Here is a 144179-nt window from a genome sequence, read left to right as displayed (position 1 = left end):
GAACGAAAGGAAAAATAGAAAATGTAAGAGAAAGGGAGAGAAAGTAAAAGGAATAAGAGGGAGATGATGCGAAAATTAACTTAACACACAAATTAAACCTTCTTGTTGTCAAATTGTAGTATAAATTCAAGTAAGGATCATTCTAAATCGGGGATTAGGAGGGCTTGCTAAAACCTCTAAACTGACTTAAAAACATATAAACAAAGTTAAAAATACTAAACTAGACTCAAAGAACTTAAAACAAACTCAAAGGACTCAAAACAAGCTAAAAATGCTCAAATCTGCCTAAAAACACAAACTGGGCAGATTTGGACTCTAACACACTTTTGGGACACCTAAAAACATAAATCAAAACAGATTTTGACTAATAAAACACTTTAAAGTAAAGGGGGTTTTGGTTTTGACGAATTTGAAAACAAAACAAGTAAATTAAAGAACTAATGAAATATGCACGAATTTGAGTAAATTGAATGGATGGAATGCTAGCTAGGAGGTTCTTCTCCACACATGACATACTTGCACATAAACCAATTTTCAGTTGTTCTTTCGATCAATCATGAAACTCAACACCCCAGGTTAATTAAGTCCGCTTAAATTAACCTTCAAGTTCTCCTTAAGTTATTGAATTGGATGGGAAAACGCATACAACAATTCAAGCATTCTTCAAAAGTTCTTTTATGTGAACAGCACAATAAAGATACAATCAAAGATCATTAAGCATTATGAAAACTATAAGTATTGACGAGGCATTCGTTACTCTGATGAGCATGAAACTCCTGCCAAGAATTTATTTAACGCGATCGTTTATAAGCGACCTCCACTACTTGTGAATATAAGTTTGTAACTATTAGGTGAAACTCCCTTATACTCTAGCATCATATTCATGCATGCAAACTAAGTGTGCACTCTTAATAAACATACACAAATAAGTTATCAATCAAGCAGTTAAACAAATTGAATTCACAACTTATGAAATCACAATTGAAGTAATCAAATCATATTGCAAGCGTGAACATGGTTTCTAATTCCCCCCAGCTAAGGGGGGGTTTAGTTCCTCATACTCACAAAGCAAAGATAAACAAATTTAGACATTGAAAACAAAAGAATGAAAACACCTAAAAACGCTCCAACAATCCAACTTGAATGGCAAGCACGTCCAAAGGTCCTCCTTCTTCTCTTTGTTGCGGCACAAGGTGTGGTTTGATGGATGAGTGGTAAATTATGGTGGTGGATGGATATAGGTGAGTTATGGTGAAGGGTGGATTGTGTTCTCCCGGCCAAGGAATGAAAGTGTAAGTGTATGGAGTTGTGAGATGTGAATGTAGTGTCTTTTGATGGATCTTTTCTCATCTCCCTTGTTATGGTGAAGTTTTGATGTATTTATAGGCTAGGGAGAGGACCACCATCTAATTAAGGTGGTAGTGGTGTATGTTGTGGTAATGAGTGGATGTAATGAGTGTAGTGGATGGATGTTTGGTAATGAGTGGATGTAATGGGTGTAGTGGATGGATGTTTGGTAATGAGTGGATGTAATGGGTGTAGTGGGTGGATGTTTGGTAATGAGTGGATGTAATGGGTTTAGTGGATGAATGTTTGGTAATGAGTGGATGTAATGGGTGTAGTGGATGGATATTTGGAGTTGTAGGTCAACACACTTGCACACATACATGCTGATTTCTAGCCTTCAAATCTTCAAAAACGTCCATCCTCATGTCTCCATGCTTGCACTATCCAATCTTGGCCCAAAAATGCTCCAAAATGCTCCAAATAGCACTTTGTTGCTAACTTTGTTATTTGAACCTACAAACACACGAAAATAGCTTAAAATACATAATTGACTAAGAAATAACAACATAAATGCACAAGAACAAGCTAACTAAGTCGTATAAATATGCTCCTATCAGGAGAGAATCCTACGCCTATTTCAACCAATTTCTGGGGCTTGTCTGCCCCATTTGGGAAGATGGAAAGATATTATGCGTCCAAATGTCCAAGCGACCTTCTAAATGGAATCGGTAAGGCCCAACAAAATTATATCAAGTTAGTTTGTTACATTTGTAGGACAAGCCTACTAATGGCCTCTCATAAATGAACTAAACGGGTCGGGCCCATGAGCACACGTTAGTTAAAGATGAGGTCCAAGCTTTGCTCCTTGCTGAGTTTAGGCTGCAACTTTGCAATTTTAAAAGATTTGGTTGTAAAAGGTGTTGGTGACTTTAGGTCAAGGTAGATTTGGGTTTTGAGAACATCATCTTGTCTCTCTTGGTTCGGTTTTGTACCAGGTCTCGGAATATCTCGAAAGAATTAGCACGTTTTTGAAAATATTATGGTTGGATCAATGATTCGAAAATAGCATGATTAAGCAAATAATGGCTTGCTTAAGTGAGTCATGGTGTGGAAGCTAGAAATTCATTAGTCTAGCATGTTGAGAGAGAGTTTGGGTGATTGTATGGTGCTTTCTGTTGGATAATATGGGTTTCTTAAGGTGGTAGCAAGGCTTACAATGACTGGAATACTCAGAGGGAGGTCATGGAAAATACTAAGGTTGTAGAATGATGCTTTCTAGGTTTCTTTGGCTCTTTGTGTTATGCTGGATAGCTGGGGATCTTATCTTTAAGGTTCTTGACCTATATTATAGTTGAATGATTTATCCCAAGGATCTAGTTAGGGTTTACTTCTCCCTCCCATTTTTCCCTTGTTTTCCTAATACCCTCTACTTTGGTGTAAGGAGGCTAGGCTCTAAACCTGCATCGTGTTTTCTTCCCGAGGCGTCGGTTTTTCGGGTCAGCTTTCCATATGTTCCATAGTCTCTAGTTTTGGTAGCATGCCTCATGGCTTTCATATGTTGGAATTCTGCGTGAGTTAGGAAGGGAAAGTTTGCTTATTTCTTTATTAAATGCATGATGGCTGGGCTTTCATATGACTCTAACGTTTAGGGCTTGGTTCCTCCCTAACTAAGTTGGTTAGGTTACTAGGGGAAACCAGGCTGATTCTCTCTTAAACTTACGCATATGGAATATAAAGGTTATGGGCTTGGACTTTTGGGCTCCCAAGCAACTTAAAATCTTCCACAATTTTGACTCTACGTTGGCCCAATGAACTTTCGTAACCATCCACACCGCAATTCACTTGACAAGCCCCAGACATATGACTTGGGCTTATCTTAGCATGAATAGTTATTAGCGTGATAAAACTTGGCTTGATCAAGCAAAGGTTCTCACAAGTATGGCGTGATTTATACAAATGTGTGGCTTGATTGACGCAGCATGGCATGATTACGAACATACCTCATTCTCAATTCTGCATATTTGCATGTATTTGGGCTTGATGATAGGATTTTTACTACTCATGTGAACGGGCTTAAATCTCCTATTTTACTTGCAAGCATCACAAGGTTATTGTAGTATAAACGGATCTCGCAAGGTCGTCTCCACATGGATTATTAAATAATTCGAAACTAATCAGATTCCATTTAATTATTGTAAAGTAGAAGTTTAGGTGATTGATTTTATAACCTAATTAAAATAAAAACGAAATTAATGAATTAAAATAAACAATCTGCAATATTAGAACTGGGGAAAAAGAAAACAGTTTTGGGAGAATCAAATTAAGAAAGCACTAGGATTCCACCATCACCTAGCAATCCTATGAACTTTTACCAATTACTTATGATCTACACACACCACTTTGAAGGTTAGATTTTCGTAATTCATATTCTACTTGGAACCTGCAACATAGAACGTATATCTAACATGCAACCCGTCCGGACGTGATATTCATTATGCTTTATGAAAATCCTTTGAAAAACCATGCAATCCTTAAGACGTGATATTCATCCTAAGTAAAATTACAATTATTAATCACAAGAAGCCATCGTCAATTTCAGGGAACCTTCCGACCAAAATTGCATCAAATTACTTTTCTAAAGATCCTAATGGTGATCAGGCATTAAGACAATTAGATAGTTTTTATCCCGGTGATTAACAATTCAAAGTATACATGCAATCAATCATAAGCGATTAAATAAAAATCACATATTCATGCTAAGGCTCAAGGCTTCGCCCTAGCAAAAGGAATTAGTTCCGCATATTCATAATTGAAATCATAGAAAATATATTCAAGAAAAGGATTGAAAGCACATTCAAGTAAAAAGTCTCCAAAACCCTAACAATTCTCTCTGTCTCCGAAATAGCATAAAAGAAAGCGTACCCCAAAAACTGTAGACGGCCAAACAATATATCTGCTAAGCCCCCACACAAACCCTCGGAAACTAAAATTAATAAAAAAACCAATAAAATAGGAAACATCACCCTAAATTAAATGGTAAAATTCGCCTAAAATCTGAACAGCCACGTTTTGGACCCATAAGCTGCTCCAAAACTAGCCCAATATAGCTGGATTTGATGTTTGAAATATTCTGAACACTTCTCCAGAAGGCCATGAACCCATTTGAGGTCATCTTGGGCTCCAAAAACGTCATTTTCCAACATTGCGTACTGCTTCTTTATTTTATCGTCAGAAAATAACCACTTGGTGGAAAAATCCCAAAATTTTTATACGATCAAGCTAAGTGACTCACGAACGTCCTCCAACTAGAATTACTCCAAAATTCGTTCATTTGGTCCTGTTTTTCTCCAGATGAAGTCAAAAGTCCTATATTGAAAATACAATTCAAAGTATCAAAATTCTTCCAATATATTAACCAAAATATACTAAGATTAGGGTAAAATATATAATATAAAATCTACTCATCACTTGACTCAAGGCTTATATGACAATTGGGTTTTGAGACTTGGCTGGGTTTGCACGTGACATTTTTAGATCTCAACAATAGGGAAGTGAAATTTGCACACGTTTAAGATCTAGTTTGGTAATTTTTTTTCATCAAAAGCTGCCTCACTTTAAAGGTAAGCAACAAAGAAGTGTTTGGTAAAAAAACTATTCTGTTTATTTAAAACTAATGACCACCAGACAATATGTTACACCCACCTCCGTTTTATAATAAAAAAATGGTTTTTTTTTTGTATTAATTGGTGAGCCCAATAGGCCCACCGCTTTATTTGTGTCCCCAATTCCCTTTCCTTCTCCTTTCTTTCTTCTCTTTTCCTTTGGACCCGTGAATCCTCTTTCTCTCTTTCTCTGCAACTCTCTCATTCCTTCCCAAGAATCAACACACACACACACACATCAGCACCCTCATCTCCTTCATCATCAACACCACAACAACAAAACATCATCACCATCACCATCACCATCACCATCACCATCACCTTTGTGTTCTAAAAAACGAGGAAAGAACACTCCAAACCCCTCTCTTCCATTCGGCCGGTACTGTTCATTTTCTTCCCCGATGAGTTTCATGATTTTCCAACATTGGTAAGCTTCTAAAAACCCTTGGGATGTGTTTTAGGGTTAGATCGAAGCTTGTTTTAAGTTATGTATACGATTGAATCGCAGAAAATAGCTCGGAGTAGCTTTTCCAAATTTTCCAGCGAGCACCGTCACTTTCGAGGCTTTTTCCGGCCAAACCACGGTGAGTTGGCCAACATGCAAGGTATCAATCTCTTTGTATTGCTGAGTACTACAACTTTCCTTTTTGTTTCACCCAATTTCGTTGAGTATTGAAGAAGTTATATCCATTTGAATCTTACCCAGTTTCCGGCGACCTCAGTGGTTTTCGAGGCATTTTCCGGCCAAAACACGGCGTGTTAGATATCGTACGAGGTACCATTCTCTTCATCTCATCGAGAACTATGATTTTCATTTTTGAATCACTCAATTTCGTTAAGTATTGACAAAGTTATGAGCGTTTAAAGTTTGTATAACTTTCCGGCCGAAATTCGGCTTTCCCTCCCGTTTAGCTCCGGCGAGCAGCAACCACCAGCCCCTTTGGGCCGTGCCAAACCCAGGGCTTTAGGCCCGTTGTTTTAAGCCCAAGCCCCTTTTTATTTTTCTGTTTTATTTATTTTGATTTTAAAGGCATTTGGGCCTTATATGTTTAAAGCCCTAAACCATGTTAGTTTAAAAACCTAAATCCAACCCATCTAAAAGTCTAAGCCTAAACCCTTTGACCTTTCAAACCCTAAACCCTAACCGGCCCAAACTCTTTATGGGGGAATATTCCATTAGAGAATATTCAGTAAGGGAATATTCTAGAAATATTCTATTGACTTTTATGAAATTTATCCGGGATCCTTCTTAAGGTAATTCGACGTCCTGAATCCGTTCCGGACGTTCATTTTCCCAAATTCAATTGTTATAATAGAATTTTATTAATTGGACCCTTTATGTGCTTAGGGGCAATTAATTATGGCATTTCCGTCTTTGCTATTGCGTGGCTTTTCGGCGGCGAAGTACTGTGAGTGGACCCCTTCTAAAATGCATATTTTGATAGTAGAAATGCATACATGAAAAGCATGATTTAACTATTATGTTTTATGAGACGCTTTGAGATAACATGCTTATTGAGGCTAGTTTGAATTATTACTATTTTTCTATAACCCGTGCTCTTATAGAATATCTGATGGATGACGATATGATATTTAGAACATGTTTAGAACACCTCTTTATAGTATAGATGATGGATGCCTTTATACTATGAAGTTGCTTTTCAATATATATATATATATATATATGTTCAGTGGTTTTGTACTTACCTAGTGGTCCTTTCCACTACAGGACGTAGGGATAGATTCCGGTCCGTCCCGAGCGACGGTTTGGTGTTGGCATATGCCTCGGAGTGTGTTTGCTCTGGCTATTAGCACATGGACAAGGAGCCGGCATGGGGCGTGAAGTGTATTTTCCTCTGATTGTATGCTCAGAGACGGGGAGCCGGCATGGGGTATGTTTAAGCCCTAAACCCTTTTAGTTTAAAAACCTAAACCCAACCCATCTAAAAGTCTAAGCCTAAACCCTTTGAACTTTCAAACCCTAACTGGCCTAAACCCTTTATGGGGAATATTCCATAAGGGAATATTCTAGAAATATTCTATTGACTTTTACGAAATTTATCCGGGACCCTTATTAGGGTAATTCGACGTCCTAAATCCGTTTTCGACGTCGGTTTTCTCAAATTCAATTGTTATAATAGAGTTGTATTAATTGGACCCTTTATGTGCTTAGGGGCAATTAATTATGGCGTTTCCGTCTTCGCTATTGAGTGGCTCTTTGGCGGCGAAGTACTATGAGTAGACCCCTTCTAAAATGTATGTTTTGATAGTAGAAATGCATACATGAAAAGCATGATTTACAATTGTATTTTATGAGATGCTTTGAGATAACATGCTTATTGAGGCTAGTTTGAATTATTACTATTTTTCCTATAACCCGTATTCTTATAGAATATTTTATGGATGACGATATGATATTTAGAATATGTTTAGAACACCTCTTTATAGTATAGATGATGGATGACTTTATACTATGAAGTTGCTTTTCAATATATATTCAGTGGTTTTGTACTTACCTATTAGTCCTTTCCGCTACGGGATGTAGGGATAGATTCCGGTCTATCCTGGGCGACTGTTTGGTGTTGGTATTTGGCTTGGAGTGTGTTTCCTTTGGCTATTAGCATAGGGACGGGGAGCCGACATGGGGCCTGAGTGTATTTTTCTCTGACTATCTACTCATAGACGGGGAGCCGGCATGGGGTATGTTTAAGCCCTAAACCCTTTTAGTTTAAAAACATAAACCCAACCCATCTAAAAGTCTAAGCTTAAACCCTTTGACCTTTCAAACCTTAAACCCTAACCGGCTCAAACCCTTTATGGGGAATATTCCATTAGGGAATATTCTAGAAATATTCTATTGACTTTTACGAAATTTATCCGGGACCATTATTAGGATAATTCGACGTCCTGGATCCGTTTCCGACGTCCGTTTTCCCAAATTCAATTGTTATAATAGAGTTTTATTAATTGGACCCTTTATGTGCTTAACGGCAATTAATTATGGCGTTTCCATCTTCGCTATTGCGTGGCTCTTTAGCGGCGAAGTACTGTGAGTGAACCCCTTCTAAAATGCATGTTTTGATAGTAGAAATGCATACATGAAAAGCATGATTTAACAATTATGTTTTATGAGACGATTTGAGATAACATGCTTATTGGGGCTAGTTTGAATTATTGCTATTTTTCCTATAACCCGTATTCTTATAGAATATCTGATGGATGACGATATGATATTTAGAACATGTTTAGAACACCTCTTTATAGTATAGATGATGGATGACTTTATATTATGAAGTTGCTTTTCAATATATATATATATATATATGTTCAGTGGTATTGTACTTACCTAGTGGTCCTTTCCGCTACGGGACGTAGGGATAGATTATGGTCCATTCCGGGCGACGGTTTGGTGTTGGTATATGGCCTGGAGTGTGTTTCCTCTGGCTATTAGCATAGGGACGGGGAGCCGGCATGTGGCCTGAAGTGTATTTTCCTCTGACTGTTTGCTCAGAAACGAGGAGTCGGCATGGGGCCTGGGGGTTATTGGACAATTCACCAGTGATTATTATATATACAAGTTATGATTTGAGACATTGCACGACATGGTAGGTTTCAGAAAATCTATGTTTATCATTATATATGTGTTTTCATAAAACCTGGGGGTTAGTATGTTGATAACTATTTTATTATATATATAGCAACTTGGTCCACTCATGTTTGTTTTGCGTCCCCTTCATGACTTAGAATTGAGGCATACAATCCCAGCGTCTAGGCACTTCCGCATCGGCATCTTCGAGTCTTCTCGGTGTAGGATCCATCATTTGTTTCATTAAATTTTATATTATCTCTTTTAGTGTTCTAGTTAGTTGTATGCTCTGAACACGTTCCTTAAATGCATATTCTTTATTCTCTTATATTTATAAGTCTTATTTATTCCTTATTCTCAGCATTTGCACTCAATAAATGGCTTTCGTCACCCTCAGGTGTCGGCCAGCACGTGTCTATCTTGATATTCGGGGAATATCGGGATCGGGGCATGTCACAACAGTTTTTAAAAGCAGCATGTAATTTGTTTTTAAAAGCTGTTTTAATAAAAAATAGTGTTGAGCCTTTAATGAATAATTTTAATTCTTGTAATACACTCATCAATTTTTCTTTAAAAATGATATTCTTTATCTTTTTAGACACATTTTATCCTTGGAGAACCAAGTGATCACCAACATCCTTAGATAACCAAGTGATCACCAACAGCTACCACTACAAACATTAACCTTTTATACCACCATTGCCATTACCAACATCACACTACAATCGTGCCACCAACACCACCACTACAACCACCACCACCACCACCGCACATGCTACCACTACCACCACAACCACAATTACCACTACCATCGTTGCCACAACCACCACTACCATAAACATAACCACCACCACAACTACGTACAACCACCATCATCGCCACCCTTACCACCATTGTAACCTTTGCAGCCCAACCACCACACTTCTTAATTGGCACCAGCATCATCATAACCATTGCCCTTGTTGTCATCATCACCCACACTATCATGTTCATTTTTGTCATTATATACAATTGTATCACTTTTGCATTAAAATTACCAAACGCTTTTACACTATTTTTCATACTCACAACACTTTTAAAAATACAGTTTATCAAACTCTCAACTGCTTTATTTTGCAACTGATTATTCTTAAAACACAGCATAAGTATTTTCCTTTATAAAAAAAAAACTACAGCAATCCTAAAATGACCCTAAATCCTAAACTCGAAGACATCCATTTTATTCCACATTCCACGAAGGTTATTGAAGCATTACATGTGTGTTTGTCTATACATCTGTCGAGTTGGATAATGCACTTATGAAAAGATTATTGCTTTTTTAGAACACTTCCATCGTGGGCATTAGCCCTTTAGACAGGCTATTCCAGCGACCTAATTGTCTGCCAAAGTGATTCTAGCCCATTCGGGCTATTGGGCTGATGGGGAGCCCGATGGATAGCTCAAGCACAAACCCAAGGCCCGAGCACCTGAGGGGAAAGTGATGCAAGGCTAACATCAGCCACATTATAAAAAAATAGGTAAATTACATAAAACTACCTCAACTATTGTGTCAGTCACAGTTTTATACCTCATCTTTAAAAAATGTCAATATTATATCTCATCTTACGAATTTGTGACAATTTCATACCTTCCGTCAATTTGTCTGTCAATTCTTCCGTTAAATAGTGACGTAGCTTAAAAAAATATTAAAAAAGTAATTAAATATTAAAAACTAAAAAAATAAAATCATTTATTTAATTTTTTTTTGCATGGGGACCCACCCCTTCTTCCCCTTCCCGTCTTCCCCAACCTAAAACTAGAACAACCCCAAACCCAGATCCCACCCGCCCCAACATCTCCTTCCCCCCCACCACCTGCTGCAGCACCCAAACCCACTACCCTAACCTGTCACCACCAACATCGCCATAAGTTTAGTCTTTGTTTCTCCCAAGAACCTCTCATATTCTCCTCGAATTTTCATCCCTGTCAGTGAAAACGATTCAGGTCGGACGACCCGTGTCTGAGCAATCGGCTAAGTTGTAGAGAAAGAGAGGATGATGGCCTCTGGAGCGTGGGTATCTGAGAATTTGAGGAAAAATGCACAAAATTGTGAGCTTTATTTCGGAGCTTCGAAAACCTGATTAGGTGAAGACTCAACTAACGACCGGGTCATCGAGAATCGATAGAATTAGGTGCTGGAGCTCCACTTTAATGGCAGAGATTGAGGACTGATGCGTTGGCTTGTGACCGTTTGATGGCGACCATGAACGAGTTCGAAACGGGTGGGTCGCGACAAGTTGGATTGAGGAGACCCGATCGAGCGAGGCGCTGAGGCAGAGCTCTATAACGAGAGCTTGGAGAAGTGGGTTTATGGCTGGTGGTGGTGGCGAGTAGGGGTGGTGAGTTTGGGTGCAGCAGCAGGTGTTGTAGGAGCTGGTGCAGCAAATGACGGTGGTGGGGGGAAGGAGATGTTGGGGCGGGTGGGATCTGGGTTTAGGTGGTTTTGGTTTTGGGTTGGGGGAAGACGGGAGGAGGAGGAAAGGGTGAGGGGATAAGGGATGGGTCCCCATGCAAAAAAAAAAGATTTTATTTTTTTAGTTTTTAATATTTAATTAATTTTTTTAAACCACATCACTATTTAATGGAAGAATTGATAGACAAACTGACAGAATGTATTAAATTGTCACAAATTCGTAAGATGAGGTATGACATTGACCTTTTTTAAAGATGGAGTATGAAATTGTGACTGATTCAATAGTTGAGGCAGTTTTATGTAATTTATCCTAAAAAAATTTACATCAGGCGCGTGGCTAACAAGTGTGCGTGGGGGCGCATCACTGACAGAATTTGTAGGCGATAAGGCCTGCGCTCGACAGGCTGTCTGTAGCCGTTGTTGGGTGCAACGTGGCACCTTCTCGCTTGTTGGATTTCAACGACTCTTTTTTCTGGACCGTGCAATTTCCAACGGTAAAAAAAAAATTCAAAACTCTCCTGATGGCTAGATGATGTGGTACAATCTGAGCAATTCGATTCCAATTCAACGATCCACGTTTTTCAGCTTTAAAAATTATAAAAAAAAAAATGATATGTTACCGTTATGCCACTTGTCACAATCTGAATGGTTGAATTTCAAATTTTCTGTAATCCAACGGTATAAATTAATTAAGTTAATAAAAATTTGAAAAAAATGTTACAAATTAATAAAAATCCAAATGTTTTAAAAAAAAATTAATTTTTTATTTTTATTTTTCTAGCTTACACCACACTTTCATATTTTCTCAAATACCTTCATCCACATCCCAATCTTTCTCTCAAAGTTTTTATATACTTTATTTAAACTAAGAGTATCTTTATTTAATTTGGTACTTTATTTAAACTAAGGGAATCTTTATTCAAAGAACATAAACACACCAAATAAAAAAACACATTAAATGAACTTAAAAAACACACCAAACAAACTAAGAGCATTCTTCTTCCACCACAAGCTTGGTTTTAATTTTCTTGAGCTTGTTTCAATCCCCACAGGTGCTCTATCAAGTCACTTTGCCGGGCTTTATGATAGTATAAGGATTAGACTGAAGTATATCATTGAATGAGCTTTTCATTGTAAATTCCATCCCTTTCTAATGGCTCATGTTGCACGAGTTATTCGGTGGTATCATGAGCACAATATATTTGTGTTTTAGAATTGTTCATCGTGTCTGGCTCAAATTCATCAATGGCATCATAATCATACTTATCTTCCATAATCATGTTGTGAAGAATGATACACGTCATCATGATGGATCGAAGCGACTTTAAATCAAACAATTTGGCAACACCCCTGACAATCGTCCAACAAGCTTGGAGGATACCGAAACAACGCTCCATATCCTTCATACACCCCTCTTCACATCTTGCGAAGTGTTTTTCCTTTTCACTTCACGGACATGGTATTGTTTTGACAAACGATGTCCACCTTGAGTAAATGTCGTCTGCTAGGTAGTATGTTCTGTCGTACTTATGTCCATTGACCAAATAAATGACTTTCGATGTTTTTCCTTGTAGCACCTCGTTGAAAACTGAAGATTGGGCAAAGACATTAAGGTCATTTTGAGCTCTTGGAAAACCCAAAAAAGCATGTTAAATCCATATATCAAATGATGACATCACTTCCAAAATGATACTTATTGCTCATTTTCTGTCCCGATAAGCTCCTTGCCATGCACTTGGACAGTTTTTCCAGGTCTAGAGCATACAGTCGACGCTTCCAATCATGCCAGGAAAACCTTGCATCTCACCCTTATTCATAAGCCTTTTCAAGTCCATTGTCGTAGGTATCTGGAGGTACTTTTTGGTGTAGACAGATTCAATTGCGGAGCAAAACCTCATCAAGGACTCAATAATGGTTGATTTCCCCATCTTCGTTATCTCATCCACTTCGTCCGCAGATGCTCTATATGCATGCATCTGCAAGGCGGCATTAATTTTTTGCTCAGGAATGAGACCCATGACACAAAAAACATCATTCTTTTGCACAAAGTAAGAATCATGGTTGCAAACAACAATCATGATTTTATTGATCAAATGTTGTTGTATTCTAAAACGACGTCTAAATTACGCATTAGGGAATGCACTGTTATGGTCAAAATAATCGTCCAAGAGAGATCCTTACCTCGTTGTTGCCTGTTTCTATCAATGTTTACAGAACGCGTATGACTGGAGATCTCAGCCACATCTTGGATGACTCGACGGGAATGTGAGGCTCTTTGGCTGCTTGCTTCGTTATCTATCCTTCTACGCTCCTCATCCTCATCCTCATCCTCTTCCATCTCATTTTCTCCTTCCTGGATATTGAACATTTTTCCCCTTACTTAAACAATTCTTTCTCTTACTTATCAATTTCCCACAACATCCTTGAAGAAGACATAGTAAGAAGGAAGAAGAAACTATGAATAAGGATAGAGATTTTGTGAGATTTTGTGAGATTGTGATTTTGGTGTGTGATTTCTTAGGATGGATGGTGGGTTATATGGAGAAAAAAAAAGGATTAGGTTATAGATAATGCCACATGGCATGCCGTGATTCGTAAAAAATCTTATCGAAATCTGTCATCAAAGATTCTAAATAGATTGTGACAAGTGGCGCGACGAGATTAGTTAAAAATCTTATCAGAAATCTATCCTTAATGATTCTAAAAAGGTAACGATACGTGGTGCGACGAAAGTGGATAAAAATCTTATCAAAATTTACCACCAAAAATTGTACTTTCGGATAATGACATGTAACGTAACGAGACCGGTTAAAAATCCTATCCAAAATTAAATAAAATTATTTTTATTATTTTATAAAATAAAAAATATAATATTTTATTGCCTATTGCCATGACTATTCAATTTGGTGTGGAGATGCAAAATGCAATTACTGTTCATTAAAGGCAATTATTATTCAGTAGAGGGATTCAATTGCCAATTGTCATAGGTAGCCCTTATGCACTGGAATTACTCTTAATCACTGGATTACCGCCCCCTTTGCAATATGTATAAATCTATCATGATCACATTTTGTGTATGGATATATATATATATAGATGGATGGATATGAAAAGAGAGACGATCCACCCACAAGTATATGGTGCATGAATCCAATTGAGATCGCACATAAGGATGGTGAAAACAAACAAACAAACAAGGAAGTGGTTCAACAGAAGGTTTTGTAATTGAGACGGTTAAACATCTTAACCGAAATTAAATAAAATTATTTTTTTATTATTTTATAAAATAAAAAAATATTAATATTGATTGCTTATTACCATGACTATTTATTTAAGGGTAGAGATGTAAAATGTAATTACTGTTCATTAAAGACAGTTATCATTCAATGAAGGGGATTCAATTGCCAATTGATGGGAACCTTTACGCACTGAAATTGCTCTTAACTACTGGATTGCCGCCCCCTTTGCAATATGTATAAATCTATCATGATCACATTTTATTATTCTGAATTTTAATAGGTTAATCATTTGGGGGCAATTATTATAATATATATGTGTTTTGTAGTATATCTATGTATGCATATTATTCTGAATTTTTAATCGGATAATGATTGGGGGTAAAGAGCTGTGGGACTGATATTCTCCTTGAGGAATAAGATGAGAAAGAATGGACAGGCAAAAGGAGGTAAAGCTCTATTTGTGTGTGTGTGTATATATATAGATATATGGATGGATATGAAAAGAGAGACGATCCACCCACAATGGTGCATGAGTCCAATTGAGATCGCACATAAGGATGGTGAAAACAAACAAACAAAGAAGTGGTTCAACAGAAGGTTTTGTCACAAACTGGCCTAATTAGCCTTTACTACTTTCAACATGCGTACCAAATTTGGCTTTTGATTTGCCAAACGAGTTTATATATTACTTATACATCGTTACAGTTACGATATATTATATAATGTTATGTAAAGAAATCTTATGTATACAATCATATTCTCAAAATCGGATGTCATAATATCGGCGTGCTCATATCATAAAAAACCTCCCATATCACTCTTCGCGACAAAATTAACTTAAATTGAATGAGTTTACAGCTAATATAGTACAATATTATGTGAAAAGAAAATTTATATCTATCTATTTTCATCAATCAGAAACTTTCTCTCACAATAACTTAATGAGAATTTTGCACGATAATTATGTGACCCCATAACTCCGCCTTTGATGCTTTCGTTTTGTTGTTTGGAACAATAATAAGTAGTTTTGCGAAACCTCCTATCCGGACCTTACCATTCGCCTTCCTATTAGAACACCATGAATCACGATGAACATTTTTCATTTAGGTAATTCACTTTTGACGTAGGAGGTGACGAACAAGTCTTCTGAGATAAGATTGGCAACTGCCGTTCTTGAAAAGTACCGAGAGCAACCACATACCGGTTGACCGGTGGATGAAATATATTCTAATTGACTAACAAATATAGTAGGTCATGGGAAAGTGCCGTTGAAAAAAGTTTATTTGTCGATGAAGAAACTGGCAGATAGTGCTTTACAAGTTAAATCACTTTTCGAAAGCAGCCAAATTAATTAAACCAAAGGAATAGAAAGCTGTTGAATTATCTCCTTGTTGTCTTACTCACTTAATTCTAAATTAGTTTGTTGGGACAAAAACAAAAAGACCAACTGCAGGCACATTCATATTTTAACCAGTCAAAAATACATTACCTAACGGTCTTTGAGAGCTGAAATTTCGAAATGGGGGAGTGATTTTTTAATTTTCAGCATACTCTTCCTCAACTTTGATTCTTGATTATTTTAATCTAATTATTAAATAAATAAAAAGTATGTAAAGTTAGAAAAGAGTTTGAAGATCAACTCTCATAAAAATTATTTGTTTTGGTGCACTAACAAATTGAAATCGTTAGTTGCTAAGTTTTTTTTTTTTTTTTAATATAATGCTAATATATTTACACTCATAGGCAGGAGGTTTTGACAAAACCGTACATATACTACAACGAGTCATTCATAATATTTAGTATCAGCTGTGTCATTTCGACTGATAATTTTGTTCTTTTGGATACTAATTGAATGAATGTTGGTTAATTTGAAGGAAAATGTTAAGCACCATATAATTCAGGTGGATATTATCAATCTCATACTTCTGATTGGCTGCAGGAAAATCGAGGAAGTTGGGAAATTTTTGGTGGTCATACAAACAAATGGATTGTTTGTTTGAAAAAACACATGGCATTGATACATTTTCAGTAGAGCATCTGACCTTCTGCACTAAGTGCTCCACAAATGCATATAGAATGGTTGATAAATTGATGATACAATCTTGGAGTCATTTGAAGATGGTCCCGTACGTGTGTGTGTGTGTATATATATAAGGAGAACAACTAATTATTTAATTGAATATATAATCAGTTTATTTTCAATGCACATAGAACTGACACAGGATGTGATTCTCCAGCAGCATACAGCATGCATGTCTGTCACATTGGCCGATCTAGCTATAACTTCTTGTTCCAAATCCTACTTCCTGTTTTGTTAAAAAAAAAAAAAAAAAAAAAAAAATCCTACTTCCTGTTGTTCCAAATCCTGTTGTTCTAATGAATGATGCCGTTGGTTTCAAAAATTAAAAATTAAAATTTGTACATGACTTGACTAGAATCTGAAGAAGTTGAGATTCCACCATAAAACCAATTGGCAATATGAGAAATAGTCCAACTACTTATAAGCATATGCAAAGTCTCTTCTATTATCAATGTAAAATTTACTCTTAACCGAATCTAGTTGATTGTGGTTGTTGATTTTATCTTACTGTGACCATCGGGACTATATTTAAGCGAGAGTTTTCAAGTTCAAGGAAGGAGAGGAGCCGGGAATTTATGTGTGGGAGGACCCACAAAAACAATAACCTAACAAAAGTTTAATGTAAACAATTAAAAGATTGAAAACAATTGTGTATTTAATCATGTGCCAAAATGAGGATTGCATCTGAAACCTAACAAAAGTTTTATTGTAAACATCTTTTCACAAACTCATATCCTATGCAAAAGAAAAAAAAAACTTCATATTGTATATGGATAAAAAACAAGAAAGAAAATATATATTTATATAAACAGTGAATTTCAGTTCTTTCGTACAGGCAAATAACTGAAGAAGAAATATATTAGAAAATAAATTAGATATACATTATATAATCACACACAAAAACATGTACGTATAAGAGATTTGTTAAAGATTTATTCCAATTACGGTCTATGACTCTCTCTTGCATGTCTTTTTAATACTCATATATAGTGAAATTCTATCTGTATTTTGCAATTCAATTCTTATTACTAACTTGACTTCATATTTAAGATTTTAAAGTCCCTCGTCCAAATATTGTCTTAAAAGATATAACAGTTAAATGGAAAGGCAGAGCATCTAAAAATACACACGGTGTGGGACTGCATACAAAACGTGGAGAAGACAACATGCACCACCTCCCAAGAAAACAGCGATCTTCATGCATATATTGATACATGTGGAGCAAAAAATAACCATAAGGCAATATGTGGATTTTTGGTAAAAAAGACAAAATTACCCTCGAGGCACACCGGATTTCCTACACCCGAGCAGTAGACAATCATTCTTCAATCAAGCCAAAAGTGCCCAAAATAGGTAACAAATTCAAAATTATTTCATTCATCCTCATCATATATTCTCCGTAAGGTATTTATTCCATAACCTTTAAAACATTCCATATAAATTGAGTTAATTGGCTAATTAATGGATTTATTACCTAATTAATCCATTAATTGCCAATTAAATCACCCATCTCACACAAAAATACCCCAAAGGGCCGGCCACCTTTTCTCCAAAGCGGACCGGCCATGCTCTATATATTGAACCCCATTTTCTCTAAAAACCTAGTTTCAACACTCTTGCAAAACTCTTAAAAACTCTCTAAACACTTTTCTCTCTAAATTCATCGTGGGCGCGTGAGGCTTTTGGCCTTAACCAAAGTTGTTAATTGTTTTGTAGGTGCAATTTTGTCCAATATCAAGGAGGAAGAAATTTGCATTCACAAATTGGTGCTTTCATTGAGAGTTGAGTCCTACACTCGTAGAAGACTCTCGCATCCAAGGTTTTCTATTTTCTTATCCATTTGTAGATTTTTCGTACGTTCTTATTTTTAGACTTTTTTTATTTCCAAAAATTATTTGATAAAACGTAAAAGAGAAGTACAATGGCTAGAAATTTAGAAAATTCAACAAGTGAAAATTCCAATATTGAAGAGATGGGACCGTGGCGATCCACAAGGCTAAATGTGACAATAAGTGGAGTGGCACCACCACCACAAAGCTCCACCATGGCAACCACCGCGATGGCCACCACGGTAGCCATCCGCAGTGAGGTCCATGGTGTCACCACCACGGCCCGAGCCGTGCTATTCAAGGCTATGGCCCAAGTCATGTCACTCCAATACCAACACGAACTCAACGCGTTGCCAAGCCGAGCCCAAGCCGAGTACCTTTGTGCATCACACTTTGAGCAGTCCACTCTTGTGGCCCAGCTTGCTCTTATGGCCTTCCAAGCATCCCAAATCGATCCAAGATTAGTTCAATCGTCCCGGCTTCAAATTTTCGGACCGCCGATCGAACCGAGAGCATTTTCACCATATTTTTCTGCAGATTTGACATTTTTCAACTCAAATCTCACACCCGGAGTCTGCCACACTTCCACTGCTCAAGGAGATGCATTCCTTCCAAGCTATTCCAACCCAAATGGAGAACAACACTTGTCTCGACAAGTCATAGAGTTGACAAGTACCCTCGCACAACAGACGACCTTAGTGAACTAGCTCTTGCAGTGCACCAAGATGCAACATACCCAAGACGAGGTGTCCCGAAGTAGGACAAGGGCAGACAAAGAACCTCTCCAGCAGTGTCCCGACAAACAGCCATTCGATCAACCATTTGGGCAATGTACACTCCCGATTGGGCCCCCGAGATAGCGTATACTACCATCTTAGCGTGCAGAGGAGCGTGCACTATCGACTAGGCCCATGGACGAGCATACATTCACGGTTGGGGTCATACTCTGATAGTCAACATGAGTAACCTTCCAGATGAAGTGTTCATTCGCGGCTAAGCCCGCAAAGAGCATCATCCACCTTACATCGGAGTAGGCAACACGACAGATGGAGAGAATTAGTCACTCAATCCGGCCCAAGTTCAACAGGCAGCCTGCGAAGAATTCGCTCGACTGCTAGGAACACACCACACGCACCACATCCGCGCATAGACGAGCCAAACATATGGAAGAGCAGCCTAGACCAGCAAGTCACAGCTAGGGGCAGCCGAGAGCTCTGCTACCCAACAAAGGTAAATTAAGGAAGAAGTAGAAAGACTCTTGACCAAGCGATTGCGTAATTTCCAACGTAATGAGGTCACCGACGAGGCACTATGACGGAACATGACCAACATAAGCATATCACCCTTCACGGACTAGATCGAGCATGCAGAGTCTCCACGGGAGTTCAGCATGCCATATTTCACATCTTTCAAAAGGGATGAAGACCCGATGAGACACTTAAAGCACTACCGAAGCACAATGATCCTCTATCGAAACAACGATGATCTCATGTGCAAGATATTCGCCACTACTCTACAAGGCGAGACGCAAGATTGGTTATACACCCTGTCGCCACAATCCATCCGGAGTTTCGACGAACTTTCTTTGGTTTTCATCAAAGAATATTCATCCTATCGCTCAATCAAAAAGAAGTCCGACCATTTGTTCAACGTCAAGAAGAACCCAAAGGAGTCGTTTTGCGACTATGTGAGGAGGTTCAAAGCAGAGAAGGCAAAGATAGTCGGATGCAACGACTCGATAGCTAGAGCAGCATTATAAAAAGAACTTTAAGCAAACCACCTGTTATTCGGAAAATTGATCATGAAAGAAGATCTAACTTTGGCAGACTCTTTCGCTTTGGCAAAGAAGCATGCACTTTGGGACGAGGCTCGCCAATGCACATTCAAGAACTTGAAGAAGTACTCGACATCACATTCTTACTATCCAAACTGGAAGCAGCGGATGACTTATTCGCATGTTTGACGGTATCTAAAGCATCAATAAGCTCTACCATCATGCGAAAAGAGTTGGGGGCCCGACTACCTGTATTCTACAGTTCAAAAGCTTTCCTCGATGCTATTAAAAATTAAAAAGCTAACTTTGGCGATAATTGTTATAACCCGGAAGCTCAAGTTTTGCCTTCAAACGTATGTAGTCATCCTCATGACGCACTATTCAGCCCAATCCAGACACGCGATGATAAAGGCGTAAGACCCTGACGAATGCAACAACTCGGCCCAAAAGACACGCCAAGGGCAGACAAACATTGGAAGGACACACTCGAAAGTAAGTTTTATCTTTGTGCCCCAAAAGATTCTACATAGAGCAACATGTATCGGCAGTTCAGCACCACTTCCTGCAACGTGTCACATGATCCCAGCCGACCCTTGCTTCATAATTCAACTCTAGAGTGGTTTAATACCAGCAGTGGAGCATCTTCTGCTACGTGTAACATGGCCCCAGCTCCATGGCTCTCTACCATGCATTCATGACGCAACAGAGTGGCCTAACGACTCCCCTGAGGTAGCCGAGCGCGCCCTAGCCACGCATGCTCCACCCGATGAAGACTTCTGGCATTTGCATGTCCACAGTGCATCCAACTATAAAGGTTCAAGAGTAGACGTAATCCTTGTCATCCAGATGGTTCGATGCCTAGGTTTCAAAGTATCCAACAACGAATCAAAATACGAGACCTTACTAGCAAGCTTTCGAATGGCAAAAGACGTGGCAGTGAAAAAGCTCGCAATTCATTCTGATTCACAGCTAATCACTAGCCAAATTGCTTGAGGCGTTTCAGACTTACACATTCACTCAAGTTCCACAAGCAGACAACGCTCGCGTGGATGCACCAGCCGGCCTAGGCTCCACCCTTGACCATCAGCTCAAACGCTCTATTCCGATAGAGTATCTATACGAGCTAAGCATAGGGGTGAAGCTAGCAGCCAATGTGTCACAGGTTAGTACAACTCTAAACTGACAAGATTCCATCGTAGACTACCTGGTCAATGACACATTCCCCACGAAAAGATTGGAGTCTAGGAAGCTCCAAATCAAGGCAACACGCTACTACCTGTGGAACGGCATTCTCATCTGAAAATCCTACACTTGACCACATCTCCGCTACCCAGTGCCTCCCGATGACTTAAAAGTTCTAAGCTCAATCCACGAATGCGTTTATGGAAATCACTCCGGAAGTTGATCTTTAGCACAGAAGGCTTTTAATGCAGGCTACTATTGATTGACCTATCATGTACCAAGACGCTAAGAAGTTAGTATAAAAGTACGACTGTTGCCAACGCTACAAGCCGATACCAGCACTGTCTGCCAGCGAGTTACATCCGCAGATGAGTCCTTAGCCGTTCATGCAATGGGCAATCAACCTGGTAGAACCTATGTCGCATACTACTAGGGGTAGATGCATGATGATCGTGGCAATCGACTACTTCACCAATTGGGTAGAAGAAGAACCCAAGACGACCATGACTCAGACGGACATAGAGCACTTCATATGGAGGAACATCATTTGCTAATTTGGCATCCCTCAGTCCATCGTCATCGACAAAATATCCTCAAGGCAATGGTGGGCCAAGATGTGGCGAAGTTTTTCCAAAAGTATGACATCAAGCAGCACATGTCTATGCCAAGATATCATCAAGGTAGTGGCAGGTCGAAGCATCCAACAAGATGATCCTTAATTGCCTCAAGAAATCCCTCACCAACAAGAAGGGAAAATGGCTAGACGAACTCCCCAGATCTCTATGGGCATATCGCACCATTAAAAGACGAGCAACCGGTGATACTCATTTCTCTTTGGCATTTGGCTCAAGCAATTATTCATCCCAATGTCATCAAGCCTAGTATCACCGCTCTACTACTAAGCATTGAGCAGAACACTAAGGAGATGGCCACAAGCTTAGATCTGGTAGATGATAAGCGCGAGCAGACTATCACCTGCATCGTAGCCTACCTGCAACAACTCATTTCCAACTATAAAAAAAAGGCTAAGATCCGGCAGTTCCAACCCGAAGATCTAGTTTTAAGAAAAACATTCATCATTACCTGCAAAGAAGGCTTTAAAAAGATGGATCTCATATGTGAAGATCTGTACAAGATTAGCAGAGTAGGCTGCAAGAGTAATTACACCATCGCCACCATGAAACGATAAAAAGATCGAAAAGCAGTGAAGCGCCTACAATCTGAGGAGGTACCATGTATGACCTTCCACTACATCAAAGCCCGAAAACTCAAGTAGCTCGACGGGCACCACCTCACAAGCCAAGGACTATCCAGTTGTTATGCAGTTCATACCTTACAGCGAAATTCTCATTCGTTTCACTCGTTTTTCAATGAGGAATTTAAAAGTAATCACAACTTGGCTCGGCTGCATGTTTACAACAACTGATCACTTCTGCACTTCAAAAGAATATTGTGCCCTTCTTAGGGACTCATCGCAGGAATTGCGTATCCCGAAGGACCAACCATGCTCTCTAGTGCGAGAGGGTAAACTAATTGCTCTCCAGTGCGAGAGAGTAAACTAATTACTCTCTAGTGCGAGAGGGTAAACCAATTCTCCGACACCCACATAGGTCAGCTCTCCAAGACGGGAGGATAAACTCTACAATTCGAATATTCAGACGTGGATGAGCCTGGCTGCTCTAGTATAACTATATGCACTATAGCTTGCACCGAGATTCCTAGAAGTAGCCATAATGGTCTTTTTCAAGGCTTAGCTAATTGAAGGGTTTTGGGTCTCTTAGCCTAATTCGCGGGGAACCGGGCCCTAGAGACGGAGAGGGCACATTACGCAATATGCTCTACGTACGGCTGTCCTGGAACCCTAAAGCTGCTATCAAGTGCACTAAGGTAGCCTACGATTTCCGGAAAACTACCTACGACTTGCCCTTTGAGCAGTAAAACCACGCTAGACTTATACAACCGCACATTCTTGTGAAAGGTTAAACAAGCTAGCGTGCATATACGAAGCTTTATCCACTGCCGACATGCTACATAGTCGATAAGCTTCACTTCTGCCAAGCGCAGAACAACCTACACCAAGTCCTAAAATGTTGTGATACTTGCTACACAACCTACGGAATTGGAGAAAGCCAAGGTTAACTGCCTAATGGTTACACGGACTTGTCTACTTTTGTAAGTAAATGCATCCGGCTGCCAACCCTATGGCTAACAACTTTGCAAAGTTCTACACCAACACCTACGACTGCATAGGCTACGCAGGCCTGTCTACTTATAGAAAAGTAGCACGTCTGCCACTGGTATATAAAGTCTAAAGGTTAGGGCATAAACAAAAGAAATGAAGATGAATAAAAGCGAATGAAGCATGCTTATAAACAACTAGCAAAGGCTGAAAGAGTTCAAGCAAAACAAGAGCTATAAGGAAAAACAAAGAAAATTCTAAAGGCTACATAGAAGACTACATTTCAGCAGCTTGAACATCCTACGACTACTCGGTCGCCATACCTTCAGCAACCACGACGCTCTTAGCAGTGGCATCATCCAGCGTTTCACACCTGGCTGCCCCAGCCTAGGCACCAACATTTCCAACTACTTAACCAATAGAAGCCTCAAAAGTAAAAGCAAGCAAGTCTTTCGGAGAAATAGAGAAGGTCTCGAAACCTCGAGCGCATCTTTCTCATCTTTCAGTTGCTCATCCTCCTCGAGCAGACCAACACGGACGCATTGCAACTCATTCACTTCCTTCTTCAGACTTTCGTTGATCTTCAGTACACCTTAAAGTTCCAACACTTTGGCTTCAAGCCTATCAACGATTTTCTTGAAGTGGATCACTTGATTATAAGAAGCAATCAACTCTTCATCCTTTGCATAAACAGTGAAACGAAGCTCAGAAACTACAAACTCAAGATCTTGAATCTGAGGTATGTAACATCCAATCTCCTTCTCTACACTTTCATACTTAACTTGGATCGCGTCAAGCTTAGTCTTCAAGTCAACAATATCTTAGCGAGCGGTCTCAAGCTGCAGAGAAGTGGGGGCAGAAATATTAGACCCCTTTAAAACAACGAGCTCAGAATCCAACCTCTTGATCTCTTCGGTCTAGGAATAGCTTCAGCTGCCATAGTCTTTGCCACCTCCTTGGCAACCTTGCTATATCTGCATTAAAGCAAACAACGCAGTCGTTTTATATTGGGTCGTATGCTTCGCAGAAGAACTTAGGCAAACAAACCTTTCTAAATGCCATCAACAAACTTGGCGCAAGCATCCATGTCTTTAAGCAGAGCCTTCCCAGAAGCAGGCTTAATGGATTTCTCACAGCTGCCTACGCGAGTAGTCTCCTCATTCCCAGCAGGCGAATCAGTCTCAGCAGCAGAGAGAGTGGGCCTTAGCACCACGTTAGTAGCAGAGTCCACCTTATCGCTCTTCATAATAACAAACCTTTCCGAAGAAGAACCAGACTTTGCTTCAAACGGACGTCTTAGCACAGACTTCGGCACTGGGGGCATGACAAGACCTCTACACTGAGCAATACTATCAACAATCGTACATGCCATTCTCGACATGGCAGGCGCCACATGGTCAGATCTAGCAGCCCCTCATTTTTTTTCCCATTGGAAGAAGTCATGTCAATCACAGAACTCTCGGCAGCAGGCGGGGAAGATTTCTTCTTTCCACTTTCATTCTTAATAGGCTTCACAACAGCGTTTAGACGAGCTAATACATCTGCCTCGATCCTCTTTACCTTCTCTCTCGGGAGCAGCCCACCTTTCTCCTAGCGAAAAGAACTAAGCAGCTAACACAATTCACGATACTCAACAGGGGAGCTCAACCCATATTGGCTTTTCCTTCATTTTTTCTCTCAGACCAGTAGGCAGGAGGCCTGCATGCCCATCATTCTAGCAGCCCATGAGGCCCACGACCTCCACATCTCTTTTAATCACCGGCATGGCCTCTGTCAGGTCCAAGAACCCAAAGGACATAAGGCATGCGGCTCACCTAGCACTACGCCCCAGCGCCTCAATCTGCGACCCTAACCATGCAAGCTACCCTTGGATCTAGCCAAGCCAAGCAGCTCAAGCAATGATCCCTACCACAACACCTCATCAGCCCATGTCGAGCCGACTCGTGGCCCCTGCCAGCCGACATGCCACACCACCCCGACGGCTGCCCCATGGCAGCACTATCCAAGAAGAGGACAAGAAAAATTAATCTTTTCTTACCTCAGTACGGCACGGAGAAGACAAAGAAAGTAACGAAAGACGATCCTTTGCACGAGCAAGATGTAGAAAATTGCTAGAGGAGGGGGAACAAATATCCTCTAAGCTCTCTCTCTCTCTTTTGTAGGGTAGAATAAATCGCTCTCCAAAGTTGATTTAATAACCCACTTAAGATGGACTTAAATAGGCTTTGAGAGAAATTTATTTTCCTTTCCTAAAAGGATCTAATTTCCTATTAAAGAGAGAATCTACATCAAAATAGGAAGCAATCCTAAGTTTCCTAGAGCAAGAAGATCTCTACACCTGCTGCCCTTTCCTACAAGCAAGCAGCCCAGCAGGTGTGGAAGCATTTGTGGAGCCAAAAATAATCACAAGGCGACACGTGGATATTTGGTAAAAAGGATAAAATTACCCTTGAGGCACATCAGATTTTTTACGTGCGAGCAGTGGACAATCATTCTTCAATCAAACCAAAAGTGCCCAAAATAGGTAACAAATTCAAAATTATTTCATCCATCCTCATCCTATATTCTCCATAAGGTATTTATTTCATAACCTTCAAAACATTCCATATAAATTGAGTTAATTGACTAATTAATGGATTTATTACCTAATTAATCCATTAATTGCCAATTAAATCACCCATCTCACACAAAAATACCCCAAAGGGCCGGCCACCTTTTCTCCAAAGGGGACCGGCCATGCTCTATATATTGAGCCCCATTTTCTCTAAAAACCTAGTTCCAATACTCTTGCAAAACTCCTAAAAACTCTCTAAACACTTTTCTCTCTAAATTCTAACTTTGGCATTGGAGCTTCTTCAGCCAAAGCCTCTCCATTCATCGTGGGCATATGAGGCTTTTGGCCTTAACCAAAAGTGTTAGTTGTTTTATAGGTACAATTTTGTCCAAGATCCAAAAAAAAGAAATTTACATCTACAATATATATGTACGTGGATCGACACTTATCTTCTTGGACGTATATATCATCATCGCCTGAACATCCCAAAAAATGAAGTTAGCAATGCCAAGATTGGTGTAGATTTCAATACTAGTACTGCTGCCGCATGTTGTCAGCTCTAACAAAATTAATAATATCTATGTATATCACTTCTTCGTGCAAGCAAATATTCTTCCGACAAGGTCATTTTTTATATCTCCTTAATTTATGGTCAAATATGCTAATTATTTTACTGCATGGGTAATACATAGAAAACTTGACTGAACTGTAATAATTTATCTTTTACTGGAAGTGTGTCTTCCCTTCCTCACTGAGAAAAAGGAAGAATGTGAGGTATACCAAACAAAGGGCATGATGATCACAACCATACACGTACTATGATCACGCATTTATAATGCTATTTGTCCGTTTGGTTGCGAACCCATGCTCCTGGATTGGGCATAGCCTGCAATATTTACGAAAGTTCGCATTGCACTTATAACTTATAGGGAGACGCAACGCAAGTATAAATCAGATGGATATGAAAAACATGAGTAAAATATCTAGTTTGTGTTCTTGGGATAGAGTTCTGAATACATTTGTTGACATCCCATTTATGCAGCTCAACTAGGTTTCCTTGTGGCTGATTCGTCATAAATTACGTATGGAACTTTCCATTTTAAAAAGATATTCTTAATTGCCAGAAATTTTTTAATAGAGTAATGTTAGGGATATTTTCTTTTTAGATCATGTATGACCACATAATGTACCAGTTGATAGTTATATTTCTTCTTTTTAAATCACTAAAAAAGAAAATCAACATCAACCGTCCCATCATGTGCTCTACTAATATGGCCTAAAATGATCTCCCTAACACTGCATTTTATAATTTTTTTAGAACACAAGCCATGCACATATGTGATAATTTGAATAAATAGCAATGTTACAAGGTTGTGTTTGGAATTAGAATTAATGATTAGCCAGCTTTTGTTAATACCTATTTAACTCGTTAAATGCAGGAAGAAACAAAGATGGCCAATAAGTAATTATAATTAATTTGACAAATTATTACTAAGGTGTGCCATTGACATGTAGGTGCCGATTTACAGTGCAAACTTTGGAATCAAAACGCGACTTTACCTCGTCAAGTGTATTTTTTCCCCGACGACAAAAACATTTTGTTTATTATTATAGTACTAAATGAAACTACAAAATGGACCGCTGAGCATATATGTACCACTGGATGCAGACGCCTTTTCCACACTTGGCTTCCACACGCACGTTTCAGTTGTAAATTTCTCGACACCTACGCAGACGCAATCGAAAACTCTCTCCCTCTCTTTAATATATGGCGGAAAACAAGCAGCCGCTTCTGCCGCCGACAGACGAGTTTGATCATCATCAGCACCTGCACGACCACCTAGAGTCCCTCCCTCCGCCGGCAAACCCTTCTTTTACTTCCACCGCCTCCTTCACTCCCGATGCCGACGACATCTCTCCCATCGTCAGCGTCCGCGACTTCTTCCGCGAGTTCTTCAAAGAAGCTAAAAAGCTATGGTTTCTCGCCGGCCCCGCCATCTTCACCTCCTTATGCCAGTATTCCCTCGGCGCAATCACTCAAGTCTTCGCCGGCCAAGTCGGTACCTTAGACCTTGCTGCCGTCTCCATTGAAAACTCTGTCATCGCCGGCTTCTCCTTCGGCGTTATGGTACGTATATCTCCTCCTCTCCCATACCCTTCAGTCAAATATAAATATGAATATCCATATGTGGACTCTGCTCCACGCTGTATGCTCAATACAAGAACTGTGACAAAGATGTCCTGAGTTTGAATCTCACATAGTAATTGATACGTGTGAAGCTTGGAATGGGGAGTGCTCTCGAGACGCTATGTGGGCAAGCAGTTGGAGCAGGGCAGCTGGACATGTTAGGAATCTACATGCAGAGGTCGTGGGTGATCCTCAACTCCACTGCCGTACTCCTCTCCTTTCTCTACATCTTCGCTCAGCAACTTCTCAAAGCGATAGGGCAGACCGCCGACATATCGAAGGCGGCAGGAGTGTTCGCGATATGGATGATACCGCAGTTGTTCGCGTACGCCATGAATTTCCCTATAGCCAAGTTCTTGCAGTCGCAGAGCAAGATGATGGTCATGGCGGTGATATCGGTGGTGGTTTTGGTCCTGCATACGTTGTTCAGCTGGCTTTTGATGTTGAAGGTCGGGTGGGGACTGGTGGGTGCCGCCGTCGTGCTCAACACGTCCTGGTGGCTCATTGTTTTAGCTCAGCTGGGTTATATATTTTCTGGGACATGTGGTCAAGCTTGGGTTGGATTCTCATGGAAGGCGTTTCAGAATCTTTGGGCTTTTGTTAAGTTGTCTCTCGCTTCCGCAGTCATGCTCTGGTAATTAAAACCCCCTCCACCCATCTTTATCTGTTTTCTTTTCTATCCCTTTGAATTCTTTTATTGAAATAATTAAATAAAATTTGTAAATGCTACAATAAGTAGCTTTCTGTGGTCACATTAACACGTATTACTTCTAATTCAATTACTTAATGAGTAATATTAGGGAGAATAATTTTAATACCAAATTTTACAAATGAAATGATATGGTTTATGATGATTGAATTATTACTCAAATATTGATTAACGTGTTTATTTCTTATTAGTGACATATCATTTGGTTTATAAATTTATTTTAAATTTTTGATCTCCCTAACATTATTCTTACAATAATATGGATGATATAGCCAATATGTTGCAAACTTATGGTAGTCTTAGTAAATAAACAAAGTACAATAACATGAACAAAATGATAATACCACAAAAAAATGTTTATAAGTATTGGAAACACAAAACACATAATGTACTATTTTACGTGATATAACAAGAGTGAATGAAAATTATACCATATTATAAATATCCAAAAATGGCTCTACCAAACAATCCACAGCGAAAAACATATCATTGCTTCGTACACATGTCAAATTTATAGCAGTGGATTCAACTTTACAACTTTTACATGCAACTATACCTTTAGGTCATGACAAATGAAAGATTGGGACACGAAGATAAATCAAAGTACATACTGAAAATGATCTCTTCTTTTATTTATTTATTTATTTAACATTTACTATTATTAGAAGAATAAGTAAAATTTGAAACTATTACAATAATTTAAGTTATGATAAAGTTTCTAACTCATGATGTATGGATAAAAAAAACTAACATCCTATAAACAAGAATATTAAACAAGCAAAATGCTCTCATCTTTCAATACAAGTAGAAAAACAACTTGACAAATAACAGTAACTAATAAGCACAGTCGTGCCTTTATCTGTAGATATAGAAAAACATAGGTCGGATCGGCGGAAAGCTTTGTGCCTTTATTCTTTAATATGATTTATAATTCCTTTTCTTCTAATCATCTGCCTTTTGCTACCTAACATATGATTTTAGGGTGGTTTAGGAGTGAGGTGCTTAAAAAAAAGCACCCATGAAAAAAAGCTGTGAGGGTTTTAGGTGTTTAGTAAACTGAAAAAAAAAGGCTTATTTTGGAAGCTGCTGTGAGAATAAGCTAAAATCAAAGGAAAAAGCTGAAGCTGCTATTTGCAGCTTTGGAAAAATGGTTTTTTTTCAAAGCACATGGAGCTACAGTGCTCCTTTAATGAAAAGACCCACTATCAGACTGCTTTTTTTTTTTTCCAAAAGCACTTTTACAAAAAAGTTTACCAAACACTCTGCTGATTTATTTCACAGCTGCTTATTTTCACAGCACAGCCGCTTATTCTCGCTTATTCTCACATCAGCTTTTTTTCAAAGCACAGCAATACCAAACCAGCCCTTATACTACCTAGTCTTATGCTTTTTAGCTTTTGCTAACAAGTAGCTCACGCCACGCTACACTTGCAAACTTAACTAATTTAGGCTCGTTTAATAGCTTTTTTTTTTTGAACAAATCGATATTATCTACACTAAGGGGAGGGGGTGTCACCTTTGGCGAGAGTTGAACCTAAGACCTCTCACTAATCAGTGAGGAGGAATACCACTAGACCGTTGTACTAGTGGCCGTTTAATAGCTATTTTATTTGGCTTATTATATTAACACTTGTATATTGTTAAATAAATTTTACATACTTAATACATTCTATATTTATTTTTTTAATTAAAAATTAACATAGTACACCCCACATACTTCCTCACAATATCTTCACACCTCACATTCTTAACATACATCTTACATTTCCTCTACATCCCACATTCTTCAAATCTATTTTTTAAGGAAAAAACCCTAACATCCCCCGTGCTTGATGTGGAGAGAAGAAAATAGACACTTGAGAGGCGCCAATTGAATGGAATGGGTTATTGCAGTAATTCACCATTAAATTGAATGAGTTATATTGCAGTAATTCACCATTGAAAATAGTGAATCATCAATTACTAAAAGGACCTAAGGATTGTTATATGGTTAGAGGTTAAACTTGATAGCACAAAGAAAAAAAAATGCATATTATTAGAGAAGTTCCTGAGAGAGAAGCATTTAGGTAATATGATTTTCGGGGAATTGTAAATAAATATTAGGCTTAAATCAATCAATAATAAGGCTTGGGTAGTATAGTTTCTTGGGAAATCACAAGCAAATATTTGGGACTAATTCCCTTTGAAATCAAAATCAGGGAATAAATAACGCATATAGCTTAAACAATGCACATAGCTTGGTTATGGTTTTGTTCAACAATAGAGGGTGAGGGGTTTTGATAATTGAAAAAGGTAAATAATACATTAAAAGTGATTTAGGGTGTTTTAAGAAATTTCTTATTTTTAAAAAAAAAACATAATAAGGTCGAAATTGTTATTACATAATAAGGTACATAAGTCATTTAATATTAAATTTTATAGTATGATGCATTCAACATTTTGTGGAGTGCTAATAAAAAAAGTTTTTTTATTTTTGGTAACTTTTATAGATTGGTAACTACGAAAAATTGAAATCAAGTCAAATTTTAAAAACTTAATAAAGAAATTATCAAACAAGTTCTAAATTAGTTTTGTGGAGTGCGAATAACAACTATTTATAATATTATAGATTCTGTTTAATTGGAATTTTATATTATATCTATTGGTTTAATAGAGAACCCAAATGATCAAACGAATTTCCAGAACAAGCTCATTTTATTTTATTTTATAAATCTTGTGCAGTTTGGAAGTATGGTACTTCATGGCACTGATTCTCTTTGCTGGGTATCTCAAGAATGCAGAAGTTTCTGTGGATGGCCTATCCATATGGTGAGTACTTAATCTCTTCATCTCTGCTGATTACATTTTAATATGTAGGTATATTTTGGAGACATTGTCAAGCCTAATTCATCTTCTAAGCGTGTGAAAAAATGTCTCACGGAGCAACCTGCCCTCTATCACAGTAATAAAGAAGAGTATTGCTCTTGCACCACGGCATGAGTTCGAACTCCGCCGGTTTCCTAATCTAACATCTAACCTAACAAATAAGGAATTGGACCACACTTTTTTTTCTTTTTTAGCATAGACCACACTTCATATTAAACATGAATTTTGCCACTCAGTACTACGGTCTAGTGGTATTTCTTTTCACTGGTAAGTGAGAGGTCTTAAGTTTGATTATCGCCAAAGGCGAATTTGAACCATATTATTGCTAGCCCATTATGAGGTTTGGCCCGTTCCCTCACCCCTTTAATGTAGATAATATCGTTTGTTAAAAAAAAAACATGAAATCTATAAATTAATTAAACAAAGAAATGATATGATTATGAAACCGTCACCTTAATTATAGAAAGTTTGGAATGGCTGATGAGATTTTTGAAGTACTAATAAACAATATATATATATATATATATATATATATATATATATATATATATATGAAGCCTTTAAGGGAAGGGAAGGGACCTTCATTTTTCATAAAAATGGGGATTAGTTGTGAGGTCCACATGACATCGAATTTTAACAATCCGAACCGTCTATTTTTCAAGTTGCACCTTATAGATCATCCTTGCAAATATTAGCCAAATTGGAAATATTTAAGACAAAATTAACGAATAGTTTATTATATAAGAAACAATGAAATTTTATCTTGATAATTAAATAGACAAATGATTTTGGATTGAATTGAATTTTTGCAAGAATAATCTATGAATCGAGACTTACAAACTTGATGGTTCGGATCGTTGAAATTTGATGTAGAGTGGGCCCTACACTAAGTCTCCATTTTTAGCATAGGAAATTATTATTAACAGTTTAAATTTCTTATTGTGCACCAAATTTTTTATATTTTTTAAAAAATATATATTTATGAAGAATGTAAAATAAAAATTTTAAGATGTCAATAACAGTTCTTATAGCATATTTTGAAAAGCACTTTTGTCTTTTTTTCTTCAGTCAAATCACTTTTCTCCTTTAATGTCATGTTTCTAGTCATCATAAGTCCTTTGACAAATATGGTATTAGAAGCTTGCATTACTTAGATTTAAGGGTAAATTACATAATACCTCATCAAGTTTGAAGTTTATAACAACTTCATACAATATTTTTAAAATATTGTACTTTCATACCTCACCTACTATTTTATTTCAATATAGTACCTCCATTACATTTTATATCCATTGGTCCGTTAAGAGCTGACGTGGCTGTCACATTTGTACCACGTGGCAAAAATAATAATTTTTTAATTTAAAAAAAAAAACTTGAATCTTCTAAACAAAATAAAAAATAAAAAAATAAACTGAAAAACACATAACCCACCCCACCTTTCTTTTCTCTCCCGAGCCGAGCAACCACATATTTCTCCTCCACTCTCTTCACCTCCCCTCCTTCGACCCGGAGTCCCTCCAACCGCTGGAATCCCAATCCCAGGAATCCCAACCCCTCAACTCCTCCGCCTTCACCTTCTAGCTCCACCCACGCGACACCCTTTTCAATTCCCAGCACAAGGACTACAAATCTCTCACCCTCACCAGACTCGGCCACGACTCGACCCGAGTAAACTCGCTCCACACCAAGCTCCAGCTGGCACTCTTGGGGATAAAAAAGGGGATCTTGAGCCCATACACACCAATATCCAACCCCATGACCTCTCCACCCCCATCGTCTCAAGCGTTAGCCAGGGTAGCGGCGAGTACTTCTCCCGAATCTACGTCGAGACTCCGGCGAAGTCGTTCTACATGGTGCTTGACACCGGCAGTGACGCCAACTGGCTCCAATCCGGCCCCTGCTCCGATTGCTACCAGCAATCTGACCCGGTTTTCAACTCGGTCGGATCTTCCACTTACAGCCAGCTCTCAAGCTCGATTAACAAAATTACGTTGGGATGCGGACATGATAATGAGGGATTAGGTGAAGAGAGTGGAGAAGAGGGAGGTGGTTGGGAGGCTCGGCTCGGGAGTGAGAAGAGGGGTGAGGAAGGGTTGCAGGTAAGATGGGGTTCCATGTTTTTTAGTTTTATTTTTTTTATTTTTTGAGAAGATTCAGATTTTTTTTTAAATAAAAAATAAAAAATTATTTATTTTCCACATGGCACACAAGTGGCATCCACATCAGCTCTTAACAGATCAATGGATGGAAAATGTAACGAAGGTACTATATTGAAATAAAATAGTAGGTGAGGTATGAAAGTGAAATATTTTAAAGATATTGTATGATGTTGTAATATACCTCAAACCTGAGGGGGTATTATGTAATTTACCTTATATTTAAACACTGAGGAGCCTTATTATTTAAGGAACTTTAACGAAAAACTTCTGATATTGTTCACTTTAACGAAAAATCATATTTTTTACACTAAAAAGTCAATCTTGGTACTATTTATTTTACCCTTTATTTTGTCCTTATTGTTAAAACTCAAAGTTTTCAAGCCCTTTTCATTAATTATCCTTATTATTTATTCTACGTACACTTAATTATCTCTATTTTCTAATTTAGATTGTTCATCCTCTTCATTCTAGCGTATCGTGTTGAAATTCTCTCTTTTTTTCTTTATTCTAATTTAAAGTAAAAATATCGCTTGTAGTAAAAATTATTTAATGTCCTTAATTTGTTCAACATGGAGTTCATTTTGAAGTGTTTTTAAAGTAACAGAAAGTGCTTTTGGTGAAAATGTTTTAGAAACCAATTTGTAGTAAAAATCCAAGTGAATTTTGTAAAAGTATTTAAGTGATTTTCGTAAGAATCACATATCTGATACTTTTTCTAAAAAACACTTTAAAGTGTTTTTGGAACTCAAAATCAATTTCACCATAAGCGCTCTCAGTCATTTTAAAAGCACTTTCAAACGAGCTCATAATACAGCTTTTGAATATTATCAATATGGAAGTTATAAATTATTTTCTTCTTCTTCTTATGAAAAACTGGATTTAATTGACTAGTTTTATATATGTATTGTTTTTGAACAAACGATATTGTTTTTAAACTTGCAAGTGAAGAGGAATATCATTAGACTGTAGTATTAAGTGACTTATATGTATTGCTGAATTTGCAGCATGAACATACTGGGATGGACGGTCATGGTAGCTATGGGCATGAACGCAGCAATAAGGTCAGCTTTTAATTCATATCAAAGTCCACAAACTTTAGAACACACAAAAATGTCTGTCTTAATTAAATCAAACATTTTGTAGTGTGAGAGTGTCAAATGAACTAGGAGCAGCTCACCCAAGAACAGCAAAGTTCTCACTAGTAGTAGCGGTAATAACTTCCTTTTTGATCGGCGCTATCCTCTCGCTCATCCTCATCATCAGCCGGGACAAATATCCAGCCTTGTTCTCAAGCGATTCGGAGGTTAAAGCTCTTGTGAAGCAGCTTACACCATTGCTGGCAACCTGCATTGTGATTAACAACATTCAACCAGTTCTTTCTGGGGTTGCAATTGGAGCAGGATGGCAGGCTGCAGTAGCTTATGTGAACGTAACTTGTTACTATGTCATTGGGGTGCCCTTGGGCCTAATTTTCGGTTACAAGCTTGATTGGGGTGTTCGGGTAAGTTCTCATAATCCCACCTCTCAATGTTACGTTGGTTTCAGTTTTTATATCCAGAGATTTTATTAGCACTTCAATTGTTAAAAATTAACATTTACACGATGATTATTTTCAGGGCATTTGGATTGGAATGTTGTTAGGGACAATCCTTCAGACTTGTGTCCTTTTCATAATGGTTTATAAAACCAACTGGAACAAGGAGGTAAGGGTTTCAATTTACTCCAATTTCCTGTGCAACATAGCATATACTCTCTTTGTTCATCTCTCGAAATCATGTGATATGTGACGTGGAAAGAGAGATATACACAAAAAAGCATGTCGAAGTTGCACTTTTTAGTTATTGGCTAAAAGAGACTGATGTAATTTATGCAGGCATCCAAAGCTGAAGACAGGATAAAGAAATGGGGAGGGGCAGCAAATTCAAAAGAGGATGGAAAACTGAATCCAGAAGATTGATCAACGTCCACAATTTGGCCAAAATTAATTATGAGGAAAGAGTTTTGATATCAAATATGTGTCTAGCAAAATGCCATCTTATTGTTTTACGTGCATAGACAACTCTTTAGTAACAACTAGCAGGCTACACGGCGGAGGATACATCCCATGTGCTTTTTTTTTTTTTTAAGCGAACAAATAAGGCTGAAGATCACTGGTTCAATATTCACAAAGTAGATTTTATATTTTTTTAAATAGGGAAATTGATCAAAATGATTATTTTTCAAAATTTAAATGTTGAAATGTTTTTTTTTTAAAAAAAAGGAGCAAATAGTGGCTTCACTACGTTAGTTCATCCTTCCAGGGGTTGGGAATACTCACAGAGGCAGTTCAGCCTCCCCCTGGTCGTCATCGTACGATTCGCTAGAGGCAAGAATCGAACATAAGATGTGTTGTGTGGAATATGAGCCTGAATTCCTCTACAACCTCAAGACCATCTCGTGGTAGTTTAAACTGTTGAAATGAAATATTATTTGATTAATATCTCGCCAGATTTAATTTTGTTTCCATCAACAACTGAAATTCAATTTATGATTATTTTAGCTGATTTCTCAAAATAATGAGGAGTTTTGGATCAACCTGATCAATATGGTAACGATAAAAATATAATAAACTAGTCCAACTAAGATGATTGTAATGCTAGCTATTTTTCATTCTGTATTGACATCTCTTTAAAAACACAAAATGTTAATTGACTTAATCTGAAATATTAAAATTAGCATGTTGACAAAAAACAAAATGTTAAAACCAGCATGTTGTCACCTGCCATTTATCACTATAGTTTAGTAATGTTACTTAATTTTTATTTGTAAGTTAAATGTTTTAAGTTTAGTCGTGTATACAACACTCATTGGGTGGCTTAGGGTAAATATTTTTATTTATAGGTGAGAGATTTTAAGTTTAGTTTCGTATATACAACACTCATTGGGTGGCTTAGGGTAAATACATATGGCCCCAATACATCATTATATTCAATATATACATGGGTTAGGATATGGACAAATATTTTTACATTCCTTTTAAGTCATTATATCAAAATAAATAAATACATATATGTCACACCCCGAACGAGATCAAGGCATGCTGGCCGTCACGTGAGGGTGATGCAGCCATATGCACAGTGCGGAAGCAAATAAGATAAGAAATATACGAATAATTAAAAACCGAAAGTTAATAAAGTGCACTAATAACGGGAAGTGTTAGGAGTGAAATACAAAAGTAAATACTCCTAATCAGAGCATAGAAAGTCTAGGTGCAGTCCAATAGGACAAGTACTAATAATACAGTACCATAAGATGTCCTACAATTATTTAGATATGTTAGAACCGCCGAAATCCTCATACCTAGCAACAACAAGCTTACCTAAAACCTGGAGGGGCGCAAAACAGAAAACGTGAGTGGGAAAAAACGAATGTTTTACAAAACCATTTCATTAATCAACAGTTCTAACCCCTTGCCGTAAAACATGTATAATTTTCCCAGAAATAGAATATAAGTTTATGCGTAAATAAATAAATATATATATATATATCAATTCAAATCATGCTTCACATAATCATAATCATAAGTATGCCATACCAAGATATCACAGAGTAAGTAATTCAAGTGAGAATAAATTCATGGATATATAACATATTAGCCGGAACCCCTATGGAAGTCTGTACGGCTGCATTCATAGCTCAATATTCAAATCTAGCCGGAGTCACTACAATGACCTATACAGCACTCTACTGCACACGAGTCGGAACCAATGAAAAAGTTTGTTCGACAGGACTGGGTGTAATATAAATATGCTCAATACTACTCTCTCATAATAGCTGGGCGATAAATTGCTAGTCACCTACGAGTCGGAACCACCTATGATGGTCTGTGCGACAAGACTGTGCACCTAAATTGGATCCAATGTGAGCATATGGTGCGGGAGGTGACATCAATAACAGGCATATGCCATATCTTTAGCTAAATAACAATTACCTAGGTGCAGTTTCATGAGCTCAACGTTATTCAATCACATGCCATCAAACAATAATTCTCATAACCAAACATAACTCACCTGACACTTACCTGAGCGTCCACAGCACCACAAGCATGTATATATATGCAATCAATTCAACTCATATACGAAATATAAATTTATATGCATGGCATTCAAGGCATACTTTCATTTAAACGCATATTTCTGGGAAAATATCAAGTATATAAATATATACTGAAAATAAAAAGCACACTCACTGGTATGTCGAAGGGTCGTAGCCCCCGAGTCGCCCTTGACTGTGCTCGTCCTCGGGATAAGTCTCACCTATATGCGAATTAACTGTTTAAACGTTATTTAAAGCACATAGACAAAACTAGCTAATAACTCCTCATACAATACTCAAATGGAGTGTTTGAATATACCAACGTGATCTACACAACTCCACAAACATCCCCATATTTTTAGAAAAAAATTTCGACCACTCACGCCCTGGCCAAGGCACGGCCAGACGAAACCTACTTGCGGGCACGTGCCTAGCACACCCACGGCAACAGTGACGCCGTTAGGAATATTCCGTTAAATAGTAACAGAATCTATTAAAATTAACTAACACCGTTGGAATATTCCGTCAAAGTTGACGGAATATTCTGTCATCCCTAACCTCATAACTCCGACGACCGTCGCCGATGCCGAAAACTGGGCAAAACTTAAAACCTTGATATCTCACTCGATATTCAACCAAATTTCACGAATTTTATGTCAAAATGAAGCTTAGAACAAGTAGAACAAACCCATACCAGTTTTAGGACCTAAATCCCACGAGATTCGTCGGAAAAGTCCTCGATATTCTGGTCAAACCTGTAACTCGCCGTTATCGCTATTCCGACCTCCAAACTCTTCCAACAAACCACTCCTAGCCTCATGAGGACCTCCTTAAGCTACCTATAAGCTTGAAATCCCCCAAAACATAAGATTTTATGTTTGCATGAATAGTACCTCAAATCGGAGGTTAGAGTTCTCGGGGTTTTTTGGGTTTTTAGGTCCTAAAAATAGCATATATGAACTCAGGGACAAGCAAGGAGTTCAAATCTTACCTTCTTGACACTGATCCGTGCTTGAAGTGTGAGTTTTGTTGTTCGTCCGTACGCGAGGGAATGAGAGAGAATGAGTTCGAGGGTGAGAGAGTACGGGAGAGAAGAAAGAGAGGGAGAGTGTGTGTGCATGTTCCACATGGGTCACCAACCAACCACAAAATAACATCTAAGTCCCCAAAGTATGTCACACACATATTACAAAGTTCAACGTCCAAGGATAAAACCATTATTTTACATTATCGATAATAATAATTCGGGACGGGCTGTGACAATCTACCCACCTTATAAAATTTCATCCTCGAAATTACACACAACCAATACATTCACTAATAATCATAAAATAGACGTGGATACATCTCTCTCATCCGGTCTTCTGTCTCCCAAGTTTCTTCTTCCACTGAATGATTTCTCCATAATACTTTCACCAAACGCACGGTATTATTCCTTAGTTCCTTATCCTTCCAATCCAAAAGAGTCACTGGTTCCTCATCATAAGTCAAATCCGGATTAATTTCCAAAGGTTGAGGAGGAATCACATGTGAAGGATCTGAGACGTAATGTCGAAGCATCGAAACATGAAACACATCGTGTACCTTGGACAACTCTGGAGGTAACTCAAGCCTGTAAGCAACCTCACCGACTCGTTCGGTGATCAAATATGGTCCAATGTACCTAGGACTCAACTTGCCTTTCTTTCTAAATCGTACAACACATTTCCAAGGTGATAGCTTAATAAATACCCAATCACCTACATTATACTTCCGGTCAGTGGCATGCTTGTCTGCTAAGCTCTTTTGTTGATCTTGGGCCGCTTTCAGGTTAGACTTAATTACCTGAACATTTTGAGTAGTCTCGTCCACAATCTCAAGGCCTACTAAAACTCTTTCACCAACCTCTGACTAACATATAGGTGTACAACAAGATTTCCTGTAAAGTGCCTCAAATGGTGCCATACTAATACTCGAATGGTAACTGTTGTTGTAGGCGAACTCCATCAAATCCAAACAATCATGCCAACCATCGCCAAACTGCAGCACTGAAGATCTCAGCATATCTTCTAATGTCTTAATAGTTTTTTCAGATTGTCCGTCTGTCTGAGGATGATATGCCATACTATAAAGTAATCTCGTACCAAGAGTTCTTGAAATGCTACCCAGAACTTGGAAGTGAATCTAGGATCCCGATCTGAAATAATGTTAACTGGAACACCATGGTACTTCACAATCTTTGATATGAATAACTTAGCTAATCGGCTTCATGAATACTTTTCCCTCACTGGAATGAAGTGTGCTGACTTAGTCAGCCGATTAACTACCACCCAAATGCCGTCATATCCATTCTGTGTACGAGGAAGCTTGTACACAAAATCCATGGTAATATTTTCCCACTTCCACTGTGGAATGGGAAGCAGCTGCATCAACCCAAACGGCTTCTTCCTTTTAGCTTTAACCTATTGGCAAATGGCACACCTACTCACATATTCAGCGATTTCCCTTTTTATACCTAGCCAATAATAAAATGGTCAAATGGTATGACACATCTTTGTGCCTTCTGGATGCATCGCATATGCCGAAATATGTGCTTCATCCAAGATTTCTTTCTTTAACTCTGCGTTATTTGGCACATACATTCTACTTTCCTGCATAAGCATACCATAAGTTTCTCAAATCCTGAAATCTTTATTTTTTCCTTGATTCCTTGCTTGAATTATTTCCTGGGTCTCTTCATCATTCATTTGGGCCTCGAGCACACGATCAATTAAAATTGGCCTAACTTGAAAATTAGCAAGCAAGGCTTCCTCTCGATCTTCCACTCCTAACTCCACTTCAGTGGACCTCAAATCCACTAAAAGAGGAACATGACAATCATAGATGGCATTAAGTCTAGCTGGAGTCTTCCTACTAAGTGCATCTGCCACTGCATTTGCATGACCAAGGTGATACTCAATCGTGCAATCATAATCACTAAGTAACTCAATCCACCTCCGCTGCCAAAGATTAAGACCCTCTGAGTAAACAGGTACTGAAGACTTTTATGATTTGTGAAGATCTTACATTTCTCACCATAAAGATAATGTCTCCAAATCTTCAAAGCAAAAATAATAGCTGCTAACTCCAAATCATGAGTAGGGTAATTCTTTTCATGAGGTTTCAATTGTCTCGAAGCATAAGCAATCACCCTACCATGTTGCATCAATACACAACCCAGACCATTCAAAGAAGCATCATTGTAAACTTCAAAATTACCACTATCATATGGGAGTGTTAAAACATGTGCATGAGTGAGATATACTTCAACTGCTGAAAACTTTGTTCACAATTATCATCCCACTCAAACTTAACATTCTTCCGGGTCAACCTTGTCAATGGCAAAGAAATCACTGAAAAATCCTTAACAAACCGTCTATAATAACCTGCTAGGCCAAGAAAACTCCGTACCTCGGTGATGGTTCGAGGTTGTTCCCAATTCTCTACAGCTGCCACTTTTTGAGAATCCACTTGAATGCCTTGAGCAGAAATAACATGTCCCAAAAATGCCACTTAATCCAACCAAAATTGACATTTGCTAAACTTAGCATATAACTGGTGTTCCCTCAAACTTTTCAACACTAATTTAAGATGTCTGGCATGCTCAACCTTAGACTTAGAGTATACCAGAATATCGTCAATAAAGACAATAATGAACTTGTCCAAATATGGCTGGAATAATCGATTCATCATATCCATAAAAGCTGCTGGTGCATTTGTTAACCCGAATGGCATTACAAGACACTCATAATGACCATATCGAGTCCTGAATGCGGTTTTAGGGACATCTTCATTTTTAATCTTCAACTGGTAGTAACCAGACCTCAAATCAATCTTAGAGAATACACAGGCACCTTGGAGTTGATCAAATAAATCATCTATACGAGGCAATGGATAACTGTTTTTAATCGTTACTCGATTCAATTGCCTGTAATCAATACATAACCTTAAGGTTCTGTCTTTCTTCCTTACAAATAAAAATGAAACTCCCCAAGGTGAAATACTAGGCTGAATATAACATTTATCCACTAGGCTGAATAAAACATTTATCCACTAGTTCTTGTAACTGAACTTTCAACTCCCTCAATTCAGCAGGAGCCATTCTATAAGGAGTCAAAGATATAGGATTCGTACCTGGAAGCAGATCAATAATGAACTCCACATCTCTATCTGGCGGCAATCCAGGAAAATCCTCAGGGAATACATCCAGAAAATATCTGACCACACGCACGTCCTCCACACTACTAGGAGCATCATCGTTCAACACCACATAAGCCAAATATCCCTGACAACCTTTCGATAACAATCTTTTGGCTTTCATGGCAGAAATAATATCATGCCTCACCCCACTAGGCTTTCCTACAAATGTAACTTCAGGTAATCCAGAACGATGAAAAGTGATTGTCTTTCCATAACAATCAATCTTGACACGATTATAGTACAAATAATCAGTGCCCAAAATAACATCAAAATCCATAATATCCAACGGCATAAGATTAGCCGACATAACAACATCTTCCACCATCACTGGACATCCTGGATATACCCGATCCACAAAACATCTATCCCCTCTAGGCATAGAAAACTCTAAATCATATCTTAGGGGTGTAAGATAAGGTTGCGTCACTTGAGCAAATGTATGAGAAATAACAGAATGCGTAGCACCATAATCAATCAATACTCTAGCAAAATGACCAAGAATATTTAACGTACCCATGATCAAATCAGGATTGTTCTGAGCATCTTGCAGCGACATGTTATGGATACATCCCTGTTTCTGATGTTGTCCCTCACGACCTCTGTTAGCATGAACACCACGTCCTTGCCTTGGCTGACCAGACTACCTCGAGGATCCTGCACTGCTAGCAGCAATATCTACCTGTTAAGGCTGTCCCCCTTGGTACCATTGTGATTTACTGGCTGAATGTGGCTGATAAGGCATAGAACCTCTCTGATACTGAGAATAACCACTCTGACACTGAGGATCCTGAGAATACTGATATTGTCCTGAAGTATAAGAAGCAGTGTCGCCCTAATAATGATAGTCACTTCCACGACCAGTCTGAGCATAACGACTAGATCCTGAAGTTCGTTGGGTAGGTGCAAGTGATGGTAAGAAAGGCTGTTGGGGTCTCTGCTGACTCTGAGGACACTGAGCTGCCCTATGCCCCATTTGTCCACAAGTGTAGCATGCACTGCTGCCTCTCCTACACTCTCTGAAATGCCTATTATTACACATGCGGCATAAATGAGCACCTGAACCACCTGAACTACCAAAGTCTATCTGTCTCTGAAATCTCTGGCCTCTAGGAAATCTACCACCTCTCCTCTGCATATTAGAGCTCAATCCTCCACTAGAAGAGCTAGAACTGCCACCGCTTCTCTTAAAACTCTGGGTCTTACGAGGTCTTTGAGATGCTTGCCATTTTCCTTTATCATCTCGGCTCAGGTTCACATTCTTTTCTTCCTCATCCTCACTTTCAATAGGCATGTTCTCCGAGTCCTCAATCCACAGTAAAACCTCATAAAACTCTTGGTAAGTGGCACAGGGAGTCGATGTCGCTATAGAACGTCATTTCTTCTTAGTACCCAACCTGAAACGATGGAGCATCTCAACCGGATTAGCAGCAACCTTTGGATCATATCGCGACAAATCAGTGAACCTCATGTAATACTCATTCGCTGACATCTTTCCTTGCTTCAAATGGGTAAACTCTTGTTTCCTACGATCAATGTACTCAGGAGGAATGAACATTTTCCGAAACAACTCCTTAAATACTCCTCAGTCTGCAATCTCTGCTGGGGTCAACTGATAAGACTCATGTCTCCACCAGGATGCGAGCTGCTCCCCTAAAAACCAAGTAGTCATCTCGACCCATCTATCAGGAGGAAAGTTGCCCAGACTCTGCATCACAAGGAAAGTCTTCTCGATATGATTAAGCCACTGCTCCGCTCCCTCATGTCCTTCATTTCCTATGAAGTGATTCAGCTTCAGGTTATACACAGTCTCAAGAGGTGTCATTTGAAGATGACGGAGCGAAGACTGAATGGCATTAGCTATAGCTTCCCCTAATTGAATAATATCAGGGAAACTAAGCTCAGCTGAGTGATTGGGCTCTCTACGAGGCGGCATAGTTCTGACAAAAGACATCATAAGGATTAGAATATTCATGAACTATACAGGACTACTAAACCTAGGTTCTGATACCAAACTGTCACACCCCGACCAAGATCAAGGGATGCTGGCAATCACGTAAGGGTGACGTAGCCATGTGCACAGTGCGGAAGCAAATAAGATAAGAAATATACGAATAATTAAAAACTGAAAGTTAATAAAGTGCACTAATAACGGGAAGTGTTAGGAGTGAAATACAAAAGTAAATACTCCTAATCAGAGCATAAAAAGTCTAGGTGCAGTCCAGTAGGACAAGTACTAATTATACAGTACCATAAGATGTCTTACAATTATTTAGATATGTTAGAACCGCCGAAATCCTCATACCTAGCAACAGCAAGCTTACCTAAAACCTGGAGGGCCGCAAAACAGAAAACGTGAGTGGGCAAAAACGAATGTTTTACAAAACCATTTCATTAATCAACAATTCTAACCCCTTGCCATAAAACATATATAATTTTCCTAGAAATAGAATATAAGTTTATGCGTAAATATATATATATATATATATATCAATTCAAATCATGCTTCACATAATCATAATCATAAGTATGCCATGCCAAGATATCACAGAGTAAGTAATTCAAGTGAGAATAAATTCATGGATATATAACATATTAGCCGGAACCCATATAACATATTAGCCGGAACCCCTATAGAAGTCTGTACGGTTGCATTCATAGCTCAATATTCAAATCTAGCCGGAGTCATTACAATGACCTATACGGCACTCTACTGCACACGAGTCGGAACCAATGAAAATGTCTGTTCAACAGAACTGGGTGTAATATAAATATGCTCAATACTACTCTCTCGTAATAGCTGGGCGATAAATCGCTAGTCACCTACAAGTCGGAACCACCTATGATGGTCTGTACGACAAGACTATGCACCTAAATTGGATCCAATGTGAGCATATGGTGTGGGAGGTGACATCAATAACAGGCATGTGTCATATCTTTGGCTAAATAACAATCACCCTAGGTGCAGTTTCATGAGCTCAATGTTATTCAATCACATGCCATCAAACAATAATTCTCATAACCAAACATAACTCACCTGGCACTTACCTGAGCGTCCACAGCACCACAAGCATGTATATATATGCAATCAATTCAACTCATATACGAAATATAAATTTATATGCATGGCATTCAAGACATACTTTCATTTAAACGCATATTTCTGAGAAAATATCAAGAATATAAATATATACTGAAAACCAAAAACCCACTCACTAGTATGTCGAAGGGTCGTAGCCCCGAGTCGCCCTTAACTGCGCTCGTCCTCGGGATAAGTCTCACCTATATGCGAATTAACTGTTTAAATGTTATTTAAAGCAGATATAGGGTGTTTGAATATACCAACGTGATCTACACAACTCCACGAACATCCTCATATTTTTAGAAAATTTTTCTAACCACTCACGCGCTGGCCAAGGCATAGCCAGACGCACCACCCACGTGCGGGCACGTGCCTGGCACACCCACGGCAACAGTGACGTCGTTAGGAATATTCCATTAAATAGTAACGGAATCTGTTAAAATGAACTAACACCGTTGGAATATTCTGTCAAAGTTGACGGAATATTCCGTCATCCCTAACCTCAGAACTCCAGCGACCATCGCTGGCGCTGGAAACTGGGCAAAACTTAAAACCTTGATATCTCACTCGATATTCAACCAAATTTCACAAATTTTATGTCAAAATGAAGCTTAGAACAAGTAGAACAAACCCATACTAGTTTTAGGACCTAAATCCCACGAGATTCGTTGGAAAACTCCTCGATATTCTGGTCAAACCTGCAACTCGCCGTTCTCGCTATTCCGACGTCCAAACTCTTCCAACGAACCACTCCTAGCCTCGTGAAGACCTCCTTAAGCTACCTATAAGCTTGAAATCCCAAAAAACATAAGATTCTACATTTGCACGAATAGTACCTCAAATCGAAGGTTAGAGTTCTCGGGGTTTTTGGGGTTTTCAGGTCCTAAAAATAGCATATATGAACTCAGGGACAAGCAAGGATTTCAAATCTTACCTTCTTGATGTCGATCCGTGCTTGAAGTGTGAGTTTTGTTGTTCGTCCGTACGTGAGGGAAGGAGAGAGAGTAAGTCCGAGGGCGATAGAGTACGAGAGAGAAGAGAGAGAGGGAGAGTGTGTGTGTGTGTGTGTGTATGTTCCATATGGGTCACCAACCAACCACAAAATAACATCTAAGTCCCCAAAGTATGTCACACACACACACACTACAAAGTTCAACGTCCAAGGATAAAACCGTCATTTTACATCATCAATAATAATAATTCGGGACGGGCTGTGACATATATATGAGTAATTAGAATCCCTTATATTTTTTTTCCAACTTGTTTAGACAAACCATTTGTTACTTAACAAAATTTGATTAAGATGCTTTGATCAATTGCCAACTTAGCATTTTTTTATTTAATATATATCTACTTAAACTAGCTTACAACTAATTTCGTACCATTCAAGAATTTTAAATTCTTCGACTTTTTTTTCTATTAAAATATTAATTTAACTAATTCTTCATTATCACTAAAAAAAGAGATTAACTTCTTATTTATTATTTATTTAATTAGTCTCTTCGTTCATTTAAACAAAGTCATTAATATTTTCATAACAAAACTTCATTAATTTGTTAAAATTTTACGTATAGTTATATATAAAATGTATAAAAAATCCAAATGTACCATAAAACTAAATATACCCATAAGTAATCAAAAGTACCAATATAATCAAACAAACATACAATCAAACGTACCTCTAATGAAATTGTAGAAAAAAATGTTTAGTCAAATTTTTAAAAGAAACAGATGTTTAATCAACGAAATTAAAAAACGAAATGCCTATATCAAGACACCCCGACCGTTTGGTATATGAACACATGCCCCTCGGCACTTCGGTCGGCAGAACTACTTATATGAACAGGAACGCCAGACTTGGATTGTCTGCCATACTAGTTGTGGTGCCCTTCCATGCTCTCCTATTTTGTGCGGTCACGGTTAAAACACGTCAATATTTTATATTTTTATTATTTTTTGTCTTATTATCTTATTAAAAAATTAATATAAAATATTGACGTGGCTTAATCGTGACCGCACAAAATAGGAGGGCATGGAAGGGCACCATAACTAAGAGGGCAGACAATCCAAGTCCAAGATCACAACCACCTCTTTGTTCTCAGTGCACGCAAACGATGGTTCGGATTAGAATTTCTTTATAAGCACACCCACACGTTAATAGGTCAATTGTAAAGATGACTACTTGACTAGCTATCTATGTGTGTTTATTCTTGGCATAGCTTTGCTAAGCTAGGTAGCTAGGGTTGCATTTTGGTATTAGGTTGATAAGTTTTAAAATCCAAGTGGGTTGGTATTCATCCTAAATGGCATGTAAGGGTATCTTCAAATAAGATGTTAAAACTGTCACATAAAGATACGGCTGTAAAAAATGCCAATAAACTCTCTTTACTGAGTCTTCAGTTTTTTACATGGTGCTGAGCCAATTGAAGGTAAACTATTATGCTGTCAAATTTTTGTAATAAAGTTTTATTGAATGTGATGCAATATACAATAAATGTTATTGTGTGTTCAAAGTATTGTTTTGGTTGTCTCAATAATTAGACCCCACAAAGAAGCAACAAAAATTATAAAATGACATTACTATTTAACATATCGGTCGAAGCAAAAAATTATACAAAATGTCAAATTAGCACATAAGTTATCAAATATGATTTTTTATGCTGGAATTAGAATTAATGATTGGCCAGCTTTTGTGAACAGCTATTTTACTCGTTAAATGCAGGAAGATACAAAGATGGCCGATAATTAATTATAATTAATTTGACGAATTGCTACCACAGTGTGCCATTAACTATTGCTACCCAAACTTGCACATTGCCACAACCATACAGACCGGCAAAAAGCATACATCCCGTGCATTGGACTAACAAGATAAAGTTAAGACATACGCCCTGCACAAATGTTGTCGAAAAGAAATGAAATGCACAAATGCAAAAATTTGATCTCACAAGTTCAAGTGGCGTCGAATCAACATGAATTTCAATGCTGCATTCGCAGAGCATACAGAGCAACGATCACAAATTTTCGAAATCGGATAATCCTGAATCATAATGCCAACCAAAATGTAGCAAACAGAAATCGAAACAAACCCATCACGATAACAAAACATAATCATACGTTCACAGAAAAACCATTCATTTGGAAAAACAGAAATGCATATAAATATCCGCTAATTAAACTTCCAAAATATAACATAAACTGTAGCTCAGCAGTCTAAACTGAAATTCAATTCCAAAAAACAGCAACTTTAATCCGAAACCTTAATGCTAAAAAAACAACCCAAACCTAAGCGGTGAGCACGACGGCGCCACCGGCCTCCTTAATCTTCTTCTCGGCGGTCTTGGAGATGAGCTTGGCCTTGACCACGATGGGCTGGTTCTGCGGCAACTCGCCCTTGCCGAGGACCTTGAAGAAGCCGTACTGAGTGACATCGATGAGCGGGGCGTTGTCCTTGGTGGCCCTGTCCTTGGCCTCCTGAGGGAGGAGCGACCAGAGCTTGTCGACGTTGACGATGGGGCAGTAGAACTTGTTGCGAAGCTTGTGAAAGTACCTCATACCGACTTTACCGAAATACCCAGGATGGTACTTGTCGAAGAGGATCCGGTGGTGGTGCATGCCTCCGGCGTTACCGCGACCTCCGGGATGCTTGCGGTGCTTGCCGATACGACCGTGACCGGCGCTGACGTGGCCTCTCTTCTTGCGGTTCTTCTTGAATCGGGTCGTCATTTCTCTCTGTTCCCCGAGTCTGCACCTCCTTCTCTCACTCACCTAGCTAGGGTTTCGGCGGCACTGAAGATTGAGGGAGGTAGGGACATTGGGATATTTATTTGGTGGGAATTTATGTGAGTTTACGATTTCGCCCTGAGTTAGGTTAGATTGTTTCTCAGCCCATAATCTGTACTCTTTGCCATAGCCCAATAATCCGGCCCACACAAGAAACACGTTTAGACCTAAGTCTACCGGAGAGTTTTAATTTTCTCATATTGCACCCCTAAGGTTTTAGAATCATATCAATTCGTCTTCTATCATGTTGAACTGACTTCTAGACTGTATAGAGACCACACTTAAATCATTAAATGATTCGTTGTCGTTTCGGAGTACGATTCATTGATTGAGAAGAAGGGAAGCTTCATCATGATTTAGCTTGGTAGACTCACCGGGATGACGCCTTATTAACCAATTAGATCTCGCATGAATAAGTACCCTACGAAGTTTGTAGTGTCATTCATCTTGTACAAGCGGATAACACGTTCTCTACAACAACGTGAGGAATGGAGCAAACCCAGCGACATGTAACACAAGATGAGTTTGGTGACTCTTGGTTTGTCCGGTTCAAATGTTGACTTCATGAATGAATTGATACATTCTCAAATCGATGACAAATTGAAACCTATTTGATAATATTCGCTTTCTAAGTTGTTAAAAAAAGGTTACTCAAATAAAAAGGAGTTGGAAATGAAAATGCAACCTTGAGAAAGAAGTAGAGAAATTCAATATTTTAACCCTGAAATGTACATATATTACAAGAACAACCTAAAATTACATGAACAAGATGATGTACACGTCAATGATACACAAATACAACAAAAGGGTTTGTACAATTCAGTTTTGAATAAAGAGGGCAGCTCCAACTAAACCCAACCACAATGTCAAACCTATCCAAAAGGCTTGGCTTTTCTCCAGACCGATTGGAGGCCGCCATACCATAAAGTCTCCGAAATAGTCTTTAGACGAAGAGAGCTGATTGGTCACTGTTCCGCTGCTAATCGGTTCCTTGTCTTTGTATTTATCACTCCACGTTCCGGCATAGCTGCATTGCTCAAGCATCATAAACCGCATTAGTCAGGGAGGATTTGAGATGAATTGCAGGAAATGATAAAACACTGAGACGTAAATGCGTGCTCAAGACCAAAAGCGATATGGTCATCAAACGGCCTCCAAGTCATTCAAAACTAAGTCACTGAATTGTGAAGAAAATACAGCCAACGGTTTTAGTTCAATTTGTTTATTTGCAGCCCTGCTTCTTTAGAACTAGTAAAGACCAAGATAAGGGTGACACCAACTCAATGCACTGATTTCAGAGAGTCCAAATGTTAATTGAGAGAACTTCAAGATTACCAAATGTTCGTCAAGAGGTTAATTTTCGGTTTGACCATCTTAAACAAAGATTTAGGGATCAACAATGTATCCATTACTTTGGAAGGATCTAATGCTCAATGACGAGGGCACCAAATGTGGTGGCTTTATAATTGATACACCGAGAACTGGAAAGCCCTATGCAGGTAACACGGGGATTGCCCTATGCAGGTCAGAGGAACACTAAGTACTAACCATATGCTAAAGGAACAATTAGTCAATTACAATGCTTTTGTTGAGTCAAAAGGACCAATACCTGTCGTAACTGGAACCAATGAGCGGTATGGTTACCATCTCTTCTTGGGATATCTTGAGCTTTGGCGCTTGCAAAATGTAACGAAGCTCTGCAGCTTGGCGCCGGATGCTAACACTCGGGTGCTTCTTCTCCAATTGATGGTAAAGTTCAATGCAATCGGTATGGCGGTTATTAGCCTCGTAGGCCATAGCAAGCCAAATTTGTATCTGAAAAGTATACCGCCGAAATTTCCATTAGCATTTGATCAAACATGTAGCGGCATTAACACAATTGTCAAAAGGAGATCATCATAGTCAATGGGACTTAAACCAACCTCACCACCGAATAACGTGGGCCTAGGAATGATCGTGAGCGCGCCTTCTAAAAACTCAATGGCACGGCCGTACATGCCCCTTCCATACGCCTTCTGCCCCAAATCAAACATCAACTGTGCCGTGGCCCTCCGCTCCGCCTGCTCCTTAGCCACCTGCCCTCGTACCATAACAACAAACAAAATCAATCAATCTCATTACAACTACAATTGGAGCTACCAGTAATTTAACCACCAATCGTGAAATCGAATAACCAGCTATACACCCAAAGCAATGAACTTTTCGAGAATCGAGCTTCAATTTGGTATATAAATTTATTCGGGAAATAATTTCCGCGCAACTCTTTTCTCCCTATGCACACCTTCATCACATGTTGTATACATGTCACATAAGTTATGTGCCTCGTTTTATTCAATCTAAAAGCCAGAATTAAACCGCGAGTGCAAGGGAGAAAGGGTGTGTGCAAATCACTTCTCAGTTATCAACGTAAAATCGAAAACTTTACTACTAAACAGTAAATTAGCTCAAAAGACTGACCTTTTCCAGCTCTTTCCTCACTCTCATCCGCTTCTCCTGCTCCGTCTCTTCCCTGCCGTCGTCTTCAAAATCCTCCTCCATCCGGCTCTGTATCTCCTCCGCCTTCTTCTCCAGCTCCCTCCTCTCCTCGATCTCCTTCACCCTCTTCCGCATTTTCTTCTCCCAATCCAACGGCTCCTGATCGTCCCCGTCCCCGTACCCATTCCCGTTCCCCTCCTCGTCCCTGTCGAAGTTCACGCCGTTTACTTTCGAATTCGCCTTCCCCCGAGCCACGACTCGCTGGCTCCGAGTCTCCCCGTCCGAGTCAAACCCCTTTACCGCAATAAAACCGTTGAGTGCCTGACACTGCGGGTCCCGCTTCGGCAAGATCAGACTCAGGTTCAAAAGGGCGTCGAGCGCCACCGGACGAGTCTTCCGGTCTGGAATTACTGTCCTGGGCGACGTGACGTCTAGTAGCAGAGCTAGGTTTCCGATAACCACGGCCATCGTGTCCCGGGAAGAGTCAGAGCGGAAGAGAGAGTGGAGTAAGGTATGGGATTCCCGCTGAAAAAGACGGTGAGAGAGATATTTGGGTCGTTGATTTATTTAGACGGATATACCCTTAAACTTACACGTAATTACGTTTTTAATCTGGGTGCTGTGGAAAATAGATTCTGTGTTTGGCGAGGGCAATATTGTTGGAAAGCATGTGAACGTGGCGCGTCACAGGCGAGAGACGTGTGGCAACTGTAGCAGCCTCGACTTGTCTCGGGAAAACACGTTACTTACGCCGTCGTTTTACCACAGGCGTACACGAGTCAATACATTTTTCGCCGGAATTTCAGATATGCCCCATAAAGTTTTGGCTTCTTTACATTTCATCCCTCAACCTTTTTGATATATTAGTACACGCTTAACTGTAATTTGGTTTGGTTTGCTTAACTATAATTTTTGGGGATATCCAATGAAAGAGGCAACTGTCTTGAAATGAGCATTTTATATTTTCGGATGCTATAAAAGTTGTATAATAAAAAAGAGAAATTATATTCACACACCCTAAATTACTTCTCCCACACCTTTTTAATTTTTTAATATTTTCTACACACCACTAACACTTGATAGAAAAATATTAAAAAATTAAAAATGTGTGAGAGAAGTAATTTGGGGTGTGTGAATATAATCTCCCATAAAAAAATGTAAAATTTAAATCTTGATTGAAAAATGTAAATAGAAATGAAAATTTGCATTTTTTTTACCTCTTTTGGAGGTGGGCTTTGCTAAACAAATAGAGAAAATTAAATGGGATTCTAAGTTTGTATCTTTATTATTGGAGTACAACTCATCCTTACGCTCGAAAAAATATAAAATGAAATGTAAATGTGATATTTACACCTCTCCATTACAAAATGTCCCAATCTTGCTCCTCAAGATACTTTATTGTGGAATTAACAAGGAGAACACTAATAATATTTTTTATGTATGAAATAAATTATACGTGTTATTGTGATTTATAATATAAAATAAAAATAAAACAAAAAAAAAAGTTTTAAGTTCAACTATTTTCATTGCACAAGAGTTAAAATTTATTAGTTTAAAGCCAAAATGTGCATTTACGATGATATAACTTTTAGAGTCAACTATGACTTTATAACTTTACGCCGAAACATTAAAAATAGCCTAAATGAGGAAGCAGATATTGGCAATGAAATATGAGTAGCAAAATCATGGAAAAACAATTTCAAGTGACTAAAGCTATATAATTATTGAACCATAACATATTCCTTTTGTTAATTGTTTTTAATGGATGTTGTAGAAAGGGGACGAACTGGGGGGGGGGGGGTTATGAGTGCAATAGTTCTTTCTCCTTCAAGGGAGAGTTGGTACCTCACAAATGACGATTGACAAAGAACTAATCTCCCATAATCCTTCTATGAAAAAAAAAAAACACAAAACTCTTTTTTAAAACTTCATGGACCAATCGGAACCAAACTAAAACTTAAAAGTTCAAAGTGGAACGACCGCAAATTTCCGAGGGTAAATTTGCAATTAAATTTTGTAGTTTTCCATTTTTTTGGGCAACGTTAGTCCTGAGTACCCGCAACAGCTGATGTGTGAACTCTCGACTTCCACATCTTCGTCTCCTCGACTCAAACGTACCACAGAGCCTCGGGGAGAAAGAGAGAGAGAGAGAGGAGAGAGGAGAGAGAGAGAGAAAGAGAGAGAGAGAGAGAGAGGGGATATATACCAGAGCCATAGCTTTTTCTCCATCCAATGCCCCCTTCAACCATGGCCAAGCCTCTCTGCAACTTCCACCCTCCTCTCCTCTCCTCCTTCCGCCACAAACAACCTCTCATCACAATAACCCCTCGCGAACTCCGCCATTTCACCTCCGCAACCCGAACCACCACCCTCAACCCTCGCCTTTCTCTCTCCACCCATTCCTCCAATTCCACACGCTTCCACTTCTCTCCCCCGAAATCGACCTCCGTCAACGGCTACGCGACCACCGAAGAGTACAAAAACGGCGCCGAAGAAGCCGATGTCCAGCTGTCAGAGAAGCTCCGGCAACTCTTCGCGTTTCTCCGCTCGATATTACCGGGAGGGACTTGGTGGAGCTTCTCCGATGAGGCGGATATTAGAATCTTCGCGAAGCCGGTGACTGTTGCGCGCGCTCTCACTCGGATGTGGGGCTTGGTTGCTCGTGACCGTTGGGTCATCTTTGCCGCTTTCTCCGCCCTAATTGTTGCTGCGGTTCGTCGTTTTTTCTTCATTTCAAACTTCAAAGGTTGTAACTTTTTCTGTGGATTTTGTTTTTTAGTATACTGAATTGTTTGGTATTGCTGCTGCTGCTGCTTCAGCTTTCGGAGATATCCATACCGCATTACTTGACAGCGTCAATATTCACGGCGCAGAGCGGCGAAGTCGCGGTGTTCCGTCAAAATGTGCGGCTGTTGGTGCTTCTTTGTGTTGTTTCGGGAATTTGCAGGTCAAAATCTTGTATGGACAAAGTTCCCTTCTTCTTTATTTTTTGACACAGCAATATTCTAAACTACTATAATTTTCCGGCGAGCATTCAATTCCGGTCAATGCTGTGGCGCACTGCCCTGCCCTGCCGGCGGAATGCAACCTGTTTGATAAGCTTTAATATCTAAATTACCGCTTTTCTGGAAGAAATCTTGATTAATTTCATATGCAATCACTGAACTTTTCACACTTGATATTTGGAATTTGTATACTTCTCGAGCGATCAGTTATTTGAGACAGCTGCTGACCTCATAATCTGTTTCTGGACTTCAGTGGTATACGAGGATGCTGTTTCGGCATTGCAAATATGCTTCTTGTGAGTCCCTGTCATGATTGCCCCCCTCTTCAACTCCGCCCCGTCTCCTCACATGCTTTTTTTCTTTTTTCTGAATTACTTACTTGGATCGTTTCATGTCATATTTTAGGTCAAGAGAATGAGGGAAACACTATACTCTTCACTTCTTGTTCAGGTTCTGAAATTATTAGATTTTCCGTTTTCTTGTATCCGCCAAACTTTAACGTTGTAGATATACCGGTTTATTCTGTGACTTATTACATAGTATTTCCATTGTAGGATATATTCTTTTTTGACACTGAAACAGTTGGTGATTTGACGAGTAGGCTAGGGGCAGATTGTCAGCAAGTATCACGAGTTATTGGGAATGATCTCAATATGATATTTCGCAATGTTCTTCAGGTAGTTTTACTACTTTAATCATCATTTCTGGTTTATTCACTACTTTATCAATTGATTCTGAGTTTGCCTATGCTCTTGAGATTTATTTTATCTTTCCCATGGTTCTTTTTCAGGGGACAGGCGCGATGATCTATTTACTAGTTTTGTCACGGCCTCTTGGTTTATGCGTATTGGCGATATGCTCTACTTTAGCAGCAATTATGCTGATATATGGCCGGTAAAACTTTTCACAGTTTCGTCAGTACTTCTTCCTCTATATGTAGAACTGCCTTGCTAAACTTATATGTTACTGTAAAATTTATCTGTTAATATGATTTGGGTGTGTTTCAAATTTTCAATAGAAGAATGGGTAACAATAGAAATCTGTATGCCGTTGGAGGTGAATGATTCGTTGTAGTTTGGTCTGTGTCGCTTTACAAAGACAAGTAAGGAATAACGTTGGGGAAAAAATATTGTTGTCATTTCAGAACAACAAGATGCCCTATGACTTCACATCAGATATTAATCTTTATTGGGGAGAAATGGACAGAAATGTCTGTATCACACGCTTGTTGTTACTGAGTCCGGCTCTTTCTGATCATTGTTAATTTAAAAAGGTTGAGGCTTAAAACCTTTCCTTTCTTATAGGTACCAAAAGAAGGCAGCGAAGCTAACTCAGGAGTTCACTGCTTCTGCCAATGAGGTAGAATTGAAAATGTTAGATATAATTGTTTTGTTGAAGCTTGGGTTCTTAAGTGATTTATAGTTTACCTGAGTTTTCTTCATATAATGTAGGTTGCACAAGAGACATTCTCTTTGGTGAGAACTGTTCGTGTTTATGGAACAGAAGAACAAGAACTTGGAAGGTGACAGATGCTATAGAATTGAACCTTTTACCAGTTTGAGATTTGACAAGTGCAGAGATGTTTCTTAGTGGTTGACAGAGATGTTTACATCTATGCATGCTGTATAGGTACAAACTGTGGCTGGGGAAACTAGCTGATATAAGTGTGCGGCAAAGTGCTGCATCTGGTTTCTGGAACTTGAGCTTCAACGCTCTTTATCACTCAACACAGGTCTAGCTTTTTCAATGTTTCAGAGAGATGATTTTAATTTCAAAATAGCCACATTCTGGCATTCATGATCAAGACAAGTTTCTTTTTTATTTTCTTCATCCTACTACTCCTTGTAGTTGACTTCGTTTATTGGCACACACAATTTTCTAGGTCATTGCCGTGCTGATAGGAGGAATGTCTATTCTTGCTGGCCATATTACAGCAGAGAAACTTACAAAGTTTATATTGTACAGCGAGTGGCTAATTTATTCAACATGGTGGGTGGGGGACAATTTATCCTCTCTGATGCAATCTGTTGGGGCAAGTGAAAAAGTGTTCCAATTGATGGATCTCTTGCCCAGTGACCAATTTATATCGAAAGGCAAGGAATTTATAAATTTCATGAACATTTTACATCAATATGTTGTTTCCCGCTAAAATTAGGTTAATTATTTTTTGGTACTTTCTGTAGTTTATTTGTTTTGTTTCGCACTATTGACGTGCCATAAATTTTTATGTTGATGTTCTTTGTCAGTAGTGACGATTCAGCACATCTGCTTTATTTTTTTCTTCTAGTAACTTTTTTTAATATTTTATTTGATTGGATTTTTTATGTTTGTGTGGCAGGATCAAAGTTGCAAAGGCTGGTTGGACATGTTGAGTTTGTAAATGTGTCTTTTCATTATCCTACAAGACCAACGGTATATTCCCTACACAAATACTGCATCTGGGTTCTGTTTATGACAGCCTGGTTTCTTATATTCCTGGGAAATTTTTTAACTAGAAGCTGCTTACTTTGGTTTTTTTGTCTTTCCCACTAAAGTTTCTCATCTTCTACCGAGTTTGTTTTTGGTTTCTATGCCTTTAGGGGTACACAAATTACTAATTTAAGTTTATGTAGCATTAAAATTTACACCACCAAATTCCTAATGACAACATTTTATTGCCACCTGTTTCGTTTGACTGGGCTATAGCTGATTTGAAATATTTATATAATTCTTTGTTGCTTAAAATTGTTAAAATTGCTGATGCAAGTAGACATTTGAATAGGTATCTGTACTGCAAAACGTCAGCTTATTGGTGAAACCTAATGAAGTGGTTGCTATTGTGAGTATCACTGACTCTATTTATTTCTTATTCTCCCTGCTAAAGTTAAGCACTCAACTTTGCAATCTTCTAATTTTCTTAGGTTGGTCTTAGTGGGAGTGGAAAAAGCACACTAGTGAATCTTTTGCTCCGTCTTTATGAGCCAACAAATGGTCAGGTAGAACAAGTTAAAGCTTTCCATATATGTGTTTCAACAAAAAGAAAAAAAAAAAGAGAGGAAGGATCTGTGATGCTGAGATTCGGTAGTTGAAATATACGTTGCTTTAATTGCAGATTTTGATTGATGGCTTTCCTCTACAAGATTTAGACGTCATGTGGTGGAGGGAAAGAATCGGATTTGTTGGACAGGTTCTTATTTTACTTTCAGCATGAAAATTAGCAGATTATTAAGTAGACCTTGTCTTCTTACGTTTCAATCTAAACAGGAACCCAAACTTTTTCGTATGGACATTAGCTCAAATATTAGATATGGATGCACTAGAGATATAACACAGGAAGATGTAGAATGGGCTGCAAAGCAGGCATATGCACATGATTTCATTTTATCCCTGCCCAATGGATATCATACTCTTGTCGATGACGATTTGCTCAGTGGGGGACAAAAGCAACGAATTGCTATTGCCAGGGCTATCCTTAGGGACCCAACCGTTTTGATCCTTGATGAAGCCACAAGCGCACTGGATGCAGAGAGTGAACACAACGTGAAGGTAAGCATTTATTGGCAATAAGCTCCCCACACCCTGAACCACAAGGTATTAAAAGGATAAGTAATTTGATGTGGCATTCACTCATATCCAGGGTGCTCTTCGTGCTGTCAGAAGTGATAAGACAACAAGGAGAACTGTCATCATTATTGCCCACAGGTTGGTTGTCTAATAACCGCTCTATTTTATTGTCCGCTGGGTGATTCTGACTTCTGAAAGTCGGCTGCCTCATTTATACAGGCTATCGACCATACAAGCTGCTGACAGGATAGTGGTAATGGATGCTGGTAGAATTGTTGAGGTTAGAAACTTTGTCTATCCCTCACAGATATCCCTGCTTAGAGAAAAACCTTGTAGGATACTATTACTATCAATCGATCTCTCGTACTAGAGTTTTATTCAGTTTCTTTGTTCTTTTTCGGGGTTGAAGTTCTGGTGCTTGATGTAGGCACCAACCCAACCAGGAGTGTCTTTTGCACCTGCTATTTGATTATGTAACCTGAATACAACTTTTGTGTTACACAGACTGGCAGTCACAGGGAGCTTCTCGTTGATGGTGGCCTCTATGCACGACTGACGAGAAGGCAAGCTGATGCTGTGGCATGATCTAAGAGGATCATGACACCACAAGTTTAACTCGTATTTGTTCGATTAATGTTTATGAGATGCATCATGGACCATGGAGGTGCAACCAAATTTCGTACTGCTGACCCATACAACACGTGAAAGAGAAGTCGCACTGGGTGTAAAGCTGTGAAGCGAGGTCAATAGATCATGCAGCACAGAAGCTGGTGTAGTAGTGATGCTTCGCCATCCCCGTAAGGTATGCAAATGCCGCTACAAACGGAATCTGCAACATCGGATTTACCTCTTTTTGGGACGTCCGAAGTATAATTAGAAAAAGCACAGATGTATGGATTGAATCCAGTGACCGGAAATATACTTGTACATCAACTAGAATTTGTGTATGCACTAACCGTTGGAGTCGACTAAAACGAACAGACACAACTATATCAAATGTTTTGAGTTATTAATTATGATTTTACTACCTTGTTTGGCTCTGGGTAAAATTGCTTAATCCTACCACATTTTTGTGACTCACTCACTTTCTTTGTGTGAAGTCAAGCTTTTGGGTAGGAAGTACAATGTACCACATTTCTTTCGTTTTTCGAATCTGTGATACAATGGATATTGGGGAACTTGAACACATAATCTTGGTAGTAAACGCTTTTAACTTACAAGTGCTTTGACCCCATAAAAAAAAATAAAATAAAAAAAACCTACAAGTGCTTCTCGAGATTAACAATTCTTGATAGAGAAAAGGTAAATGAGTAATTAAATTTTCAAACCAAATAATATGTCATCAGTAAGAAATCGGCATGTTAATCGATACTTGATTAATAATTCAATGATCAATAACCATATTATTTGATTTAAAATTTTGATCTCTCTATTATTATGCCGTAGAGAAATGATATTCAATCTGATATAAAATTTATAAAAAAAAACCTAGCGAACCGAAAAATAGAATGAAACTTGTAATTTTTTTAAATTTTCATCTGATTCGGTTATGGGCTCAAAAACAGGCCCACAAAAGGCCCAAGTTATAGAAACCCCCGCGGGCCCGCGGGAGTGGAAAGCGTTCATCCTCCGCCTTCAGTCAATTACACTGCACTTGGTGCAAACCCTCGCTGCAAATCGAAATCCCCTTCAGCCCCCCATTTGTCAAAAGCAATAAATAACAGAAAAAGAAAAGGAAAAAGACGAATTAATAAGAAAAAAAGAGGAAAAAGGAGGCCAAAAATCCAAAAGGAAACGCAATGGATTCGTACCAAGCGCAGCAGCGGTACCTGAGACCGCCCCCGCCGCCGCAACCACCTTCCACGTCGGATCCCTATCACTACCAGCAGCAGCCGAGGCCACAGTGGTACCCCAATCAGTACCAGTACCCACCACCTCCACCACCACCTTACGCCGAGCATCTCCCTCCTCCGGGCTCTTATCCTCCGCCCCCTCACCCTTATCCTGCACATCCCCCAAATCACGCCCACTTCCCTCCTCCCCCTGCCGCTCCTCCTCATCAATCTCACCCTCACCTGCCTCCCCCTCCGCCCCGCCCTCCTCCCCATTCTTATCCTCAACACACCCAGGTATCCCCTCAACTCTCTCTCTCTCTCCATATATATTTGTATATGTATATGTATGCATGTGGGTCTGATCTCTGATGTTGATAAATTGATTATTTTTGGTAGTTTGAACTTGTTGGGTATGCTTGAATCTTGACGTTATTATGATTAAAACAATCGCTGTATCAATATTTGGGGTAAAAGTTATTTGGCATAGTGTAATGCTGATGTTCTAACGCAAAGCATAAACCTTTGCAGGAGTGGGGAGCCGCTCCTCCGAGTTGGCCGAATTACGCAGGTGAGTTCTGTTTAAATCACATTTTATATAAACCACAATTTTGTTTGTTGAATATGCAGTAAAACACCATGTTCCCCGTTATATCTCTGTCATCCACTTAATCTGTTCAGCGGAATTAGTTCCTTTGTGCAGAAAAACAAACTCAAGGTCCTATTTGTGCAACTATCCAATTGCTTATTTGATCTAGTGTAAAGACAAAACGTTGCTGGGAATAGTAGTTTCTGCTTTTTGCGGGTTAATGGCAATGAATTAATTTTGATTTTTTTGTAATGGTAGCCCAAAATAATCAAGATTGGGAAGCCAAGGCTAAGGCATGGGCAGATGCCAGAACAATGGAGAATCAACATCAACAGGTGCAGTTTCCACCGGCGGGGAGATTAGAAGAACAAAGTCATTATCACGAACAGTATCCCCACAATGTTGACCCGCATTATTCTGGAAGTCACCATCAGTCATTTTCTACATCTAGCTATCAACAGGTTCCAGTTTCAGGCGCTCCAACACACTACCCACCGGGAATTCGTTCCCAGGAGACTTCATCTGTCGGCTCTGAACTATCTTCTTATGCTCATCACACTGTTGGAGATGGAACGCTAGCTGGGGACGCGAATGCTGTGTTTCACCATCAAGGAAGCCTATCTACAAGTTCATCTGTCCATCAGCAGGAGGTACCTTATAGTTATTCTTCTGTTACAGGTAATAATTCAAATGGTATTGGCTTTGCATGTGAAGCTTGTGTTCCACAACTGCTGTTATGGAACTCAATTTTACTATTTAGTTTGACATTCTGGATTTTTTTCAATATTACCAAATATGGCACCTTCCATTCAGATCATTAAAGTATCTTTAAAATCTTAGTTGGACGTTGCTTCTTTTTAGCTGTGATTATTTCAACCAAATTAATCTTAATCTCGGTACAAGTAGGTGGTTGATACTGACTGGTTATGTGGCTCTCCTTCTTCTCCCTTTTTTTGGTTTGAGATAACTGTTCTCATTCATTAATTATCTATATTGAATGGATGCTGAGTTTCTTTTTCGTAATCCTAATACCATTTTTTGCAGTTGGTTATGAGATGTAATGCAATGAAATGCATAAACTTGATACTCTTTGTGCAGGTGTAGGCCTCCATCTGGATACTTTTAAAATAATAATTATAACAATGAGAATCTGACAGGAAATTACAACATTAGAATATTTTTCTGTGGCTGAATTAATGGTAAAAAAGGGACAGAGTATATTACTCCAAACTCCCTTGCAAGACTCGTTGCTACCTCTCTAATATATAATTGACTACAAATTGGTAGAATATAACAAAGCTTATTATGTGTGAATCCTTGCAAGCCTTTGTAATTTACGAATTTCACATGTTGGTTTAAGCAAGAAGTGCGGTGAGACCCACATTAGTCGGGGAGTGTTGGAGTATAAAATATTTGTTTGCCCACATCCTAACAACATTCTTTTTTTGGGGAATAGTTGTAAATTAAATTTCTTTTAATTGCAAGAGACACCTTAGCAAGCGATTGGTGCAAAGTTGAAAGGAGGTTAGAGTAATTGACTCATACCCAATCAGATACACTGTTATAGTACTTCGCCAATTAAATTATGTTCTCTTTTTAAGCTGGAGGAGTCTTACCATGTAGAGAAAGAATGCATTTTCCATTTGATTGAGTGCTGACCTTCTCCATTGTCAATAACTCCATCTTCCCTGTACAGATTCTCCGAGTTGGATTCGTGGTAATATAAATGGGTTTTGGGACATAATATGCCTACCTTAATCAGCTTCTGTTGAGATTAGAAAGAGAATAATTATCCTATTCTAATACTTGTAGTTGAAATAGAATAAGATTTTAGAGTCTGGTTACATCTTTGTTCTCACATTTTCATTGGATTTTTATGGTGCATGGTGTCTTAAGAATTCATACAAAAGAGATGAGCTTTGCTTGTGTAACCGGAAAGATCCAATTCCTAGTAGCAAATTTGTACCCTTATTTGTGCCAAGGATATTTCACCCCTAAAAAGTCTTGATTTGCTGTTTGACTATTTACTTGAATGGCAGGCAATGAAGGGACTGCAGCTCAGGAAGGACAACATCACATACAGCCATCGCAGCCCTTTCCTTTTGCCTATGACAGTCAGTCTGCTGATCCAACAACCAATGTTGCTGACCAGCCTTTAGAATTTGCACCCGGGTTTAGCTCTGATCATGGTCCACACATGCAATCCAGCTATGCTTATACTGATTCACATGGAACTATAAGAGGTGTCGACCCAGCGACCACAGCACCCTCCATGAATACCTGGCCTAGTTCTGTTGCACCTGGTGTAGGTTATCCTCATAATGTTCCAGTTCCACTACAGGTGTTAATTCTGGTTTCATGTGTCTTTCTTCAGTTCTAAGGCCTTCGTATGAATGTGTGCTGACATTTGTTTAATTCTGCAGCATGATCCCTCTAATGCAATACCCTCTCCTGTTCCTGGGCATGCTCCACATTCGTTTGGAAGTTTCCCATCTGCTGCAATGCCCTTTGCTCTCACTGCAGGAACCATCCCTGGTGATGCATATGGAGTTTCCACAGTTACTGAGCGCCCCAAAAAGGTAAAACTTTGCCATTGTTAACATATGTTTATACTTTATGGTGAGTTACATGATTGTTATTCAATCTGCTCCTGAAATTTATGCCAGGCTCCAGTGCCTAGTTGGCTTAGAGACGAAATTAAGAAAGCAGTCATCACAAGTACGTCTATGGGCCATCCTAAGGAGGAAACTCAATCTGTTGAGGATGAAGGTTTTGATAGATCTTCTGTGAAAGGTGATCAAGCAGACAGCAAGAGCATCAATTCTTCTAAATCAACAGAAGAAGAGGATGATGAGGTTTTTTTCTCACCAGAAGAAGATTCATTTTGCATCTGAAGTCCCACTCACCTCTAGTGAACTGTACTTTCTAAAAAAGTGCAGTTTTTTTTTCTTTGTCCATATATACATCCCATAATAATTGCTAGCTTTTCATTTTCATTGTGGGATTAACATGCCATATCTTTTTGTTTTGTAGGATCAAGTGGAAGCTGCTAGGACTGTAGCAATTAACCAAGAAATAAAGCATATCCTAACTGAAGTTTTCCTGAAGGTTGCAGTGTTTAGGAGTGCAGATTGCTTATTTAACTCCATTATACTGTACCTTTAACTAATATGTTTCTGTCAGGTTACTGATGAGCTGTTTGATGAAATTGCTACAAAAGTTCTTACTGAAGATGATCTGACAGTTGAAGGTAATTGTACCATAATTGCTCCTTAGATTTGTGCTGATATATATAATGTTGTTTGTTTAGTCTAGCATTCTTTATTTTTTTTTCTCAAAAGAGGAAAGAATTTAACCAATTGTGTCATTTGTTACAGTTGAACAGAGCACACCCACTTCAAACCATAAGGTATTGCCATCTCCGCCAGCAGTTACAGCTCCCAAGGCTTCTGCAAAAGTTCTAATTGGGGCCAAGTCTAAGGAATATGAGACTGAAGATGTCAAATCCAGTCCTACTTTACCTGGTGATGTATTGGGTCTTGCAGATTATGCTACAGATGATGAGGATGAAGATAGTGATATTCAGAGTTCTGGCATGCCAAATTCTGGGAAAGATGCTATGCTTCAGCAGTCATCTGTCAAAAAGCCTTCAAATGATAGGCATGATGCCACTGTAAATGACCGTTCTTCTGTAGAGCTTCAGGAGCATAGTAAAAGTCAGACAATTTTGGAGAGTGGACGGGGCAAAACCAGTTCACTTGAGTCCTATAATAGACACAAGCATGATGATAGTAATGGTGATAGAAATCTGCCAGATGGAACTACTGCCTCTAGGTTGAATGATACCGTAGGAATATTCAAACCTGAACTACCCAAAGAAAATGTCAATGTGAAAACCACACCAAAAGATGACCCACAAGTTATGGAGTCCAGGATGAAACCCGATAAGCATGATCGAGATGAGAGTAAAAAGAGTTTTGTGAAAGACATCAATAAGGAGGTAGAAAGTGGTAAGATTAGGACAGATGATAAGGGTGATGAGAATCGTAAGGGACAGTATCCTAGAAAGGAAAGGGCAGATGATCGGAATGGCTCACAAGTAAAGGTGAAAGAGCAAAGTGTGAAGGAATCTGAGTCAAGAAAAAGGTCTTCCCATGCTGATGCCAAGGAGGGTAGAAGAGAAACAGAGCGACTCCATAGGGCAGGTGCTAAAGAAGATAAGGACAGGAAAAGAGAACGGACAAAGGATAAGGAGGGCGATAGATCAAGACATAAACATTCTACTGACTCAAGCAGGCACAAGAGAAGGCGCTCCTCTTCTGTTGGCAGTAGAGGAAGAAACAGCAAGGATGATTCAAGTGATGAAGCTTCTGATGATTCTAAAAGGTTCTCCATTTTGATCATCTGATTATTTCTTTTTCAGTTCAACTATTATTACGCTGTGATTCATATAATATAATGTGGCAGGAAGCGGCATTCAAGGAGACGTAACTTATCACCATCACCCGTCAGGTCAAGGAGAAGGTAACCATTTATGAGTTCTTTTCTTCATTTTTTTTTCTTTGTTGCATTGTAAAGTTCATACCATTGAGTTTTACAAAGATCCGATAGATCAAAATTGATAATATGTTTTGGACTGTTGTCCTCTTGTGTCAAAGTTTTATACAGAAATCAATGTAAACTAAAAATAATGCCATTAGCAGGTTAATTCAAAAGCTAGAAGATACAAAATGAACTGATATTAAATCTATTCATCTGAGGTACTTTTGTGGCTCCAATGTGACTGTTGTGTGAGATTGGAACTTTATTGTGATGGTTTATTTTTTATACTTTGCAGTAAATCAGTGTATTTTATTTTTGCAATTACATTGCACTAGTGTTTTCCCTTTTTTTGTATTAGAATTCGTTTATCTTTCAGCATTCTCTTTTGCTTTTGTGAATGATTTTACTGACTTAACATTTTGAGGTTATGAAACGTCTAATATGTTTAGCTCTTTTATTTTGAATTGATTTACAAGGTCAGAAATAAAAACTAAAATTCTGAATGAAGAGTGAAAATGTATACATGGTTTCATTGTAAATTGTCAAGTACCGTTGTTGAAATCGATTTCATTTGGATATTGTTGTATTGCCTATATGAATAATGATCAATCATTTGGATCTTGGTAACCTTGTATGCAATGCTGCAGCAAAAACATAATTGTGGTGATGAGAGTCGGTATCCTGGATGTCTTTGTCAGTTTTACCATTTGGAACTTGTTTTATGTCTAGTTACAGTTGACACATAGTAATGTGCAGAGAAAAGCTTAAACCCTTGTTTTCTAAACCCTTTTGAGAATTATGACTTGTTCATATAGGTTCTTTACATAGTCATTAGAAGCCGAAAAATATGTTCTAATGGGTCACTCCTTATCAAGTATGGCTCTGCAAAAGGCTGAGCATTTCTCTTCTGAACAATGCATGTTTAAACTTACCAAATAAGTATCATGGATGTTTTCGTTTCTAGACAAGTTTCGCGGTCTCCACATAGCAAGCATTCTCAGCGCAGGCATTCTCCTTATTCTTCTCTTGAGACGAGCAGGTATGTATGTTGCCATGAAATCTTTGTTGTGTATTGTTTTTCAGACATATACAGCTCTATCAATAAGCAACTACTCAGGTGATATTGCTAGGCTTCCGCTTCTACAACTCTAATCACCGTCTGGTCTGTCTTAACTGTTCTAATTAATATGCAGGGGAAGAAGGTCAAGATCCAGATCACCTGTGCGGCGGCAGAGATGATTGGAGGAAGGATCCTACAGCGATAGAGAGCCAGAATTATGTCCAATACTGAAGAATCAGATGCGCGGTGGAACTGAGTTTCGCAACAAAGCCGGTGCACCATGTTCAGCCACCGCAGTTGGGTATTGTTCCAATTACGAAATCGGTGTACTTTGTTGAATGGTTCCATTTAGTACCGAGGATAATGGCAGTATGGCACAGCATGCACGACAGCTTGAGTCCGGTTGGTAATGTGGATGAACTGCTGGTGGTTTCGTAGGAATTATAATTACGGTTTTGTGGCATGGCGATTTGTGGTTTCGGGTCTTATGAATTGCTCCAATGTTCCTACCCCCGGATTGTGACTAAAGGATCAAAAATATGATGCGTTTTTATGATTCGACCCAGATGATGTGTAATCGTAGTTTTTGGTAGAAGAAAATAAATGCGTTGTGATTAATGGATTTTAAATCGTATAATATTATAATTAGAATCGTTCAAAGAAAATCAATTAAATTTAAGAAACTTTAATGAAAAGTTCATGGGACTGTTCATTTTAACGAAAAATCAATCTTGTTACCATTTATTTTGTCTTTATCGTTAAAACTCAAAGTTTTCAAGTATTTTTAATTAGTTTTTTCATTAAATTTAAGATCATCTGGTCATGTTCTTATGAATGATCATATCAATTGTGTCACTCATCTTTAATAGATTCTTGCCAAGGTAATTTTAAGTGACAAATAAAAAAAGTGAACGGTTTTGATTATGCCACGTATGGATCTAAAAATACGTTAACCAGAATTGGGTGGAAGTGCGTAATAAATAGTCACAAAAAATGATGAAGCGAAACGACGCCGCAGGCTTTGGGGCCTGATATCGTTGACTCTGATGAGTTCAAGATTCAAAGAAGCACATGAAATGGAGGAAAAGGTACTTAGATTGGAATCTGACGTGCGGAATACGACAAGTCGCACAACTCACATGGATCCCGCACGGCCTTTGTCCTTGGTGCGCGCGATGCTGCCTGCCCACCTGGTGCGTTCGTTACTCTCCCACCTCTCCTCTCTCTCTCTCTCTCTCTCTCTCTCTCCTCTTCTTCTGTTAAAGTTCCATACTATCTCTCTCTCTCTCTCTCTCTCTACATTTATATTCAGCTCAGCTTGCGATTCATACAACAAAACAAAATCATCATTTTCTTACGTTGTTGTTGACAACTCCACGTCGAATGAAGGTCACAAACTCCCCTGCTTCTTACAATGTTTCATTCTCTCTGCCATTGTTTCACAAACAAAAAACATCAAATATTGTTCTTGTTTTTGTTTTCGGGTTTTGCAGGCATTTCAGGTGGGAGTATGGAGTTTATGGTCGATTTGGCTAACTGGGTTGGCGCTAATTGCCCTCTCCCTGTATGCCACTCAATGCTTTCCTTCCCTCAAGGATCAGATCATGAGGCCCCAGCTCGGTCAACGGGCTGGCGGAGGTTTGGACACTCCTAGGATTACTATATTCTCGGCGCCTGCGCCTTTTGCTGGTTCTGTTGGGGGTAGGCAGAGTCTGGCTGTTCGCTCATGGCTTGCATTGTCTCCACAGATTACAGTTGTGCTCTTCAGCAGGGACCCTTCTGCTGTTTCCTTTGCCGGAGCGTTTGGTTTGCGGGTTTTGGTCGATCCTAACATCGATTTCACGTAAGCCTATTACTTTTTCATTCATTTCTTGCTCTTTACTTTATTCAAATAAAACCCATTTAGTTGAACATAAATGTTTGTAGTGAATTTCTGATGATTGAATTAATAAAGGAAGAAAAAAAAAATCGAAATGGTCATCGAACGTGCCTGTATATCAGGCGGTTTACTCCAAAAGATGGTTTTTGATGACTAGTTCAGGCTTCAGGAAATCCTCGACGAGTAATGTAGTTGGAGCTAGAACTGGCGTATATTTATTGCCGTCTGATATGTGTCTGTCATCTGTGTCGGTCTAGGTTCCTCGGTACACCATTTTTTCATTCGATGATGGCAAGATCACAGTCCTTTATAACGGACATTTCTGTTCTGGTTGATCCTGAAACCATTGTTTTACCTGACTTTGTTTCCACCCTGAACTATGCTTACACACTTGACCGAGATTGGCTTCTAGTTGCTTCATCACGAAATGCATCCTACTTCCCATTCTACTTGGACGAGGATGGAAAAAATTGGCAAAGAGAGGGTGGCGAATTGATGAGAACACAAGAGGTATGAAGTAACTTATTCCGGTCTGATATTTGATCGACCATTCAGGACAACTCCCTTAATATTGTGCTCTCTTCCATCAGTTGCAGGAGATTTTTGGTCAGAGTTGGCAATGGACTCCCTGTGAAGGGAAGTTGCTTATGGCATGGAATAATGGAGATACGCCACTACATTCGGGAGTCCTTCCTCCTTTCTTATACGGTAGAGGGGTGCACAACAGTTGGATCGTTAATGAGGCCTTGTCATCTGAACTGAGGTTTGTATTTGATACCAGTTGGACAGTCTCAAGCTGCTATCTGATTGATCAGGACCGTCAGATTAACTGGCCTGTTGGATCTTCCAATGCTTCAAATTTTGAAAGAAGCTGGGAATATGCTGGAAATTCTCACCTTGGGGCACTATATGGATCATTGTCTCATCATGAAACTAACCATTCTAGCCTAGCAAAGCTTTTGAAGTGTGACGGGCAATATACTTTCGTAAACACAGCAGAAAACATTGCTTGTCCAATGGAATACCAAAGTGCAGGGAGATTACGAAAAGGAAGGATATTGCGTTCCTGGAGGAAGAAGAAAACTTTGGGTTTGGTTGACAGTGTTAAATCACTAGGCTGGTTGTCAGATTGCTATCTGATGGTTCCACTAAAGCGTTCGAAACCATTAGACCTTCCGTTCTCCTTGGAGACACTACTACCATTAAATGCAGACAAAAATAATACAATTGTGCTTGCTACTGCTGGATATAGTTACAAGGACATGCTCATGAGCTGGGTGTGCAGATTACACCAACTGCGGATCACAAATTTTATCATTTGTGCCCTCGACAAGGAAATATATGAGTTTGCTGTCTTGCAGGTAATCTTTATATTTATTATGTGAAATTTCGGTAAATGGAAATTCAATGTTGAAGCTAGTCTGTATTGTAGATTGATCTCCACATCAAATGTGTTGTAGTTTTGATTGTCTATTTTGTATTATTGCTAGGGCCTCCCTGTTTTCAGGGATCCATTAGCTCCGAGTGAGATCAGCAGCGACTGCCACTTTGGAACAAAATGCTTTCAGAAGGTGACCAAAGTGAAGTCCCGGATGGTTTTGAAGATACTGATGCTGGGTTACAACGTGCTTCTTAGCGATGTGGATGTATATTGGTTTGGAAATCCGCTGCCATTGCTCTACTCCTTTGGCCCTGCTATTCTTGCAGCACAGTCCGATGAATTCAACAAAACAGGTATTCTTTTTTTATGTTATATAATCACGTAGCATGGAGGAGAAAACAAAATGTCCTCTGATGTTTGGAATATAACTGGATAAATGTTCTGAGTGACTACTTAGCTATTAAATCGAGCAACCTAAAACCCCTATGTGGTATTTTCTGTATGAAGGACCAATCAATGTACCTAGGCGCTTGAACTCTGGCTTTTACTTTGCCCGTTCTGATAGTTCGACAATCAATGCTATGAGGAAGGTGGTGGCACATGCAGCAACTTCGGGTCTATCTGAGCAGCCAAGCTTCTACGACACGCTATGTGGAGAAGGGGGTTCCAATCGTGTGGGTGACGATAGATGCTTGGAACCTGAAACAAATCTGACTGTCCATTTCTTGGATAGAGATCTCTTCCCAAATGGTGCATATCTGGACCTGTGGCAGAGGAAAAACGTGAAGGCAGCCTGTGCGAAGCTGGGTTGTTTGGTTCTCCATAACAATTGGATCAGCGGGAGACTGAAGAAGTTAGAAAGGCAGGTTTTATCAGGCCTATGGGAATATGATACCAGCACAAGGATGTGCCGGCACGAGTTCAACTTAGTAAACAAAGTTTGAGTCCTAATTGGTGGTTTATTATATTCATTAGCATCTGCTTTGGTTTTCACATCCGACAGTGACAACAAAATTGTTCCTCATATTTTGCAACTATGGAAGCCTTGGTTTCATCACAGCTTCCTGTGGAAGAGAATATTATACGAAGGAAAGCCGGCCACAAAAAACCAGAAACCAGGAACTATGCAGTGTGGCCAATGCTCAATAATATCAAGGCAATAGAATGCTCACACTTTCCACCGATGGACCATGCTAAAGCGTTTTGATCGGGCTACTTTTAACCGTGGCTATGCTGAAGTGGTGCATCCAGTTGTTAGGCCTAGCCCGGAATCCTGGCAGAAATCAGTTGACAGGACCTTCCATGGATGACAAATCCAAAAGAAAGGAAGTAGATGCTGCTTCCATATCATTAGACTTGAGCATGCAGTCGAAGGATATTTTCGTGAGGATAGTTCATGCAGGCGGTCGTGAGGAGCTGTACCAGAATGTAGTTCCTGCATCTCAGTTGATGGAAAAGTATCCTGGTTTGTGCGTCGCCCGCCCAGAAGTGTTCAAAAATCCGCAGGAGGCCCTTTTACGGCCAGATGAGATTCTGTTGATTGGTAAGAAGTATTACATGATACCATGTACTACAGCGCAGAAAATTAAGAAAAAACACCAAAAGAAATTGAAGGCCAAAGAAGCTGCTGAAGGCAAAGATGAGGCTCCGGATGGGAAGAACACCGTGGATTCAGGAGGTTCCGACACAGATGATTCTGTTTGCTCCGATAAAGAATATTATGTCTCCAAGGAAAGATGGTCAAAATGTTTACGGAGAAAAGGTTTCAGAGGAAAGAAGCCTTTTGTTCCCCCACTTCCGAGGACAAGATCATGTCGAGGAATAAATTGGGAGCCAAGTCTCACTTCTGTGCAAGAGCTTTCTCCATGATTTTCTGTATGCTGTTAACCTGGCGTTCGGATTCTGCTACGTGGTTATATTGCTACTGCAAGTATGTTTTTGGTTCCATGAAAATTCTGAGAGAGATTTATCAAAAATTTTATACACCGTAATAAGTAATGTACCGTTTTTCCAGCAATATATTCTATTTTCTATATCAGACTGCTCGTGTACGATAATCATAGCAGTTTCTTTCAACAACTTTCCACTGTCAGATTCGTTGAATATATTGATGTTTCCCTGGAAATAGAAGATCAGTTTTGTCACGAGATTTTGTAGGTAGATTCAGCCACAAAGAACATACATGTCTTTAATAATTCTTGAAACAGAAGAAACGCCCGATGAAAGAAATTTGAGAATAAAAAGGCTTTGAGAACAAGCAGGATCATTAGTTCGACAAATCAAATTCGGAAAAGAAGTGATTGTTTTTAATTAATGACTTACATTAGATGTTCATCACTTCAATCTTCAAATGTAGACTCATAAAATATAAGACAAAAGCTTGGTAAAGATCCATGTGTATAAAACTGAAAGGAAAGCACCAGCAGGAATTGTCACAGCCCAAGAAGCCACAATTTCCCTCACGGTTTCTGCTCTAACTCTATTAAGCCCCCTTGCAAATCCCACCCCCATGACTGCGCCCACCAGAGTATGCGTGGCGGAGATTGGCAGTCCCAGCTTTGAAGCAAATAGAACCACCGAGGCTGCTGCAAACTCAGCCGCAAATCCTCTCGTTGGTGTCAGCTCTGTAATCTTCTTCCCAATCGTTGCTATCACCCTGTACCCCCACATTGTGAGACCTGCTACAATTCCGAATCCTCCCCATGCCAGAACATCAGTCGGAATAACAATCTCCGGACCACTAGCGCAGCCATGAAGAATAGATAATGCACCAGCCAAAGGACCTATTGCGTTTGAGACATCATTCCCGCCATGAGCAAATGCCATGAAGCAGGCTGAGAGGACTTGCATGTATCCGAAAACTCCATATACTATTTCCAACTGTGTACCGGTTGGACCTGCAATATCAGAGAGAAACCCGATATTTTTTTGCTGGATGGTACCCTCCGTTTGCTCCGCTTCCGATGACATGGACTTGACGAGGAGATGACCTAGCTGCCTATGGATTAGTCTGTAGAAGAGGACCGCACCTGCAACTCCACATGCTAGAGCCTTGGCGAGAGCCAAAGGCAAGCTTTTTCCAAGAGGAAAGACTGCGAATGAGATTCCAGTTACGCCGACTAGTACAGCAATTGGTGCTGCTGCAGCCGCAGCTTGTCCCGGATTTGGAGCGCTGTACACATACTGAACGGAATAGAGAAAAATAAGGGTTGTAAGAAGTAAGAACTAAGCATTGTATTCGCAAATTAAAGCAGAAAATCAAGTTCTAAGCACTAAAACATTCAATCACGTCGATAGAAGAGAACAAAGTTGAAGAAAATTGAGTAGAAGTGACGTTTTCTCAATCTTTCATTAAAACAAGACGTCGTGCACAGAGTCGGTTTAGTTGCATCTCCAAAGAAGTAGAACATACCCTACGAATGAATTTGTACACAAGAAAGGACACCAGTGCTCCGATGAACGGCGAGATCACCCACGACGAAATCACCCTCGCCAACGAACTCCAGAAGACAGCACCTGGGCCGCCATAGACAAGTCCGAATCCGACCATGGATCCAACTATACAGTGCGTTGTCGAGACCGGCCAGCCATAAGATGATGCAACCTGACTAGCAGAAAACAATTACTCGTGGATGGAAGAAAGAACAGAACATGGCAACGTAGCACATAAACTTATGAAACGAATAATAAATCGTACACAACTAGGCTAAAAAGAATATCCTTGAATTTCATGTCTCCCAAGAGGATATGAGATTAGTACCAAGTCCACCAAAGGTTCTTGTAACCGTCTCCCCTTTTGTCTCATGGAAATTTTAGTATTTAATCCCATAAGTTGGGAAATGAAGAGAAGGAATTTTGAAAACAATAAAGACACCAACATGCTAACTCCCCTAAGTTGTAAACCACTTTTATTTTGCCCTCTGAACTTTCAATTTAGTTTTCATCTTTCTAAATTTTCACGCCAGTGTCCCGCTAACTATCAATTTTGTAACAATGTTATGTTAAGTCATCTTCTCTTTCTCTCAACTCAATAGCACATGTGAATTAGTCGACTATGTAGTTATGTTTATTTTATTTCTTTCAACTATTGTTTTTCATCCCAATGCAATGCATGCAAGTAAATTTTAGGGGCATGTACGTCCGCAAAATGCTTTTATTAAGTGAACAAATAATTATATGGAAATTCTGATAATCGAGTTGTGACATAAAATTAAGAAGAATCGGAAACTTATACATTTGTAGTAATTCAAATCTAATGTCGGGGGAGATTGACACTAATTGAAAGTATAGAGAGGCTCAAAACTAAATTGAAAACTTAGGCAACACTATCGTTGAGGAGAAAATTTTCATTGTAACCGGAGCATAAGTAATACATCACGTGTTTTTGTAGAAGTTGTGAGAAATTTTATTTTTTAACTTATTAACATTTTAACACACATATCTCACCATTTGTATAATGACACGTAATGTATTGTCCCGTATACCGATCACAATGAAAATCTCTCATCCTTTGGAGGCATTTCTAAAAAATTATTTTGTTGAAATTCCAATAAAACATAATGCAATAAACTTTTAACGAAAAGCTCCGATCACATTTTTACGCAAATGAAAACATAAGATTAACAGAAATATACCTGCAACCAAGTACCAGCAGCAGCAAGAGAGCCAAGCAGACCAGCAAAAAGCAGAGTATCCTTCCCCTGAAACACATTTGCCACAAGAATTCCCTTTTGCATTGTGCTCGTCACATGAGTCCCCATCAGAAACGCCCCCGAGAATTCCAACACCGCCGCCGTCAGCACCGCCTGCCGCAGCGACAGCGCTCCCGAACCCACCGAAGTCCCCATGGCATTGGCCACGTCGTTGGCTCCGATGTTCCACGCCATGTAAAACCCGAATAGCAGAGTAGCATAAGACAGCATCTTGGTCTTCAAGGTCAGCCCTTGCCCCAGAGACTTCATGAAAAACGGAAGGCTCAGAGCAGCAAACGCTATGCAGATGGAAATGGCGGAGGCCGTGCCGGAAGATATGTGGAAGGCCTGCGCCATTCCCGGCGACTCAGTTTGCTCCCCTGTTTCTGAGATTTCGTGATGTTGTTCGGCTTTGACATTTTGGTTTTGTTCTTCGTTTTTGCCTTCGGCATCGGCGAAAGAGGATAAACTGGCAAAAGGGTGTGAGAGTTTGGAGTTGTTGAGCCTCAAAGTGGGGAGAAAATACTTGGGCAGTGGTGTTTGGGAGCTGAGAAAGTTTGTGACTTTCTTGGGAAAGTGGGGTTCTGTTGGGAGGAAAATGGAGCGGTGCTTTGGGAGGTAGAGGTGAGGATTGTGGAGGAGGAATGCTTCTGGTCTGGATGTGGTTCTTACAGAAGATAGGCAGTAAGAAGGAATCATGTCTCAGGTGGAGAGAGATGGCAGCGGCTGAGAGTGGAGGAGGAGGAAGAAAGAGGGTTGAGAATCCAGAGGGAATTATTCAGGTAGATTCTTGGCCAATGGCCATGGAATTTGGTGAGGGAGAGGAGAGGAATGCAACTGGGTAGTGTGCATTTTTTTTATTTGGATATGATTATTATTTTTTGTTTTAAATTTTTTTGGTGGAAAGAAAGGGAGGTAGGAGTGGATTTGGGCGGCTCCTTGGTTCGATTGGAACGAGTGGTGGGCGTGTTTCTTGAGGGACTTCTCACCATTCATTCATGTATTCTATTGGTCAAATATTCAGAAAAATTGAGACTACGAAAAAAGGAGGAGAAAAAAGAGAGAATATTTCAAGCACCATATCCAAAAGAGATGATCCTGATGATTTTTATTGTGACTTGTGAGGAATGATTATATAGAATGTGTTCTTCGTTATTGTGACATTCTATTTCAATAAAATAATTAAATGTGCAAGTTTTTTAATATATGAAGTTGTGTTATTAAATTAGACCGTTATGTGATAATCAACTCGTTCTATATAAGTTGCAGATAGTGTTTTACAACAGTATCGGAAAGCAATCATGCCTCAGTCTCCCTCATCTCCTTTGCGATCTCAACCTCCCTGATTATTGTCACACTCTGGTAGTCTTCATCCACACCCACAACGTTGTCATTCACTTCTTTTTTGGTGTTCATCATTGAGTTCGTTCATTGATTTGTGTTGGAGGGAGTTTTAGGCTTGAGCTTCGAGTTATAATGAGGCAAGCCTAACAAAAAAATAAATCAAATGGATTCAAGCCTAAACCACATAGAACTAATCAGATCGAACCAAAATCGAATATTTTACGTTTTTGATGGGGTTGTAATATTCTTCTGTCTTAGGAGGAGGAGGAGGAGTGGAGGAGTGGAGGAGAAAGACATCAGAGAGGAGAGAACCATGGAGAGAGTTGAAAGTTGTTGGGTTACAATTTTTCTGGTGGTTCATTGAACCCGTTGTGATATAACTTTGATTTAATTACAACCATTGAGATTGATCCAACAGATGAAAAAAGAAATGTGTAAATAACATTTGTATTTTTTTATTTTTTATTTTGATAAAACCAAAAGGTCAAAAACTCTAACCTAACTCAAATCATCTGAACCATCATATCTCATTTTACAAATACCAAGCACATCATCCATAAGAGCAGATGTAATCCAAGAAGAAGGACCATGGAAAACAAGGTTTGCCAAATCACAATTGAAACTCCAGTTCGCCATCTGATCAGCAACACAACTTCCCGCCCCGGCTAAACATGTGTATTTTGGCATGTACACTAAAGAAGCACTCATTGAAGTAGTACAGCCTAAATTTCTATTAAGCCCAAGATGAAATGCTCCAGCCCAATAGCTCCCCAATTATGCAGGGCGGGAATGAGACCCAACATTAAATAATTTCTTTCCTTGACATAACGATAGTTTCTTTATAAAGGTAAAGATTTTTGGGCCAAGCCATACTCCAAGTGAGTTTAAGTGTTTAGTTTCGTACTCATATCTATGAGGGTCAAATACCAGACCTTTTTTTTTTTAAATCGCGAAAAAATTGCTCCTATATTGTAGTATTACGTGGTTAAGTACAATATAATTTTACACGTACTCACACAGTACTTAGTATTGTGACATACCAAGTATATTGTATATTGGACAATTAGTTGCAATTGATTTGTAGCTCAATTTATTCAGAATGTAGTCTCTTGCACCGGATGTCTCATGTTCGATTCTCCTTCTCCATAATTTAGATAAATTATAAATAAATAAATAAGTGATTTAAAAACAATATTGGATAATTAGGTCGGTCTCTTGGGTTAAAAAAAGGTCGGGAATTCCAATCATTATAGAGCTTCCTAGATATTGGACGGTTTTCAACCCTTTACGGCTTATGCCATTATCATCGAACACTTTTTCGACTCCTTTTTCCAACTTCGAACTTCAAAGATGTAGTTTTCTCTACGAAACTAGATTCCGTGCCGACCTCAACTTGCATATACTCCCAACGCTGTTTCATTGTATAGAAGATGGTATCAAAATTAGAGTGTTCAACCTAAAACTAATATTTTGTAGGCCACGACGAAATCATGATTTCCCGCGGACCGCTCACAAGATATCTACACTGTTTTTTTTTTTTTCTTTTGAACTTACGATGCATACCAAAAGATCATATAGATTGATTCTCTAAATGCAAACAATCAAGCAGAACTTCATTTGTATAGAGTTTAGGGTTTAGGATGAAGAGACTCAACATCGTTATACACTACTCATGTAACAAAAACTAGTCTGGTTGATTTTTTGCATCCTCTCTAATTTGGGATAACATATCATTAGTTGTATGCAACCATGTGTTTATCTCTCGTTACATAATTAAGATCCATAGTTGTACATGATCAACTATGAGCACCTAAGAATCTCTCCCCACGTGACCCTTGGAATCTTGGTCCATTTGTACACCAACTTCTCAAAATCTAATCAACCATTTAACAAGAAATTAGTCAAGCATATATATTCATTATATAGGTTGGTGGAAGAGGAGTCTAATTAGGAGGAGGCAACCCTTCTAGATTTGGATGAACTAGCATAAAACTACTAACCCTAATAAAAATACATGGATTCGAGTCTAATAAATAAAAAGAATAAAGAATAAATCTTTTTGGTAATATACTTTATAATGGAGACTTGAATTTCAACCTTCACATATTCTTCTCTGTGAACTTTGTATCCGTTCAATGCTCTCAATTCAGTGATTCACCATGCTCAACCTTCAAAGAATCAAAATGTTCAAAAGTCCAATTGGGAGAGGAGGACCATCCACACATTCACTGAACCATCTGGTCCCCCACTGAGCTCAGAAATTATATGAAAGTCCCAAAGCTTCAAGACCTAAAGCCCAAGGTCCACCGGGACCCAATTATCGACGTCCCAGCCGGCAGCCCCCACCCATTACTGTTACCAATTCCACATCTTTGGAGCGTGCCAAAACCCTCCACGGTGCATGCAGCCAATCCATTCACCATCTGCCACGGTAGGAATGGAACAATATCGAATTCACTCCATACTACCAGACTGGGTACGTGGCACATATGCACGGCAGGCTGAGAGGAAATTTGATAGATTTAATTATTTATTTTTGCATGCACAGTACTATATATTGAAGTACTTTTCATCTCCATACCATATGTGTAGAAGGTATGGGTTTTTTTTTTTTTTTCAATTTATAAAAGAAACACTTATTTGTTGTTCATGTAACATGCAACAACTCACGTGTATATATGTAAGAAAAAGATATATGTAAGAAAAAGAAAGTCTAAGTTTGTTACATCTTACTAAAACAAGGATTAAGTACTTGACGGTTTAGATTAATTGTGAGCCAATATTGTACTGATTGGTAACTTTAATGTTCTTTTTGCAATACTTGAATGACATGAACTAAATTGTCATGGATCTCAAACTCGAAAAGTTTAAATTGTTTGGCTACGGGAATATCAGTAAATTAGAAAGAAAAAAAACACGTCTACTATAAGTTGTAAACAAAAATACTTATACTATGCTTAGAAGAGAAATTTATAAATACTAAAGAACTTTAACTCAATGCCTTTTAAATATGTATTACACGAAGACTAGCAATGAACTACTTAAACTAGAAAAGCTACTATTAAATTAAACACTACAAATGCAGTACTAATGTGTTGCTTCTAGTCGTTTTCAGTCAATCAAGTGTTTAGGGTATTCCTCCTAAATGTGGTCTAACTTTTGCTAAACTTTTACCCTCATCCAAATGCACCACTAAAGATCAAAACTGGCACAAAAAACTTCTTATTTATCCATTTTTATGTTTTAATTGATCTTGTGAAATTCGTATGGTATCAACAGTTTGTATGTTAAAAACTCTACTCATGTGAATAAATTTTAATAGTAAGTTGGAAAGTAGGGTCCAATATGGGTCCTATCCTATTTCAATATGCCGGCACAAAATTGTGTAAGGTGATCATCATTCATCATGCATGTATGGAGACCTCACTTACCAAATTTTTAGGTACATATGTATCACACACAATAAAGTTTCCACTGTATATCTGCTCTAATCATTTCATCAGTCACGTTCTTGCCTAATTTACTGTTTACTGAAGCATAAATTTTCCATCGAGGAGCGTTTAATACTCTCATCACCTTCGAGCTTTGGAGATGACGCGAGTGACTCACGCTTAGGAAATTGATACAAAACGACGAGGGAGGATTTGGAGATTTTCTAATCACATTCGTTTATCGTATATCATGTGATAAAAAATTATTGTAATTTTTATTATTTAAGATTGAATATGAATAGTATCGGATGAAAATTAATTGCACGATATACGATGAAAAGACTTGATTAGAGAATCCTCATTTCAAAACGACAACTCACTAGACATCTTAACACTCCAAGTTGGATGGTGACTTGTTAGGGTTGGACAACGAGGCGTCAGCATCCATTTACAAGTGTCCTGTGTGCATGGTTCCTTTGCCAGGCGTAAAAATAGACTTTGCAAGGTCAGGATTTTTCAATTTTGTTTATATGAATATCCGATCCCAAATATATACCACAAAAGGCAAATAAAAAGTGTGTAACTAACGGAATAAGGAAAAGGTAAAAAGAACGTCACAAAAGAACAGGAAAATGCTTATTGTTCTCCACTAGGATGTTGCTGAATCATCCACACCTTCCCACCAGAAGGACTGTATGAGATGCAAAAATGGAATTGCAAGGAGTTGCGTTTCTAGTAGGGGTGGTTCGGTATGGGATACCGAACCAAAACACTTGTCCCGATTTCCAAATCAAAATTTTCGGGAATCCCAATTTCAATACCGATCCCAAATCAATTTTTCGGGAATCCCAATTTTCGGGGATACCAAAATATTTTTGGGATTTTGGGATAAATCGGGAATCCCGAAATAGTTTTGAGCTTTTGGACTAAATTTAACATATTATGCTTTTGGGCTAAAATTCAACCTTTTATATTGAAAATTTGGGCTTTTGGGCAGGCTGCCAATCTGCCCAATTTGTTGTTACACTAAAATTTGAATCTACACAAATCTGAATGCAATCTGCCAATCTGAAATCTGTGCACAATAGCATCCTTAATCTGCCTATTCAATTTCTACTACACATGCATGCAATAAAAATAAATTAAGTGACAAATCCAAAAGCAAAAAAAAATTAGTTACAAGCCAAGGTTTTAAAATAAATAAAGTAACAAACCCAAAAGCAAAAAAAATTAGTTATGAGACAAAGTTTCAAAATAATTAAGTTACAAATCAAAAGCAAAAAAAGCAAAGCTTAAAGTTTATGAAGATTGTTGGCCTCTTCGGTCCCTTGCTTCTTGTCTGGCTATCTCTGCCCGCAACAAAACAATGTTTGATAAGGCTAAAAAACAAAACATCGGTGCATCAGGTCCAAAATTTAGCAAATGTAAGCACGCATTTTACTAAAAACTAGTTATTACAGGGATGATTGCTCACGAAACAAATAGTTCTCTGCAGAATTTCCCAAGAACCAGTGTAGACTAAAAATAAACATAAAACACGCTACACAGATGATCACAGAGAAACCTAGTCTTCGTTTTCTAATACCCACATAGCACTGCAATCAGTTAAACTTAAAAGTAAGAGAAGTTCCCAGATATTGTTTAAAAAACTAAAAATAAAAATTAGGCATGTAAGAATGAAAAGATCCCAGTTAGATGTGAACTAGTAATGAAAGGAACCCAGTTAGATGTGAACTAGTAATGACAAGAACCCAGTTAGATGTGAACTAGTAAAGGTTGCAATAACAATTAAAAAATGAAAAAAATGCAGATGATTGGGCATATTTGTGCTTTGCTTAACTAATCAGAGCAATTCAATCTAAACTTCAAGTCTGTTATTCTGCATTCCATAAAATGAAATTGAACCCGAGGTGTTTGACGGAAAGACTGAGCGAACAATGTTCACTTAACCATTTTTCCCTTTGGTGCTTACAACTATTGAGTTAACCTTTGATAGTTCAGAAATGTGATAACAAAATTGAAAATTTATGCACTGAAATCAATCCGTTCAGATTCACACCCACAGGGCCACACCACATACAGATTCACACCCACATACAGATACCCAAATGGCAATACACAATGATTCGAACTCCCAAATGCTGTAAATTCGAACTCACATACTCAAATAGTGACCTTTATCGAACAAAAACGTACCTTTTGATAAAAAGCTCACGAATTCAAGAACCCAGTTGGAAATTGAATCTTCCGCTGAATAATACAGAAAAACTGAAGAAAAAATGGGGGAATAATACACAAAATTAATTCCAAACCCTAAGTTAAATTTCAAAAGGAAGACAGAAATTAGATTTCAAAACACTAAATTAAATTAATTACCTAATTTGGGATGACAGAGATTCGAACTCAGTGCTGGATGGAGAGTTCCCCAAAGAGAGATCGTCGCGACAGAGAAAGGTGGCGTACAGGTGGCTGTGTGGTGAAGGAAGGCTGGAGAGTCAGATGTGGCGGTGGCCGGTGGCTAGCCGGAATTCGTTACACAGAGAGAGAGAGAGAGAGAGAGAGAGAAATGAGTTGAGGGCTCGCCAGCTCGGTAATGGAGAGATCAGAGATGAGATGAGGAGGTCTCGGCCGCTCGGCTATTCGATAGAAATGGAAGGGAAGTGAACTGAAGTGAAGTGGATTGTGAAAGTGAAATGGTATGCCGTATGCAGCATACTGACCTAAAAACAAACCAATGGCATAGATTAAATCCAAAACAATCAACGGTTCAAATAATTCTTTTATAATTAAAAAAAATATATATATATATAATATTTATTTTCGGTTCGGTATGGGAATACCGAAAAAATGAAGATGCAAAACTGATTCCCGTACCGAAAATATCGGTTTGGTTCGGGATAACATACCGAAAATTTCGGGAATTTTGGTTTGGGATCGGGATTTTTTCGGTTTGGTTTGGGATTTTTGGGATTTTTTTCCAACCCTAGTTTCTAGGGCTTTTTATGTCCTCCACTATGTATTTGGGAATTGGGACCTACTTATATTATATATTTATATTCTAGTGGCTTATGTATGATGCATATATGTGAATAAACCAAGCAAAGTGTATGATTCTCTTTTACAGGATAAGGAGATAAAGGTGGATATCCTCAGCATTCGAAATGTTATGCAAAATAATTATTACAAGACTACTTGCACCACTAGGAATCTCATCAATACACATTGTTTTTAAAGTGTGCGCATTGATGCTTAGACACGGTTCATCCGCGTACGATGTTGTTTAGGCAACAAAACAACTTTGAAGAAAATTGAAGTTTCATCATAAATAAAAATATGAGAAATTATTAACATCTTATAAGTACATGCAAAAGTCAATTTTCCTGATATGAAATTTATACTCTCAGCATATATCAGTTAATGGTGCTTAATAATAGTCTTCATTTGGACTTTAGATACCAAAAGATTGGAATGTGGAAGAAGTCAATATGAAACCCACCATTTGGCTCTCACATTTAAGGTCATTTATTTGTAAACCACACCTATGCAAAACTTTTCATATTACAATCACAACCAGAAAAGTTTATGCATGCATATTAAATTCTGCAAAGACAAAAGAAGGGTGACTTTTTTTAGGTATAGAGCCAAGTATAAAGCCTTTACTATTGATTATAATTTGGAGACAAATAGGATAGAGGGTATAAAGGGCTGCGAGATAGGATTTGGTCGATCATGGCTAAAGTAGGACCCCTTGACATGTTCATCTTTTACACAATGACAAAGGATTAGAGGACTTTTAGTTTATTATTATTTAGTGTTGAGAGAAGTTATCCAAAAAGAAGAGATAGAGGTCGATCAGATAAGGAATTCATGACCTTTTAATCAAGTTGTCACTTGTCAAATGATGCATATCTTTTGGATTTGCCATTACTATTTCATAATCCAAGCGCTTACTTTGACAGAGATTGTTTTAGTAAATATATATCAACTGAAATGTGATGATCATACGCATCTTATTTGGTTTCCAAATCACTTTACTCTAAACTTCTAGGAGATTAAAGACGATGCATGATTCTTTCGAGTCTATAGCAATTGGTTGGTAGAATAATCCAAATTTGATCCAACGTTAACAATTGTTTACAAGGGATGGAATGTGGGTCTATTGTGCATATTAGTTGGCTTACACAATGTTGGAAAATATATATAATGCACCTAACAATGTTGGAAAATATATATAATGCACCTAACTAACTCATAATTTAATAATTTCGTGTCTACATAGGAGACCCAAAGATTGTTTCCAACAACCTTAATTAATATCGACGCAGCATTATTTGAGCGCAATGTGGAAAGAGGGCAAAAATACCCTTGAGGTACAACGGGATTCCTACGCGCGAGCAGCGGGCAAACATCATTCAACCAAATCAAAAGTGCCCAAAATAGGTAACAAATTCAAAGTTATTTTATCCATCCTCATCCTATATTTTCCACAAGGTAATTATTTCATAACCTTCAAAAAATCCCATATAAATTACATAACCCCCAAAATATTTATTCCAAAAATGTGTTGATTAACCAATTAATGGATTAATTGATTAATTAATCCATTAAATCACACATTAAACCATAAGTTACACCCTAAAAAACATCCAAAGGGAACCGGCCACCCTGACCCTATAAATAGGCTCCCATTTTCACTAAAAGATCATTCCAACATACTTGCAAAGTTCCCAATACTCTCCAAACACTTTTCTCTTTAAATTCTAACTTTGGCATCGGAGGTTCTTCGGTCAAAGCCCCCCCATTCATCGTGGGCGCGTGAGGCTCTTGGCCTTGACCATAAGGTGTTAATTGTTTTGTAGGTGCAATTTTGTCCAAGATCAAGGAGGAAGAAATTTGCATCTACACGTAACACTTCATTTGTTTGGTAATTTTCAGAAAACCAACGCCCCCCCCACCTCTCTCAAACATATTTTGTTTGTTTATATATGCTAGTGTATTGTTAGTCTCAGGAAACGCACCTCTCCAAGAAATTGGTGGGTCGTGGACGTCGCAGGACCACATGACCTATCCAACGTATATTGTGGATGCAAATTTCTTCCTCCTTGATCTTGGACAATTTTGCACCTACAAAATAATTAATACCTTAGGTTAAGGCCAAGATTCTCACATGCCCACGATGAATGGGGGGGGCTTTGGCCGAAGAACCTCCGATGCCAAAGTTAGAATTTAGAGAGAAAGTGTTTAGAGAATTTTGGGATTTTTGCCCAAGTGTTGGAATTAGTGTTTGGTGAAAATGGGAACCAATATATAGGAGAGGAAGGGTGTGGCCGGCCTTTAGGCCAAGTATGATTTATTTTGGGGGATTATGGAGATAATGGGCTAGTTATTTTGGGGAGTTATGGAAATAATTGGCGAGTTAATTGGCAAATAATAATAACCTAATTAACTAGCTCTTTGAATGTCATAAAAGGGAAAGAAAATGGTAGCAAAAAGCAAGAAATAAAAGGCATGGCCGGCCCTAGTGGGTAACTGGCCTTTGGTATGTTTTTTGGTTATAATGTGGTGGTTTAATTGATAATTAAGGGATTGATTAGGTAATTAATCCCTTAATTAGTCAATTTTAGGAAATATGAAAGGAATATATTATTTAGTTAATTTATTAGCTAAATAATGGAATATAAAACATATAGAATAAATTAGATTTTGGGAATTACCTTATAGAAATGATTTGATGAAATAGCCTTTAAATTGTTACCTATTTTGGGCACTTTTGACTTGGTTGAAAGATGATTGTCCGCTGCTTGCACGTAGGAATCCCGATATGCCTCAGAGGCATTTTTGTCCTCTTTTGTCCAAAAGTCCACGTGTCGCCTAGGAAATATTTTTGGCTCCACATATATATGTCAAATTAAACCAGTGAATTATAGTTATTTCATTCTACGATTTAATAGCATTCTTCTTCACTTATAAATAGAATTAAATCTCATAATTGATTATCAAATTAGAATCGCTAACCTAATCCTAAATTCTCCACCACATAATATTTTGTATTTATATTTGAAAAACCGATGGGATATAATTGTGAAAGAAGATATATATGCTGCAGTGAGTCATGACTGAGAGCTATTTATTTGTGTGTATATGTCATATGCTGCCATATGTTAGAGGGAATAAAACTTAGTTAGCGAGGGCATGATCTACACAAACTGATCAGTCGGCTTCTCTTCTAAAAAGTAAAAGTAAAACAGTGTCTGTGGATCCCATATGCCTTTTCCCTTCCTTCACGGTTTGCATCAGTGATTATGACTATGAACCTGACTACTTCTATGTATGCATCATGAACGAGTTTAAGCATGAATTTTTTTTTCAACGATTCTTTTGAATCTGTATTTTTGACAAATGATAGGAATTATAACACCAAGTTAATTTAAACTACAGTGATGGGGATCCTAACTTAAACGCAGATGATAAAACACATTACGTACTATAATAACTTAGTTAAATTCATATCTTCATCTTAACCAATAATAAAGATCAAACAGCGATAAATTTCAGGTACAGAGATGGTATCAAGATAATTATCTTAGAGATTGTGCGAAAATATTCTTCTTTTGTTCGCACACATGATAGTTTCATTTCCTGGCTTTGTAATTAGCTGGCTAGTGGCCATGCTTTGAACTTTCTCTTTTCCGGTAATCCTACGGTTTTTTCTTTTTGACAAACAATGATATTAGTAGGTTAAATTATTAAATGTTAAAGATAAAGAAATTGATGAGATCGAATATGTACCAAAATGGACAAATATTATTGTTTTGGCCAATAAAACACCACTAGTCTAATAATCCAAAGATTAAAAGGAACAACGGAAAGAGAGAAGAAAAAAAAAGGAGAACACAAACGACAAACCATTATAATTTGTTTTGAAATAAAATAAGGAGAGAGAGATGGGGAAGTGATACTGCACTTGTAATGTAAGTGATTTATATTGTAACCGGATTCATATATACTGAGTCTGCTGAGCAGACGATTTAGACCGTTTAAATTTGATTAAACGGTTACAATTATTATAACTTTTAGAGGGCTTCCTGTTTGTAACCGTTGAATCAAATTTCAACAACCCGGATCGCCTGTTCAGTAAGCTCAGTTTTATTGGATCTGAAGGGGATCCGATTCCATTTATACTTACGAAGAATGAGTTTGTATGTATAGGTATCATTCAACAATTTTTGTCTAAACATAAAGTTTGTAAATTATGCCAAAAAGGGGAGTTGTTTGTTTCGTTCCTAAACAATAAAGTATCAATTTTTTTTTGGTAAATTACACTTTCATACCTTAGGTTTTGGGTTCATTTCAATTCTTTACAACATTTTAAAACATTTCACTTTCAGACCTTAAGTACTATTTTATTTCAAAATAATATCTCGGTTACATTTTCCATCTATTGATCTGTTAAATGCTGACGTGGCTGCCAAATGTCTACCACGTGGCAAATAATTTTTTTTTAAATTTTTTAAAAAACCTGAATTTTCTCAAAAAAAGAAAAGAAAAAAAGAAACCCACATCTGCTTGTAACCGTTGGATCAAATTTCAACAACCCGGATCGCTTGTTCAGTAGGCTCAGTTTTATTGGATCTGAAGGGGATCTGCTTCCATTTATACTTACGAAGAATGAGTTTGTATGTATAGGTATCATTCAACAATTTTTGTCTAAACATAAAGTTTGTAAATTATGTAAATTATGCCAAAAAGGGGAGTTGTTTGTTTCGTTCCTAAACAAAAAGGTATCAATTTTTTTTTGGGTAAATTACACTTTCATACATCAGGTTTGGGGTCCATTTCAATTCTTTACAACATCTTTAAAACATTTCACTTTCAGAGCTTAAGTATTATTTTATTTCAAAATAATACCCCCGTTACATTTTCCATCTATTGATCTGTTAAATGCTGACGTGGCTGCCAAATGTCTGCCATGTGGCAAATAAAATATTTTTTTAATTTTTAAAAAAACCTGAATTTTCTCAAAAAAAAAAAAGAAAAAAAGAAACCCACATCTGCAGATGTGGGTTTCGTTTTAATTTTTTTTTCTTTTCTTCCTCCCTCTTCTTCTTCTAGGTCACTAGGGAAGGGGAGGGACAATTTTTTTTTTCTTTTTCTTTCTTCCTCCCTCTTCTTCTTCTTCTTGCAGATGTGGGTTTCATTTTTTTTAAGAAAATTTAGGTTTTTTAAAAGAAAATTTAAAAATTATTTTTTTGCCACGAGGCAGACATTTGGCAGTCACGTCAGCATTTAACGGATTAATGGATGGAAAATCTAACGGATGTATTATATTGAAATCAAATAGTACTTGAGGTATGAAAGTGAAATGTTTTAAAGTTGTTGTATGGGGTTGTAATAGACCTCAAAACCTGAGGGGCTACTGTGTAATTTACCCTTTTTTTTTTACATTATTTTCATACTTGATTTGGTTAGGGTTTTTATCACAAATGGTTCCTGAAATTGACCCACCCCATCAAGATGATCCCTGAAATTGAAAATTGATCAATGTAGTCCATGAAATTGAAAATCGATCAATGTAGTCCTTCGGTTATAACTCTGTTAAAAATTCTGTTATGTGCTAATATGACACATAATTGGGTTCCACAATATAATAAAATATTGCCATGTAGATTAAAAGTAATAAAATAATAATTAAAAAAACTATTTTATATAATTTAAAACCAAACAAAAACAAAACAAAAGGAGAAAAAGAAGAAGATGATGACTGTTCATCATCTTCTTCCCCTCCTACCCAGCAGCACCCTTTTACATGCAGTTTCCAACTGCCACTCTCACCGGAGCAACCACCCTAGTCCCCACCCGATCACACCCCACCCCGTCGCACATGTAATCGTCACCAATTCTTAGCGGCACTCCTCTACGGCCTGCACCTCCGGGTCGAGCAACATCGGGGAGGTTTCATTTGGGGTTCTTTTAACGGTTAACAAGCTGATTGCCAAAACTACAAAACTATGGATATATAGAAATAGATCGAATTTGTGCATGTGACGGATGAACTGAAAACAAGGGTTAGATTAGAAAACTATATATATGCGTACCAGGAAGTTCCCAGGGTTCGCATTTGTTGAGATCAACATCGGCAATCGCCCTTCCAGTAAAAGTGGCATCATTTATCTTGTTCATAAGGTAGCAGGTGATAAGTTCTTCATCTGTAGGATGAAATCGGAACCCTGGTGACATCAGCAATTCCTCCTTTGGGTCGCAGGTAGTAGGGGAAGAAGGTGATGAACAGTCATCTTCTTCTTATTTTTCTCCTTTTTTGTTTGTTTTAAATTATATAAAATAGTTTTTTAATTATTATTTTATTACTTTTAATCCACATAGCAATATTTTATTATATTGTAGAACCCAATTATATGACACATCAGCACATAACAAAATTTTTAACAAAGTTATGACGGAATGACTATATTGATTTGCAACACCCAATTTTAAGGATTACATTAATTGATTTTCAATTTCAAAGACTATTTGTGATAAATTGTAAATTATTTAACCAGTTGGTCAAGTAACGTGTCAATCCTCTTGTACTCAAATTTAGACACTCGTTCTCACAAATGAGAGTAATTAGAATATCTATCTTTGTTGGAAGAAAGAAAAGAAGTAAACATCTACTCCGAGTGTAAATCTAGAGTATGTTATTTATACCATATTTCTATATCATCTTAGGTGGCATTGATGTGGACAGCCACATAATTTGAAAAATTTGCAAAACCCAAGGAAAAGAAGGAGAAAGATTCTTTGTATATCACAATCATTATTTAATTAACTAGTTTTTCTTAATTATTAGTTTATTAAATAATGAACTAAATTTAAAAATATGACTAATTCAAATGATGTGGTTGTCCACATCAATTGCCACCTAAGGTGGTATGAAAATGTGATTCAAAAACATTGTAGGAATATCATTACTCGTAAATCTAAGTACCGACGTAAGCTGACCAACCAAATTGTTCTCACAAATAAGAGTAATTTAGAATATCTATCTTTTTTGGAAGAAAGAAAAGAAGTAAACATCTACTCCGAGTGTAAATCTAGAGTATGTTATTCATATTATATTTCTATACCACCTTAGGTGGCATCTGATGTGGATAGTCACATAATTTGAAAAATTTGCAAAACCCAAGGAAAATAAGGAGAAAGACTCTTTGTATACCACAATCATAATTTAATTAATTAGTTTTTCTTAATTATTAGTTTATTAAATAATGAGCTAAATTTAAAAATGTGATTAATTCAAATGATGTGGCTGTCCACATCAATTGTCACCTAAGATGATATGAAAATATGGTTAAAAAACATGGTAGGAATATCATTACTCGTAAATCTAAGTACCGACGTAAATTGACCAACCAAATCGTTCTCACAAATAAGAGTAATTTAGAATATCTATCTTTGTTGGAAGAATGAAAAGTAAACATCAAGTTTATGAGAAATTTTTAGTTGTGACGGAAACACGAGTGGTACACCATATGTTTTTATATATGTAAGTGGTGGGAAATTTTATTTTTTAAGTTATTAACTTTTTAACACATATATCCCACCATTTATATAGCGACACATGATGTACCACTCCGTGTGACGGTCACACTGAAAAATTTCTCAAAGTTTACAGTTTACTCCGAGTGTAAATCTAAGTACCGACGTAAGCTGACCAACCAAATGAATTCTAGTTAGCTTCACTTCCCCTACTCCTTTCCCTTTGAAGACTCCAAGTCTATAAATAAGGGCCAAAGGGTACCATACATAGGCTTGAGCACACAACTCCAGCCCCATCTTCTAATCACTCTCTCTCCCCGAAGCTATCCTCATCTCCTAGTTAGTAGTCGAATCAAAACCCTAGTATTAAAATCATGGTCGGACCCTCGCCTGACCTCACCAAGGTCACCACCATCAAATTCCTCTGCAGCTACGGCGGCAAAATCCTCCCCCGTTACCCCGACGGCAAGCTCCGTTACCTTGGCGGCGAAACCCGTGTACTCGCCGTTCCCCGCTCTATTTCCTTTTCCGGTCAGTTTATGTATAAATTCCCCCATTTTTTCTAGTCTTTTGTTCGGAGGACGTTATATTGAATTTAGGTGTGTGGTTGTGTAACAGAGCTGTCGTCCAAGCTGACTGAGTTGTGTGGGCCATCCGTGACGGCGGTTAGTCTCCGCTGTCAACTACCCACCGAAGATCTCGACGCCCTCGTGTCCATCAAGTCCGATGAGGATCTCGTTAATCTCATCGAGGAATACGATAGAGCAGCCTCTTCCGCTAATATGAAGATCAGAGCATTCCTCTCACTCATCCCCACCGCCAGGACACCCAAAAGCATTTCATCCCCTTCAACTTCGTCGGCCTCCGCCGCCTCAACGACGTCGTCCTCTGGCAACTCCTCGTCGTCAAATAACTACTTCAGTGCTGCTTCCGGGTCCACCCCAAGATTTCCCATGCCGTCCTCCACTCCCGTTGACCGTTGCCTCCGTCAAATGCCGCCCCAGCCATCCCCGTCAACGGTGCCGTTTCAGAGACCCCCCTCCAAGGTTCCTCACTGTGCTAATATTTACCATGCTCGCCAAGGCCACGGAAGCAACAAACCTGCAAGTACTACCGGTAGTCGTCCCTACCTCGTTCACAACGGCAATCACTGGCAATAGCATCCTTTGCATGGTCGGAGTTCTGGACTACAAAATTACAAATATGCCACGGCCGATTAAAACAAGTTAAATTCTACAAAACCCTAAAATTTAAAAACACAAAAAAATATCAGTTATATAATATATCGGATCAATCATGATGTAATTGGAAATATGGAGCTGTAATCGTTCATCAGATGGACTGCTTTTGAATATCCGTGGCGATTAATGAACTTTAGTCCTATTTCGTTTTTTCAGTGTGCACACAAATACATACATGGTGAGTGCTCTTTTTCCTTTGCAATCCTTCCCTTTTTCTCTCATTTTCATTTTCTTTTTCTTTTGTTATAGTCTTTGTATAGCCGTTGCTTCTGCACTAGAGTTCTTTCCATGGCTGTTTTCCATTAGCGTCCCGTTAAACGCCGTTGGGTGTTGTGCATTGCATTGTCGTTAAGTGCGTAACCTCTGTTAGGTTTCTGTCAGATTCCTTGTACTTCCGTGACACGTAGCGTTTGGTGTGTGATTAGAGTGTCCACCGTGTTTGTTATGTGTCGCTCTAAGCTTTTACGTGGGATAAACAAACCCCATCCCCATCTGACATTCTGACTCGTGTCTCTTCGTTCGTCGTAAATTCCACTTCCTTTTTTTCTCTTTTGCAGAAGTAGTTAATCAAGTTTGTAAGTGTATATGTAAATCTTTTTATCAATATTTTTAACATCGTGGACGTACTGCAGGTTTATGAAACAAACAGGATGATGATCTGGAAAACAGCAGAGCGAGTGCGATCGAGATCAATTTCTGAGGGATATAGAACTGATAAGCTTGCAGCATGTAAGTACTAAGTATCGCTAATTCTTTTTGCAAATTATACTTCATGAATCGATTATGTTATTTGGAACTAGTTAACCAAGGCAAAGCCATAGCTTTTGGTTAAATTGATTTATATAATCTTCAATCCTTTATGCACAAAAGGTTTTTTTTTCTCGAAATTAAACTTTAATTTATGTTCTGGGATATGTAAATGATGTTGTGTTGTTACCATATATTTGTACAATTATTTGTATCATCTCTAATAGTAGTAGAGAATACCAATACACGCAAATTAAATTTAAATTAAAAATATGATATAAATGATAATATACGTAGTATTACTGTTTTTGTACTTATTTTTTTTACATTCCAAGGTTTTGAACAAACTTAGAGCTGATTTGGTATTACTGTGCTTTGAAAAAAAAACTACTTCTGATGTGATGTGAGAATAAGCAACTGTGAAATAAAGCAGCAGAGTGTTTGGTAAATTTTTTTGTAAAAGTGCTTTTAAAAGAAAAAAAAACTGTATTATAGTGTTTGGTAAACTTTTATGTAAAACAAATGTGAAAAAAAAGCCGGTTTTTCAAAGCTGGATTTTGCAGCTTCTTATTTTTGGCTTTTTTTACCCAAAACTGTGAAAAAAAAGCTGAAGCTGAATGTTTACCAAACACAAAAATAGCTTCCAGCTTTTTTTATACCAGTTTTTATCAGAATCACCTTAGTACCAAAACACAGGCCTACTCTGACCTACCACCTTAATTATTTACACTCACCGGTAAACTAACTTGGGTGGCTTATTTGAAAGATGTGGAATGCAAGACCCGCGCTTGTTGACACTCTTATATTTGTAAGGTCCTACGTTACAATGTTAAGACTAATCATAATATTTAGATACACAAAAATTAACATTATTTAATAAATGTATGTCCTCCAATTGGAGGCGAGAACTACATATAGAAGAGAGGGTTAGCAGTATGTCTAGTTTGTGGTTTAAATTGTATTAATTACTCACGTAAGACAACTTTTATCTGAAAATATGTCAACAAGTTTCAATTTTGTGAATCTAAATATTATTATTGTTTAAAGATCAGTAGTACTATTTCTACGACCTTACCTGCCCAGATTTTCAAAACTTAAAATCAAGATATTTACACACACAAGCCTCTTGGGTTCCTTTCTTCTTTGTTGGCATTTCTAATCTCGGACAGCAATATGCTTCGGCATATTTAACCTTTACGAAAAATGGAGTTTATGATGGTTATAACGTATGGTCCATACATGCATGACCGCAATGACAAAAACATTTTCTTGACCAGATTCGATCGATGGCTTGCTGCGATTGAATGTGGATGGGATGGGAAGGCGGTTGAAGTACAGGAGAATTTAAGAGATGAGGTGGACCATGCATGGTGATTTCACATCAAATCAAATAAACATATGATTCCAAATATGCAATAGCGATATAGTTTGGAAGCATCGAGGGACCATTCATTATATACATTGGGTATCAAATCACAATTTTTATTTCTTTTTACAAATGAAAATCTAATATGGGTCTAGCGATACTTCATAAATGTCTCTGAGCTAAACCACTAACACTAACGGGAGAAGCCTAAGAAATATGACAGTTATACTTTAAAGAAGAACGAATTTCTGCTAATTTGTTTGCAACATAGTTTTCTTCCCTATAATTATCCTACATTTGTCATCATGCATTAAAGATTTACAAGAACTTATCAAATATTAGTACCCAAATGTTTATTGAACGAATAAAATGGGACTGAACCATAAAAATACACATTTGTCACATAGATGCCAGCCGGATATTGTATGTAACCTAGCTACACTGGTTCACGATGCTGCACGTAATTAGTTTAAATTCCAGTATTTTTAAACTATATAATACAGGAAGAATGATGACAGCTGATGGAGATGGGACACTCTCTTGGAAAAGGGAAAGATAAATAAATATCGATGGAATGATTTTTTATTGGTAAAGAAGGCTCTCCAGTTCATTCCACTCACGTAGCATTCAGGGGATGAGATTCCCCGGCCCCTCTCACAAAAAACATAAAAACAAAATTATGAAGTTCCATTTATATTTGGAGAATCTTGAGATATAAGATTTGAAAAATGTAATTAAATGTCGGAAGCTTAATAAAAAAATTCTAACTTTTAATTATATGAAACAACTACATTTTAATTGCATCGACATTTTTTGGTAATAAAACTAAACATCCATTAAGTTGTATAGATAATTAAGTTGTAATTATTAAGAATTGGCAAAGAAGAAGATGATAGAGAGAAACAAGAGAGATTGTAGAAGAAAATGAAAGCTCTTGAATTGATTGATGTTATCTGTTACAATAGTCTAGCTATATATCCATAACCTCGCACACTTAACAACCTAACAAATTTCTAACAAAGCTAACAACTCAATACATCTAATGATTCCATCTGTCCATTGCATCCAACATACCAAATGACGACACATGTCACTTAATGCTAATAATGTCGGTTTGATTGGTATTGATCAGGTGGCCGAATCTGAAATATTGTTGACATAAAGATACCTTGTAATCTAACTTATTTATTTGCTTAGGCAAAGTACCAGACCAATCTGAAAGAGATGTGAGCATTGCATATTATCTTGAATATCTTGTGGGTAAATTAATCAATAGATTAAGATATGATTAAAGTGGCTTTAGGTTTGATCATCCTCCTACCCTGCCCCCACCACGTGTGGTTCTTATGATCTGGTCCTTGTTCGAAATCGAAATGTGGCACTAGAGGCCATCGACTTTTGACAGAGAAAATAACGTTTTACAGTGATGTGCGGAAAAGTGGTAATATATTGTGTTGGATCCCACGTATAGGCCACGGAGAGCAACAGCTGTGAGCTGTGTCTGATCTGTGTTTCTGATTCTGCATTCTGAAATGTATGAAATTGTAAGGTCGATCAAACGGATAGGTTGGGTTTTTTACCATTTGTTTGGTGTAGACTACTTCCAAGGGATTAGGATTCGATTGAAACATGAAAACAGAACATACAAGGGTCGATGGTGTTGTCCAGGAGAAATTTTTTGTTGTGACCGGAACACGAGTGGTACACCACGTGTTTTTATATAAATGATGAGAAATTTTATTTTTTAAGTTATGAACTTTTTAAGATACATATCCCACAATTTGTATAGTAACACGTGGTGTACCACTTTGTATTAGGAGATTGGATTACTCCATGTTAGTCACGGTACAATGGTGATAACAGTGTGCACATCCACTCGCGCTGATTTCAATCCTTTACCTATGAATTAGTTCGGTTGGCTGCTTGCGCATGACACACAACTACCCCACTCGTCAACTACCCAGAATTGTGTCCTTGTCCGTACAATAATTCCATTTAGGTCACCCGATCAAACTCAAACAGTCCTTCATCAAAAGATGGCATCCTTCCAAATGGCAAAAGACACCACTCCTCTATCCCTCTCTCCAAACTTCATTCTCCGAGAGAATCACAGGCCACACCTCCCAAATGTTTCAGCTCTGGAATCAATCCCCACCATTGATTTGAACGACCAAGGCAGCAGCAACAATGGAGATGGAGTACGGATTTTTCCAGACCATCGACCATGGAGCGCCTGAGGAACTATGTCTGCCGTAAACCAGTTCTTCAAATTGCCTCCTGAAGAAAGGCCAAAATACTTTACCACAGATCACTCCAAGTAAGTGAAGCTTTTCAATTACTACCTCAAAGTTGAAGCGCAAGAGCAAAAGGTCACTATGTGGAGTGAACCCTTCTCTCTCATCTTTGGCTTCCTCTCAATTCTTTACCTGAAAATCCTCCCCAATACCGGTACCAGCTTAATTTCATTCTTTTTATATGAGTGATATGTTATACTCTAAACTAATCTAAACTGCGGAGAGGGAAGTTTGAGCTCTAGGTGAATAACCAATGAGCACACCCATGTTTGCTTAGCAGCTTAATTTTTAGTTTGTGCTAATTTTATGTAGTTTTCTAACACAAATGTAACTAGTGACCGCTTTTAATAAAAAAACTTGGCAAGATGTCAATAAAGGAGCAGTACACCGTAAATTATATATATTTTATGGTCTGTTTTGTGTCATATGATTCTAATTTTATTAAAAGTTTGTAACCGGTTCTAATTCTATCTCTTCACTTTGTGTTTGGCGGTTTTGGTTAGTGAGGTTTTTGCCGAGTATGCAAGAGAGATTGGACATTGATGAATACGATTTTGGGATTGATATCCCGAGGGCTTGGGCTAGAGGAGGACTGCTCACAAAAGAAGCTGGGTGAGAATCCTACTCTCAAAGCACAAGGAAACTACCATCCACCATGTCGCTCACACTTGGACTAGCTGTCCATACTGCTCTCTCAATACACTCACAGTACTTAGGCAAACAGAGGGAGTGACTGGCCTTCAAGTAATCAAAGATGGGAAATGGGTTGCTGTTGATTCTCTCCCCAATGCCTTTGTTATCAATCTAGGTGACCAAATTCAGGTGACTTAAAACCGCTTACAAACTTTTAAAAACAAAAACGGCAAATATAAACAAACAATACATGAGTACTAAACCGTGATTTATATACAGTTTTATTCTATTTAAACGTACTTTACATTTTATGGGGTAATTTAATCCATCTCTCTTTTTTATGTAGGTTTTGAGTAATGGAAGGTATAACAATGCACCATAAGGCAGTGAGTCTAGTGACCAACAAAACTCAGCCGCGTCTGTCAATGGCAATGTTTTATGGACCCAACAGGGACACTGTGAATGGTCCAATGGAGGGTTTGATTGATGAGGAGCACCCTGCATTGCATCGGAGCTACGAGTATGCAGAGTTTTTTGAAGAGTTCTACAGGCAAGAAGGAACAAGAAGGTTTTCAATTTTTAATGGGGAAAATGATTAAAAGATCTCAAATTTAGTTAATTTTAAAATATATGATTTTTAGACAATTTAGATTAGTGTGCAACACTGTGGAATAAGAACAAAAAAAAAAATTAAGTGAGAAGATTGTTAACAATACATTTGTTAACGCTCAAAATTAAGAGGTCAACAAAGATCAGTATGGTTAACTCTTGATGAGCTCGAGATAAAGACTTTAAGTAGTTGTCAACAAGGTTTAAGTGGTTCACCCCAAACTGGCTACGTCCATTGTAGTGCTCTCTGTATATATTGATATAGGTTACAAGTGTTTTGTAATGGTGTGATCTCTTCTTTTCATTTTTTGTCCGATCGCTTGTAAGAGGTACTCGTCCCTCTTATATGGGCCTTAATAAGCCCCAGAACTCATGGGCTCTCAAGTCACCGTTCTCGCATTAAGATATGTCGACTGATCTTACTGGCTACTCTTCCTTACTCGGTCGACAAACGGAGATGAATTGACATTTTCTCAGGGCTAGTTGCGAGGTATTCTGGGCCAACGCGTGCCGAGTGCTATTCTGGGCTTTGGGTGGTTGAGAAAACAGTGCCCCGAGCGCTTAGGGCCTTCGTGCTATAAATTTATCAGTTTACCAACTTTCTTCATCCGATTGGAAAGTACTTTTTTGAATAAATGCTCTTATTCTTTGTTGATACTTGATCTAGACTGTTGAGCAGTGATAGTTCATTCATCTGGTTCAAATAGCTCAGAAGCCCAAAACTCTGATTTTCTTTTCCTTTCATGGGCTTTCTCCAAGTCATATTATATTAGGTTTAATTAGACCATGACACTCTAAGATTTTCGAGTTTTCACAAAACTCCTTCCCGTTTGAGACATTACATTAACATCCCCTCAGGCTTTAATTATCTTTCATACAACCCCAGTCAAAATTTGTTCATAAGTTTACTACCTTTATTAATTACTTAAAATTAATAAAGAAATACTTTATAATTTTATAAAAAAAGTTATAGAACATTAAATACTTCAAAAAAACACAAGAAGAAGACCATGTGGACAAATCTCCCCTGTCCTCCAACCCCTCTCAGCCCCCCAAATCTCCCCTTCCTTCCATTTCTAATCCCCCTCCAAAGTCATCCAATCCCCCAACTTCCCCCGCTTCCACAAATCCTTCTCCGTTGCTTCTATGATTTCTTCTTCCTAGTTTAGTGCGGAACCAAATAGTAGGGATTTGATTTTGATTACCAAATTATTATTTTATAAGACAGAGATAGTTTTTTGGTTTGTTGAAAGTTTGAATGGGTGGTGGTGATGGAGGAAGAATGAGGATATGGAGATGGAGGCGGTTGCTCAATCGGGTGGGAGGGAAAGAAGAAGATGAACAACTTCTTGTTTTAATAAAATACTAGCAATCACCCCACACCCTCTGCGTCTGCAACTAAATTTGCTTTTTATTTTACTACAACTTATCATTATTGAGCGGGATGACATTCAAAAAAAGCAAAAGAAGAATGAAAATAAAAGGAGAGGGTGGAAGAACGTGGGGAATGCAGAGGGAGGAAGAGGAGGAAAGAAGTGGGGTTTTTTATTTTTATTTTGTAAATATGGTATGTTATGTTTACATGGTTGTGAGGTTGGTGTAAAAAACAACAAAATTTATGTTGGGTGTAATTACTAAATTGTTCATGTTTTTTTGTTCAATCTTGATAAGAGGGTTAGAATGGTAATTTTATGGAGTTTTGATTGACAAGTACGGTTTTATTAATAGATTATTTAGATTATTTCCAAGTAATAATTAAGTTTTTTTCTTAATTTGTTTTGTCCACATGGTCTTCTTCTTGTTTTTTAGATGTTTAATGTTTTATAATTTTTTTTATATAATTAATTTTTTTTATTAGTTTCAATTCAAGTAATTAATAAGGGTATTTCTAAGCTAATTTTTTACTTAAGGGGTTATATGAAAACGAATTAAACTGGAGGGGGTGTTATGTAATGTCTTAAACGTAAGGATGTTTTGTGAAAATTCGATAAATTTTAAGGGATGTTTGTGTAATAACCCTATATATTAAGGGTCTAAAACGACCGTCAACATTAAAAAAAGTAGTCAAATGGAATTTGGTTAGCCTTTGAGAGTTATATAATCGTTGACGATTCAGTTTTGTAATGAAGCATTAATAAGGGAGTTCGAGAGTTACATAATCGATGACGATTGCAGACCCAAAAATACCAGAAAATCTTGTGGTTTAAAAGCAAACTTCACCTGGAACTAAAAATAAAAAAAGCAAACTTCAATTCAATACTCGAGTTTTCAAAGATGGCGGCAGCAACCCAAATCCCGGAAGTGGTGCTCGACTCCTCCGCCGGCCCCAAAAGCATGCCCGTGCTCGCCTTCGGCACGGCGGCCGACAACTTACAGCCTGACACGTTGAAAATGGCAGTGGTTGAGGCCATCAAGCTCGGCTACAGGCATTTTGATACGGCTTCGATATATGGCTCCGAGCAGACTCTGGGCGAAGCCATTAAGGAAGCTCTCAAGCTTGGCCTTGTTGATTCCAGAGACCAGCTCTTCATCACTTCAAAGCTGTGGTGCAATGATGCTCACCCTGATCATGTCATTCCTGCTATCAAGAAATCACTTCAGTAAGTACTAAGTAGTAATGGAAAATCACTACTTATCTATATCTGATTGCGACAGTATCTCAAACTAATTATATACTGTTTCGAATGAAAGTTAAAATGCATTGTTGAGTATAATTGATTTTAAATAATGTAACGGTAGCATTCCATGTGTAGGTAAATTTTTTGTGTCCAACAGTCGAATTTTGGAACCCTTGCACTAAAGTTTGTACTTGGACCAAGTGCCTCCCGAAAATAGACTAGAGATGTTAGATTTTTAGGACTCTGCAATAAGGAGTTGTGAGAAAGTGACAAAGTCCTACATCGGTGATAGACTAAATCATGTAAGGGTTTACAAGAGATTGAGCTACTACCATATTACTAATTGGTTTTATAGTAGAACCTCAATTTCTTCATTCATCTGAACAGGTTGGCCTATGTGTGAAGCTCAATGGCCACACGTGCTCCACGTTACCCCGATTGTATTGTCCATATGTTAGGCTTGAAAATTCACCACATGTGAAAGAGTGTGAGAATGTGAGGACAAAGTCCCACATTGGTGAGGAACAATTGATTTTATAAGAGATTGAACTAATTTTCATATTGTCAATTGATTTTATATTGGAACCTAAACCTTCTTCAATTGTCGCGTGAAGTCGAATTAACTAAAAAGGCGTGTGTGTTTTTGCGAGAGAAGGGGCATGTTGCCCTAAAGTATTTCTCAATAGAAAGACTCGTTCATTTGTTAGTAGGTTGATCAGTCCACCTAGTTTAACTCTCGAACACAATAATTTCTTCTCAAAACATCACTTGGACGAAATGGAGTTTATTAGGTGATGATTTGATTGTATGATAATGTGCAGGAATCTTCAATTGGAGTACCTTGACTTGTATCTGATTCACTGGCCTATCAGTGCCAAGCCAGGAGAATTGGTGCTCCAATTAGTTGACCTTATGCCTATGGACTTCAAAGGTGTGTGGGCAGCCATGGAAGAATCTCAAAGACTTGGCCTCACCAAATCCATTGGAGTCAGCAACTTCTCTAGCAAAAAGATTGAAAATTTATTCACTTTTGCTTCCATTCCTCCCTCTGTAAATCAAGTAAGTCCATTTTTCAACCTACTGTATTGCTTCATTTGTGTCTGAAAATTGATTTTTTTCCCCCTTTTTTCAGTCTTTAATATGTTAGTGTGTGTGCATGTGTAAATATAGGTTGAGTTGAGTCCATTCTGGCAACAGAAGAAGCTGAGAGACTTCTGCAAAGACAATGGTATAGTGGTGACTGCATTCTCTCCTCTGGGTGCAATTGGTTCCAGTTGGGGCACCAATCATGTTTTGGAAAGCAAAGTGCTTCAGGATATAGCAGAGGCTCGGGGAAAGACTGTTGCTCAGGTTCGGTCACATTTTTTTTTCTTGATGATATTTTGGGTCGGGGTTGTGTGGCTAGATACAAGTTATGAATGTGAATGGGGTTAATCCGGAAAAGTACCACAACAATATTCAAGTTAGGCACTGTATAAACAACATTGATGCCTTTTGAGATAAAAATTACATGCATTGGATGCCTGTGTATACGTTCATTGAGCCTAATCCAACTCAGTATTAGACTTGAGTGATTAAACTGGTGCCAGCAGGGGCGAATTTGATGAAGAGCCAGGGGGCTCTCAGTTTTTTTTGGGTTCAACAAATATACACTTCATTTTTCGTGAAAGAGACGAGTGCAATAAAAGCTAAACAACATCGACATTTTTCTAGTACAACTCTCACTCGATTCTCATCCAAGACCACTAAGGAAAAAAAGTATATGTTCTTAGCGAAACGACACCATTTTTTTAATAAAGTTTAAAGTTAGTCATTTTTTCTTAAAATAATAAAAGACTCATTAACCATTCATTTTTCCAGTCGTCTTGTAAATTTGAGCTCCCAGCCCTATACATATTTGATTTACTCTTTGTTTGGCCTATAACAATATTGACCTAAAGACACAATTAAAGAGCACTAAATAATGGGGATGTACACTAAGCACACGATAGTATGGATCGGTTAAGTGCTCGATGAAATGCCTCATCGAAAACATTGAAAAATAAAATTTGGCGTTGCACAATATTGTTTGGATGCAATGAGGATAGCCTGCATCCACCACTACTTAGTCATGTCTCTGGTGAGCTAACTTTCTAGCCTCGCCACTAAGTATCGATTGGGTAAGACTTAATGGTTGTTTGCACAAAATTCATGTGGTTTGTGTAGTTTATGTAAGGGAATATCTAGGAAGTAGGAAAAAATAAGCATATACAAACATGATTAACAATTTCTCAATCAAAATTAGGAGTAGTACCCACTACTAATTTTTATATGTTAGAACGAGAAACGGTGTTGGCATCATCGTGGACAAGACCTTGGTACAAGATGTTGTAGATGTCAAGAGGGTAGGAGATAGAATCATGGCAATCAAGATTGTAATAGGACAAGAACTTATCAATGTGATTAGTGCGTACGCACCTCAAGTAGGGTTGGATACGAGTTCGAAGGAGAAATTTTGGGAAGATCTTGGAGACTTGGTGCAAGGAATTGCTCAGACAGAGAAGTTATTTATAGGAGGAGACTTAAATGGACACGTGGGCAGGGAGACAGGCAACTATGGAGGTTTTCATGGTGGTCATGGTTTTGGGGAGAGAAACGAGAATGGGGAAGCTATTTTGGATTTTGCAATGGCATATGATCTCTTCTTAGCCAACACCTTCTTTAAGAAGAGAGAAGAACATGTGATCACCTACAAGAGTGGGTCGTCAAAAACACAAATAGATTTTCTTCTAATGAGGAAAAGGGATCGTATAACTTGTAAGGATTGCAAAGTTATACCAGGAGAGAGCGTGGCTAATCAACATCGCTTGTTGGTGATGGATGTACATATCAAAAGAGTAAGACAAAAGAACAAGACTTGGAAGTGCCCAAGGACTAGATGGTGGAATCTAAAAGAAGAAAAACAAGTCATTTTCAAAGAGAAGGTAATCACCCAATATGTGTGGGATAAAGAGGGGGAAGCTAGCCAAATGTGGGATTCCATGGCTAGTTGTATCCGAAAAGTAGCAAAAGAGGTATTAGGAGAGTCCAAGGGCTTTGCCAAAGGAATCTTGGTGGTGGAATGAGGAGGTACAAACAAAGGTGAAGGCTAAGAAGGAATGTTGTAAAGCCTTATACAAGGAGAGGACCGATGAAAATGGTGAAAGGTATAGAAAAGCGAAGCAAGAGGCGAAGAAAGCTGTCAGAGAAGCTAAGTTAGCGGCTTACGACGATATGTATAAACGACTAGATACCAAAGAAGGAGAGTTGGATATCTATAAACTATCTAGAGCAAGGGAAAAGAAGACAAGGGACCTAAACCAAGTGAGGTGCATCAAGGATGAGGATGGAAAGGTTCTTGCTACAGAGAACGCGGTTAAAGACAGATGGAGAGGTTATTTTCATAATCTTTTCAATGAAGGACATGAAATGAGTGCTTCTTTAGGGGAGTTGAGTAACTCAGAAGAGTGTAGAAACTACTCTTTTTATCGTCGAATCCGGAAGGAAGAAGTGGTTGTAGCTTTGAAGAAGATGAAGCATAAAAAAGCAATAGGCCCAGACAATATACCAATCGAAGTGTGGAAACTTTTGGGAGAGACAGGTATAACATGGCTCACTGACCTTTTCAATAGGATTTTGAAAACGAAGAAGATGCCAAATGAGTGGCGAACGAGCACTTTGGTGCCTATCTACAAGAATAAGGGCGACGTACAAAATTGCATGAACTATAGGGGTATTAAGCTAATGAGTCATACAATGAAGCTCTGGGAGAGAGTCATTGAGCATAGATTGAGGCAAGAGACACGGGTTTCGGACAACCAATTCGGGTTCATGCCAGGGCGCTCAACCATGGAGGCAATCTATCTCTTACGAAGATTGATGGAAAGATATAGAGATGGGAAAAAGGATTTACACATGGTCTTTATAGATTTGGAAAAAGCGTATGATAGGGTCCCAAGAGACATTCTTTGGAGGATTTTAGAGAAGAAAGGAGTACGAGTAGCATATATCCAAGCTATAAAGGATATGTATGAAGGAGCAAAGACTGCCGTAAGAACTCATGAAGGACAAACCGAAAGCTTTCCCATAACTGTAGGATTACATCAAGGCTCATCCTTAAGTCCTTACCTTTTTGCGTTGGTAATGGATGAGTTAACAGGACATATTCAAGATGATATTCCTTGGTCTATGCTTTTCGCAGACGATATAGTGTTGATAGATGAAACTCAGGAAGGGGTAAATGCAAAGCTTAACCTTTGGAGAGAAGTGTTGGAATCTAAAGGTCTTCGTCTAAGCCGATCAAAGACAGAATATATGGAGTGCAAGTTCAGTGCAAATGGAGGCCAAAACGAGTTAGGGGTGAGGATCGGAGATCAAGAAATACCAAAGAGCGACCGTTTTCGTTACCTAGGATCTATCTTGCAAAAGAACGGAGAATTAGATGGAGATCTCAACCACAGAATACAAGCTGGATGGATGAAGTGGAAGAGTGCATCCGGCGTGTTGTGTGACCGCCGTATGCCACTGAAGCTCAAGGGAAAATTTTATAGGACGGCAATAAGGCCGGCGATGCTGTATGGCACAGAATGTTGGGCGGTGAAGCATCAACACGTACACAAAATGGGTGTAGCGGAGATGAGGATGCTTCGTTGGATGTGTGGGCACACGAGAAAGGATAAGATTAGGAATGAGGATATCCGGGGTAAAGTAGGAGTAGCCGAAATTGAAGGAAAGATGAGAGAAAATCGGTTACGGTGGTTTGGACATGTGCAAAGAAGGCCTACTGACGCTCCGATTAGAAGATGCGACTATGGGACAGAGGTTCAGGGCCGAAGGGGTAGAGGAAGACCTAGGAAAACTTTGGAAGAGACTCTAAGAAAAGACTTAGAGTACTTGGATCTAACGAAGGACATGACTCAGGATCGAGCACAATGGCGTTCTAAGATTCATATAGCCGATCCCACTCAGTGACTTGGATTTTCCAAGTCTCCAACCGAGAAGTTTTCCTCACTCGGGAAATTAAGGGAACACTACCCCAACCTACATGCTCCACTCAGAAAGCTTCAACATACAAGCTTCAACAAAAGAAAATTCAAAGAACTTAGCGAAGAAGGCTTTGGTGTATTTAACACAATACGTTGAAATGAAGGAAAGCTTATTTATTGATATCCCCGATAAGCTACAAATATGTACATATACATGAGTCAAAATAAACACACAAGAGGGAGCCTTCACAAAGGTTGCTTAGGAGAAGTCTCAGCAGTCGGTAGAGCCCCAGAAAGAGAAGGCACCGGAGGGGGATCATTTGGAGCCTCAGTACTGGACAGAACCCTGGAAGGAGGAGGCATCAGAGGTTGATCATTCGGAGCTTCATTACGTGGTACAGCCCCAGAAGACGAAGGCAATAAATGCCTTTGGAACAAACCCACAAATCTCTGATGATCAAGTAAAACCTGACCATCAGTTTCCTTCATCTGGTCAAGCTTCCTCTTCATGTTTGTAGCATAGTCATGTGCGAGCCGGTGCAACTGTTTATTCTCATGCTTGAGCCCTCTAATCTCCTGTTTGAGACTCATCACTTCAGCCGCCAATGATTCAACTTGGCGGGTTCGAGCAAATAGGCGTTGGGCCATATTAGACACAGAACCTGCACACTGAACAGTGAGAGCCAGCGAATCCTTAACAGCTAACTCATCAGACCGTTTGGAAAGTAGTCTGTTATCTTTGGGAGTGAGAAGGTTCCTGGCCACCACCGCAGCGGTCATATCATTCTTCATCACGGAATCCCCAACGGTAAGAGGACCAGTAGGGGAGACGAAGGATGGGCGCCATATGTTGTCTGGAGAAGGCGGGGCTGCCTCTTCAACAAGGTTCAAGTCAAAACGACGGTCGGAGGGGCCAGACATTTTCAAAGGTGTTGAAGAGAGAAGAGGTCGGACAAATCAAGATCTTAGAAGTGCAAGAATGAAGCTTCTACTAGTGGAGATTCAAGTGTGCTTTGGAACTTAATGCCAGCCCCTATAAAAATCTGCACTCGACGGAGCTTCAGAAATCGAAGAGGCGCCTGCTCAGAAATCGAAGAGGCGTTTGCTTTCTCAAAAGCTGGGCTGCTTAGAGATCACGAGGGTTGATCTCAGAAATCGAAGAGGCGTTTGCTTTCTCAAAAGTTGGGCTGCTCAAAGACCACGAAGGCCGATCTCAGAAATCGACGAGCCGCTCGCTTTCTCAAAAGCTGGGCTCCCCAGAGACCACGAGGGCCGATCTCAGAAATCGAAGAGGCACCTACTTTTCCAGCCTTGTCAGCACCTGTCACACGCACACTCAGCTTTGCGGAAATTATGGGCATTCTGTCGAAGACTTCTGGGGAAGTAGAAAACACATGAATCTTACTGTTCAATCACCCACTTCCCACACGCAACAATAGCTCATGGGTACCACAGATAACTTTGCCAAAGTTCTCTGCCAAAGTTGAGCACGTGAAGCTTGCAGCTCCCACTACATCGCTCTGACCAAGAAGGGTAAAAGAATAGCAAAAAAACAGCACTAACAAAGTTTAGACCCATAAATTTTGAAGGTCTAGCTACCATATTATTACCCACAAGGGTAAAGGAACAGTACCACTACTGGATAATTGGAAAGTCCCTGTGTGTCAACCTCTGTGCTTCGTGGCAAGGTAGACTAGCAAACATGTCCAACCTTTACTCACATTCGAGAAAACACTCCCAATAAGATTGCTTGCTCCAAAATCGAAGAGGCACCGTCCTCCGAATCTCGAGAGCCAGACTCCCAACATGACTACTTTCTTAAAAATCGAAGAGAGGGTAAAGGAACAGTACCATTGCTGGATAATTGGAAAGTCCCTGTGTGTCAACCTCTGTGCTTCGTGGCAAGGTAGACTAGCAAACATGCCCAACCTTTACTCACATTCGAGAAAACACTCCCAACAAGATTGCTTGCTCCAAAATCGAAGAGGCACCGCCCTCCGAATCTCGAGAGCCAGACTCCCAACATGATTACTTTCTCAAAAATCGAAGAGACACTGCTCTCCGAATCTTCGAGAGCCAGACCCCCAGCATGATTGCTTTCTCAAAAATCGATGAGGCATCGTTCTCCGAATCAATCGAAGAGGCGCTCGCTTTCTCAAAAGCTGGGCTGCTCAGAGACCACGAGGGCCGATCTCAGAAATCGAATAGGCACCTACTATTCTAGCCTTGTCAGCACCTGTCACACGCACACTCAGCTTTGCAGAAATTATGGGCATTCTGTCGAAGACTTCTGGTGAAGTAGAAAACACATGAATCTTACTGTTCAATCACCCACTTCCCACACGCAACAATAGCTCATGGGTACCACAGATAACTTTGCCAAAGTTCTCTGCCAAAGTTGAGCACGTGAAGCTTGCAGCTCCCACTACATCGCTCTGACCAAGAAAGGTAAAAGAATAGCAAAGAAACAGCACTAACAAAGTTTAGACACATAAATTTTGAAGGTCTAGCTACCATATTATTACCCACAAGGGTAAAGGAACAGTACCATTGCTGGATAATTGGAAAGTTCCTGTGTGTCAACCTCTGTGCTTTGTGGCAAGGTAGACTAGCAAACATGCCCAACCTTTACTCACATTCGAGAAAACACTCCCAACAAGATTACTTGCTCCAAAATCGAAGAGGCATCGTCCTTCGAATCTCGAGAGCCAGACTCCCAACATGACTACTTTCTCAAAAGCGAAGAGAGGGTAAAGGAACAGTACCATTGCTAGATAATTGGAAAGTCCCTGTGTGTCAACCTTTGTGCTTCGGGGCAAGGTAGACTAGCAAACATGCCCAACCTTTACTCACATTCGAGACAACACTCCCAACAGGATTGCTTGCTCCAAAATCGAAGAGGCACCGCCCTCCGAATCTCGAGAGCCAGACTCCCAACATGATTACTTCCTCAAAAATCGAAGAGACACTGCTCTCCGAATCTCGAGAGCCAGACCCCCAGCATGATTGCTTTCTCAAAAATCGAAGAGGCATCGTTCTCCGAATCTCGAGAGCCAGATACCACAGACCACTTTTTCAAAGTGCTCTGACAGAGTTAAAACATGTGAAACTGGCAGCTCCCACTACCGTGCTATGACCAAGCAGGGTAAATGAATAGCATTACTACTTGTTGTTAGGGAGACTCCTATATATGTCGACCTCCATCCCCAACGGACAGGCAGACCTGCAAAAATGCTCAACCCTTCATCATATCTGAGAGGGCACTCCCAACGAAGCCTTTCGAAATATTCAGCTTTCTTTCCCCCCGATAATACCTCTGCAAACAAGCTATACTAGAGCAAGAATATCTCATATCATCAGGGTTAAAAGCAAGAGTATCCCATATCATGCTTTTTCCCTGTCTTTTCCTTTGGCCTTGTTTTTACCTGCAAGACAAGGAGAAAGAGAGCAATCAGTCAGCACTTGGAATCAAGCTTCCAGCCAGGAACTGACTGTCTGGAACCCCTTACCTGATTACTTACCTGGCATTGCTCTCGAGTACTCATCTTCAACATCTTATGTTTCCAGGGAAGATTCCGCATCTGCTTGAGGAACAGATAGGGCAAGTGCGAAGGATACAAGGAAGCATGTGGAGACAAGCGTAACAGCACATGTGCCGATACATCCATTACTCTGTCAAAAGCAAAAGTATCCCATATCAGCAGGGTGGAACGTACTCTAGATTTGATGGACTTGTTTTGACCCTCAAATTCTTCAATTGGCCTTATACTCTGGAGGAAACCAGAAAACCCTCCAGCTCAGTTCAAGAATAAGCCTGTGGAAAGTTACTTCTTCAAAAGCAAAAGTATCTCATATCATCTCTTCTCATTTTTCTTCTCTTTATCCTTCATGCTGCTGCAAGATGGGGAGAAGGTGAACAATCAGTCGGAGCTCTGATTGCTTACCTTGTCTGTCACCTCTTTCAGCAGACCCCCTAGCTCGGCGACTTGGGGGACTCCTACTATATGGTTTGTATCGCGCTTGACCAAGCTTGAAACTACAAGTAAGCTTCAAGTGAAATTGATACATTACCTTGTGCATCTCCACCAGTTAAAGATACCACCCCTGGATGGAGGAAGAGTACTTCCAGAGAAGATGCCACATCTACCTATGAGACAGATAAGGCAAGTCAAGACGACACCACACTCCGATACTTAGAAGTTTCGTGATTACGAGATCATTCTCCCACAATATTTCCTAATGTCATTTGTACTAAATCATTCACTTGTACTCATTAAAGGAGAGCTTGAACCCATGTACTTGTGTAAACCCTTCACAATTAATGAGAACTCTTCTATTCCGTGGACGTAGCCAATCTGGGTGAACCACGTACATCTTGTGTTTGCTTTCCTATCTCTATCCATTTATATACTTATCCACACTAATGACCGGAGCAATCTAGCGAAGATCACAAAAAGCGACCGTTTTCGCTACCTAGGATCTATCTTGCAAGAGAACGGAGAATTAGATGGAGATCTCAACCATAGAATACGAGCTGGATGGATGAAGTGTAAGAGTGCATCCGGCGTGTTGTGTGACCGTCGTAGGCCACTGAAGCTCAAGGGAAAATTTTATAGGACGGCAATAAGGCCAGCGATGTTGTATGGCACAGAATGTTGGGCGGTGAAGCATCAACACGTACACAAAATGGGTGTAGCGGAGATGAGGATGCTTTGTGGGATGTGGGCACACGAGAAAGGATAAGATAGGGAATGAGGATATCCGAGGTAAAGTAGGAGTAGCCGAAATTGTAGGAAAGATGAGAGAAAATCGGCTCCGGTGATTTGGACATGTGCAAAGAAGGCCGACTGACGCTCCGGTTCGAAGATGTGACTACGGGACAGAGGTTCAGGGCCGAAGGGGTAGAGGAAGACCTAGGAAAACTTTGGAAGAGACTCTAAGAAAAGACTTAGAGTACTTAGATCTAACGGAGGACATGACACAAAACCGAGCGCAATGGCGTTCTAGGATTCATATAGCCGACCCCACTTAGTGGGAAAAGGCTTTGTTGTTGTTGTTGTTGTTGTTGTACATTTTGTGAATCAATGGACTGAAACTTCGTGAGTTTTTGGTAAATTTTGGCAGGTTTGCATTAGATGGGTATACCAAATAGGGGCAACCCTAGCTGTGAAGAGCTACAACAAGGAGAGGTTGAAGCAGAATCTGCAGGTGTTTGACTGGGAGCTATCAGAAGACGATCTTGCGAAGATCAATCAAATCCCACAGAAGAAGATGCTGCCTAGAGAAGACTTGGTTGCGACTGATGGATCATCTCCATACAAGTCTGTTGAAGAATTATGGGATGGAGAGATTTAAGCGTTTCTCACCTTGTTGTGTTTGTCTGCGTCTAAATAAAAGCACGGATATAAGGATGTGCAGAATTGTTCAACATCATAATTATAAGAAAAAACTCGTATTATTTCCATTATTACCAATTGATTCTAGAATTTGAAACCACAACTTTCTTCAGCGAAGGTATTGTGAAATAGGATTATTCTCTTTCTTACTTTTCAAAAAGTATTCCTTTCTTCTATTTTTTACGCTGTCGTTGAACAACGTAATTCGTTACAAAACTTTTGCCAACTTCATATCCTCCTTAGTTTCTTGGTTTCGAGAAAAATATTTTTTATGGGATGAAGGCCCACTTCTTTCGCAAACTTTATAACAACTATATTCGTAGTCGGTACATTTTGGGACAACTATATTCAAATTCCTCAATGTTTGAATATTGTCAGCATTGATTTAACCCAGACCAACCCTAAAATTTGTGGTCGAGTTTCTTTGAGGAACCTATATACGCATGAATTGCTCCTTTTCCTCGTGGCCTAATTTGCGTAGTTTACAGGACCGGATCACTAGCTCGTTGCCCATCCTGGGATGTCCCTTTAAATCTTTACTTTTTTTTTTTTTAACAAATGATATTATCTATATTAAAAAGAGGCATGAATTTAGCCTCACAATGAGCTAGTAATAATGTGGTTCAAATTCGTCTTTGGTGAAAATCAGATCTAAGATTTCTCACTTACAAATGAAGAGGAATATCACTAGACCGTACCTCTTAAATCTTTACTTAGTTCCGAGTTCCCACATCCTTGCCCTTTGCCCTTTGTTGTCCTGTCTTTTGAATACATACAATATTATTCATCCCTGCTCTCTTTTTGGTCATACAGAACATCACTTTAAATCATATTTTGTAAATCAAATGATGTGATGATTAATTATTAAATATCGTTTCTAATAATTTAAGAAAGAATATAACAATCAATTGTTATATCATGTTATTTGTAAATATGATATAAAAAAAAATGATCTCGGTAACATCACCCTATCCCTTCAAATTCTAGGCAACCCTTTTTCGATAATACCATCCGTACAACATGCAGCCTTGACATTTCTCATGAGCCACATGGGCGATGAGTCTGACAACATTATTATCAACTAATTACTAAAGTGGAAGTTAGCTAATTGTAATTAGTTTAGTGAAAATCATCTTTGAGTATTAAAAAATTTTGAAAAATGAGTAGTCAACTACTGCAGGTGCAGGGCATGCAGCCGCTATATTAATAAAGAACAATAGGGGCACGATGAGTACTCTACTAGCACTAGAACTACCTATCTACCACGCTACATGTTGGCTTCTTTTTCGGAGCAACTCCAGCTATTGGTAGCTAGCGTGTGAAAAGGCATCCATGATTTTTCAATTGGTGCACCCGTGGGGCATGATTGCTGGTGATTTACAAGAGGCAATATCATACAGTATATAAGGCCAAGGATTGTCTGTCCTCTTATTTTTCGTGCCTTTATGTCTTATGTGATTACTGTTAAGTCATGTTAACATTATATATATATATATATATTTATTTATAAAGATAATAAGACAAAAATAAATAGTAACGTAAAATATTGACGTGCAAATAGGAGGGCACGAGAAGTGGGAGGACAGGCAATCCTTGTTCAGTATATAAGGAGCCAACGGGATCCTCTCCGGATCCTTTTGGTGAAGATTATGAGAATCTGTAAATCGTGTTCATTTATTATATATCATGCAATTAGTTTTTATCAAGTACTATTTGTATTTAATTTTAAATAAAAATATTTAAAATAATTTCTGACCTCTTGTCCTTATAGAATCCAAATCCTCGCCGGATCATTTTTGTGAGAATCTCGAGGATTTGTAAATCGTATTCGTTCATCATATATGATGAAATATTATAAAATGTGGTTTTTAAAAGTGTGATTTTTATGTATTTTATGCCACTTCGTAGTTTAGCATTAGTTTTCATATTAATATTATAAAGGAAATTTTAACGAAAAGTTTTCGGTACTGTTCACTTTAATGAAAAACTATATCAAACACATAAGGTTGCGGAGAGTTTGTAGAGAGTTTCATTTTTGACAGACTCATCTATAAAATAGCAAACAAGCTCGATATTAAACACAACAAAAATGCTACTTTTATCACATGTTTGTACCATTCATTTATATTATATCTTTAGTAAAGATAAGACTCACACGTGTTAGTGGGTTCTACTTTTGCTAGAAGAATAGTATAAATACGTAGTAAGTGTAGGCAGTTCTTTGATTGTTTATTTAATTTCTTGCTAGTTATTCTTGTTTTTCAAGATACATACAGTACATGACAGGGAAGTAATTCAATTACTGGATGCAGAACTTGATTTATAACACGAGTTGAAGATTCAAACAGCTCATTGAGTTAAAAAACTGCACATGCATATTATTCTGCTCTTTCAAAGCCGCCTAAAACAGTAATATTATTCGGTGCTTCTCTGATTCTCTGTTTTTTTTTTTTTTTAATAAATGGTTTTAAATTAAAACGATAAAAATGTCCTAAAATAGAGCAACCTTATTTTTGTTTATTTAAAAAGAATTCGGCTAAAAAAAATTTAACATTGTGGATAAAACATTGATTTATTTACGACATAGCGCCTACATACTGAAGAATTGATCATTTCTATTAATTAAAATTTGAAAATAATTATTTCGGTCTATTTCGCTAATTTTAGTGGAGTCCTTCACCTATTATATTTTGTGATTATGGTTGCATTTATACTTCATAAAATGCCATGGACCTTTTAGGAGGAAAAGCTAGGCCATATAAGTATGGAGTAGGATTCTTTTTTTTTTTTCCTTACCTTCTCTCCCCTCTTATTTAAACGGTCATGATTAAGTCACGTCAACATCTTATATTATTTTTTATAACAAAAAAAAAGATAAAATAAGAAAATGTAAAAGGATGAGATAGAAAGAGAATAAAAGATAATCCTAGTCGTATAAGTAGGCAACAGAATTCAAAGTACTTTTGCTATATATGTGCAAGTATTAATTTGAAGAAAATTACAGTGGATCGATCAAATTAGGGGACAATTAGATCAGATAGTCTGTTAAATTTTCAGTCTTGCATTTACATCGATCTTCATAAAAGTGTAAATGTTTGTTACTTTATCTAAAAGAGAGGGAAATTTACCAATGTGACTAGAATACGGGTGATATAACACGTGATATTGTATAAATGGTGGAATATGTGTGTTAAAAAATTAATAACTTGAATATTAAAAGTTTCCACTACTTATATAAAAACACATGATGTACTACTCGTGTTCTGATCATGACGAAAAATTTCTCTAAAGAGAAAAGTTAATTGCATTACTGTTTAATTGCAATACTAGTTACATCTACCTCAATTGGCACAGCTGGTGTGTACGAACAAAAGTTCCCTAGACCTGGGCCTGTTTGGCAAGTGTTTAATTGCAATACTAGTTACATCTACCTCAATTGGCACAGCTGGTGTGTACGAGCAAAAGTTCCCTAGACCTGGGCCTGTTTGGCAAGTGTTTAATTGCAATACTAGTTACATCAATCTATATGATTAACTTGCATTATTATTAAAAATTTGTTTCAAAAATATTTTATTTAAAAATGTTTTTAGTCATTTAAAAATATTTTTTAAATGAGTCCTTAGTTTATTTAAGTTAGTTAGAACAGTGTTTAGCATTCTTTATAATTAGTTTTGAATCTTCCTTAATGTAATTTGTGTTAAGAATGAATCATACATTGATGAAAGGAGAAACTTTGTATGTGCTTATAAAAGGTTGAGCTACTTTTCATATTGTCAAATAATTTTATGGTGGAATCTCAACTTTCTTCATGACATTAGAGCAGGTTGTCCCACGTGTAAGCCTAACTGACACACGTGTTACACGTCACCCTACTTGTGTTATCTACGTGTTAGGTTTGAAAATTCCCCACACATGAGAAAGCGTTTTGAAAATGAATTCCATATTAATGAACGGGGAAACTTTGCATGTACTTATAAGAGGTTGAACTACTATTCATATTACTAATTGATTTGTACTTATCATTTGTAAATAAATAAACAAAATTCTATTGCATGTTTCATTATTTGGACAAAGTTACTGAGAAATCACCACTTGTGAGCATTGGTTCAATCACAAAACTCCAAATCCGATATGCAACTTAAGAATGCATTAGTACCGTAATTAGGAGACAGTACGCCATCAATTGAAAACCCAATGACGTAAAATTAGGCAGTAGTCAAATTCCAATAGATTAATCATGGATCTCCAACCGAGTTGGTCAATTTTTTTTTCCGAAAGAACTTTGAAAATTCATCAAGGGGACCAAACCTAGCGTTAAGTACAGAATAGCTTAGGGCGGCAACGGCTAACCATAACCCTTCAGAGGAGGTGAAAAGCAAGCTTAAAAACCAACCCGTTTCGCGGCTGATCGAGATGGGATTGGTATAGGGAGAATAGACGGTAAGATGACTCGTAGTAAGATCTAAGGCCATCTCCAACCGAAGGGTCCAGAGGGCCAGAGGGCCGAAAATAGCCCTAAAACCGTCTCCAACCGAGGGCTAGGCCAGAGGGCTCGGGAATCTGGGAGGGCCCCACGGGATCGGAGAGGGCTGAAGGGCTGGAGGGCTGGCTGCTTTCGGCCAGCCAGCCAGCCCCGGGCTGGCTATTTTTTTTTTTAATGTTTCTTATTTCTGTCGGTTATAACCGACAGAAATAATATAATATATATTATTTTTGTCGGTTACAACCGACAGAAATAACATTTTGAATTCAAACTTCCAACGGCTAGCGCCACTAGCCGTTGTAAATCCTTTTTTTTTTTTTATGAATTTAAACCTTTTTTTTTTCTTTTTTTTTCTATAACTTCCTATAACTTCTATTTTACAAAATTTGTTTCAATTTTTTTTTAATTCTATTTTTTTCCTATAACTTATATTTTACAAAATTTGGTTCATATTTTTTTCATATAACTTCTATTTTACAAAATTTGTTTCATATTTTTTTTTTAAATTCCATTTTTTCCTATAACTTCTATTTCACAAAATTTGTTTCATATTTTTTTTAAATTCTAATTTTTTCCTATAACTTCCTAAGCCATTATACAACATTAAATTAAATTAAGTAACATGAAACAACATTAAACAATATGAAACAACATTAAATAACATTAACCGACATAAAAATTATACAACACTAACCAACATGATTTTTAAATAAAATTAAGTTGTAGTTTTTAAATAATAAATTATGTTTGGCCCTATGGCCCTTTGGCCCTCGGTTGGAGACGGTTTTTTTTGACAGGGCTAAAACGAGCCCTCTGGCCCTCTGGCCCTCGGTTGGAGACGGAGGCAAATATGGCCCTGTACTGTTCATTAAAATATTAATATCTTGGAGAATCTTGGAGGGCCAGATGGCTAAAACGAGCCATCTGGCCAGCCATCGGTTGGAGATGGCCTAATGAGGACAAGGAGAACTTCAATGGACAAGAAGTGGACTAGAGGGGATGGGTATAATGAGAACAAGGGCCATCATCAATGGACAAGAAATGAACTAGAGGGGATGGGATTTGTCAAGCGAGACGTCTGGACACATCCCTCTTTTATATTGCGATGCAACCCAATCAATTGCAGAATTTCAGGATTAGTGGCTAGCAACAACTTAACAATATATTGTTTCAAGTAAAAGAAAAAATGAGGCTTTAGATGCCCACGGTCTCTAGCTAGCCATCATTGTTTTATAACTGAAAATTTATTGGCCTCAATGTTAAAAAATGTAGTCACACATAGACATTCTCCTTGTCAAAAGAATATAGCAATCTCAGTTTTGTTCAGGAAAGAAAAATCTACCAATCTCAATAGAGAAAGGAAACAAATGTTACGTACCCACAAAATGTACCCACGACCTAATTTAGGGTAATTTAAAATTATTAGTACAAAGAAAAGACTTAATTCACTTACATTACAGTCTAGTGGTATTTATTTTTACTTGTAAGTAATATGTCTTAGGCTCGATTCTCGTCAAATGCGAATTGAACCACATGAGGCTTAGCCCACCACCACCCACTTAATATAAATAATATCATTTGTTCAAAAAATAAAAAATAAAACTTAAAAAATTAAGGGCACAAATAAAATTTTAAAAATATAGGCACAAAAATAATTTAAATATATGGATACAAATAAAAATTAAAAATAAAGCGGAAACAAATTAAAAAATAGTTGCAAATTAAAAATGAGTATAAATTAGAAATAAAAATATTTGATGGAAAATTTAACCATAAATATAAATATATCAAATGTTACGTTTTGGAAATGATTAAATAATTTCAATAATAATAAATTTACATGTCAGCTTTTAATTATAAAATTTAAATATGCTGACATGTAAATTTAAGATTATTGAAATTGACATGGATAAAATCAAATGATTTGATAAAAAATTGAAAATGAATAAGATTTCAATTAATAAAATAAAAAAAACAGGCGAAAACCTAATTTCTTAAAGAAAGAGAGAAGTATTAGTGGCTTAATAAAACGAGGGGGAAATTTATTATCGAAGTTTGATTAAAATACATTGGTTGGTCCACACTCCACAGCTTTGTGTAGTGTAATTGAAGAAGTTGACCTAAACGAGGAGATTAATCTCATTTTGATATTTCGTCGTAATTTATTGTAGGAAGTTTTAACGAAAAGCACGTGGTATTGTTCACTTTAACGAAAAATTACATTTTTACACTAAAAAGTCAAATCTGGTTCTATTCACTTTACCCTTTATTTTGTCATTATCATTAAAACTTAGAGTTTTCAAGCTCTTTTCATTAATTTTCCTTTTATTGTATGCATTTGCTGCTAGCTAGGTTTTGGTTTAAATTTGTAGGGTTAATGGTACTTTTACCAGTTTCGTATCTGTTGCTATATCTTGAGTAAATTGAATTGCATCCAAACCAAAGTATGGCTGAAAGATGGCGACCAAAGAAAAGTAGTGACAGAATATTACTGAATGAGAGTTTGGTAATATAAAATGATAATGTTAATGGCATTCGCAAAGTAACATCACCAAAAGCAAGGAGCAGAAGATATAAGGTCATCTCTAGCCGAAGGGTCCAGAGGGCCAGAGGGCCGAAAATAGCCCTAAAACCGTCTCCAACCGAGGGGTAGGCCAGAGGGCTCTGGAATCTGAGAGGGCCCCACGGGATCAGAGATGGCTGGAGGGCTGGCTATTTTTTTTTTTTTAATGTTTTCCTATTAACCGACAGCATTAAAGAAGAATTTTTTAATACTGTCGATTATAACCGACATTAATAGTTATTCAAAAGCAAAATTTTTATTTTTAATTACTATTAGTGTCGGTTATAACCGACACTAATAGTTTGAATTTTTTTTAATATAACGGCTAGTAGCCGTTGTATTAACTTTTTTTTTTTTATGAATTTAAACTTCTTTTTTTCCCTTTTTTTTGCCTTTTCATATGAATCAAATTTTGTTTCATATTTTGTTTCAATTCTATTTTACAAAATTTGTTTCAATTTTTTTTTTAATTCTATTTTTTTTCCTATAACTTCTATTTTACAAAATTTGTTTCATATTTTTTTTTCCTATAACTTCTATTTTACAAAATTTGTTTCATATTTTTTTTTAAATTCCATTTTTTTCCTATAACTTTTATTTCACAAAATTTGTTTCAATTTTTTTTTAAATTCTATTTTTTTCCTATAACTTCTATTTTACAAAATTTGATTCATATTTTTTTTCATATAACTTCTATTTTACAAAATTTGTTTCATATTTTTTTAAATTCTTTTTTTTTTCCTATAACTTCTATTTCACAAAATTTGTTTCATATTTTTTTTCAATTCTATTTTTTTCCTATAACTTCCTAGACCATTTATACAACATTAAATTAAATTAAGTAACATGAAACAACATTAAACAATATGAAACAACATTAAATAACATTAACCAACATACAAATTATACAACATAAAAAAACATTTAACAACATGAAAGTTAAACAACATTTTTAAAAACATTTAACAACATAAAACTTAAAAGCCTACTCCATGCTTCTTTTGGCCCAAAGATGTGCAACAAGATCCTGTTGTAAGTACTTATTTGTGGCACGAGAACGTATCATTCTATAGCGCCTCATATACTCATTTATAGAGATATTACCAGTTCTTGGATTGAAAGGCAAATTAGGCCCATCATATATTTTTGCTAGAGCCCTTCTTGACCTATTTGGATCTTCTTGGTCATCATCAGACTCTCCATCAATATACCCATCTCGCTCATCCTCCACTATCATATTGTGTAATATGATGCAAGACATCATGATGGAGTTCAAATTTTCTCGACTCCACCCTCTTGCCGGTTCGCTGATAATCTTCCACCGTGCTTGTAGAATACCGAAAGCTATCTCAACATCTTTCCGGTATGCCTCTTGGTGTAAGGTAAACAACTTTTCTGCATCATTCCTAGGTTTTGGAGTTGCTTGGACAAGTGTCGCCCACTTTGGGTAGATGTCATCTGCCAAGTAATACCCCATATTGTATTCACGGCCGTTGATGTAGTAGTCAAGTTGAGGTGCTTTACCTTCCGTCAAGTTATTGAAGAAGGGTGAACGCCCAAGAACTGTAATGTCATTTTGGGATCCAGGGACTCCAAAGAAAGCATGCCAGATTCATGTGTCATATGAGGCAACTGCCTCTAACACAACAGTTGGCTTTCTCGACCTTCCGCTAAAGCCTCCTTGCCATCCAGTGGGACAGTTCTTCCAATCCCAATGCATGCAGTCTAATGACCCTATCATGCCCGGAAACCCACTGTCTTCAGCTTTGTGAATGAGCCGATTCAGATCTTCTTGATTTGGCTCTCGGAGGTACTCGTCTTTGTAAACCTGAACAATTGTGTTACAAAATTCTTCAAGAGTATTAAGGCATGTAAACTCAGACATACCATGGGTTTCATCCATCGAATCAGCTGAGGAGCCATATGCCATCATTCGGAGTGCAACAGTAACCTTCTGATGAGGTGAGAAACCAGGGCAGCCTGCTTTGTCCCGCTTCTGTCGAAAGTATGGATTGATTTGTTGGACATCACGAAGTAAACGCTTGAAGACATGACACCTCATCCGGAAGCGACGTCTGAAATCCTCTTCTGTATACACCGAGTTGGGGTTGAAGTAGTTGTTCATCAGATTGGCATGCGCCATCGCTCTGTTTCGTGGTTTGTAAGAGCGACCAGCAACAGAGCCACCCCATTGAGGTTGTTCCTCAGTTGGCTGACACACCATGGTCGCAGCCATGGCTGCTGCCATGTTTTGTTTGTTGCGCTTTACATGAACTTCTTCATCAGACTCCTCATCTTCTCGTCTCATTTGCGCCCATTTTGCTTCCAATTTGGAATTGGATGAAGATCCAAAGATGGAATTCATTGCAAACTTGAATTGAAAGAGATTGAATTGCGAGAGATTGAATTGAAATAGATTGAATTTAAAGTTGTGTGAATTATAGCCCAATATCCACCCTATTTATAGCAAAAAAAAATTCAAATCCAACGGCTAGCTAACGTCAGCATGATGTCAGCTACCAACGGCTAGCTGACATCATGTTGACGTCACTTGGCCCTTATATTTGAATTTAAATTGTAGTTTTTAAATAATAAATTATGTTTGGCCCTATGACCCTTTGGCCCTCGGTTGGAGACGGTTTTTTGTGACAAGGCTAAAACGAGCCCTCTGGCCCTTTGACCCTCGGTTGGAGACGGAGGCCAATATGGGCTTGTACTGTTCATTAAAATATTAATATCTTGGAGAATCTTGAAGGGTCAGAGGGCTAAAACGAGTCATCTGGCCAACCCTCAGTTAGAGATGGCCTAATAGAGTGGACTTGGAGGAGTCTCGGTAGTAAAACACGTAAAAAAGCAATATCTGCGAAAAAGGAATTGGATGGGGGATATGCATGCATGCACAGTTTTGCTTGCTGTAGCCTGTAATACGAACCCTTAACCCAGCTGATTTTTAAGGAAAGCCATGAGATGATCACAGAATGGTACTGTGCTGTGCTGTGCCGTGCTCGGATCCCCTGCGCTTTTCCCTTCGTGTTCCTTCTGATACAGGCGTACCCAGTGCTCCCAACAGTGGAGAACCGTTAAAAGCTGTAGCCTATGTCATTAATTATTCACTTCATTATTTATTCTCAGGGGCATAAACTGTCTCTCCCTTCTTCTTTTTTGTCCTTTTTCTGGAGAGCAGGGCAGGTGGGTATTGGTGGTTGTGTTTTCTATGGTTCGAAGCTCTTGGAATTGATGTAATATTTTTCATGTTTTGATGTTCGTGTTCATGTTAACGGCCTCCCGCACCCCACCTTCAAGACTGCTCATCAAGAGATGTGATGTAGAATTCCATCCAACAACAAAACATTCTAGCTAGATCACACATACAGAAAGGTCTTTCGTAGTGTTGCCTAAATCTCATTGTTCATTCATTTTTAAAAGATAAAGTTCGTTTTATAAATCACAAATATTTTTCAGATTTTAGGTTTCATTTTGTGTACATTTTTTTATACATTTTCTTGTATATCCTCATTTTTCTCACGTATTTGCTCATCTATATCTAATGAAAATCATTAAACATTTTCTCGAGAACAAGCTAAGCAGTAAAAGTTTTTTTGAGTAAATAATTAAAAGAAGTAAAGAATGGGAGGATGATATATTTGGTGAAGAGTAATGTTAAGGAAGCTAAATTTGTAGACAAAATTTTGTAAATTAAATGACATGAAAGTTGATGATTGAATTATTACTTGAGCGTTAATGAAAATGCTCATTCTTATTAACGATACATCATTGAATTTGTAAATTTTATTTATAATTTTAATTTTCTTAACATTATCCTTTAATGAAATGAATTTGAAGACATTCCTTACCACTCCAAGTCCACCCCAACTCCCAACTCCAACCAACAAAATCTTGATTCTTGAGAAGTTCAATTTATAAAACATTATTGTGGTAACATTTTAAGATTCGATAATATATGGAAGAAGAAAAAGGTGATAAAGTCTATGGCCTTCTCATTTCCCATCATCCAACTGCAAACAAAAAGAAAAAAAGCTGCCCAAATTACTTTGCATTGATTCTATTGCCCCTTCTGACTGACAGCCTTCGATCTCCTTGTCGTTAAAATCTTTGCTGCTCCTCTTCTTTTCTGGTTAGGAAATACTCTTCACCGTCATTTACTCGCTCTCTGAAACCTCTCTCTCTCTCTCTCTCTCTCGTGTACTACTGCTAATATTATTTTCTGTTGTGTCGGTGTTCATGAGGCAATATATGTATGCTAGCTAGGGTTTATAATATTTTAGTCACGTACCCTGAAGTGACCGTCTAAAACAGGGAGCTACCAGTATTTTGGATAAAATCTCAGACATTTATTAGCATTGCATGAGATAACATGTTCAGATGATCAAAAGCGTATATGAATTTAAAGAGTGATAATCTTATAGGCAGAATGTCTACCCTCCTGTTAAGGTATCATTTTCATTCCATTCTATTTGTACGTTCACGGTTAAATCATATTAATATTTTATATTAATTTTTTTATAAAGATAATAAGACAAAAAATAATAAGAATATAAAATGTTGACGTGGCTTAACAGTGCAAGACTATATTTCTTATCATCTCAAACCGAGAGCCAAAGGGCTATAAGGCCAAACATAGCCATGTGACAAAAAACCATCTCCAACCAAAGGCCCAAGGGTCATAAGGCCAAACATAATTTATTAATTAAATTTAAAAACTACAAATTAAATTTAAAAAGAAGCATGGAGTAAGTGTTTTAAGTTTTATGTCGTTAAATATTTTAAAAAATATTGTTTAAGTTTCATGTTGTTAAATGTTTTTATTATGTTGTATAATTTTTATGTTGTTTAATGTTATTTAATGTTGTTTAACATTGTTTAATGTTGTTTCATGTTACTTAATGTTGTTTAATGGCTTAGGAATTTATAAGAACAAAAATTTGTAAAAAAAAATTCAAATATAACGGTTAGCTGACGTCAGCTAGCCGTTGCATTCAAATTTGTGGCCCGTCCTGGGGCTGGCTGGCTGGGTTGGGCCAGTCGGTTGGTCCTTTTATGTCCCATGGGGCCTATGAGCCATTTGGCCTAGTTGGCCCTCTAGACCCTTCGGTTGGAGATGGCCTTAAGCTCTTCGAGCTATCCGAAAAGTTTAGAACACATTAACTTTTAGAAAATGTCTGTAAAAAAAACTTATAAAAGTTATTTCTTGAGAAAATTATTACTAGTATTTTAAATTTTTTATTGTGCACTCCAAATTTTTTTATTTATAAAGAAAAATATATTTGTGAGTTGTGACAAGTGAACAATTAGAATTTTTGAAATGTCAATAATAGTTCACTTTCTTTATTTTAATTCTATCATTTTTCCTGATTAAAATTCTTACTTTATTTTTAATTCTATAGTGTATCATTTGATAAATAAATAAAAAGTTTATTTTCTCATTTATTGTACAAAAACAACCTTGTACTGTTACACACTGTTGTGGATGTGCAATAATCTGACTCTAAAGATTGAATTAACAAAATCATTAACTGCCTTCTATAGAGTTAATTACTTGATTAGCTATATAACTAGGTCGGTCCTGAACAGTTCACCATGCTAGGAAATATCTCTCTCCCCTAACTGATATTGAACTTAAATATCTCAACCTATATTCCAATTATTGGTACCGGATTAATTAAAAGTTTGCCCACCTTGCTGAGAGCAACTGGGTACTCTCTCAATGGATTCTCTTGGCTAAACCCTAAGGTTTCCTTTTGAAACTAACGGGTTGTTTGGTGCCCCTTGTCCTTGCCTCATTTCTTTTGGTGTTCTAGGATATCCCTTGTTTGGTTAAAAACATAAGGGCTCGTATAATTTTGGACAGAACATGCCCAATTAGTCTTAGGGTAGAAAATTACATTGGAAGGAAGAAGTTGTACCTTATCTGTGAATATTTTTTTATTTGGATAATACTTGTGTCTATTCCACGGGGCACCTCATTGTCTGTGGTCAAGTTTTAATTAATGTATTTCTTCACTCAAGCAAATATCATAATTCAAATATTTTATTTTGCTAAAAATTATTTAAAATTGTGTGCGTAAAAGACTCAAACAAACTTAAGACCATTTAGTCATTCATATATGTTAACTAAATGAACGACTCCTCGTATAATGTTACTCGTTTCTAGACACGTTTATTTGTTCTCTACATAAGAACTTGCGTAGATGATATTAAATAATGGTTATTAAATGAAATATTTTGTTTATTGCATTTGTGCAATTAAATTGAGGACAATATACTTGCATTCCCCTTTTGTGTACACCTTGTTCATCTATGTATTTAACATCTGCCCTAAAAATTAATCAAATTGGTGATCTTATATTCTTCGCTTAATCAAACGAATCAACGGTTGATCATTAGATTAAATGGTCATATTATACAAACGACTGCTAAATTGATTGATTTTTTTTTTGTTTGCTAGAGAATATCTTTGAATGATGATGAAGATAATGAACATTCTCAACTATAACAACTATACAATTAAATTACGTCAATCACGACTGAACAAACAAAAAGATGCACATGAATAGACACAAGTATTTTCCATGAAATGAAGCATACACACGTGTATCAAAGATGTATACTCGTTTTTAAGCTAGGGCAAAGACTTGTAAATAATGAATTAAGGTAAATAGAATAAAGATAATTAAGAAGAGCATTAGATTGGTAGACATTTAACCTCCTTTCCTTGTCTTCTGACTCGAACACAAACAACTTTATGGTGCGTTTGTTGTACCAGATTATCTTGAACTGAACTAACTTAAGGGATTAAGCTGAACTGACTTGACTTGAACTAAGCAGAATAAGAATAATAAAGTGTTTGGTGTAGTTCTAAACTATGTTCCAGACTAAAATACTTTTTGGCTCAAAAAAGTTAATTTCAATATTTCTTTTGTTACTTTCTCTTCATATGTTGCACCCCTCAATTTTTTTTGTTACTTTTTTTATTTTAACTTTTCTCTTCATCTCTTCATCTGTTCGCAGCCACTGCAACAATGGGCCTAGCCAACTCACTCGTCGTCTTGACCTCATCGCCGTAATCATTTTTTACATGGAGATCATCCGAAACACTCTGGTTCTTATTCTGATTCAGATTCAGATTCTCATCCGCCACGGTATCAGACACGCCGGCGCCGCTCAAAATTTTCACGCTTTTCGAACCCAAATAACGAAATGGATCAAACCCAATAATAATAATTCACGATCTGCAACAAAATCGAAGAAAAGGAAGAAGAGGAATTGGAAGAGGAAAGTGGTCAGAGAGACTTAATCCCATAAAAAGTAGTCCTTCCAAGGAACAAACATTGGATTAAGTTAATTTTTATTCTAGTTCAGTCCAGTGAGACTTAGTCCAGCCAAACAAACACACTCTTAGTCTCCATCTAACAACCAAACAGACGGTAATAATAAAACAAAACTTAATAAAAGAAGGCTAAGAGCATTTCCACGTGAATTTGGATAACTTATGAATGTTACTATTCACAAGAGTTATTTATTTTTAATGTACAATTCAATTATTTAGCAAATTATTGAACAGATGAAATTAATTTAGAATAGGTGACTATAATAATTGTAAGAATCATTGGATTAAAAGTAAGAATTTGAAATGGACATCTGAGATGTGGCCACGTGGCTAGTGACCATTGGATGCCCAACCGACTGTTGTGGCAGGCTCCAAGCGTTAGTTTTTGTCGCGCCATTCTCCTAGGTGAGAACGTGTAGCGCACGCTTGGTGCCAAAAAAAAATAATAATAATGTGGACTCGCTGACGTCAATGCCCTGGATTTGGACTTAGACTTAGAATCAACATGGCGCCAACCATGACTGGTTAGCCTTGGTGACCCCAAAATGGGTGGAGGTGTCGTTTTAGTTGGATTTGGAATCTAGACATATTGATTTAACATGGGTAAAAATACTCTAATAACAAAAACCCTTTTATATAAGGGACACTTTAAATGCGGTCCTTAACTACCAATGTTCTTTGATTGAAACCTTGGTAGTTTTTAACTTTTGATTGAAGTCCCTCACATTAATGTAATAATGTATTTTTATGTAGGTTATTATATTTTTAAATTAAAAATAAAATTTGTAGTTATTTATATTAATGAGATTTTAAATGAAACCCATATTTTCTGGGATTAAAAATATTAAAGATTAATTATACTCTCCAATATATTTTGTGTGTGTGTGTATATGTATATGTGTGTGTGTGTGTGTATACATGGGTACGTTCATCAAAACTAACCAAAAAATTATTGTACCAAAGCATGGGTACATTTTTCAAAAGCACAAAAAAAAAAAAAGCCTTAATAACATTATTAAATTTCTTCTATTAAACTTGACATGGATACATTCTCAAATCAACGAAAATAGAATGTATCCATATAAGTTTAAAAATAGATTAGAGAAAAGATTGAATGAAATTTTATATAAAAAAAAAGGATACATTTTAAATTAAAAAAGGGTACATTTTTAACAAATTGATATATTTAAGAATGGATACATATAAGCTTAAAAAATTGAAATTTTTTTATAAAAATTTAATGGGTACAAACTTATTCTAATTTTATTTATTTTTATTTGGGAAATGTTTGAATTGAAAATTAATTAGGAGTTTAATAAGGGTGTGAGTATTAAAACTCTAAATCAATTACTATTTTTTTTTTATAAAAATTATGTAACTTACATGTAATTCATTAATATATTAATGATAGGGACTTTGATCAAAATCTAAAAACTGATAAGGTCTTAGTTAATGGACATTAGAAACTAGGGACCGGAAACTAATTTTTCCTTTATATAAAGAACCTAAAAACACCCTAACTATATATCAGACAAGTCCATGTGACCATTAAATCCTTGGTTTTCAAACCCTAACTCATCACGCTAATGCAAAAACCAGGAGAAGCCATTGAAAGTTTGGGAACAGCAAATATGGAAAATTTTGCCAACATGCATGAAACCAATAAAAAATAACAAAAACCAAAGTAGGAGGAACAACTTCTGAGCGCCGCCAGTGTATTCATTCAGAATGTCAATCACAATGGACAAAGAAGTAGAGAAAGAACTCTTGTTCTATAGACCACCTGTGCACGTATCGGTCTCACCCTTCACATGAGGTTATAATTTCAATAATGTAAATACATATAAAATGATATATATATATATATATAAATATATAATTCTTGTTTTTAGATTATATTTTTTAGACTTATGATATGACGATTTATAAAATATAATTCAAAGAGATAATCTTTTTAACATGAATTAAATTATATTATTAAATTGAAACACCGTTTTGACTATGAAACAGTTTTATATAAATCATCTTCTTCTCCAACTCCCTATGGCTATAATTTATATTTCTTAATTTATTAAAAATTAGAAGGTAGCAGCAGCTACTTTTATATGCTTGTCCAGAACTCCAGGCTCTTTCGCGGTTTCATTGCCTGTTGGATGGAGTCATGTGCATGTTATATCCATTTCCGGAAATGTGGTTTCGTTTGGTTCTTTGCTTTCCTTCGTGTTACTAGTGTTCCAGGTTTTTTAAGTGGAAATTAAAATAAAAAAGTTGAGGTTGAAAAGCAACCTTTAATTTACGGCAATATCATAAATATACAATCTACATCAATCATATTCTTACTTCCCCTTTTTATTTTTCTGTCATATAAGATCAAAGATAAATATCAAATGTTAATTTGATGACTAACGTAATAATATCAGATTTTTTTTAACCGATATGTTTTTTTTTGTTATAAATGATATTTGTTAGACCTGTTTTGAAAAGAAATTAATTAAAATAAAATTTCAAGATTTATAATTAGTCCATTAATGGGATCCACACAATAAAATAATTAAAAATTATTTAACATTACCTTTTCTCATATGTCAATACACATAAGATTGATATATCGGTTAAAACTTGCTCCTACTTTCAAATTTGATTACATGACTTTCTAATTAAGATTTAACATCTCCGTTGGAGATGGTAAGTATTTAGAAATAAAAAATCATTAGTTATACTCTACTTTTATTCTTTGCTCTTGGAATTGCCGAAGATATTTACTCTCCCATCTGTTACGAGAGATTTTTCAGTGTGATCGGTATACTGAGTAATATATCACGTGTCATTATACAAATTGTGGGATATCTGTGTTAAAATGTTAATAACTTAAAAAATAAAATTTCCCACCACTTCTATAAAAACACGTGATGTACCACTCGTGTTTCGGTTACAATGAAAAATTTATCCACCTGTTACTCTCAGCTATCACAAGAAATGTCGACGCGTAACAAGAATATGTAATGAAAATAAATTTTTTTATTATTTATCATGGGTGTAAAACTCCTTAACAAAAAAAAATTAAAATTATTTCTTGAAAAGTTATAAAATGAAATGAGAAATATTGAAGCATGGTGTTTGAACTTTGGTTCAACTGGAACATCACTTATGAATTAAATATTCGTGAATGTTATTTCTTAATGTGTTATAATATGAAACAATGCTCATATTAAATAATAGGGAACTTTAACGAAAAACTCCTGGTACTGTTCACTTTAATGAAAAACCATATTTTTACACTAAAAAGTCAATCATGGTACTATTCACTTTACCCTTTATTTTGTCCCTATCAAAACTCAAAGTTTTCAAACTATTTTCATTAATTTTCCTTAAATAATATGATAAATAAGAGACAAATGTTGTAGGGGAGTTACCAAACAGGATTACTGCTCTACATTTTTATAGAGCAAAGTTCCAATTCAGTCAAGGTTTAGGAACCAATACTTCAATTTTCTCTAATAAAAATGATGTTTTAGAAATTTTATAGTAGTGTATGTGAATTTGCATCTCGTATGCACAAATCAAGCTGTTTGAATTTGATTTTAAAACGTATTGTTATTGAACTAATTTGAGTTAACAATTGTGACACTTTTATACGTTATAAAAAAAATTCATTAAATTCATATATTACACTCAAGAATTAAACTAGGGTTTAGGGTACTCTAATCCAAATGTAATTTTTCTTTAGGAAAACTAGTTTCATATCTTCTATGTTAGTGGCAATTTGTCTAAGCAAACCGTAGGGGTTGGTTCTCTTACGCCGACTTTCATCCATCCAACAACTTCTGGGTCGAAAATATGAACAAAGAGAAGAAATGACCACGACCTCTGCGTCAGAGACGGTTGGGCTAGTAGAACATCCTAGTCGTTAGAATTTGCCAGTAGAACATCCTAGTCGTTAGAATTTAACTCTGAAAAATTCAAACCAACCCTGATGATTCTCCTTTTTCAAATTTTGTGTTGCATTTCCACCACCATATACATGCAAACAACTTTTAATGTATGAAGTATTTACAACACTACACATTATTCTCAGAATTTAAAGGATCGTTAAATTGAATAAATTGAAAAAGTTTAATGAACAAAAAATTAAAAAAAAAAACTATGTAAAAGATAAAAAAAAAATATTGCTCGAGTACCACCATCTTATTATAAAACGTTAAATAGTACATCTAGTGATTTGGGCTCAAATACTCCATAAAAATTTGTACATGCCTAGAATTGAATGAAAATTAAAAATCAGTCACTTTCCAGCTCCTTAATCGATCTCCAGCTATAAATACACCTCCCACAACTCTCTTCCTACTCATCATCATCATCATCAACAAACCCAACGCACATAATATCACAGATACCCTTTTATCTCTCGCACAACAAAAATGGAAGAAGCGATCAGAAGGATGGACGAATTCACTCACTCTTCTGAACCCGACCCGATCACTAAAGCGCAAAGGAAGTCAACGACCGCCGCCACCAATAAGCGCTCGCTGAGAGACACTGCGACAGCCGCTGCCTCGGGCGCAATGAGATACCGCGGCGTGCGACGCAGGCCGTGGGGTCGTTACGCGGCGGAGATCCGGGACCCGCTGTCCAAAGAGAGGCGTTGGCTGGGGACCTTTGACACGGCAGAGGAAGCCGCCTGCGCCTACGACTGCGCCGCTCGTGCCATGCGCGGCGTCAAGGCTCGGACCAACTTCGTCTATCCTCCTTCCCCGCCTACCGATGTCGTCGCCGATCACCCCTTCCCTCCTTTCAGCCACCACATGCACTCTCACCCGTCTGCTAAAACCCGTAATGGTTACGGAGGCGCTAACTACTCTCCTAGTTGGAATTCTGTACCGTTTTTGCAATACCCATCTCCTAATCAGAACGATGGCTACGGCGACGCTACTACTGCTGCTGCAACTTCTTTCAACATGCTTTTCCTCCGGAATTTCATAAATCCCTCACAAAATCCATCTCCCGTTTACAATAACCAGTATCCGTACAACATAAACGGCTCTTCTTCTATTTCTTGTTCTTCAGCTTCTTTGGTCAACCATCCCTCTTCTGGTCCACGCCATGAAGCCAACATCTCCGGAAGTACTAATTTCACTACTGGTTCTTCTTCTTCCATGGCTACTACTCCTACTTCTGCTACTACAACTCTTCCCTTCATGGATATTACTTCACCTCCTCCCACAAAACCCACCTCCCACGACGATCAACACGACTACTCCTCCGACTTCTTCCCCACGGAGCCGTCCGATTCCGGGTTTCTAGAAGAGGTGATCCACCGCTTCTTCCCAAAACCCACCTCCAAGAAATTATCAAACGATGTTCCCAAATGGACTGACGACTACGCCCATCCTTCCAGTGCAGCTCAGACACCTTGCTTTGATGGGTCTTCGACGAGGTCCGTTGGAGGATACTCAAAAAACGATCACCGTCAGGTAAATGTTTGTTACAATTTCCAAGAGCTGCTGCCGCTGCCTCAGCCGCACAAGCTGGAAGGACGTAGTTTCAACGAATTAATGGATCATCATCATCAACAACAGCAAGTGTCACAGCCACAGGCAGTACCGTCTTACAACGATCACGTGCCGTTGGGCGGCGGCTCAGATCACTCCATGGGAGTGGATAACATGTTCCAGTACCCTGAGGTTATGGGTGAGTTTGCAGCCAGGTTCCAAAACTAATCATTCCTATATAGCTTCCTGCAAAATGTTCCCATATGATAAGGTAGCTTAAGATAGCTAGAAAACAGAAGGGTATGGATGTAACCAGTTTGCATGCATCTTTCTATTTTTCTTCCCAACTAAAATTAGGGTTTCTGTTTTTATTTTATTTTAAAGAAGGTTAGCGGAAACTGTTTCTGCTGCTTAGTTTTTAGTGAGGAACAGACACGAAGAGAGAAAAATATCTGAATTGTTATCGTATTTTGATTACGTTATGAATATAAATGATCGTATGCAAATTCTGGGTTTCTTTTTATATTTTATTTTATTTTAGTTTTGGAAATTTGTCTCGTTTTAATTTTGCTTTTGTTTTTTTTGAACTGTGACACCAACTGTTCAGTTGGCCTTAGAGTGATATGGTTGACATTGGAAATCTGCGAACTTTTATAAGTCCATCATTGGACTTTTCAGCTGTATCTTCATTATTCTCTTATTGTTGATACCTTATATTCAATGAGCTCCATATCCAATATTCTTGAACTTAACAAGCGAAAATAAATTAATAAAAATTAAGAGTGAAAATTGGAGAAAATTAAGTACAAACAGTTTGTTCTTCACTCTGTTCCAAAGATTGAATCGTTTGAAAAAAAAATGATAAGTGAAGCTGCATTTGCCTTGCTTAGTTAATTAGAACTCCCTTATAAGTTAGGGGCATAAATATGTTGAGTTCAAATAATCTGCATCTAAAATTCTATGTGGTCCTTGTGACTTATCTACTTAAGTGAAACGTGTTATTTTAACCCTATTTATCTTTAGTTTTTAAAAATTTATTCATGAGATAATTTGAAGAGTTGACATTGTTAAGTAAAATTTAAATGAATGATAAAATGTCAACAAATGAGATAGGACACAAAGATACCACGAGTTTTGAGGGCAGAATATTTAACCTAAAAAATGTTCCATAAGTTTGTTTAAGGACAAAGTTTTTCTTTCCTTGATTTCTCAGTAATCGGTATGCCAATGGCAAAAGAGTAGTAGTGCCTCTCCCTGGTCTTTTCCAGGCCAGCCACGGTGTTGGGAGAAATGACTTTCACATCTCATTTTCCTCTACATATCCTCTAGTGTATTTTCTCTTCCTCGCTAATTTTCGAAGTTCATCTACATCAAGTAATTTCTAAAACAATTTTCCCGAGCCAAAAAAGAGAGAGAAAATCAATGCAAACACACGCAAAATATATATTTAACTTTTTTCAAATTTGTTAGATTCCTTAGGATTTGTGTCAAACCCTGGAAACGTGTATTTGGCAGCTCTCTGATGAAAATGAATCAAGTGATCGCATGAACATCAGGTGCCAGGTCGGATACCCTTTGAAAAAAAGGCCCTGACTAATTAGGGTTGAACCGACCACCACTAACCAAGTGTTCAGCACTCGCTGTGTTATTTAGGCACAGGAATAAGGTAGGAATGGTTCTCCAAGCCCCAGCAATTAATTTTGTATCAAGAGTTTATTGCCTGCATTAAATAAGGGGTATGATATCATCACACCCCATTTTACTTCTCACACATCTTTTTAATTTTCAGCTGTCGGATTAGATGAATTGAAGAAAATCAATGGACATAAATTATCAAGAGGTGTGTGAGAAGTAAAATGGGATGTGTGGATAGCACACCCCTAAAATAATGCAAAGCTCTTTTTCTCTTGGCCTTTATTTCCCTTTTATAGAACTATAGTTACCGAACCCCTTCTCTACTGTTCTATTTATAGAATTAAAATGGGTAAATTATATTTTACCCTTTCAGGTTTGTGATTGATTTCAATTCCTTAGAACATCTTTAAAATATTTTAATTTCATACCTCAAATACTCAGTGGTATTTCTCTTCGCTTAAAAATAAGAGGTCATACGTTCGAATCTTGTGGATGGTGAATTCAATATCAAATTAGGCTGCCCATTGTGTGGCTTAACCGAACTCTCCCTTCCCCTAGTGTAAAAATATATATATGATATTTTTGGGTCGACTTGACAATTTCATGCTCGACATGTTAATTTAACGTGAAAAAAAAAAGATTTCGAGAAGAGGTTTAACGAGAATTGTCACATCCTGGCCCGGGCCCTCACCACATCCCGGGCTCAACTCCGTCGTAACACGATTTTTTTCGCTTTGGGCTACGACCACGCCCTCACAATTTTGTTTCTGGGAACTCACATGAAAACTTCATAGTGGGTTACCCATCCTGGGAATGCTCTCAGGCGAACTCACTTAACTTTGGAGTTCCAATGGAATCCGAAGCCAGTGAGCTCCCAAAAGACCTCATGCTAGGTAGAGATGAGAATATACATATAAGGCTTAGAAGATCCACTCCCCTGGGCGATGTGGGATTGGCTCTGATACCAAATTGTCACATCCTAGCCAGGGCCCCCACCACATCTTGGGCTCAACTCCGCCGTAGCACGATATTGTCCACTTTGGGCCCTGGCCACGCCCTCATGGTTTTGTTTCTGGGAACTCACATGAGAACTTTCCAGTGGGTCACCCATCCTGGGAATGCTCTCGTGCGAACTCGCTTAACTTCGGAGTTCCAATGGAATCCGAAGCCAGTGAGCTCCCAAAATGCCTCGTGCTAGGTAGAGATGGGAATTTACATATAAGGCTTAAAGGATCCACTTCCCTGGGCGATGTGGGATGTTACAAGAATCGTTCAAGCACCCACTAAAATAATTGGTTTATTAAGGTCTACCCATTGGTAACCTGTTTTAACCCGTTAAACTAAAGCCCTAGCTCTCTTAGTCTCTCTTTCAATTTATGTGGCATGTAGATGTGGTGTTAAATGAAATGATTGTGTCTCGTTGAATTAAAAGGAAGTTATGAATTTAGATGTTAATGTTAGTTAAGTATAACTTTTTTTTTCATTCGATTGTTTATTGAAGTAATATATTGTCCAAAACGGGCAAAAGTAATACGGGTCGGGGTAGGTAAACTATTAATTTTAACATGTCGAGTTTAGTTTTAAAGTTTAAAGTCCGTTAAGATAACATGTTTGACATGACATGATCTGTTAAAATAACGAATTTAACACGAAAACGATATGAATACGGTACACATGACCTGTTTGACAGGTCTACGTTTGGGACAGCCATATCCGTTTTGTTTTTGTGAATAGGGAAATTTCATTAACAACAATAAATGGGATACATATATTGTTGCGAATATTGTTAATTATGTGGCTGTCACAAATATGCATCTATGGCCAATATGTAATATACTAATATTTTAGCTCCTTATTGCTGTGAACTTTGAGCCTATAAACAGACACGCTAATGAGAGTAAGACACTAATTTCTCCTCTTAGTCTCTCTCTTGTCTCTCTCTATTTTATACTTTATTTCTAACATATATCTCATTTTCTTTTGAAAATTATACGTTTATGTCTCATTTTATGGATTTCGGAGCACGCATATATACTTAGAAGATGTTGTCTACAAGAATATTTTTTAATTTACGCAAGAATTCGAATTTGTGGCAACTTCTAATATTGAAAAGAAACAAACCACTAAAACTTATACTCATGTTTATTGTGGAGCGAAAAATAATCACAAGGCGACACGTGGATCTTTGGATAAAAAAGGACAAGAATACCCTTGAGGCACATTGGGATTCCTACGCGCGAGTAGCGAATAAACATCTTTAACCAAGTCAGAAATGCCCAAAATAGGTAACAATTCAAAACATATCTCATTTCATATATTTTTACCTCACTTTCCCTCCTAGCCAAATAATTAAATAACCATTCTATAACCTACCAAATATTCCACATAAATTGAGTTAATTGACAAATTAATGGGATTATTACCTAATAAACTCATTAATTTTCAATTAAATTATCAATTAAAAGCCAAAAATCACCCTAAAAGCCGTTGGTCCTTCTCCAAAATGGGGGCCGGCCATTCCCTTTGATTTCCTACCACAATTTGCCTTTTTTACATTGGTTAGCTAATCTTTTCAACCACTATTTGATTGATTAGCTGATCATGCCATGAAAGTCATAAAAACATTCCCTTTATATTGATAATTAACCAATTAATATATTATTCTTAATTAATATATTAATTGCTAAATTAAGCCACCTCCTATCCCTATATATATGCTCCCATTTCCACCAAAAACCCATTCCAATACTCTTGCAAAAATCCCAAAATTCTCTAAACACTATTTCTCTCTAAATTCTAACTTTGGCATCGGAGGTTCTTCGGCCAAAGCCCCCCCCATTCATCGTGGGCGCGTGAGGCTTGTGGCCATAACTAAAGGTGTTATTTATTTTGTAGGTGCAATTTTGTCCAAGATCAAGGGGGAAGAAATTTGCATCCACAAATTGGTGCTTTCATTGAGAGTTGAAATCCATACTCGTAGAAGACTCTCGCACAAAAAGGTTTTTTCTTTATTTTCTAGTCCATTTGAATATTTTTCATACGTTTTTATTATTAGAATTTTTTACTTGCAAAGGTTCTTTGATAAAACGTATAAGCAAAATATAATGGCTAGAAATTTAGAAAATTCCACAAGTGAAAATTCTAATGTTCAAGAAATGGGATTGCGGAGATCCGTGAGGCTAAATGCGACAATAAGTGGAGCAGCACCACCACCACGAGTTTCCACCATGGGAACCACCACGGTGGCTACCTTGGTAGCCACCCGTGGCGAGGTCCATGGTGCCTTCACCACGGCTCGAGCCATGCCATCCAAGGCTCACGACACCAAGGCCACGGCCCAAGTCGTGCCATCCAAGTTTGCACGGGCCCGGGCCCAAGCCTCGCATTTGCTTGCATCACATTCTAAGCAGCCTGCTCCCGCCAAGCAACCTGCTCTCGCGGCCCAGCCTGCTCCCGACGAGCAGCCTACTCCCGTGGTCCAACCTGCTTCCGTCGAGCAGCCCACTCTCACGGCCCAACCTGCTTCTGCCAAGCAGCCTGCTTTCGTGACCCAGCCTGCTTCCGTCGAGCAGCCCACTCCCATGACCCAGCCTGCTTCAGTCGAGCAGCCCACTCCCGTGGCCCAGCCTGCTCCTACTTCCGACGAGAAGCCCACTCCCATGGCCCAGCATGCTTCAGTCGAACAGCCCACTCCCGTGGCCCAGCCTGCTCCTGCCAAGCAGCCTGTTCTCGTGGCCCAGCCTGCTCCCGACGAGCAGCCCACTCCCGTGGTCCAGCCTGCTCCCGATGAGCAGCCCACTCTCAAGGCCCAGACTGCTCCCGTAGCTTTCCAAGCAGCCCAAGTCGGCCCAAGACTATCTCAACCATCTGGACCTACCATCGGGCCGGGAGCATTCATTCCAAGCTCAAATCTGGCACCCGGAGTCTACCACTATTCCACTGCCCAAGGAGGCGCATTCCTTCCAAGCTATTCCAATCCAAATGGCGAACAACACTTGTCTCGACAAGTCATAGAGTTGACGAGCGCCCTTGCACAACAGACAACCTTGGTGAATCAACTTTTGCAACACATCGGGATCCAACATGCCCCGGACGAGGTATCCCGAAGTAGCACAAGGGCAGACGGACATTTCCAGCAGCGTCCCGGCAAGCAGCCACTCGACCAGCCACGAGCCGAATGTTTGGGCAGTGTACATTCCCGTCTTAGAGCGCGAAGGAGCATGCACTCTCGACTAGGCCCACGGAGGAGCATACATTCACGGTTGGGGTCATACTCCGATAGTCAACATGAACAACCTTCCGGGAAAAGTGTCTATTCGCAGCTAAGCCCACAAGGAGCGTCCTCCACCTCACATCAGAGTAGGCAGCACGACAGACGGAGAGAAGCAGTCACTCAATCCAGCTCAAGTTCAACCAGCAGCCTGCGAAGAACTCGCTCGCTTACTAGGAACGCACCACATGCACTGCATCCGCGGCATAGACGAGCCAAACATATGGAAAAGCAGCCTAGACCAGCAAGTCATGACTGGGGGCAGCCGAGAGCTCTGCTACCCCAACAAAGGCAAATTCAGGAAGAAGTAGAGAGACTATTGACCAAGCGATTACATGATTTCCAACGCAACGAGGTCACCGACAAGGCATTACGACGGAACATAACCAACATAAGCAGGTCATTTTTCACGGAGGAAATCGAGCAGGCAGAGCCTCCACGCGAGTTCAGCATGTCACATTTCACATCTTTCAAAGGGGATGAAAACCCGGAGAGACACTTAAAACGTTACCAAAGTGCAATGATCCTTTATCGAAACAACGATGATCTCATGTGCAAGATATTCGCCACCACTCTACAAGGCGAGGCGCAAGATTGGTTCTACACCCTGCCGCCACAATCCATCCGGAATTTCTACGAACTTTCTTTGGTTTTCACCAAAGAATATTCATCCTATCGCTCGATCAAAAAGAAGTCTGACCATTTGTTCGACGTCAAGAAGAACCCAAAGGAGTCGCTTCGCGACTATGTGAGGAGGTTCAAAGTGGAGAAGGTAAAAATAGTCGGATGCAACGACTCGATAGCTAGAGCAGCTTTCCAAAAAGGACTTCCAGCAAACCACCTGCTATTCGGAAAATTGATCATGAAAGAAGATCTAACTTTGGCAGACTCTTTTACTTTAGCAGAGAAGCATGCACTTTGGGATGAGGCTCGCCAATGCATATTCAAGAACTTGAAGAAGTACCCGACATCACCTCCCTAGAAGCAACGGAGGACTTATTCGCATGTTTGACGGTATCTAAAGTAGCAATATGCTCTACAATCATGCGAGAAGAGCTGGGGGCCCGACTACCTGTATTCTATAGTTACCTGCAGTCATCATCATGACACACTATTCCGTCGAATCCAAACCGGCGACGATAAAGGTGTAGACCCTGGCAGATGCAAAGTTTTCTGACGAACGTAACAACTCGGCCCAACGATGCCCCGAAGGCAGTCGATCACTTTAGCCGCACATATTCCCTCAATGGAGATTTCTGGCATTCGCATGTCAACGGCGCATCCAACTACAAAGGCTCGCGGGCAGACGTGGTTCGTGGCAACCGACTACTTCACCAAATAGGTGGAAGCAGAGCTCATGACGACCACGATTCAGACGGACATAGAACGCTTCATATGGAGGAACATCATTTACCGATTTGGCATTCCCTTAATCCATCGTCACCAACAACGGCTTGCAATTCGTGGGCAAAGATTTGGCAAAGTTATTCCAAAAATAAGGCATCAAGCAGCATATGTCCATGCCGAGATATCCTCAAGGCAATAGGCAGGCCGAAATATCCAAAAAGATGGATCTTATCTGGGAAGGTCTGTACAAGCTCAGCAGAATAGGCGGCAAGAGTAATTATACCCCCGCTACAATGAAACGATAAAAAGATCGAAAAGTAGTGGAGCGCCTACAATCTGAAGAAGTACCATGTGTGACCTCCCACTACATCAAAGCCCGAAGACTCAAGAAGCTCGACGGGCACCACCTCATAAGTCGAGGACTATCCAGTTGTTATGCAGTTCCTACCTTACAGCTAAGTTCTCGTTCGTTTCACTCGTTTTTCAATGAGGAATTCAGAAGTAATCATAACTTGGCTCGGCTGCATGCTTATAACAACTGATCACTCCGGCACTTCAAAAGAAGACTGCGCCCTTCTTAGGGACCCATCGCAGGAATTGCGCCCCCCGAGGGACCAACCATGCTCTCCAATGCGAGAGGGTAAACTAATTGCTCTCCAGTGCGAGAGGGTAAACCAATTCCCCGACACCCATATGGGTCAGCTCTCCAAGACGGGAGGATAAACTTTACACTCCGAATATCCAGACGTGGATGAGCCTGGCTGCCCTAGTATAACTAGATGCACGATGGCTTGTGTCGGGATTCCTAGAAGTAGCCGCAATGGTCTTTTTCAAGGCTTAGCTAATTGAAGGATTTTGGGTCTCTTGGCCTAATCCGTGGGGAACCGGGCCCTAGAGACGGAGAGGGCACATTACGCAGTACATTCGATGGACGGCTGCCCTGGAATCCTAAAGCTGCTACCGAGTGCACTAAGGTAGCCTACAGATTCCGGAAGACTGCCTACGGCTTGCCCTTCGAGCAGTAAAGCCGCGCTAGACTTATGCAACCGCACATTCTTGTGAAAGGTTAAACAAGCTATCGCGCATATACGAAGTTTTATCCACTGCCGACATGCTACGTAGTCGATAAGCTTCACCTCTGCCAAGCGCGGAACAACCTACACCAAGTCCTAAAGTGTTGTGATACTTGCTACGTAACCTACGGAATTGAAGAAAGTCAAGGTTAACAACCTAGTGGTTACACAGACTTGTCTGCTTCTGTAAGTAAGGCATCCGGCTGCCAACCCTATGGCTAACAACTTTGCAAAGTTCTACACCAACACCTACGGCTGCATAGGCTACACGAGCTTGTCTGCTTATAAAAAAGTAGCATGTCTGCCACTGGTCTATCAAGTCTAAAGGTTAGGGCATGAACAAAAGAAGTGAAGATGAAGAAAAACGAAGGAAAACATGTTTATAAACAACTAGCAAAGGCCGAAGGAGTTCAAGCAAAACAAGAGCTACAAGGAAAAACAAAGAAAATCCTAAAGGCTACCTAAAATACTACACTACAGCAGCTTGGACATCCCACGACTACTCGGTCGCCACACCTTCAACAGTCGTAACGCTCTTAGCAGCGGCATCATCCGGCGCTTCACCCCCGGCTGCCCCAGTCTGGGCATTAACTTCTCTAACTACTTCACCAATGGAAGCCTTAAAAATAAAAGCAAGCAAGTCTTCTGGAGAAATAGAGAAGCTCATCCACTCCCTTCTTAGCATACGCAGCAAAACGAAGCTCAGAAATTGCAAGCTTAAGATCTTGAATCTGAGGCGAATCAATCTCAGCAGCAAAGGGAGCAGGCTTTGGTGCCACTTTAGCAGCAGAGTCCACCTTACCACTCTTCATAACAGCAAGTCTCTACAAAGATGAACCGGACTTGGCTCCCAAAAAACGTCCTGGTACAGACTTCGGCACTAGGGGCATGATAAAACCTTTACGCTGAGCAATCTTATCCACAATTGTACTAGCCATTCTCAACATGGAAGACGCCACATACTCAGATCTAGCAGCCTTATTTTTCTTCCCATTGGAAGAAGTCATGTCAATCACATACCTCTCGGTAGCAAGCGGACCCTCATGAGCAGCAGAAGAAGTCTTTAGTTTTTTCTTAACTGGCATCTCATGAGCAGGCGGGGAAGATCTCTTCTTTCCATCTTCATTCATAGTAAGCTCCACGACAGCGATCAGACGAGCCAATGCATCCACCTTGATCCTCTTTACCTCATCTTTCTGGAGCAGCCCACCTTTCTTTCAGCAAAGAGGACTAAGCAGCCAACGACATTCATGGTACTCAGCAGGGGAGCTCAACCCAGCATTCCAGCAGGCAGGAGGCCTGCATGCCCAACATTCCAGCAGCCAATGAGACCCGCAATCTCCTTATTTCTCTCAATCGCCAGCCTGGCCCGAGTCAGGTCCAAGAGCCCAAAGGACATGAGCCATGCGGCTCGCCTAGCACTGCGCCCCAGCGCCACAATCCTCGACCCCAGCTGCACAAGCTGCCCTTGGCTCAAGCCAAGCCAATCTACCCAAGCAGTGGTCCCTGCCACGACATCTCCTCAACCCATGCCGAGCCAACTCCTGGCCCCTACCAGCCGAAGTGCCGCACCACCCCGACGGCTACCCCGCAATAGCACTATCCAAGAATAAGGCACGAAAAATTAAATTTTTCTTACATTGGTGCGGCATGAAGAAGACGAAGAAAGCAACGAAGGACGGTCATTTGCACGGGCAAGATGTAGAAGATTGCTAGAGGAGGGGGAACAAATATCCTCTAAGCTATCTCTCTCTTGTAGGGTAGAATAAATCGCTCTCCAAAGTTGATTTAATAACCCACTTAAGGTGGACTTAAATAGGCTTTGAGAGAAATTTATTTCCTTTTCCTAGAAGGACCTAATTTCCAATTAAAGAGAGAATCAACATCAAAATAGGAAGCAATCCTACGTTTCCTGATGCAAGAAGATCTCTACACCTGCTGCCATTTCCTACGAGCAGCCCAACAGGTGTGGGGGCATTTGTGGAGCGAAAAATAATCACAAGGCGACACATGGATCTTTGGATAAAAAGGACAAGAATACCCTTGAGACACATTGGGATTCCTACGCGCGAGTAGCGAATAAACATCTTTAACCAAGTCAGAAATGCCCAAAATAGGTAACAATTCAAAACCTATCTCATTTCATATATTTTTACCTCACTTTCCCTCCTAGCCAAATAATTAAATAACCATTCTATAACCTACCAAATATTCCACATAAATTGAGTTAATTGACAAATTAATGGGATTATTACCTAATAAACTCATTAATTTTCAATTAAATTATCAATTAAAAGCCAAAAATCACCCTAAAAGCCGTTGGTCCTTCTCCAAAATGGGGGCCGGCCATTCCCTTTGATTTCCTACCACAATTTGCCTTTTTTACATTGGTTAGCTAATCTTTTCAACCACTATTTGATTGATTAGCTGATCATGCCATGAAAGTCATAAAAACATTCCCTTTATATTGATAATTAACCAATTAATATATTATTCTTAATTAATATATTAATTGCTAAATTAAGCCACCTCCTATCCCTATATATATGCTCCCATTTCCACCAAAAACCCATTCCAATACTCTTGCAAAAATCCCAACATTCTCTAAACACTATTTCTCTCTAAATTCTAACTTTGGCATCGGAGGTTCTTCGGCCAAAGCCCTCCCCCCATTCATCGTGGGCGCGTGAGGCTTGTGGCCATAATCAAAGGTGTTATTTATTTTGTAGGTGCAATTTTGTCCAAGATCAAGAGGGAAGAAATTTGCATCTACATTTATGTCTCATTCATTTATATTTGTTGTGTTATGTGCGTGTCCCACATGCGCCTGTCAGGCCAATGGCCTGACGGTAAAGTAGAGCATGGAGCCAACCCCAATGGTCAACAATGCAAATAACGCAACTCTATGACACGTGGCACAATTCTTACCTTTTGATTCCAACTGTCACAATTTATTTCGAGATAAAAAATTATAAAAATGGGTAAAAATTTAGGACAAATCAGAATTTTTTTATACGTAGAAAAGAAAAAACTTCAACGATTCCCTTTTGTCTTCTATAAGTACCAAATCATATTCTTCACCCCACACACCAAAATCCATCCTTAGTTGTGGCAAAGCTACGAGTTTAATTCATCTCGTTGTTCGCTCTTTGAAAAAGTATTCAGATCTTAAAATGGACACCAAAAACAATATTCACCAAAAATAAAAGATAGTCACATAGCGCAATTATAGTAACCTATTATAAAATAATCTCATCCGTTAAATGATTATTAAATAATTAAATAGTATCTAAAAAAATTATCATTGTGAATGGCATAACTATTCAAAGGGGGTGAAGAGTGATAGAAAAAGTCAAGGCATTTCACTATTAAGTGAACAACAACTACCAAGTTTTTAAAAGATGCTAGACACTAATTAGACGGTAGGCTGGGACCTAGCGCCTAGGCGGCTAGGATGGGTCCATCAGACTAGACGAATTTAAGGAAATATATAATATTTTGTATAAATAAACACCTATTTATACTTAAAAAATACATAATTGTATTTGACACACCTCGACCCGAAAAGTTCACTTGGACTCAGAATCGAGCTGTGATGGCCGACACCTGGTAGGTAACGAAGCCATAAAATGTGATAGTGTGTAAAATGTGAATAAATTTGAATCTCAAAATGTCTAAATACCAGAGTGTGCTGTGAGCGGGAGCGAATCCATTTCACACGCGATGTCAGAGCATAAGCAAATTACAGTACTATGGGTAAGAATCATACCCTCAGAGGTGGCCACCAATACTAAAATTCGCCACAGATCCTCGTCGATACGAACTCAGTAGCTAAAACCTGGAGGGGCACAAAACAGAGAATGTGAGTGAGCAATAAAACCAAGTTTCCCAGAACTATTACCTTTCCAAAAGTAATAACCCATCACTGTAAAACTCATATCATTTGCCATAAGACAATACTCCATATATATATATATATATATATATCCAAACCATACTCAAGAATGGCCAAATCCACGGGTATGTCATGTCCATCAACTCAACAATGCATTAACAAGTAGGTCAAATGAACTTAATTAATAATATATATATATATATATATATATATATCAGCCGGAGTCACCTAATGTGACATGTACGACTGTACTCATATCTCATCAATCATTGCTAGCACATACGTCGGAGTCACCTCTAGTGACCTGTACGACTGTACTCATATCTTATCAATCATGCTAGCACATAAGTCGGAGTTACCTATAGTGACCTGTACGACTATCCATATCTCATCACTTATGCTAGCTCATCATATATTTCTCATCATATATGCTAGCTCATCATATATCTCATCACATATGTTAGCTCATCATATTTCTCATCACATATCCTAGCTCATCATATATTTCTCATCACATATGCTAGCTCATCATATATTTCATCACATATGCTAGCTCATCATATATTTCATCACATATGCTAGCTCATCATATATATGATCACATATGCTAGCTTATTATATATCTGATCACATATGCTAGCTCATTATATATCTCATCACATATGCTAGCTCATCATATATATCATCACATATGCTAGCTCATTATATTTCTCATCACATATGCTAGCTCATTATATATCCCATCACATATGCTAGCTTATTATATATCTCATCATATATGCTAGCTCATTATATCCCATCACATATGCTAGCTCATCATATATCTCATCACATATGCTAGCTCATTATATTTCTCATCACATATGCTAGCTCATCATATATCCCATCACATATGCTAGCTCATTATATTTCTCATCACATATGCTAGCTCATTATATATCTCATCACATTTGCTAGCTCATTATATTTCTCATCACATATGCTAGCTCATTATATATCCCTGCACACGAGTCGGAACCACTTATAGTGGTCTGTAGTACGACAAGACTGGGTGTAAATAAGTACGCTCAAGTGCTATGATCACGTGAAGACTGTACGAATAATCGCGGGTTACCTACGAGGCGGAACCATCTATAGTGGTTTGTACAACAGGCCTGTGCACCTACCTTGGATCCAAGGTGAGCGTAAGGTGTGGGAGGTGAACATCACATGAAGGACTGTGCCCTGGCCACGGGCAGGAGCACTAACATCGGGGTGCAGGTTTATGATCTCTAAATACATCTCATATGGTATATACAACTCATAGGCAACCCGTACGACAATGTTGGAGTTGCCTAAAACATAATATAGTCATGCCATCACTCGATCATTTCAACTAATATCATAAACTCACCTGAATTTACCTGGACGTCCTGCGTTCACCCTTGCACTTCAAAGCATTTACAATAATTATGTGCAGGTAATATACATATAGATAAACCATAATGCAAATCTAAAACTCAACCATATCATAGTATTTTTCCAATATATACATATATATATACAATGTGGCGTAAAATGCACAATCTATAACGCTTTACTCCCGAATTATTTATTTTCGAAAATAATTATGAGGGATAAGTCCAACTAAACACTAGTTTGATTAACTATCATTACTTACGTTTCCTTATTTCAAATTTTTAATTCTATCCACATAGATTTATGACCAACATCCAATCACTAAAAACATAAGGTTAAATCTCATATTTTCACCAATTTCCTTCACATTGCTCAATTCCCAAACAAGGTTTTTATTTCAATATTGTATGGATATTTTAACGTCTCGTTAGACTGCCTACGTACCCTAAACAAGGATCAAGCCATTCGTAGTTCACATTAGTACTTCAAAGCATTCACCGTAATTATATGCAATAATCAATTTATAACCGTTTGTGGAATTATCAATCGTATATATATATATACACACACGATAGAAAGGAAAAGACCCACTTACTTGAGGTCCGCGCTACAACTCCCTAGTACGAATATCAAGACATCATGAACCATTGTCGCCTAGAGCAATTATCAAATCTCGACTCAGAGTTTATAACAATAGAACACATAATTTATGTAAAACACATCCCTATGTAATTCGATCCGAAAGGTCCGCATCACGGATTTCTGATCCGTTACTTCCAAAGACCCACATTATGTTTCTAGAACAATGTCCTAAAGTTTCATTATGATCCAACGGTCGGATCTCCGCCAATTGCCTAAAACCAAGTGGCGGTTAACATTTATTTTATAAACTTACAAATTCAATTCGGAAAGATCCGTACTTCGGATTCCTGATCTGTAAGTTCCTAAAATCCTAAAATATTATGCATTATAACATATCAAAATTTAGTGACGATCCAACGGTCGGATCGTCGATTCATATTTTTACCAAATAACGTATTGTAATGAATCTAACTTCAAATAATCAAATTACAGCAAACATGTCACAGCCCGTCCCGGAGGTACTTTTGGCGGGAATGTGAAAGGACAAAAATGCCCTTGTCAGGTATCAAGGTATGGGTGTATTACGTTTTGAAAATGTTTGGTCCCTAAACTTTTAAGAAGTTGTTTAAGTTAGAAATATTTTGGAAGTTGATTTTATATTTTTGTGGTTAGGGACTTAAGAGAGATTTTGGATGGTGTGGATTGGTTTGACCACACAAGATCAGTCCCTTTCTCTCCTCCCTCTCGATCACCCTCTCAGTCTCTCTCTCTCTCTCCCGACCTCACACCCAAACACACCCATATCGTACGGACCACCACCAAAACCCTTCAAAACTTGACGGATCGGGGCAAATAAGGTATGTATCTTCATCGTTTTGACGTCCTGAGTTCATTGGTGCTAGTTTTAGGAAGTGAAACCTTCGATTTCACGTAGATCCCGAACCTCCATTTTTGAGGTACTGTTCATGCGAACGTAAAATGT

The 144179-nt window shown here is 38.3% G+C and overlaps 12 protein-coding genes and 3 long non-coding RNA genes across 19 annotated transcripts in view; 11 read left to right on the top strand and 4 right to left on the bottom strand.

The window, feature by feature from the left end:
* The first annotated feature begins 5112 nt into the window (after positions 1-5112).
* Positions 5113-7232, top strand: LOC139190332 (uncharacterized). Its single transcript, XR_011574481.1, has 4 exons — positions 5113-5376; positions 5458-5554; positions 5656-5724; positions 6679-7232. It is a non-coding gene; the product is annotated as an uncharacterized lncRNA (long non-coding RNA).
* A 20246-nt stretch (positions 7233-27478) lies between these two features.
* LOC103452037 (protein DETOXIFICATION 29-like) lies at positions 27479-35970 on the top strand. Its single transcript, XM_008391509.4, has 7 exons — positions 27479-27952; positions 28105-28646; positions 31443-31529; positions 34750-34806; positions 34889-35246; positions 35362-35448; positions 35619-35970. Exons 1-7 carry the CDS (start codon positions 27593-27595, stop codon positions 35700-35702), a joined length of 1575 nt encoding a protein of 524 aa, XP_008389731.1. The 5' UTR covers positions 27479-27592; the 3' UTR covers positions 35703-35970.
* A 5888-nt stretch (positions 35971-41858) lies between these two features.
* LOC139190766 (uncharacterized) lies at positions 41859-42593 on the bottom strand. Its single transcript, XM_070811236.1, has one exon. It carries the CDS (start codon positions 42591-42593, stop codon positions 41859-41861), a length of 735 nt encoding a protein of 244 aa, XP_070667337.1.
* Positions 42594-48234: 5641 nt separating this feature from the next.
* Positions 48235-48939, bottom strand: LOC103452036 (large ribosomal subunit protein uL15x). The gene has a single exon (XM_008391508.4). It carries the CDS (start codon positions 48840-48842, stop codon positions 48402-48404), a length of 441 nt encoding a protein of 146 aa, XP_008389730.1. The 5' UTR covers positions 48843-48939; the 3' UTR covers positions 48235-48401.
* Positions 48940-49585: 646 nt separating this feature from the next.
* LOC103452035 (uncharacterized) lies at positions 49586-51950 on the bottom strand. The gene is made up of 4 exons (XM_008391507.4): positions 51357-51950; positions 50822-50974; positions 50509-50714; positions 49586-49926 (listed from the first exon to the last, which is right to left on the bottom strand). The coding sequence occupies exons 1-4, from the start codon at positions 51840-51842 to the stop codon at positions 49719-49721; spliced, it is 1053 nt and encodes a 350-aa protein (XP_008389729.1). The 5' UTR covers positions 51843-51950; the 3' UTR covers positions 49586-49718.
* Positions 51951-53432: 1482 nt separating this feature from the next.
* On the top strand, positions 53433-58949 carry LOC103452034 (ABC transporter B family member 26, chloroplastic). Of its 2 annotated transcripts, none has more exons than XM_008391506.4 (18): positions 53433-54086; positions 54194-54321; positions 54633-54675; positions 54785-54829; positions 54934-55056; positions 55170-55273; positions 55684-55738; positions 55831-55901; positions 56009-56111; positions 56262-56472; positions 56718-56791; positions 57141-57197; positions 57280-57354; positions 57471-57545; positions 57623-57904; positions 57996-58060; positions 58142-58202; positions 58427-58949. In XM_008391506.4, exons 1-18 carry the CDS (start codon positions 53607-53609, stop codon positions 58505-58507), a joined length of 2133 nt encoding a protein of 710 aa, XP_008389728.2. In that variant the 5' UTR covers positions 53433-53606; the 3' UTR covers positions 58508-58949. The 2 variants fall into 2 exon arrangements, with proteins under 2 accessions (XP_008389728.2, XP_070666471.1); XM_070810370.1 differs by having other exon boundaries at positions 54194-54332.
* Positions 58950-59542: 593 nt separating this feature from the next.
* Positions 59543-66574, top strand: LOC103452384 (uncharacterized). Of its 2 annotated transcripts, XM_070810367.1 has the most exons (12): positions 59543-60051; positions 60286-60325; positions 60602-61021; positions 62383-62684; positions 62767-62922; positions 63010-63198; positions 63377-63451; positions 63527-63593; positions 63721-64729; positions 64811-64867; positions 65850-65924; positions 66079-66574. In XM_070810367.1, exons 1-12 carry the CDS (start codon positions 59722-59724, stop codon positions 66122-66124), a joined length of 2766 nt encoding a protein of 921 aa, XP_070666468.1. In that variant the 5' UTR covers positions 59543-59721; the 3' UTR covers positions 66125-66574. The 2 variants fall into 2 exon arrangements, with proteins under 2 accessions (XP_070666468.1, XP_070666467.1); XM_070810366.1 differs by having other exon boundaries at positions 65850-66574.
* Positions 66575-67164: 590 nt separating this feature from the next.
* Positions 67165-71243, top strand: LOC139190331 (beta-arabinofuranosyltransferase RAY1). 2 transcript variants are annotated; one of them, XM_070810369.1, is made up of 6 exons: positions 67165-67334; positions 67439-67788; positions 68082-68334; positions 68421-69185; positions 69315-69558; positions 69713-71243. In XM_070810369.1, exons 1-6 carry the CDS (start codon positions 67329-67331, stop codon positions 70147-70149), a joined length of 2055 nt encoding a protein of 684 aa, XP_070666470.1. In that variant the 5' UTR covers positions 67165-67328; the 3' UTR covers positions 70150-71243. The 2 variants fall into 2 exon arrangements, with proteins under 2 accessions (XP_070666470.1, XP_070666469.1); XM_070810368.1 differs by having other exon boundaries at positions 68415-69185.
* On the top strand, positions 70436-71243 carry LOC103452032 (uncharacterized). Its single transcript, XM_008391503.4, has one exon. It carries the CDS (start codon positions 70436-70438, stop codon positions 71072-71074), a length of 639 nt encoding a protein of 212 aa, XP_008389725.2. The 3' UTR covers positions 71075-71243.
* Positions 71244-71489: 246 nt separating this feature from the next.
* LOC103452033 (inorganic phosphate transporter 2-1, chloroplastic) lies at positions 71490-75001 on the bottom strand. The gene is made up of 3 exons (XM_008391505.4): positions 73840-75001; positions 72618-72809; positions 71490-72388 (listed from the first exon to the last, which is right to left on the bottom strand). The coding sequence occupies exons 1-3, from the start codon at positions 74593-74595 to the stop codon at positions 71564-71566; spliced, it is 1773 nt and encodes a 590-aa protein (XP_008389727.1). The 5' UTR covers positions 74596-75001; the 3' UTR covers positions 71490-71563.
* Positions 75002-89441: 14440 nt separating this feature from the next.
* LOC139187428 (RAF-like serine/threonine-protein kinase PRAF) lies at positions 89442-90598 on the top strand. The gene is made up of 2 exons (XM_070810365.1): positions 89442-89738; positions 89826-90598. Exons 1-2 carry the CDS (start codon positions 89582-89584, stop codon positions 90365-90367), a joined length of 699 nt encoding a protein of 232 aa, XP_070666466.1. The 5' UTR covers positions 89442-89581; the 3' UTR covers positions 90368-90598.
* Positions 90599-90844: 246 nt separating this feature from the next.
* Positions 90845-96380, top strand: LOC103452030 (uncharacterized). Its single transcript, XR_011574479.1, has 5 exons — positions 90845-90972; positions 91081-91177; positions 92473-92660; positions 95359-95677; positions 95835-96380. It is a non-coding gene; the product is annotated as an uncharacterized lncRNA (long non-coding RNA).
* A 1847-nt stretch (positions 96381-98227) lies between these two features.
* Positions 98228-109188, top strand: LOC103452031 (non-functional NADPH-dependent codeinone reductase 2-like). Its single transcript, XM_008391502.4, has 4 exons — positions 98228-98697; positions 99537-99774; positions 99886-100065; positions 108843-109188. The coding sequence occupies exons 1-4, from the start codon at positions 98372-98374 to the stop codon at positions 109071-109073; spliced, it is 975 nt and encodes a 324-aa protein (XP_008389724.2). The 5' UTR covers positions 98228-98371; the 3' UTR covers positions 109074-109188.
* An 18738-nt stretch (positions 109189-127926) lies between these two features.
* Positions 127927-129225, top strand: LOC103452381 (ethylene-responsive transcription factor ESR1-like). The gene is given in 1 exon segment (NM_001319259.1): positions 127927-129225. A coding segment is annotated over 1 exon segment (1299 nt).
* Positions 129226-143882: 14657 nt separating this feature from the next.
* LOC139190634 (uncharacterized) overlaps positions 143883-144179 on the top strand; it is a 1932-nt gene continuing 1635 nt past the window's right edge. Inside the window, exon 1 of one of the 2 annotated variants that reach the window (XR_011574975.1) lies at positions 143883-144054. This is a non-coding gene — a long non-coding RNA (uncharacterized lncRNA). Of the gene's footprint in view, positions 144055-144075 lie in introns of those variants that run through there. The other variant, XR_011574974.1, reaches the window with a different exon arrangement.

This window comes from Malus domestica, chromosome 13, assembly GCF_042453785.1.
Source record: "Malus domestica chromosome 13, GDT2T_hap1".
NCBI lineage: Eukaryota > Viridiplantae > Streptophyta > Magnoliopsida > Rosales > Rosaceae > Malus > Malus domestica.
This window is presented reverse-complemented; position numbering and strand designations above follow the sequence as displayed.

What these genes read in the sequence shown, in the direction of transcription:
- LOC103452037 (XM_008391509.4), top strand. Translation starts at nt 27,593, where the DNA reads ATGGCGGAAAACAAGCAGCCGCTTCTGCCGCCGACAGACGAGTTTGAT. An exon ending in GTGGATGGCCTATCCATATG is followed by an intron (nt 31,530 to 34,749) that starts GTGAGTACTTAA and finishes CTGAATTTGCAG; the next exon opens with CATGAACATACTGGGATGGA. An exon ending in AGCTTGATTGGGGTGTTCGG is followed by an intron (nt 35,247 to 35,361) that starts GTAAGTTCTCAT and finishes GATTATTTTCAG; the next exon opens with GGCATTTGGATTGGAATGTT.
- LOC139190766 (XM_070811236.1), bottom strand. Translation starts at nt 42,593, where the DNA reads ATGTCGCTGCAAGATGCTCAGAACAATCCTGATTTGATCATGGGTACG.
- LOC103452036 (XM_008391508.4), bottom strand. Translation starts at nt 48,842, where the DNA reads ATGACGACCCGATTCAAGAAGAACCGCAAGAAGAGAGGCCACGTCAGC.
- LOC103452035 (XM_008391507.4), bottom strand. Translation starts at nt 51,842, where the DNA reads ATGGCCGTGGTTATCGGAAACCTAGCTCTGCTACTAGACGTCACGTCG. An exon ending in TGAGGAAAGAGCTGGAAAAG is followed by an intron (nt 50,975 to 51,356) that starts GTCAGTCTTTTG and finishes GTACGAGGGCAG; the next exon opens with GTGGCTAAGGAGCAGGCGGA. An exon ending in ATTGGTTCCAGTTACGACAG is followed by an intron (nt 49,927 to 50,508) that starts GTATTGGTCCTT and finishes TGAGCAATGCAG; the next exon opens with CTATGCCGGAACGTGGAGTG.
- LOC103452034 (XM_008391506.4), top strand. Translation starts at nt 53,607, where the DNA reads ATGCCCCCTTCAACCATGGCCAAGCCTCTCTGCAACTTCCACCCTCCT. An exon ending in TCACTGCTTCTGCCAATGAG is followed by an intron (nt 55,739 to 55,830) that starts GTAGAATTGAAA and finishes CATATAATGTAG; the next exon opens with GTTGCACAAGAGACATTCTC. An exon ending in CTAATGAAGTGGTTGCTATT is followed by an intron (nt 57,198 to 57,279) that starts GTGAGTATCACT and finishes TAATTTTCTTAG; the next exon opens with GTTGGTCTTAGTGGGAGTGG.
- LOC103452384 (XM_070810366.1), top strand. Translation starts at nt 59,722, where the DNA reads ATGGATTCGTACCAAGCGCAGCAGCGGTACCTGAGACCGCCCCCGCCG. An exon ending in TTACTGAGCGCCCCAAAAAG is followed by an intron (nt 62,923 to 63,009) that starts GTAAAACTTTGC and finishes AATTTATGCCAG; the next exon opens with GCTCCAGTGCCTAGTTGGCT. An exon ending in AGATGATCTGACAGTTGAAG is followed by an intron (nt 63,594 to 63,720) that starts GTAATTGTACCA and finishes CATTTGTTACAG; the next exon opens with TTGAACAGAGCACACCCACT.
- LOC139190331 (XM_070810368.1), top strand. An exon ending in AATTGATGAGAACACAAGAG is followed by an intron (nt 68,335 to 68,414) that starts GTATGAAGTAAC and finishes CTCTTCCATCAG; the next exon opens with TTGCAGGAGATTTTTGGTCA. An exon ending in CGATGAATTCAACAAAACAG is followed by an intron (nt 69,559 to 69,712) that starts GTATTCTTTTTT and finishes TTCTGTATGAAG; the next exon opens with GACCAATCAATGTACCTAGG.
- LOC103452032 (XM_008391503.4), top strand. Translation starts at nt 70,436, where the DNA reads ATGCTGAAGTGGTGCATCCAGTTGTTAGGCCTAGCCCGGAATCCTGGC.
- LOC103452033 (XM_008391505.4), bottom strand. Translation starts at nt 74,595, where the DNA reads ATGATTCCTTCTTACTGCCTATCTTCTGTAAGAACCACATCCAGACCA. An exon ending in CTGCTGGTACTTGGTTGCAG is followed by an intron (nt 72,810 to 73,839) that starts GTATATTTCTGT and finishes TCTGCTAGTCAG; the next exon opens with GTTGCATCATCTTATGGCTG. An exon ending in TGTACAAATTCATTCGTAGG is followed by an intron (nt 72,389 to 72,617) that starts GTATGTTCTACT and finishes TATTCCGTTCAG; the next exon opens with TATGTGTACAGCGCTCCAAA.
- LOC139187428 (XM_070810365.1), top strand. Translation starts at nt 89,582, where the DNA reads ATGGTCGGACCCTCGCCTGACCTCACCAAGGTCACCACCATCAAATTC. An exon ending in CCGCTCTATTTCCTTTTCCG is followed by an intron (nt 89,739 to 89,825) that starts GTCAGTTTATGT and finishes GTTGTGTAACAG; the next exon opens with AGCTGTCGTCCAAGCTGACT.
- LOC103452031 (XM_008391502.4), top strand. Translation starts at nt 98,372, where the DNA reads ATGGCGGCAGCAACCCAAATCCCGGAAGTGGTGCTCGACTCCTCCGCC. An exon ending in TTCCTCCCTCTGTAAATCAA is followed by an intron (nt 99,775 to 99,885) that starts GTAAGTCCATTT and finishes GTGTAAATATAG; the next exon opens with GTTGAGTTGAGTCCATTCTG. An exon ending in GGGGAAAGACTGTTGCTCAG is followed by an intron (nt 100,066 to 108,842) that starts GTTCGGTCACAT and finishes AAATTTTGGCAG; the next exon opens with GTTTGCATTAGATGGGTATA.